The 144,179-nt window shown below is 36.3% G+C and overlaps 7 protein-coding genes across 19 annotated transcripts; 3 read left to right on the forward strand and 4 right to left on the reverse strand.

The window, feature by feature from the left end:
- Positions 1 to 669: 669 nt before the first annotated feature.
- LOC306874435 (exocyst complex component 1-like) lies at positions 670 to 2,048 on the reverse strand (the record flags this gene model as incomplete). Its single annotated transcript, XM_079424481.1, has 3 exons — positions 670 to 936; positions 1,529 to 1,692; positions 1,928 to 2,048. 3 exons carry the CDS (start codon positions 2,046 to 2,048, stop codon positions 670 to 672), a joined length of 552 nt encoding a protein of 183 aa, XP_079280607.1.
- A 10,856-nt stretch (positions 2,049 to 12,904) lies between these two features.
- LOC306874255 (clarin-2-like) lies at positions 12,905 to 14,567 on the reverse strand (the record flags this gene model as incomplete). Its single annotated transcript, XM_079424157.1, has 3 exons — positions 12,905 to 13,173; positions 13,328 to 13,507; positions 14,315 to 14,567. The coding sequence occupies 3 exons, from the start codon at positions 14,565 to 14,567 to the stop codon at positions 12,905 to 12,907; spliced, it is 702 nt and encodes a 233-aa protein (XP_079280283.1).
- Positions 14,568 to 26,469: 11,902 nt separating this feature from the next.
- LOC306874386 (mast/stem cell growth factor receptor kita-like) lies at positions 26,470 to 39,614 on the forward strand. The gene is made up of 21 exons (XM_079424393.1): positions 26,470 to 26,617; positions 28,435 to 28,698; positions 29,183 to 29,467; positions 30,259 to 30,398; positions 30,488 to 30,656; positions 30,920 to 31,106; positions 32,341 to 32,456; positions 32,551 to 32,665; positions 32,860 to 33,044; positions 34,550 to 34,656; positions 34,752 to 34,878; positions 35,454 to 35,558; positions 35,746 to 35,856; positions 36,054 to 36,192; positions 36,294 to 36,355; positions 36,451 to 36,551; positions 36,732 to 36,854; positions 37,285 to 37,396; positions 37,504 to 37,603; positions 37,801 to 37,906; positions 37,993 to 39,614. The coding sequence occupies exons 1-21, from the start codon at positions 26,515 to 26,517 to the stop codon at positions 38,149 to 38,151; spliced, it is 2,916 nt and encodes a 971-aa protein (XP_079280519.1). The 5' UTR covers positions 26,470 to 26,514; the 3' UTR covers positions 38,152 to 39,614.
- On the reverse strand, positions 39,608 to 55,758 carry LOC306874388 (circadian locomoter output cycles protein kaput-like). 6 transcript variants are annotated; one of them, XM_079424395.1, is made up of 22 exons: positions 55,503 to 55,744; positions 54,744 to 54,881; positions 54,026 to 54,130; positions 53,113 to 53,172; positions 52,408 to 52,556; positions 49,013 to 49,104; positions 48,723 to 48,812; positions 48,496 to 48,613; positions 47,768 to 47,881; positions 47,511 to 47,629; positions 47,270 to 47,352; positions 47,072 to 47,178; positions 46,835 to 46,982; positions 46,667 to 46,742; positions 46,317 to 46,461; positions 46,113 to 46,207; positions 45,891 to 45,989; positions 45,149 to 45,295; positions 44,841 to 45,059; positions 43,855 to 43,964; positions 43,493 to 43,742; positions 39,608 to 42,073 (listed from the first exon to the last, which is right to left on the reverse strand). In XM_079424395.1, exons 3-22 carry the CDS (start codon positions 54,040 to 54,042, stop codon positions 41,876 to 41,878), a joined length of 2,436 nt encoding a protein of 811 aa, XP_079280521.1. In that variant the 5' UTR covers positions 54,043 to 54,130; positions 54,744 to 54,881; positions 55,503 to 55,744; the 3' UTR covers positions 39,608 to 41,875. The 6 variants fall into 6 exon arrangements, with proteins under 6 accessions (XP_079280521.1, XP_079280522.1, XP_079280525.1 ...); XM_079424396.1 differs by lacking the exon at positions 54,744 to 54,881 and having other exon boundaries at positions 55,664 to 55,758; XM_079424399.1 differs by lacking the exon at positions 53,113 to 53,172 and having other exon boundaries at positions 45,149 to 45,283.
- A 1,137-nt stretch (positions 55,759 to 56,895) lies between these two features.
- LOC306874389 (cytosol aminopeptidase-like) lies at positions 56,896 to 64,132 on the forward strand. Of its 2 annotated transcripts, none has more exons than XM_079424401.1 (13): positions 56,896 to 57,099; positions 57,205 to 57,320; positions 57,396 to 57,450; positions 57,534 to 57,639; positions 58,470 to 58,629; positions 58,763 to 58,927; positions 59,021 to 59,179; positions 59,256 to 59,380; positions 59,454 to 59,542; positions 60,517 to 60,619; positions 60,710 to 60,789; positions 60,922 to 61,034; positions 63,299 to 64,132. In XM_079424401.1, exons 1-13 carry the CDS (start codon positions 57,013 to 57,015, stop codon positions 63,483 to 63,485), a joined length of 1,545 nt encoding a protein of 514 aa, XP_079280527.1. In that variant the 5' UTR covers positions 56,896 to 57,012; the 3' UTR covers positions 63,486 to 64,132. The 2 variants fall into 2 exon arrangements, with proteins under 2 accessions (XP_079280527.1, XP_079280528.1); XM_079424402.1 differs by having other exon boundaries at positions 57,205 to 57,284.
- A 4,037-nt stretch (positions 64,133 to 68,169) lies between these two features.
- On the forward strand, positions 68,170 to 95,766 carry LOC306873707 (RNA-binding protein 47-like). 7 transcript variants are annotated; one of them, XM_079423178.1, is made up of 8 exons: positions 68,170 to 68,228; positions 68,594 to 68,823; positions 76,487 to 76,642; positions 84,509 to 85,232; positions 86,191 to 86,659; positions 88,007 to 88,213; positions 89,279 to 89,469; positions 92,258 to 95,766. In XM_079423178.1, exons 4-8 carry the CDS (start codon positions 84,540 to 84,542, stop codon positions 92,510 to 92,512), a joined length of 1,815 nt encoding a protein of 604 aa, XP_079279304.1. In that variant the 5' UTR covers positions 68,170 to 68,228; positions 68,594 to 68,823; positions 76,487 to 76,642; positions 84,509 to 84,539; the 3' UTR covers positions 92,513 to 95,766. The 7 variants fall into 7 exon arrangements, with proteins under 7 accessions (XP_079279304.1, XP_079279305.1, XP_079279307.1 ...); XM_079423179.1 differs by lacking the exon at positions 76,487 to 76,642; XM_079423181.1 differs by lacking the exon at positions 68,170 to 68,228 and having other exon boundaries at positions 88,010 to 88,213.
- Positions 95,767 to 96,929: 1,163 nt separating this feature from the next.
- Positions 96,930 to 105,558, reverse strand: LOC306873467 (5,6-dihydroxyindole-2-carboxylic acid oxidase-like). The gene is made up of 8 exons (XM_079422784.1): positions 105,323 to 105,558; positions 103,639 to 103,994; positions 103,207 to 103,529; positions 101,858 to 102,062; positions 100,456 to 100,623; positions 100,118 to 100,297; positions 99,851 to 100,000; positions 96,930 to 97,903 (listed from the first exon to the last, which is right to left on the reverse strand). Exons 2-8 carry the CDS (start codon positions 103,991 to 103,993, stop codon positions 97,704 to 97,706), a joined length of 1,581 nt encoding a protein of 526 aa, XP_079278910.1. The 5' UTR covers position 103,994; positions 105,323 to 105,558; the 3' UTR covers positions 96,930 to 97,703.
- Positions 105,559 to 144,179: the final 38,621 nt, after the last annotated feature.

Below are 144,179 nucleotides of genomic sequence, written 5' to 3' on the forward strand. Positions count from 1 at the left end.
AGCTGTATATTTCGCCGTACATATGATATTAAACTGCCTATTTTAATACCTCACAAGATGCAAATCCTTTAGTACCAAGAATAATAGTATGCATGCAAACGATTAAAACTAAAAATGTCTTGTACACCGTTATTATTTTGACAATTTTGCAAGCTTAAATATTGTACTGATGTTGTGCAATACTATTGCAATTTCACAGTATTTTATTCAGTAACATGTAAAGCACACTGCAAAAGAAATGAGAAAACATTAGATTTACCACCAGATGACAAGATTATTAAAACAGTGCATGCTGTAATATTCACAAGTTTGTCTCACAGTTTCGCTTTTTGAAATGATTAAATACATTAGTATAGCTTACTTAATGAATTAGCTAAAACACATGCAGAACGTGTCACACCATTTAGACATCAGAAACACCCTTTTGTGTTGCATTTGCACAAGCACAAATTGGATTTCACCACACCGTGGAGTTATGTTACAGTTACTGTAGGTCTAAGTGCTCAAAGCATGGCTAAGTGCTCAAAACACAAAGCATGGTCTTTGTACACTCCCTAAGGGTATAATAGATTACACTGAAATTAACTTTTTATTGTCAACATCAAGAATTAGGGTTTTAGGACCAGTTCAAAATAAATTCCTCAAATAAGAAGATTAATCAAAAAGTCTCTATGCCAGAGGCACAGGACACAAGGAAAGACACACCAAGTTAAAAGCATAGAAGCAGATCTGCGCAAGGACAACACAGTCACCACGATCTGAATACATTGCAGTGGGCTGAATGTACATCCAGTCATAGTTCTTAAGTTTTAGTGCCGTGTGGTGATACTTCTTGCTCAGGGACAGCAGACAGCGGGCCAGTGTGTATTTCGCAGCACAGCTCACTGCCTTGATGGACCGCACTGAGTCGAAATGCATCAAGAAACAGGGATCATCCTAACACAGCAGAGATATGCAAACTAAACATCATCCAATAAAAAGTAAGAGATTCTTCTTCCTATTATATTTAGTGCTGTCAAACGATTAACCGCGATTAATCACATCCCAAACAAAAGTTTTTGTTTACATACTAGCCTATATGTATGTGTACCGTGTTTGTTTTATTATAATTTGGTCCATGTAATTTTGTCCATTGTTTTTTATAATTTGGTCCATGTAACCTATATATATATATAAATGCACACACATACAGTATATATTTTGAAAATATTTACATGTATATACATTTATATATATTATTATATTATATATTTAATATATAAACATAGCATATTTTTCTTAAATATATACATGTGTTTGTATTTATAAATACATAATAAATATACACTACACTTATTATGTAAACAAAAACTTTTATTTTGGATGCGATTAATCGCGATTAATCGTTTGACAGCATTAATATTACAACTCATCAGCACTGTTAATATGAAGTCTACCTCAGATTTAGCCTTAAAATATGTTTTTTAAGCAGTTATGTAAGTAGCATGTATAATCACAAATTGGAGGAGGAATGCTAAACTCAACTCACAGTATCTGCATCTCTACCGTCCAGAATCAGCAGGTCTTCGAGGGCCCAAGTCTCTGTTCTTTCATAACTGTCCTCCAGCCCATATTTCTGCAGCTTATTGGTCCGTGAATGCTTAACTCTCCGGCAATGGACAACTGAGATCTGAGCTTCTTTATCCTTAGATACTAAACACACATTGGTTTTGTATTTTTATTACACCCCTTCATCAAATCATATCAACCATAAAGCATATTCAGGTCAGATTTTTTTTTATTCTTCCTCCTTCACAAACAATATCTGACCCTGTCCCCAGATGAACTCACAGATTTTTTTTTAGAATTGTATTATCTCATCCATTTTCTAAAATAATTTGGTTCATGTAACCTAAAATAATTGTGCAAAAAAGTAGATTTTTCTTACTAGAAACGCAGAGAAAATGTCGCCCCTGCTGTTGCTCCTCTATTTCTATAAACTCCTCCAGTTTCTGTCCCTCCGATCTGAACAAGACTCTGTCCATCTCCTCCCTCAACAGAGACGACATCTCAGGCAGAAAAAGAGAGAGAAAATTAATTTAAGTGTGAGAGAGAGTAAGAGCAGAGTGAGGGATAAAAAGGCTTTCTTGAGGTGGATCTGGTTTGCAAGGTTTATCACCCTCCCCTCTCTCTCATTCTCTCTCTCTCTCCCTCTCTCTCCCACTCTCACACTCTCAGTTGACAGATTAAACTGTATCATCCTTTTTCCATTTTCAAAATTTCAATTCAGTTACACTTTTTTAAACTTTCCTGAAGGAGAGACATTTTCTTTCGGTCTTCAAAGGTTGTTTGAAATATCATTTTTGAAGCTTTTATATGGATGTGTCAGGAATCATAAAAGAATAGTTCACTTAAAATCATGTGATGCAAGATGTAGATGAGTTTGTTTCTTCAAAACAGAGAAATTTAGCATTACATCACTTGTTCACTAATGGAGCAATATCACAATGATCCACAAGAAGTCCATCAGTTCCATCATGTTTTTTGAAGTGAAAACCTTTGTTTGTAAAACACAAATCAATCTTTAAGATGTTTTCAAATCTTCAAACCATTAATAAACTAAAATAATGCTAAAATATCTATTGGTTTCTCTCTATAAATAAAGTCATCCCATGGAAAAGAGAAATATGCACAGATCAAGCAACATTAACAAGGGCAAACTTATATTCTTAACAAATATGTCAGGGGATTTTGGTGTTAGATGACAACAAGGAATTAACTTTTTTTAATGGATGAATGGTTTTCTTATTCATGATGAAGTCATATTTTGGCCAGAAGCAACAGTTCACCTTAATGAAGGTTTGTTTCTTACAAACACACACACAGCTTTTTGCCTCACCAGATGTTAACTGATGGACTGGAGTCCTGTGTATTATTTGAGGATTATTGTGATGTTTTTATGGATTCAAATTTCTCCAAATCTGTCCTGATGAAGAAACAAACTCATCTACATTTTGGATATTTACATTTTCAGCAAATTTTCATTTTTTGTAAACTATTCATTTAAATGTTATTTGTCTACTGTATGTGTTGCCACAAATCTTTTTACATAATTTTGTTCAATATTTTTCAGAATAACATCACTCAGGTTATATTAAAATAAAGTAATAGCCAAAAATATATTCTTGAATCCAATGTATTATGCAATGGATTCAAAACCAAAATGAATTAGAAAATTAGCAATGTTGTATCAATATTTGTCTTCACATTAGATTTCCTACTTATAAATATACACATTAAAATTTTAGCAGTTTTGCCCACTTAATAATGTGTTATGCATTTTTTTCCACAATGATACAGTACTCCAAAAATACAAGCTTGAAATCATGTGTGGGCACATATTCTTACCTCTTCTTTTTATCTCCGTTCTTTATTGAATTTTCTCTTCCCCTTTTTCTTAACCTACATGTGAATGCTTTTAATGTTTTATAACCTGATCACGCGAGCACACACACACACACACACACACACACACACTCTAACAAACTCACTCCTGGTTTAGATGAGCCGTGTCTGACTGATTGTACTAAAGTGGCCTTGAGGGAAAATGCATCATTAGTTATGAAAACACATTTCCCTCTTAAATCTCCATCATAAGAGGTGCAGTTAGAACCCATTATAATTATAATCTCTACAGGGATAGCCCACATATTGACTGTGGCCCCATCAACTTACAAAGATTCAATATCCAACGGATCTACAGATGCATAATTTATAGTCACAAAACACGTTCAGACAAACAAGTGTTCTGATTGCATCTGATAAAAACTTTTTGGTGGCCATAAAGGCCTTCTTCATATCCATCTGTGTTTTCAGAAGGCTAACAGATTAATCTTGGACAAAATTCGACTGTCTGAAAGCCTATACACTCAGGCACAATTTACCCAGTACAAATAAAGGAAATGCCCTACAGTATGCTTTTGATCTTCAGAGTAGCTTTTAGTTGATCTTTGAGGCTTTACTTGTGGCCAGTGTTACAGTCAGTTCAAAAGGATGGTAATGAGGTAGAAAATGAGGTTTTTATGCTCCCATGTGCATTTCCTTATGGAGTAGTAATGTCTTGATAGTTCACCCAAAAATGTCTCACCCTAATGTCATTCCAAACCTGTATGACTTCTGTGGAACACAAAAGAAGATATTTTGAAGAATGTTGGTAACCAAATAGTTTTGATTACCACTGACGTCTACTGTATAATTGTTTTAAAAAAAGTCACTTTAGATAAAAGCTCAGCTAAATGGCTGTGTACATCCTGTCTGTAGTGCTTTTATATTTTTTATATTTTTTCCATATTATAGTGTCTCAGAACACCAAACCACAGATAAACCCCTTTTCCAGTACTTCATCTTCACTATGTTTTGTGGAGCTGAAGACCACATCTATGTAAAATTCGGAGTCTGAATCTGTTTAAAAACAATGGGATGCTCTGAGGTACTCTAGGATATTCTTTATTGATTTTTGCAATGTCCAATAAACTGTGCCAGGAATGAGTCCAAGGATTTCCAAATGTACTCTAAATCATAGTCAATGGACTAAAACAAAGTGAGGTTCCTTCGCGAAACTAAAGCATTTTCAGACCAAAAGTATGCATATTATGGCCATAACTTCACAACAACATACAGTATTTTGTCTCAATAAAACATGTAAAACAAATTGCATACAAACCTTATTTTTTTTCTCTCTAATCCGATGCCCATTTTTGCCATGGAATAAAATAAATAAAAAAGGTAATTACAACTTTTTTTATACTTCACAATTCTGACTTTTCTCGCAGATCTGACTTATGAGTCAACATTTTGCAATTCTAAGAAAAAAGTCAGACTTGAAACCCACAATTCTGAGTAAAACAGTCACAGAGTTTATGTCTTGTAATTCTGCCATTTTTTCTTGAAATTGCAAGTTTGTATCAAACAATTCTGAATTTATATATCATAATTATGACTTTTCTGTAAATTGTGAGATTAAAAAATTGCAATTATCTTTTATTTTTTTATTTTGCGGAATATTTATTCAGAAACGGCTTCCACAATAATTTGTAACTCCGATGTACATTTAAACAGCAATGCAGTTATTATTTCACTTCAAAATAATTATTGTTTAGGAATTTCCACTCCAAGTTCACATTCTATATAAAAAAAAAAAAAAAAATCACCAATGATTTCCGAACTAGCCATTTTACCAGTAAATGTCATTAAACCATATTAACGTGTTAGGTCAAGTAAAGAAATAAACTTTAATATATTGTATATAATTTTTGTGAATGAAATAATTATTCTAATATTATTTAAAACAGCAAAAAGCTGAACAGCCCACAAAAAGCAACAGGTTGTATAAAGGATCAGGAAGATATTGTATTTATGAGGATTTATTTCCTTTCAAAATCTCTAGAACATTTTTGATCACTTGAGAAACACTGCTTGCACATTCAGGGATTTATAAAGCAAGCCACAGTTTTCATTTTATATTCATAATGTCTGTGTGTGGAATTCACTCGCACACAGATTTACTCTGTCTGTCTTTCTCAGGAAAGAATGTGATCAATAATTTCCAATGAGCAAAAGTCAATAACCGACACAAAGGGACTATGTTTAGTGTGATGCTAATGGTTGAGTGCTATGGGATAGATATCCTGTGTTCCACCCACACACATACACTGAGGTTTCCATCCACTTCTCCCCACAAAAATGCATCCAAACGTCATAACACATGCAATATTTACCAATTTGCCAATTTGTAATTTCTGTTAACACACACCCATAATACCTCTTCATACACACACACACACACACACACACACACACACACACCCATACACACGTATGTGTGTCACAAAATCTCTGTGACAAAATAGCAGATCCAAGTGCAGCTTTATTCTTTCAAAAACAAATATCCAAAAAACAAGACAAAGGGCAAAAACACAAGGTAATCCACAAAGCAAACACCAGCAAAAACAATGAAACAGAAAACAATACTGCAGCAACAAAGGCTCACAGAACAAGGGTATATATAGGGTAACTAATGAGACTAATGACACACAGCTTGAGACAATGAGACCTGATAGACCGAGCAAGGGGTGATGAATGAAGTCCACAAACATCTGGCAATAATCCAAGAGGAGTGCCCTCTGGTGGCTGTCATGGGCACTCCAGCAGAAGTCTGTGACATAACCCCCCCCCCCCCCCCCCCCCCCCCCCCAGGGACAGACCAGCAACCCCTGGTGGACAGCCAGGGTGGGACCGGAGGGATAGACCAGCAAGGCTCTGGCTGAACAGCAACCCCAGCGGACAGCCTGGGTGGAGTCGGGAGCTTGGCAGGCAGCAAGGGTGGAGCCGACCACCTCAGCGGAGCTGGCAAGGCAGATGACCCCATTGGTGGCTCAGGCAGGACTGTAATGAAGAGCACAGAGAGTTTAGTTTTAGCCTTGCTGGCCATAACAGGATAGGCAGACAGTTTAGCAACAGTCTCCTTAGTCGTGACGCGGCAGAATAAGAGTTCAGGAGTGGGCGCCACCGCCCAGAGAGGAACTGAAGAAGACGCCACCCGCCGCCTCGGAAGGTTCTGCAGCAGAAGCTGCCATCTCGGGAGGAACTGGAATGAGCTCAGGACTGAACTTGACTGGGCTCAGGAACGGATTCATGGACTAGAACGGGCTCTGGAGCAGACTCGTAGACAAGAGCGAACTCTGGAATGCACTCATAGCCTGCATAGTCTTGCAAGGCTTCCTTGGAAGAGCGAACTCGGAAGGACGCGAGAACACAGAACGCACCCTTATGAGAATTGTGATGCACAGCGTTCTTGCTTAACTGACCGCATAGTCTCAGCATAAGCAGTGGCCAATGAACAATAAATATAACATAACATTACAAACAAATGTCATAAATTATTAAAACATTTCATACTATACTTATAGATATTATTTTCATATAATTGCATATCGTTTTATTTTACAGCGTTATATGTTTAACTATGACTATCTTAAGATTCATTTTAATATGCTAATAAAAATACTGCAGACTTTCTCTGGGTCTTACCACTTTATTAAAATTAAGCAAAACAAAACGATAAATGCTTACTTTCAAGAGCCGTCAAGTATTTGCGAGAGCGAGTTTAAAGCTTACAGGCTTCCGTACACTGGCCGCCCGCAGCATCTTCTGGGAATTCTAACGCCTCGCTTCTCTCAAGTCTACATTCGATGCTTCCTCGATATCAAGAACACATCCGGGAACTTTCATGCGTCCTCTGTACTTGCGTTCTTGAGAATTGGAACTGAAGTTCAATGGTTGATGATGATGTAGAACGAGAAAACACAAGGACACAAGATCACTGAAGCACGCATATTGAGAAACAGCCATAGACTAGAGTGGACTCTGAGGGCTCCCAGACTGGAGCGGGCTCTTGAGTGGACCCCAAAGGAGTGGGTTCTGGAATGGACTTTGAGGACTCCCGGAACAGAGCGGGTTCACGAGTGGACTCTGAGGGCTCCTGGACTGGAGTGGGCTCTGGAGTGAACTCTGAGGGCTCCCGGACTGGAGCAGGCTCTGACGTGAACTCTGAGGCAGACTTCTGGGCCAACCAAGCAGGAAGCTTAGATGGGGCCAGCAGGGCAAGGAGCTTGGTTGGAGCCGGCAGAGCAAGGACGCTGGTTGGAGCTGGCAGGGCTAGATCATGGGTGAGACAACGAGAGCGGGCTGCTCAGTAACCTCTGGGACCACCAGAATTGGGACCAAATGAGTTAGGTCCTCCAGGACCATTGGACTTCGGACCACTGGAATCGGGTCCTTCAGGACCACCGGACTTGGGACCACTGGAGTGGGGTCCTTCAGGACCACCGGACTTGGGACCACTGGAGTGGGGTCCTCCAGGACCACCAGACTTGGGACCAGCGTACTTGAAACCACAGGAGCCGACTTAGAAACTACTGGTGTAGAACTAGCTGCCCTACTCCTTCCCGACCTCTGCTTAAACGTGGGAATTGATGAAGGGTCCTGGGCTAGACGAGGGAGGTGGGGATGGGAAAGCCCCTGCAGATGGACTCCGGTGGTGAATTATCTTCCCCTCCTTGCGGATCTGCAAATACCTGGAGATATTCCTGAAATTCAAAGATTTCACCAGTTCCATCTCTCAAGGTGGTAGATGTTCATCCAGACAAAAAGTAAAAATGTTTTTAAGGTCCACATTCTGGCAACCCAGCCACTCCACCTTTGTCCAGAACCTCTGGGTGAAGGGCCGTACCTCCACTCCCTGCTGGCGAAGTACAGCCAGACTTTGGAGATGGACTTGTCTCTCAGGGAGCTGAAACCTGTCCTTTATGCTGCTGGATCTGTAGTGTGGCTGCAGTATTCTGTCACGGAATCTCTGTGACAAAATAGCAGATCCAAGCGCAGCTTTATTCTTTCAAATACAAATATCCAAAAAACAAGACAAAGGGCAAAAACACAAAGTAATCCACAAAGCAAATACCAGTAAAAACAGTGAAACAGAAAACAATACTGCAGCAACAAAGGCTCACAGAACAAGGGTATATACAGTGTACATATAAATCCACAAGTATTTAGCAATAATCCAAAAGGAGTGTCCTCTGGTGGCTGTCATGGGCACTCCAGCTGTGACAATGCATACAGGTGCATCTCAAAAAATTTGAATATCGTGAAAAAGTTCATTTTTTGTAACTTATTTCAAAAAGTGAAACTTTCATATATTCTAGATTCATTACATGTAAAGTAAAACATTTCAAAATGTTTTAATTTTGATGATTACAGCTTACAGCTCAAGTCAAAAATCCAGTATCTCAAAATATTAGAATATTTCCTAAGATCAATAATAAAAAAGGATTTTCAAAACAGAAAAGTTCAAGTTCAAGCACTCAATACTTGGTCGTGGCTCCTTTAGCACAAATGACAGCGTCAGTGAGGAATGGCATGGAAGCGATCAGCCTGTGGCACTGCTGAGGCACTATTGAGCCTTCAGCTCGTCTGTATTGTTGGATTGACTGTTTCTCATCTTTCTCTTGAAAATATGGGGTTCAGGTCAGGTATGTTGGCTGGCCAATCAAGCACAGTAATATCATGGTCAACAAACCACTTGGAAGTGGTTTTGGCAGTGTGGGCAGGTGCTAAAGTCCTGCTGGAAAAGGAAATCAACATCTCCATAAAGCTTGTCAGCAGATGGAAGCATAAAGTGCTCCAAAATCTTCTGGTAGACGGCTGCAGTGACTTTGGACTTGATAAAACAAAATGGACCAACACCAGCAGATGTCATGGCACCCCAAATCATCACTGACTTTGGAAACTTCACACTGGACTTCAAGCAGCTTGGATTCTGTGCCTCTCCAGTCTTCCTCCAAACTCCAGACCTTGATTTCCAAATTAAATGCAAAATTTACTTTTATCCTTTCAGTAACGACCTTCTGTGACTTACCTTCTTTGTGGGGGGTGTCAATGACTGTCTTCTTGACCATTGCCAAGTCAGCAATTTTCCCCATTACTGTGTATTTAAAAGAAAAAGAGATACCTGGAATTTATACTGTAGGGATGGTCATTTAATGAAACTCAAATGTAAATATTGTAATATTTTGTTATACTTCATTTTTGACTTTCATGAGCTGAAAGCTCTAATAATCAAAATAAAAAAAAATAAAAAAAACTTTTGAAATGTTTGACTTTACAACAAATCTAGAATATATGAAAGGTTCACTTTTTGAAATGTTACAAAAAAAAAGAACTTTCTAACTTTTCAATTTTTTTAGATGCACCTGTATATGTGACCCTGGACCACAAAACCAGTCATAAGGGTCAGTTTTTCAAAATTTAGATTTATACATCATCTGAAACCTGAATAATAGTAAGCTTTCCATTGATGTATGGTTTGTTATGATAGGACAATATTTGGCTGAGATACAACTATTTGAAAATCTGGAATCTGAGGCAGCAAAAAAAAAAAAAATCAAAATCAAAATACTGAGAAAATCGCCTTTAAAGTTGTCCAAATGAAGTTCTTAGCAATGCATATTACTAATCAAAAATTAAGCTTTGATATATTTTCAGTTGGAAATTTGCTAAATATCTTCATGGAACATGATCTTTACTTAATGTCCTGATTTTTGGCATAAAAGAAAAATCAATCATTTTGACCCATACAATGTATTTTTGGCTATTGCTACAAATATACCCCAGCGACTTCAGACTGGTTTTGTGGTCCAGGGTCACATATAATATAATATAATATAATATAATATAATATAATATAATATAATATAATATAATATAATATAATATAATATAATATAATATATTATGTATTATATTATGATTAAGCGTAATTCTATTGTACATAGAATTGTGAAACATGACTTTTCCAAAAGTTTCTGGGTTTATTTATTTTTCCAAATCTTTCCAGGACTGGAAATTACTGTTTTAAAATTCCATGACTTTTCCAGGTTTATTATTACCATACGAACCCTGAATGTGACGATCGTGTGCGGGTCGGGTGCGGTTATCTAAATCAGACAAAAGTATAGGTGCGGGCGGTTGGCGGGTGGATATTATTTGAAGCTGCGGATTCGGGTGACGTTTTAGCTCATCCGCGCATCACTAAATACAGTATATGTACTGGGTTTTCCCATTATATACAATGCACCTATAAACTGTATCTAATTTGCATATCAATGTGTTTTTGGGGCAACATGTAATGCAAAAAGAATGGGAGTCATTACTGGCAAGATTTTCATAATAATATCTAATATTTCATAGGAATAGGTGTCCTCTACAGTAGACATGTATGAAATCGATGTCCTGTTTCGTGACTGAAAGGCATATTTTTATTTGAAACCCCATAACATGATCTATAACAAACAATTCGAAAATTTGTCAGATTTAAATGATCATTACAAAATGTTATCATATGTCCATAAGGGTGATAAATTTGATCACTAAATTAATGTCAGCCATTTTTAAAGACTATAAGGAGAGGGAGTGATCCATGGTGAAACTTCCAAACATTTGGTATCTCTAAAAAAAAACCCTGTATGTGCTCTTTACAGGACATCCAGGGATAGAACTGTGACATGTAAAATCTCATAGAAATCGCTAAAAAACAGAGGACAAAACTCCTTAGCTGGTAGTCAGTTTAGGGCACAATAAAATGAGTCAGGACCGCATTTGTTAAAACCGCTATACAATGGTGCTATCTGTTGGTCAAAATGTGTAGTTCACATGGGCAACAACTGCTGTAAAGAGGGCAGCTTGGTATCATAACCTTTTTCTTCCTACGATTATCAGGACATTCTGCAGCCTAATGTAAACCTCATTTGTTCACCAACTGAAGCTCAACAGAAGCTGAGTGATGTGACAGGACAACGACCCCAAGCACAGAATAAACAAACCAACAACAGAATGTAAAATGCAATGTTTTCAATGGGGAAATATAAATACTGTATATCATTATGGAATCTGGTAGTAGCCTAATATCCAGATAAACTTTTCATTAGGATCATAGACAAAAATCAGTTTATGAAATTTACGATAATTTACTTTATGATGTCTCTTGAGGTATCACAATAAATCTACAAGCAGAGAGAAATATGTAGGCGATTAATATAAATATAAATTGCAATTATATAATGAAGGAAGATAGTTTAATACCTCTCACAAAAAAGTACTGTGGCAGTATAGTGCAGTCACAGTGATGGGTCAGATATTAATACCATAGTACATATAGGATGATAAAAACCACATTATCATCAATACCATGCCACGTTTTGGTAATTCTTTTATGTGGCATGTATAATGTAAAGGGTGAAGAATATAGGTGGTTTGAGTCTATGTTTGGATATATAGTAATAAAAAACCCCCTTGTACTAATCTAAACTTTTATGTTCCCCCTAAAAATCCCAGAGCGTAAGCCAGGTACTCATCTAACCAGCGCTCATGAAGAGATGCATATTTGTAGCCTATCCCAGTTATATCACTTTGAAAAAAGGCGTCTCCAAACCTTGGGGTTTTTCATTTCACTATACCCTGCTTTCTTTAAATGCAAGACCATGACCTATGTATGGTGTACTTCTTGAGAATTAGATATAATTTGTGATTTGGTAAATTAATTATTCTGACATCTTTGTGAACCGGTTTGAGAGATCTGAATGGAGATTTGTTTATTATCCCAAAAAGTGCAGATTCAAAGGAACCTAATTGATAAAGATTCACTTGTGAACTGGATGTCACTATGACCCATCCGCCAGGATTATCAGTGTTTTTTTGTTGGTTTTTTGCACTTGTCAAATTACTCTTTAAGTAAACAAAAACCAATATTTATAGAATTTGGTTACTGTTTATTACAAACTTTGCTGTGATCACTGATCTATAATAGAGAACATTATATAGAGATCAGTGGCTGTGATAATGAATGTTTAGAACGTTTAGAGTGTTCATTGCCAAAAAGGGAACATTTTAAACATCAAGTAACTTATTCTTACATATCAGACAGTAATGATGCATTATTACATACTGTATATTTCTCAGCTCTGAAATATAGGTGAGATAAATATATAACTTGTAACATTTTTACATTTTAATATACATACACAGTGTCACATTTCAGTCTGGAAAACCAGCAGTTGTCCATAACCTGTACCAGTCAAAAACATTTTGCTGTCCTCCACAACAAAGAGCATATTCATGTGATTCTCCTTTTATGTATTTGCCACATAATACAGCTGTCTTATAACCACAGATTCAGTGTGACAACCACAGTCTGTAGTCATAAATCACCTCATAAATCAATTCAGGTATAGTAGATGTTGGGTCACATAAACACTCTGTTTGGCTCATATGCACAGCCCCCTCTCTGACCCTGCATTCAGCTCATCCTTCTTCAGTAGAGAAAGTCGTCTCCGGTGGCTGTGGGTTCTTCTGGTTTCTTAGTCTGTATTTTAGGCAGATGAATTTTACTGGAGGCTACTACAAGAATGTTAGCTCCGTGTGTTACAGCGCTGGCAACGCACAACCAGAAGGAGAAACCAAGACTCTCCTCAAGGATCACAAGTGTAAAAAGGCTCTCACGGTAGTTAGCCACATGTTCTGTGAGCCCATGGCACTGGATTGCTGCAAGGAAACACGCAAAGCCCATTGCACTGAACAGAGCTGAGAGAAGGGTTTAAAAGAGTGGACATATGATTAGAAATCAAAAGAAGTAATGAATCAAAGTTTGTTATTGTTAATATTGTTGATTTAGGGCTGATTGTCCAAAGGCGTGGACAGAACATTGTATTTTAGATTATGTGTTATGTTGATTTACCTGCAATCAAATTCCAGATGTAGAGGCCAAAAGGTCCTTTAATAGATTGGTAAGGAACTTTTCTGGCATTATATATACAGAAAGCTAAACTGACTACTGCAAAGCCAATAGCAATGAAAAGGAAGAAAATAATGATCACGTGAAGACCACTGTTGATTTTTTTGATGAGCTTTGGGAAAACTGCAGAATTTGTGAGAAAGAGACAGAGAGACAGAGATTAGGTCTCACAAAACTGGAATTATATATATATTTTTATAAACGCATAGATAGATTGTTAGTACAATATATGTAGAGAGATATGTAAACTGTACTATATGCACACTATATACATACACCACTGTTCCAAGGTTTGGGGTTGGTAAGATTTTATAATGTTTTTCTTATGTTCACTCAAGCTGTATTTTTTAAATCAAAAATACTGTCAAAACAGTAATATTGTGAAATATTATTGTAATACTGTTATAATATTGTGAAATACACAAATTAATTAATTTCTAATTCATTCATAATTCAGCAATTCATTCCTGTGATGGCAAAGCTGAATCAGTTAATACTACAGTTGAAATCACAAACTATAAGATACATGTCTTTACAGTACGTTTTTATCCGTTAAGTGTGTCCTTGTATGAAAAAGCTAATACCTAAATTAAGACCTTATTAATGTCTTTAAAAAATATTCCTGACCTCAGACTTTTGAACAGTAGTGTACAGGCCTGTAGCATATCAGAGAGCTTTGTTATGGCAAACCAAAAGAAAAACACAAAACAAACAAACAAACATAAATAAACACATAAATAAAAAAATAATGCATGTGCCTAATAAATAAATAAAAGGTTTAACAAATGTCTAAAAACAATAACATAAACAACAACACGGAGGCAGGCATAGGCTACTTCAAAGACCTGTTCCAACCATACAGTGCAACTGTGTTCTTGGTATAACGATGAATGTTTAATCAGAGTTGAATCTACACGTTAGTGCTCTTACTGTATATTTTGGAGTGGCGGATCCCGAGCCCGCATCTTCGTGTTTTCCCGCCCTGAAAAAGGCCGTAGTAAATGTGTCCCGTGAACTGCTCGAGCTCAGGACTAGACGCGTTCACCAGATCCACTCCTGTCTGACACAATGTGGTTCCGGTGACCCAGCGTTCCGTGGCCAGTGCCACAACCAGAAGTACTACAGAACCGATGCTGAGTATAGAAGCGAAGGAGAACACGATCTGTTTCCAGAGAGTTGGCATTTCACTACTCACCCCATTCCTCCTATAAAAAGCAAGGCGCAAGGTAACACGACCCCGCGCGGTGTCCGCCTCTCTCCGCTACCGCGAGCCAACTCTGCGGTAACGCACGATGAAGTTTAAAACTTCATCACAAATAGCATACCGGTTTGCAGTATATTTGCGGTAAGTGCACCAATATAATCTAAACACCCTAATACTAAACTGAAGGAACGTGAGATCGCGTTAGGGAAAAAGCAGGAAACCAGATATAAAGCGGTCAGCTGGATCTCCTTTACCAACTAACGAAACCTTATACAGTTTACTTGCCTTCGCTTGGTTTGGTTGCCAGAGGTGTCCGCGCGCGTGCACACACACACACACACACACGTTCAACTATAAAGCGCATTGTCAAGTCTTGTACTTACACACATAAATCAAGGATGTTCCTTGCTATTACAGTTAATCAAATATCGCCAGCTCCTTAACGTCAGAATCTTATAGGTCATAAAAATTAGTGGTTCCAAATGTTAAATGTCACTTCAGCCAGACTACTGGGCCATTGAGCATTAAAATGAAGAAAGAAAGGGGAGGGTTTGATGGGAACGATTTAAGTCACTGTAGCATTAAATGGGCAAATGACTGGGAAATGCAGAACTGGGGGACGCACAAAACAACCACGCCTTTATTTTGCCCGTAGCATCAACCTGAAACAGATTTCAGAACCACGGACAGCAGCCTACTTTGGTTCAGGACCACGGACAGCTCCACCCGTTCAAAAATTTTGATGCGTTGTTAACGGTGCTAATTTCAGCCACAAGATGGAGATATCGTACTGTTTCATTGTGAAAATCACACAAAACATAAATAAAACAAAAACAAACAAACAAATAAAAGTACTTATTAAAATTTAGCAGAAATGAACTATAGCTGTTTCTACGCAAGTTGATTATACAACAGTTAGTTCTGGTCCTCAAATTTATTGTGTCTTGGCACTGGGGTTGCACTTGTTAGTGCACTCAAGTTTGTGTCAGGAAGAGCATCCTGTGTAAAAGCTGTGCCAAAATGGTTGTGTGGATAATTCTGCTGTGGTGACACCTAACAGGAGCAGCTGAAGAAGGGAGAGAGAGAGATTTCTGTTCATCAAATTTTATTGGCCAAGTGGCGTTTAAAAATTGTTGATATTTATTTTAAAAGCACAGGGATGTTAAATTGTTCATCGCTTTGCTTCTCTGCATTAACGCCACATCAATATAACATCCAAATAATCACAAATATGTGAAATTACATCATGAATAAAGAAATAAAGCCTATAGATTTTAATGAAAACCTGTATTACCCCAAGGGTCTAATTTTATATCTTCCATTCAACATATACATTACTGTGCGAAAGTCAAAGTATTTAGCCACTAGTATTTTCACCAACAACAAAAAATTAAGTTATTTTTATCTTTTGTATATGTCAGTAGATATCAGTTTACATTTCCAAACATTCATTTTGCCATTAATTGTAATAATCCAGTGAGATGTTTGTTTGCACAAAGAGTCTGACAACAGCCGGTGCTCCACACAGAGATCTGATCTCATCATCATCCAGTCTGTCTGGAATGACATGAAGAAACCGAACAAACTGAGACAGACTAAATCCAGAAGAACTGTGGCAAAATGTTAATGTTCAGATGAAATCACAAAAAAGGTGTGGGGGTGGGGGTCATCCAACCATATTGTGATTAATATGCATATTCATCTTCCTACTAAATATTATTATGTGACTATTGGTTTCACTATTTTTAATCTTCATGCAATTTTGTCCGCTCATCCCCCTTTTATCTCTTATATGATTTAAAATACTCACATAAACATACAAAAAACTAAATAGGGTGCCACCTGCTTGATTTGTTTTAATGATTACTCTTTCAAATGCTAAGGGTTTTAAGATTAACTGATGTTATGATATTACAGGCAGTACAAGCAGTCTATTCAATATGTCTGATGCTGAAAGAAAGAACGGTTACACAGATCTCTTAGTCTCAAAACATATCTTCAATCCATATATTGATGAAAACATATTGTGAAGAACACAAACAAAATGTTAGCTTTAGTGTCAGGCACATATACAATATATGTTCTTTGTGGTCAAAGAGTCTTGTCATATTGATTGAAGAATGGAAGAAGAATATTGACCAGCTAAACTGCAGCGATGCTCATTGAGGCAACTGTGAATATCAAATGACTACTGTTGTGGTTTTGGACAGGCTTATAGACTTAATGCATTCTGGAATGTTTGAAATGTTTATAATGCAGTTATGATTGTACTTGAGTTATGACAGCTGTCTTTATTAATGTAAACATCGTTTCTATGTCATCTTGATCACCCTTTCTGCTCTACTAATATATAATTCTCCATCCATATTTCTTTTAAAGTATTTATCATCTTCTGCTCAGTCTAACATCATTAATTTCTGCTTTCTGTTTTACTAAATCCACTCTTTCTCTTAAGTTCTCAGCCTCACATTTTCTCTTTCTTCTCTCTCCTTCTGTTTTTGCTTTCTTCCAAACACCAAAATGTTTAATGAGATTTAAAGTGCTCTGTAACCCAGTTAATCAGATTCATCGTTTTGATAAGACACTCAGTTTAGCATCTTAACATTTCTTAATCTCTTTGTTTTTCTGGAAAACAGTCAGGATTGCATACATTTCTGACTGACTCTGTAGCTGTCTGCATTAGAATTCTCACAAATAAGTTAAACGTCTGTCTATAGCCTGAAATAGCCCTCTAAAAGATACCATCAGAGTTTGCTGTTTATTTATTAAATAAGCAAACTTATGTATCACAAAGCATTAAGATGTTCAACTGGTGAATATTATGTTCTGGAAGAAATGCTATGAATCTGTGTACATTACAGTATACATCAGGGATGGTGAGCGCTGGTCCTGGAAGTCCACTGTCCTGGAGAATTTAGCTAATTAAACACACCTTCCTCTCCATTTCACGTAATCCTGAAGATTTTGAATGACCTTTTGCTGCACTGTAGTGGACTAAACAAAAATCTAGCATACTCTGTGGACACACACACACAGTACTCTGTGGCCAAACAAAATTGCACTGTACTCTAATACTTAAATGCTGTACTCTCAGCAATTAGGGTACCAAGCACAACAGAGCCAAAATAAGGAGCTAAGCATAGCATCAGAGCAACTGCAACAATAAGTAATTAAAGACATTTTAAAATGATTTTTGTTAAGATTGCTGAAAAATCATAATTGCAGTCACTAGTAATATGATTTAATTGTTTATTACTTTTGACAATTGGTGGCTGTAAACAAATTGATGTGGTATGGTCATTGCGAGGTAACAATGACACAAAGTTTGGTGTCAATATATCAAAGCTTTGCAGAGAAATAGCTGATGCAGTTTAGCATCATACAACAAATTCATTCATTTGGAAAATGAAATTGAAGTTGTGTCGAAACAATATCAAAAACATTTTGCCAGCATGGTCTGAAGATGATCTGAGTTGAATTTGGTGAAAATCAGACCACTGGTTCATGAGGAGTTTCAAAAAAGTTGTTTTTCAAAGAAAATAAAAATGGCAGATGATTTGACTGATTTGAGCATAATTGGTATCAATGTTCTCAACATGATCCAAGGAATCTGTCATGACAATAGAAAAGACTGATCAAAACCTATAAATATATTTTGAAATAGCATCATGCCACAAAGTGGCGCTGCACTAAAATATGAGTGCCTTCAAGACTATACCTTCAGAGTACCTTCAGGACAGGATGCCAAAGTGTTATGATGGGTGAGATAAGGTGATGATCTAAATGCAGCAAAAGTTTATTAAAGAAAAACAGACAAAGATAATCCAACCAGGAACAGGTAACACAATCCAGACAAGAGCAGGAATTAAAACAGCAAATACAACAACTTACACCGACTGACTAAAACACAGGACATAGTGAGCACCAAACTAGTAAATGACACACAGATCATAATAGGATAATGGGAAATGTAGTCCATGATAGAATGTTAAAGGACTCGGGAGGAGTACCCCCTGGTGGACGAACAGGGCACTCCAGCTGATGGTCGTGACATAGCCCCCCCTTTAAAGGGGGCATAACGCACACAGTTTCACCCAATCTCATGTTAATTTTGAGTACCTATAGAGTAGTATTGCATCCTTAATATCTCCAAAAAGTGTTTAGTTTTATCATACTTATAAAAGAAAGATACAGCTTAACGATTCTCTCCAAAAAAAGCCGAGCTCCTGGAGGTGCGCCGTTAGCGGAGTTAAAGAGTGACGAGCACTTGAGTGTCGATCGCCAACAAAACAGAGACATTTGATGCAGTTTCACTTACGATCGGCAGTTCTGAATCATGACTCGGATCTTTTATAGTTGGGACTGCTCCATCTTTCAGTATCAAACGATGTGCAAATCCAGCGTCGAACTGGGCCTCGTTTATAAAACTTTCATCAACAAACGCACTTGAGAAACTCTGCTGCTGCCCTGGATAAACAAACTGCATCCACTGTTCACGTAACGCTGGGTTCTTCAGGAAGCTGAACAAGGTTATCTTTCCCTCACAACCAAAAACACAGTTCTTTAGAGACATTCTTCCCGAGCGAGTCCCATGCAGTGCAGCCGAATGAAGCGCGTTGATGGGCACACACTTGCTCTCGCTCTGGTCGATGCATGCACGGGCGCGTTCTTCCGGGAGAAATGCCCATATGAGGAGTTCCACCCTCGTTTACGTCATGAAGAGCCACGATCGAATAAAAACTCTCCGAAATTTGTACGAACCCGGAAGTAAGATTTTGGGCACAGAAATACTCTGTTATACGTCCAAATTGTTTTTTGAAACTTTGTCCATGCTTAGCATGAGAATCCAAATCTTTAACAGTGTAAATAATTCTGAATGCATGAAACAGCATTGTACCCCCTCCCCCCCTTTAAGGAGAATATTCCAGATGCTTCAAAAAGAGTTACAGAAATCCAAAAGGGAGGTGGAGCGGAGGAGGATCAGGAGGAACCATGGTGGGCCCGGCTCTCGTGTGAAAAATAAGGCCTGGAGGCAGAGGTAGACAATGGAGCCAGGGTGGAGCCGGCAGAGCAGGAAGCCAGGGCGGAGCAGATGGGACTGAAGTTCCCTATGATGAAGCAGAAGACCACCAGGGTGGAGCAGATGGAGCTGAGGACTACTTCAGCAGAGTTGATGGTGCAGGGGACCACCAAGCCGGATCAGGTGGGAAGCCTGGCGCCAACACAGGACTGAACTCTGGGGCTTGAACTAGCTCTGGAGCAGATTCATAGAAAAGAGCAGGCATTGGAGTGGACTCTTGGACTGGAGGAGTCTCTGGAGTGGACTCATGGACTGGATCGGGCTCTGGAGCAGATTCATGGACTGGATCGGGCTCTGTAGTGGACTCATGGATTGGAGTGGGATCTGGAGTGGATTCATGGACTGGAGTGGACTCATGAACTAGAGCAGGCTCTTGAGCAGACTTGTGGACTGGAGCAGGCTCTTGGAGCAGATTCATGGACTGGAGCGGGCTCTGGAGCGGATTCATGGACTGGAGCGGGCTCTGGAGCGGATTCATGGGCATGATGGCTGTGACGGCCATGTGGCTCAGGATTGGCAGGCATTTTGCAGAGAGTCTCAGGAGTGGAAGACAATGCAAACACTGGGCTTGTGATCCTCAGTATAGGGCATGCTGGAATCCATGGACAGTCAAACTCCTTGGCCATCAAAGCTTGCTGCCTACTGCCCCCTTCCAAAAATGTTTAGGGGTAGCGTCCTCCTCAACCTCTCCTACTGTAAAGGGAGATCCACAAAACTGCAGGACAAAGTCAATAAACTGTGCCAGGGTCCAGCTGGGGTCTTCTTCTCAGAGGCTAATATCTGGATCAAGTTAACTCCAGAAACAGGCACAAGGTAGCTATACAAAAGGAACTCCTCCACATAAGCTTCAATATTACGACCATTTTAAAAATGTAACAGTTTTGTGGTTTGGTTTTGCTGCTAGATCCATCTTCTGGTGAGTCATTCTGTTATGATGGTGGCAAGAGCAAGATGAGGCGAGGAGCTAAATGCAGCAAAATTTATTAAAGAAAAACAGACAAATATAATCCAACCAGGGACAGGGAACACAATCCAGACAGGGAGCAGGAATGAAAACAGCAAATACAATGACTTACACCAACTGACTAAAACACATGACTTATATAGTGAATACCAAACTAGTAAATGACACACAGGTGGAAGAAATTAGATCATAATAAGTCCAAGCAATGGATAATGGGAAATGTAGTCCATGACAGAATGGTAAAGAATCGGGAGGACACTTTATCTACGCTAAAGATATGGCCTCATGTCTATTTTGGCATTTGTTTGCACATTATTCGAGAACGGTTCAAGTTGAATTTGAATTTCATGTTTTTGTGTCCGCGTGATCTGAAGATGATCTGTTTCATGATTTTTCTGTTTCAAAAAAGTTAATTGTTAGAAAAATTTAAAATTATGGGAAAAATTTAGAAAAATCGTTTTGACCCAAGGAATCAGAGGAAAAAATAATTTTGAGCCCTTTCAGTTTGAAAATTATATAGCATGAATGTAAGTGCAAATTTGAGCTGTTGGTGGCACTAGATATTTTGAGTTAGAGACTCCAAATTGCTGTGGTTAATGTTGACATCTGTGCACTAAATTTCATATTGTTGCAGCAAGTTTTTCTATGGGCTGCCATTGGCTAAAGAGCAGAAGACGTAGAAGAAGAAGAACGCTAATGGATACAATAGATGACCTTTGGTGCTTGGCCCCTAAAAAAAGTTAAACAGCTCTAAAATGAAGTCATGAGAGTGAATAAATTCTGAAAGAATTGTTAAATTTGACTGACCTATCCCTTTATGTCAGGCTCATGTCAGTTTAGGGTATGCACTTATACAATATTAAAATGGACAAAGATAAAATGGTTCACAAAAGCAAAGTACTCTCAATGTGCAGGCATACAGCAACACTTAAAAACCACCACAAAACCCACCCCACCACACACCGATCATACAATTATGGATTGAAGACCCTAATGGTCACTTGGTCGAGCAGATGAGGTTGTCTGCACGGTCAGCAAAAATCCAGTGGACAAACTTCATTAGATTGGCATCTTAGTCCATTAGTCTACTCTCGATTTCAGTCTGCGTTGTTCTAAAAGGTCTTTTTAATACCGATTCTTATTCTAGAATGGTGCGCAGTTATCCTACACAATGGCAGTATTTTATCTATCTATCTATCTATCTATCTATCTATCTATCTATCTATCTATCTATCTACGCAACCAATTCATAGTAGTGAAGCATTTGAGCTCAGCAGTGAAAACAAGTAAACAATTTTAAAGGACTCTGTTTCTCTTTAAAATGGCAAAGTGACCATATGTCCATAAAAGAAGGAATGAGTCACTTCTGAAAAGAAAGACCAGTGAGTCAGCATCTCTATCTCTCTCAGAAACAGCCTGCAGATGATGAGTAAGGACCTATCGTTATCAAAAACCTGCTCTGATTCATGAATAATTGATCAAACACAAGGTAGCTACACTGACACAACATACATGCCCCTGCAAAACAAGCACTTGCCTCAAGGTGTCATATGGAAGTTTGTCACAATAAAATGAGAAAGCAAAACCATTTGAAGGTTGGAAAGGCCAAGATGTCCACCCCGTTGCCATAATTGTGTTAGAAGAAAACAATATCTAAAACAGTGTATTGGGTGCCTGTTTACTGTGGCTCATACACACATGCGCACACACACACTCCTAAGATGATTCTGATGCAGCAGACAGCACGTCATCATTGAAGAGCTGCAACATTTTTAACTCTATTGATTAACGTGTGCATGAGAGGCCAGGCAGAGCAATAAGTTTTAAATTCATGTCAGTATTCCTTGGCAACACAGAAATGACTGAGCTGCTGAACTGCTGCAAGAGACGTGACACCGTCCAAAATCCTCCACTTAAGATAATGAATATTGCAATTTGTCCTCTTAACAAGGGCAGTTCTAATGCAAACTCTCTTTGGATTTCTCGTAAGCACACGTCAGCTGGACTGGGTGATGTCCAGCACCTGTATACCAAGAACCTTTGGTCAAAACAACCTTGATATTGGCAGCTGGGAAACATAGGCAGAGTGAGAGAGAGTATGGCAAGCCACTTCAACATCATCATCATCATCTTTTTTTTTGCCTTTGAATTCTATGGGTCTATGCCTATTCACTTCTGAAAAGTATGCATTATCTTGACACCCATTCTATGATTACTAAGTATTCATTAGGTACTATTATTTATTATTTGAAGAGTTTATTTGCAAAAACTCTTCAAATAATACATTCATAAATCATGTTTTTTTATTGTGCATTCCAAAGTATTGTCAATCAAACTGCAGTTGGTTGTTTTGATTATGTAATAATAACTCAAAAAATACAGTTAACTTACTAAATTAAAGTTCACCGGAAGTATGTTTTTATAACTTTTATATTAAAAGTTTGTTTTAGCAAAAGAGAGTCAGTCCACGTCCATGTACATTTAGCAATAGACTGAAGTGCTCTTCTGTGACACCAGCACTGATAATGAGCACTCATCATGAGTCTAAAAGCAACACATTTCAGTGGCAGATCACCACTTATCTTAAACAAACCAACAAAATGAATACTCTGCTAGTTAACTAGAGATGTTTCATTTGTAATCATTTGTTTGATTTATATCTGTACTGTGAGATGTTTCAAAACATGAAGCATTAAAACTCGTAAAGCATTAAAAGTGGACAATACTGGCTTTTGTGACAAAACATGTTTAGGGTTCAGAACGTGCTATATGTGCAGAATAATGCACAGCAGTCCATTCATTTCTTTTTTAAAAGTGGTGTTTATCGATTTTTGCAAATGAACTCTTCATTTAGTAGTAATAATTCAGTTTTTTTTTTTTTTACATTATTAACTTTTCTAATTAATTTCTAGTTAACTAGACATGAGTATTGGGTACTTGTATGTAGTTGTTGTTTCACAGTAGAAAATGAAACTAAATAGACGAAACAACAACAAAAAGAGAACCCTGTGGTTTAAAAGAGTTCAAAAATATTTGTTATCGGTCATAACTTATTGGTGAAAAATAGAGCAGACACTGGAAATGAATGAAGCTTTCAAGAGCACATGTGTCAACCACCTGCGGTCATGCACAATATCAAATGTAGTATACTTGAAACGCAAAGCTTTTCAATGTACGCATATGCTAGTGCATACGCTACAAAAAAGTATACTTTGGGCTTAAGAATGATATTTGGATAATAAGGACTAGCAGGGGTGGAAATGGGGGGGGACGCGGGGGGACGGAGTCCGGGGAGTGAATTTCGAGGGGGGATGGCGTTTCATTTCCAACTGGTTAGATTTATTTGAAAATTAAAATGATTTCTATATTATATCCATTCAAAAGACTACAAAAGCGATCCCAGGTCTGCATAAACCATAGTGCAGTGCAGACTAAACAAAATGTAGCGGGATATTTGTGTCTATGGTTTGCTGGGCAATGCCGTCTTTGATTGGACATCAAGAGCAGACTGCAGCCAATGGAAATGCTTCTCTATTGCTGCGCATGCTGCTCCTCACAGCACAGATCGTGAAAGCAGACTGCAGTTTGTCATTCATTGTAACAAACAAAGTGTAGAAATAATAGATTCAGTTTGCAGTGTAGAGAGCTACATTCACTAAAATAGAAGTTTGTGAGATCGCGATGAACTTAATGATTATAAAGAGTTTGCAAATGTGAAATTTAATTAATACAACAGATTTATACATTATTGATTTTATTCAAAAGTTAATATAAAGCGACTTACATTTTAGGAACACTTGTCTGATCTGTTGAGAACTATTTTGTTGATGAAATAAAGTCACAGCTGAGCCGCTGCGCATCTCCAAGCAAACAGCGCTGTTTCAATTATGAATGAATCTTTGTTTTTGAACAAATCTAGTGAGTCGATGATTCTATGATCCATTCATAAAGAGAGTCACTTGCTTCATTCCTTAATGAATCAGCAGTTTGAACGAATCGATTAGATGAATGATTCAGTGACAGACAGTGACTTGCTGCCACCTACTGGGAGTTTCATTTTTAAAGTATAAATTTTAATCGTTTAATGTTTCTGTATTGAATCTCATAACATTGTTTTTATTAAATGTATTAATGCCACCTCTGAGTCTTGTTAAAAAGTCTGTAAATATTCCACATTTGTGCTCTTCTGTTCCGTGCAAAGATTAATTGTTGATGCTGATTTCAGGTCTTCCTGATTGTATCTTATTATTTTAAATGAATTTATTGTTTAATAATTTATTTATTTATTTTTTACAAAAAGTTAATAAATCTAATTTTGGCACAACATATGACATACATTTAATAAAGATAAAAATGGCATTACAAAGGTTAAAAAAATACTTTAAGGAGTCAAACATCATCTTATAATAGTAAGTTTAATTTCTGTCATTGATCAGAAGGTGTTCCTAATTTATTTTTATTTTTTTTTAAGTAGAAGCACTAGTGCTCCTGAAAAGAAACGTAAGTGTAGAGTCCTTAAGAATGTAATGTTACCTTTTAAAACTAATTGAAAAGGTTTTTGCAAAGTGTAAACTATTAAATATAATCTACAAATCATGCAATACTGTACCGCTAAATAAGACGTGTTTTGAGGGCTTAGCTAATCAGGCCAATGAGAGACAATCATTCTAATATTTTATGAAATCATTAGTTCATTTCACTAATCAATGTTTTTTTGTTTGTTTTTATTAAACATAAGAGGTCATTAATAATAATTATATTATAAGATGCACAAATTCAAACACAACGCATCTTTAATTTGGGCAGAATTGCAGGTGCCTGTCTTAAATGTACAAGAAGGTTTAGAGAAAATATGACATAAGTTCTTAATAAATGTTTTCATAGATTATAAATGTTTTTATGATAAAATACATCCGAAAGGTAATCTAAAATTATCATTGTTAACCCCCCCCCCCCCCCCGCCCCCCACCAAGTTAGAGTCCCCCCAGTAAATATCGGCCATTTCCACCACTGAGGACTAGTAAAACTGGTCCTGATAGATGTTCCTGCTTGTCCCCCTTGACAGCAGTGAATGATTAATAGGAAAACTGCTAAATTGAATAGTTTAAGTTTTGGTGAAACTGAAAAAGAAACAAATCCCTAATGGAATACTCAGAAGCCGATTCTCTCTATATGCAGAATAAGCAAGCTGCGTAGGGCCCCCGAAACACCAGGGGGCCCCCTTGCTCTCAAAGATATTTTAATTTTAGTTTAGTTTTTGAATTTGGCCAGCGGTTATGAAAACCTGAATGATAATTTCTTTTAATGCGGTGCGTTGTCACACTCTCTACGTAAAAATCAGCCAAATCATGTAACGTGAATGTCGTATGTCTCTTGCTTTTTCTAAAAAAACCGAGTTGAAAGTGTTACCGCGCCGCGGAAGAGATACTGTTTCTCGAGCGCTTTTCCTAAGCGCGTATCAAGATGGAGTGAAACACGGACAAATGCGTTTCATCGATCTTTTCATCCAAACATCATCCGGTGATGATGCTTCTCACGTCGGTTTCGGAGAAACAAAGGACAAATATTTCAATCGATCACTCATGCATGGCACCGAAATGAGGCACATACCAGTTACATAGGTACCGGTGCCATATTGGTACTGGGTTTCGGTACCCAACCCTACAACCACAGTTTTGCTAGGGCCCCCAGAAGTCTAGGATCCGCACTGCTTAGAAGTAATTAAAATAAATAAATAGCAATTAGTAACAACATAGATACTAGTAGATTGAAGGCATAAGTGTTAAAAGGGCTTGCCACAGAGCCCGAAGAGAGAGAGAGAGAGAGAGAGAGAGAGAGAGAGCGAGAGCGAGAGAGAGACTTGAAGACACAGTCAGTTGTGGATGAGTGGTACTAATGTACGGACACACGAACACTCACAAACTGACGGAATGGGTCACGCTTGGTTTTTATACACAGTTCTACTTTTATTCGCCTTACCTGGAGGTAAGACCATACAATATTTTCAACTGTTCAGATAAAAACATTTTTTTATTTAATTTTATTTTTCAAATAGGCCTTTGTTGCATTTTTTCCCAATTATGTTGGCTACGTAATCCATATGTGTAGTCTACTGTTAATTATGAGTGGATTATTAGGTTTATATCCCGAGAATTATTCAATTGTTTTGACGACAGATGCAGACGATGACCGTTAAGAGTTATATTTTTGTCCATCTGTACTCTCTAATGTGACTATTCCATAGTTATAGTTGATCGCTGTCAATTTAATAATCGATGTATTATGTCTATCTATACATTTACTGAGCTAGACAGCTATTGATTAATTTGAGTTATTAGGGGAGTTAGCTCACGCACCTCGCGAATCTCATGTGTTGTGCACAATCTCAATAATTAATTAGCGTGTAATTAGAGTCGTTTCAAATACATCCAGCGCAGAAGGAGCAGTCAGTTATCTAATAAAACTACTGTCAACATAATGACCACAATCTTCATAACAGTTCCAGGCCTTGTCACAACTGTTCTTACCTGACGGTCGGTTTGTTGTTACCTGCTCGAGATTATCTGATAGTAATAATTATTATTCTATCAACCTAATTTGAACAATTTTCATTCAAAATAATAAACGTGGGAAACAGGAACTATTTTCAAAACTAAAATACATAAATGTGAACGTGTTAGTTTATTATTATTATTTCAGTATATTTTCTAAGTAATGGTATTACAACTCAAGCCCCTACTTCAATAGCCTAATTCTTCTCGGGCTGAAGCATAACAACCCAATAACCCCTAACACTGCCAACATGAACAGAAATGGTCAGGACACTTTGTAAACACAGTCAAGGGAATATGTTTTACAGTATTACTCAAAACACCTCCCTGAGACAATTATACCTTTAATCCTTCTGCTGGTGTTGTCATAGTCGCGCCAGTACAAGACGTGCATCTGTTACGCGAATGATTGAACGTTCTAAACTAGCGGGAAAGCTCGGGACCGTTAGGCAAATGGGATCCAGACTTCGGCTATCCTGAACAATTCTTGGTCACTAATGCACCCCGTACAAACCCTTACTTCACTTGATTCACTTGCTTCGTAACGTTTGATTCATCTGGACAATAAATCATGGTGATGTAACTCTCATTAGTCATGGTGAGGTTAAAAGTTAGCGCTAATTGTTGAAAATATTCACGCATCATAAAAAGGGATCTGTGAAATCTGTGATGATCACATTCCACCTCTCTTAAAATTAAATTAATAGAATTAATTATTTTTTAGATATTTATTTAGGCTATTGTTTGCATAAAATCCTATGTTTTGAACGCTATTGTTTGCATAAAATCCTATGTTTTGAACGCTATGTGAATAATAGGTAAAATAGTGAATGGGAGTGTTTGAACAGTAAAAGTTAATGTACTTAATGTACATGAAAAATTATTTTAAATATATATATATATATTTATTTTTTATTATTATTATGATCCATACGTTTACTTCATGATAAATATTTTATTGAATAATTAATTAATTAATTTATGTTGTTGTTGTTTACATACTATATGGGATCTAGGAGTTTTTATTTTTAATTAAAATGTTCACAGCAGAGTATTGCTTTGATAACATCAGCCACAGGTCACAAGCTTTTAAAGAGCCATCACAGTCACGTCTACCATAAAGACCTTTTCACCTTCCACGTGTTGTTGACTCTCAACAAAGTGATGGATTAATTTATTGCTGGATGCTGCCATTGATTAGCCTTGATTCTGTATGCACAGTGAACTAATTTGTGTGTGTTTGTATTTCAGGGTGGTTTGAACCTGTTATCACTCCCAATGCCACTCATCTGGTGATACCAAAAGGTGGACAACTGCAACTCAGTTGTCATGATAATGCTGAGGCGAGCAAGGTGCGATGGATGCGGGAAAAAGGTCGGAAAATTGAGGGAGGGCTAGAGGAAGATGGAGCTAGCATCATCCTCCTCACCTCTACACAGGTACAGCATATGGGCCGTTACACCTGTGAAAACACACAAACGGCTGAGAAGAGCTCCATCTACATCTATGTGAAAGGTGGGTTTAATTGTGCATGTTTACGCAATACTTTTTTTTTTTATTATTCAAGGGGTTTGTTTGTCCTTTGGTCTCATTTCCCACACTTCAGTCCTGAAGGAGTATTAAAACCTGAATAGGTTTTTTGTTAAAGCACAAATACATGTCCTTAAGCTGTGTACTCAAACCACACCTTAGTGTAGATCTGGTTTATTTTCTTTTATTTGTATTATTGTTAACTGTCATTGAATAACATAGGTGTTTGACCAGTCGAATTGTGTGATAAATCTTTTGCACAGATTCATTTACTTTCTATTTCCTCATGCAAAAATCCTTCCAGCATTAAAAGCAAAAAAAAAAAAACATGTAACATCTCTTGTCTTGCACTCACATTTTTTTCCTTTCCTTCCTTATTCTCCTTTGATTTGCATGTCTTTTGTTCCCCTTTCTCATCTCTCTCTATATTTTTTTTCTGCCTTTTCTCCCCATTCACTTTTCCTGGCAGATTTGGAGAATCCTTTTGTGCGCTCCATGGTGGATGGCCTTTTGGTGAGGGAAGGAGAGGATGGCACTTTTCCTTGTTTAGTAACAGATCCAGCTGTCAATCATCTGTCCCTTCTGACCTGTGGTGGCTCTGGTCTACCAGCTGGCCTCACCTACAGTGCACACCCTCAGAGAGGGATCACCATCAAAAACGTCTCCAGAGCTTTTGAGGGCTGCTACATTTGTGCAGGAGAGATGGATGAAAAACCTGTGAAATCAAGCCCGTATAACTTGGGTGTGCGGCCAGGTCTGTAAGAACAGTTCTTAAGGTATAGGTATAGTCTACCCAAAAATGACATTTCTGTCAATATTTTGTGGAACAGCTCACCCTAAAGTTATTCACAATCTGTATGAGTTTTTTGTTTTATTACTCTGTTGAACACAAAAGAAGGTATTTTCAAGAATGTGGGTTACCAAACAGTAATAAATATGGAAGTAAATGGGCAATTGTTTGGTTACCCACATTTTTCAATAATACTGTATATTATTCATCAAAGATGCATTGAATTGATGAATACTAACAATAAAGACATTTCTAACATTACAAAGATGTCTATTTCAAATAAATGCTGTTCACTGTATTTGGTATTCATCAAAGTATCCTGAAAAAGTATCCCGGTTTTCACAAAAAAATACTAAGCAAAATCTGCATTGATAATAATAAGAACCATTATTAAAAAATAATAATTAAGCATCAAATCAGAATATTAGAATGATTTCTGAAGGATTGTGTGACACTAAAGACTAGAGTAATGGCTGCTGAAAATTCAGATTTAACATCACAGAAATAAATTACATTTTAAAATATATCGAAACCGTTAATATATCGACCGTTCTTTTAAATTTGAATAATATTTCACTTTTTAAAAAATCTAATAAATGCAACCATGGTGAGCATAAAAGACTTCTTTCAAAAACATAAGAAACTTTTGACAAGTAGTATATCATTATGATGTTATGGCTTATATACAGTACATTATAGAAATTAATAATTGTTTGCCTATGCTTTAATGTGCCTGTATGCTGTTTGCAATATAGTACCGGAGACAGTGCCATTGATCAGTCTATCCAGAATCGAAAATGTGATTCTGATTCAGGGTCAGGAGTTTGTGCTGGACTGTAGCACCATCAACATCAACCATGATATCAGCTTGAGCTGGAGTATCCCTTCTGAAACGGTTAGATCCACACACTTGTTGCATAATCTCAGATTACTTTCTGTAAACACAGTACCTAACCTGGACTGTTATTGTCACTCATGATTTAGATAGCAAAGAAAAGCCAAAAATCAAACATCCTGCCTGGCTCTCGAGAATATCAGCGCTCAGTAGGACTGCACATCAAATCTGTGAAGATGAATGACTCAGGAGTCTATCGCTGTACTGCGAGGAATGAGAAAGGTGTCTCCATGGCAACTGTCAATCTGGAGGTTTACGGTAATAAATGTGGAATGAAGTTGGATCAAACATTTTCAAACATTATTGACTTCAACCAAAGAGAGCAAGAAGAGCCAGATGGGCCATTTGTAGGAAAATGAATGGGATAAATTGCAACACTTAATATGGCGACTGTTGAAATGCAAGTCCCTCCTTTCATGCATGGATTTTTGCTTTAACCATACCGTGTTAAATTTCATTTTTAGCAAAATATTCTTCATAGGCTGAACAACAGTAAATCTGCATGTGTTTATGTGTGGCAGAGCAAGGTTTCATTAACCTTACGGAGGGAGAGGACAGGGTGATGGAGGTGAGAGAGGGAGAAAGCCTGACCCTCAGCGTGGAAATGACTTCATACCCCAGTCCCACCGAAGTCTACTGGATCTATAATGACCAACAGCTCAAAAACACATCTGAACATGTCATTACACTGCACAATCAGCAGTACAGGTAAACACACTTTCACATATACACAAACAGTCGATTCTGTGGTAACTCCACCATTGTTTTTATGCACAAAACTTTGCTATTATGTCAGTGCTGAGCCTCAGATGACACTCTTTCTTTAAAGCTAGTAAATTGGAATCCAAAAGCAGTATATGCACAGCTGAAATGACATGTATTTTGATGTTTCTTCACAGAAAACACTCCTATTTTTGTTTTCTTTTATATTTTAATAATTTGGCTAGACAGCAAAGATTTTGTCCATTCATATATCTGGTCATTATAATTATATTGTGGTTTATTATTATTGCTATTTTTAACCGTTTCAAGTAAAATGCAGAAATTGTCCTATTATTTGAAAGTGAAATGATTAATACATAAATGTATCAAAATGAAAACTGAAATTGTATGTTTTTGTTTTTTTCTTTTCTTTTTTTAATATTAATTGGGGTCTACTTTCAAATATGATTGGTCATAAATGTACATATTAATATATTAATATAGTTATATTGTGTTTTATTATTATTAATATTTTTAGCAGTTTCAAGTAGAAATTGTCCTGCTAACTGACAGTCCTCATTGTGAAATTATTGATATGTAGTCAACACTGAAATTTTATTTATATTTTTATTTATTTTAATTTAAAAAAAAATATATTATTTACATATCTAATTGGTCTGTTTTAAAATATGATCGGTCATAAATGTACATATTATCATCACAAGACTAAATATACATATTAGAAATAAAATTAATTATTGGGCAAACTCCAAACTCTTGAAGATCTTTGAAAATGTTGCAACAAAAAGTAAGATCTTTAGAACTTTTAAGCTTGTAAGTTAGGAAATTACATACAGTATATATATATATATATGATAGGACTATTAATATTTATGTTGTTTGAACTACTTGGAACTATTTCCATGTTTTTTAAAGGGTTTATTTTATGGTGATGTTGCTACAGTGTAATTACACAAACAAGTACTGAGTAATATTGATTGTACTTACTATAGGGTTACTGTGATTTACTTACTATAGGGTTCATGTTAGGGGTAGTTACTTGGAGTTATGCATAATTTACTGTTATTACTATAGTAAGCACATGTAATGTGTAATTACAAACATAAAACCACCATGTTAAAATGTCCATTTGTCAGCTATGCATGTCCATTATGTGTTTTCTAACATTTCTATGTGAAGCTTACACAGACATTGAGTATTGTTTGTCTGGATGTTGCAGGTACATCAGTGAACTAAGGCTGGTTCGAGTTCATGGATCAGAGGGCGGGATCTACACTTTCTCAGCCAATCACACATATGCATCTGTCAATCAGTCATTCATCGTCCATGTTATATGTGAGTTCAGAAGATTGACGGGACTTAACTTACCTTAAATAAACTTTTATTTTCATACAGTCTTTATATAAATTACAGTAAATCTCTCATTTAGGTAAGCCTGTGATAGTTTCCCAGGAGGGGCCGGTTGATGGACATGTGCGGTGTGTTGCTTCAGGATATCCTGTCCCAAAAATATCTTGGTATTACTGCGAGCCGCCACATACACGGTATGACTCATAGGCTAATATAAGCCACTCACACTCAACAACCATACAATAGCGCACATCTCTGACTTATGCTATGTAAGTACCAGAGCCATTTGGAATAGTGTTTCTTAGGTGATTAAATGTGGTAAAAAATGAACATAATAATTGTTTGTCATATTAGTTTGGCTCTAAATAGCATTTATAACCTCTGACAGGTGCTCCCACCTGTTGAATGCGACACAGGCAGATGAGGAGTTTACCGTGGTCAAAGTGTCAGGGGCAGAATTTGGACGAAGCGAGGTGGATAGTCGACTTAATGTCAGCAAAGGAAAATTCCACACACTTGAGTGTGTGGCAACAACGCAGGGAGAGCAGGCCTATACCCTCTTTTCCATCAGTGGTGAGAACACAAACACAATCATGTTTACCTTGCTAGCTAAATGAAAACATGAGACCCAAATTTTCTATTGTTTCTATAAAGCTAATGACACTGTATTTTTCATTCAAAATGGCAAAATTTTAGATAAAAAAAGTTGAGCAGTTTACATCACTGAATGTTACTGTCGGTTGTTTAACATTTCTATCCTAAAACAGTAATCAAATTTTAAATGTTTTGTTACTTCCATCTTACCTCACTCTCTTTTAGTGTTAAAACTGATGCTTCATGCTGGAATTCATGCTCTACTTTAGTGAACAGTAACTTGTCAGTGACACTTGTTCCCCTCAGTGTCTATGGTGGTTACAGTCCTGTTGTAGCATAGTAGTTTAATCTCAGGCCCAGAAAGAAGAACATTTCTACAGATTTTACCCAAACACTAATGCTGCTTTCAGCTCCTTTGGGAAGCTGCTGTTTACAAGTTCAGAAGTCATAATTACTATATGATGTGTTTCAAGTGATTTTAGTAGAACAAAATGGATGCAATTTCATGTTTACTTTCCCTTTTTCACTTAGTGATAAGACAGGAAGCTTTTTTCACACTAATGCAACTAAATGAAAAGCTAAGAATGTGCATTAGGTCTGTAATAGATGCTTTATCTTGGTGTTTTATTGCGACAGAGAGAATGATGGGAAATGTCGTTTTGTCACACTCTCGTTTGACCTCAAAGAAAGAAAGAAATCATTTTATTCATATATTTTAACTTTATTTATTTATCTCACAACTGTTTTCATCATTAATAGTAACACCAAAAATGTTTCTTGAGCACCAATCAGCATTTTACAGTGATTTCTGAAGGGTCATGTGACACTGAAGACTGGAGTGATCGCTGCTGTAATAATGCACATTATTACGGTTTTTACTCTATTTAGGCAGATAAATTCAGGCTTGAGCTAAGATACATATTTTAAAAACTGTACAGTAAAATAATTATACAGTCAATTGAGATTTGTACAGCCAAAATTAGATTTTGCCAGATTTAATTTAGCTTAACTTAATTTTATTAGCTCATAGTTAATTATTAGCTAATTTCCCCAGATATACAAAAATAACATTTTTGTTCTCTTGAGGTTGCCCATTCATGCCTTACAGTGTTATTGAGAGTAGTAGATAGACATAAACCTGTTCACACCCAAACACACACAGACACACACAGCTGGTAACAGATAAATCCCTGAATGTTCTCAGACACACACTGAGCTTGTTGACAGATACAAGGGATTATTATTTTGTGCAGCGTGTGCACATTAGGTTTTGATACTGGTGATAAGCTCTTAAAATCCTCTGAACAACAGATTTAAAACACTCACATACAACTCTAGCCTTATTAATATGGCACAATGAATTAAGAAGTAGTAATACAACTATTTTAAGCACAGATGCAGTATATATATATATATATATATATACAGTATATTTTGAGTGTGTGTATATTGATAGATGTGTGGGTATGTGTTTCTCACCCTAGAGAGAACAGTGCCCCATAAACTCTTCACACCTCTGTTGTCTGGTGTCATGTCTACGTCTGTTTTGCTCAGCTTCTTTCTGGTGGTTCTGCTCTACAAATACATGCAGGTACTGAGTCACAACACTCACACTAGACACTATGAAGTAACATAAAATTGTTAGTAATAAATTCTGTCTTTATTTCTTTCATTTGTATTTTCTAGAAACCCAAATATGAGATCCATTGGAAAGTGATCGAAAGTTTTGATGGCAACAATTATACCTACATAGACCCAACGCAGCTGCCTTATGACCCCAAATGGGAGTTTCCACGGGAGAGACTGCGTTTTGGTAAAGGCATACACAAAATTTAAACATCAATATGTAATCTGAGTAATTAATAATTAATAATTCCACAGCCTAGTTACTTCATTTAATACATATATAGTACATACACTACCGTTCAAACCTTTGGGATCAGTAAGATTTTTTTTTTTAAAGAAATTAATCTTTTGCATTTAATGCAAGGATGCATTAAATTGATCAAAATGGACAAAATCTAAAGATTTCTATTTCAAATAAATCCTTTTTTGAGCTTTCTATTCATTGAAGAATCCTGAAAAAAAAATATTCTATTTCATAATGTATTCAAATAGAAAACAGTTATTTTAAATTGTAATATTTCATGATATTACTGTTGTACTGTATTTGTGATCAAATAAATGCAATCTCGGTGAGCATAAGATACTTGAAAGTTTAAAAAAATCTATCTAACTTTGGAATGGTAATGTATGTACTATAATTAAAAATCCTATAATACTATATAACTACAATAATCATCTAGTAGATTGCTTATTTAAATGGTGTAAATTTCAAAATAATAATGGTAAATAAGAGCTAAAAGTTTGTTATTTGTCATGATGAAGGTAAAATCCTCGGCTCTGGAGCGTTTGGTAAAGTGGTGGCAGCTACAGCATATGGACTTTGCTCAGCTGACACAGTCACCACTGTTGCTGTAAAAATGCTAAAACGTAAGTATTTATATATGCCTGCATGTATGACGTAACATGTATAAAGCATGTTTGCAAAGACTCTAATCACCGGTTGTTAAAATACATAAAATTGGGTTCATTGTTGCTTTCCTTTAGTATATTTTTAATCGTGTTAACATGTTTAATCTAACAAGTGAACTTGTGTGTCTCTGAATTTTTCCCGAAGCGAGTGCTCACTCCACTGAGAAAGAGGCTCTAATGTCGGAGTTAAAGGTTCTGAGCTACATTGGCAATCATATAAACATTGTCAATTTGCTTGGTGCCTGTACAGTAGGAGGTATGTGATTAATAGTGGTGACAGATTAAAGATATTTATGAGTTTATTATAAGATATATTGCATGTGCATTTTTCTCATGTCACACATGGTTAACATGTCATTTTATTAAGAGTGAAATATTTTGACATAAATGTAATTTTTGGGAGATTTACTCCCAAAAGTTTTGGAAGACTATTAAAGTGACATTTTCCAACAGGCCCCACTCTGGTGATCACAGAATACTGTTGCTATGGCGACCTATTGAACTTCCTAAGAAGAAAGCGGGATGCATTTTTCAGTTCCAAAACAGGCGATGGATATTACAAAAATCTGCTCAGCCAAACACAGCCTTCAAGGTAAAATATGTGTGTGAGAAATATGGTGCAGATGTATAGATGTCCATTGTTGGGTTTTTGTAATGTTATACAACATCTATTATATGCATGTTCACACACAGAGAGGGCACTGATAATGGATACATGCCCATGAGGTCGTATCAGAAGAGATCGAATCAGACAGGTAGGTGCATCTCAAAAGAATACAAGCAAAATAAAACCACTTTTACCACCAACATCCGTTATTGTACACCTTTCATTCTGTATCATCCCTCTCAGAATGGTGCGATGATAAAGATGATCTCTCTTTGGATACTGAGGATTTACTCAGCTTCTCATATCAAGTGGCTAAAGGCATGGACTTTCTCACATCCAAAAATGTAAGTGTGTATTAGATTTATTCACCTCTCAAGTTTCAGAGCGAGTTGAACATGCAGACCTTGAAATGTTATCCTTTCTTGATTCTAATACTGAATTTTTGTCTCAGTAGTGAATATGTACTCCATAATATGTTTTTTGACTAACAAATTTCTGTTATCTGTATTGCTTTGTATTTTAAGTGTATTCACAGAGACCTGGCTGCCAGGAATGTATTACTGACTCACGGTCGGGTAGCAAAGATATGTGATTTCGGTTTGGCACGTGACATCACAAGAGATTCCAGCTACGTCCTGAGAGGAAATGTGAGGAAGTGCTGTATATATATCATTTACCACACTCACACCTCCATATTAATATTCAACATATCCAGCATATTTAGATTTTATACAGTAAATGAGCCATTAATTTGAAGGAATAGTTCTATCATCATTTACTCACCTTTATGTCATCTGTACTGACTTTTCTTTTCTTCTGTGGAACACAAAAGAAGATATTTTGAAGAATGTTTTATATGTTCATAAAATAAAAGTCAGTGGAGTCAATGGAGTCAAAATATTTTCTGTTCTCCAGAATTCTACACTGGTTTGAAAAACATGATATTGAGTGAATGATGAATAAATGTTCATTTTTGAGTGAACTATCCCTTTAGGTTTGTGGATGTGATATTGCTTGATACAGTATTACCCAAAAACATGTTATTGTTTAGTATCATGAATGCTGTTTTTCGTCTAGGCACGTTTACCAGTGAAATGGATGTCCCCAGAGAGCCTGTTTGCTTGCGTGTACACTTTTGAAAGTGATGTCTGGTCCTATGGCATCTTATTGTGGGAAATCTTCTCTCTGGGTCTGTATGAGCTGGTATCAGGCCTATTAAATATCACAGCTGCCCAGAATACAATGCCTGTAAGTGACTCATTATGAAGGTCTTATGAGGTGAAAATCCGCCTGCAGGTAACACGCCATATCCGGGTATTCCAGTTGGATCCACATTCTATAAAATGATACAAGATGGATACAGAATGAGTGAGCCTGAGTTTGCCCCAAGTGAAGTGTAAGAGAATATTACCTGCCTATAAACAGTTCAGTGTTTTATATTTATGGCATGCACACTATCATTCAAAAGTTTGGGGTTGGTAAGAAATTTATGAAGTACTAATTTATTTAAAAAAATTCCTTACCCCTAACTTTTGTAGGGTATATCTGTGTCTGATGCGCATGATGACAAGGCATTTGTGTATGTGTTTTCAGTTATGAGGTAATGAGATGGTGTTGGAGTGCTGACCCTCTGAAGAGACCTACCTTCAAGAAACTGGTGGAAAGGACTGAACTCCTGCTGTCGGAAAACACCAAACATGTACGTTTTGACTCCGCGTAGCTCAAACATTGTGTGCATTGAACCAGTTTCTTCGGTTACTGCAGGTTCACAATTGTGTCTTGCAGGATTACTTGAATCTCAGCACTAGTGGCAGCTGTGAGGCGTTTGTTCCTCCAGGCCTGCAGAGGGCACAAAGGCTGAGTTCTGTGGGCAGCTCGACAGCCTCAACTCAACCCCTGCTGCAGGCAACAAATGATGTTTTTCTGGAGCATCAGAGCATATAAATGACATCTCGTTCCTTGGTTTGCCTCGTTTTCTCAATAGGTTTGACCTAAAAGCCTTATGCTTCTTATAAGTTCTAACTGGAATTGTGGCATTTAAGGGCATTTCCTGCTCTCTGTTTGGCTCAATGCAACTCCATTAGCCTAGTCTTCCATTATATTTCAAATTACTCAAGACACAGCATGTCCAGCCATGTAACTGTTAATGTATTTTTCTAAATGCAGCTGGGCTCCATTTTAAGGTATTGATCTACATAGTATTTTGAGTGCATGAGCAGCTACCGTGACCAGGCAAGCATTTAGATATAGAACCTAATGTTACCTCATCAGATAAATTACCAGCTCTACTAATGACATCATTGTGTAGTGACCTGTGATGATGTCGTGTTGTGTATTCTTTTGTCTTTGTGCAACTGCAAGTACATCTTGACTGAGCAGTAAGGAAGATACTGAACCCAAGGTGATTCCTGTTTAAGGTGTCACTATCTGAAGAACTTCATACCGACGAATGTAGGTTCTCGTTCATGCACTTGTACTATTTTCAGCATGCGAGTGTTATATTGCATCAATCTATCTATGAGATCCCCATCTCAGCTTCAAGTTGTACTTACTGGTATAACTGTCATATTTATTAACAACCTAGGATGCGTTTACATTGTTTTTTGGCCATTTTTGTTTGAGTTTGGAATTGAAATTTTGATCCATTGAGAATGTATATATATAAATAAAAAGTAGTTTGTTGCTGTGTAAAACTGAGATATATTTGGATTGTAGATTGTTTCTTGTAATAACTGACTAGGTTCCATTCTTCAAAAGTGGCCAACTTGGCTACGTTACCAGGAGTAAGACACAAGTTTCCGTTCTTGAAGCATGCTTAAAAGATGAAAAACATAGACATCTGCTTGTTGTGAATTAACAAGCTAATTATTCCAGATAAGTTTATGCAAAGTTATTCCTAAATGAATCCAGCGGACTACCACGTTCGAAGGATGGAATGTTGGTCTCAAAAAGAATGAAATGTTTTTGAATGTTGAATGTTGACAAATAACTGCTATGAGATTTGACTCTGTAAATATCTGAAGTGTCAGCTATTTTTTCAACTTTTAGAGTGTTATGTCAGGAAAAAAAGGGCAATAGTAAATGTACCTGTTTTTATACAGAATAAATGAAAATAAATGAAAAGGATGTATTGTATAAATTGTGTATTTTCAAAATTACAAAAAATTATTTGTGCAATTCCTTAAAAGTTATGCATATACTTTGTTAAAATACAGTGTTTGACCATCTGAACTAGCTCATACAATGGCGTGAGTTATCTGTTTGCCTGGCGAATTATATACAAATGGAAGTGTTCAGAAATGTTTGCTAAAGAGTCGTTATTTTGTCAGTTCCATTTAGTACTGTAATTAGGAATATATGCCACCTTAAAAATAAAATAAAAAGCAAAAGCAGACAATTTAGTAGAGAATGTGAGTAATATTGTTTGCTTTATTTCAAGAATGAATATTGTGGAAGAAAAATGAACAGCTTTTGGTAAACTGACAAAGGACAGTTCCTACAAATTCCCAATGAAGATAATATGATCTGCAGACAGTTTAGGATAACATGGTTTTGTACTGAAGTGCACAGCAATTCAGAATGTACAAAATGAAGTTTTAGGGTTAAACACCTTAGTACTTATTTATCTTGTTTGATGATAGATTTAACTTCTTTGATGATTCATTATTTTATCATTATTCACTCACTGATATTCATCAGGTCAAACACTAATCAAATTTCAAATGGGACTAGAATCAAATAACCATCATATTCAAAAGTGCACAATCTTTTGGTTGCATACAAAAAATAAATAAAATAAAAAAAGGATACAGAAGGTTGAAATGTTCAGGGACATCCAAAGTCCATATCAGTTCTCTCTAACCTGTCAGGAGCTTTTTTGGGGGTGTAAATCTTAGGTTATTTTTGATTGTACACACTATGAGAAACATTGGTTTCAGTAACAGCTAACACAACTGAGGGTTTTTAGTGCACAATAAAATCTTATAAAACGCACAACACAACGAAAAACAATTTGACAGATAAGGGACGTTGGGCATCTACTTTAAGGGGCATCTCTACTTTTGGATTCCAAAAAGTCAACAATGTCAAAATCTATTCAGTTTCCATATACCTTTAACAGTGCTACCGGTCTATACACAGCAATTCTGTTAACACTGAAGTCTTTTACCATATGAAAATAAAATTCCTTTGAATACTTCGTATATAAAACCATCTCTGAGGTATATAGCCAACAAGCCCATGGGGAAACATCTAGAATGCTGAGTTACTGCAACGCAAGAACTGATTGGTCATCGCTGGGGTTAATACACACAGTAGCAACCAAAACAGCGATATTGGAAGTGTCACAAACTGTTACTGATATAATATCTAGCACTTTGAATTCTCTCTCTATCTCACACACACACACACACACACACACACTCTTAAAAGGAAGATCACTTTAACTTTAAAGACTCTACAGGTGCATGGTAACCCTGCCTCGGTTTGTATTACAACTTTGGGCCAAAATAGGAAGAGGACAATATAATCATTCTTTTCCTGAAAATGGGATCTAAAAGGTCCACAGTACTCTGGACCGTCCTCAGTATAGAAACTCTGTGCCCTGAATGTGGCTTCTTGCATAGCTCCCAAAATCATGAGGGAGAACAAAGCAAAAATGAATGAGGATTTGAAAGCTTATTCATGGCGTGTCATTCTCATCTGAGAAATACATGTACTGTTCATGCATACACAAAGTAACTTAGACCATTATGTCACAATTACTACAAGGATGGACTATTTTAGTGTGTATGAACACAATAAGTGCTACAAGTAAGGGGAAAAGGTGCACAAAAACTTTTTAGTGGACTACAATGACTCAGCTAAAAAGCAAAGCAACGTTGAACAAAAAACTGGAAGTAGACTTTTTTTTCTTAAAGCAGCTCAATTTTGGCACTTAAAACCATCAACTTTGATTCTTCTGCATCAAATGTGTGAGATAATTAGAACTAAATGTAAACTGGACATTTTTTGTATGTCAGAGACAATGGGGTATAATAATTTCCAAAACAAACAAACAAATAAACAAACAAACAAACAAAAGTAACTATACGTGAAGAGACCATTATCAGGGAAGGGTTAAAAGTAGAAAGCATCACTATATGCAAAATACAAAAACATTAAAATTAAAATAATACTTAGAAATGGAAATCATAAAACTGGAATTACAAATGAAAGTTTACATTTTTCATGCAGCATATAAAATATTCAGTATCTTGCTTTGTTCCTTTACTGTTGTGCATTTACATGGTATGGTACACGAAACTGTACAGACTCAGTTCTTTGGGCTGTTTACAGTGAAAGACTGAGAACAGGGTTTCTGTTTGGCAAAGACCATGCAAAGGCTAGCAATCCTACGCTTTCTGCTGTTGAAATAAATAATGAGTTTGGCAACCACCTGTTGGTTCGGTGAAACGCTCTGCATGGTTGCAACAGCATCCATCTGGTGGTGTTGTGTTTCATGCAGCTGCCATGTTGAGGGAGTTCCTTGTCTTAAAATCTTCTAAGGTGCTTCCAGGAAGAGCTGGTTTATTGTAGAGCTTTCAAATGAAATGCAGCACCAATAAACTCCTAGAGGAGACCAAGTTAGCTGGCTCCTCCATCTGATTGGCTGCTGTGTTCATCTGTGTTACTGAGACTGGGCACTAGTGCTGTCAGTCTGACGAGAAGGGGTTCCTCCTTTCTGTTGTTTTTGAGTCTGTGGTTTCAGTTGCTGCTGCTGCTGTTGTTGTAGTTGTTGTGATGGAGGAAATGTACCTTGCTGCTGAATAGGGAAAGCCTGCAGGATCAGTTGTGTGGACTGATTGCCATGAAGAAGGCGTGCGCTCTGACAAATGCATAGCAGAAAATTAGATACAAGTCAAATACTTTATTTAAAATTAAAGTTGACTGATATTTTCTTCTGAAAAATAAATAAATAAATTACATGGGTATCTAAATGGACATTAATGTATTAGATCAGTGGTTCTCAAATAGGGGGCGCCAGTAAGTCTTAAAGTTATTTGTTTGTTTCTTTAAAATTTAGAGCCAAGTTAAAAATAGAAGTAAATACATTAATAAAAACATGCATATACAACACACACACACGTTTGTTTCTGTGATGTGTTTGGACTTTCCATAGATTTCTATTACTTTTATACTGACCAAACAATAGTTTTTTTTATCCCCTAACCCAAGCCTAAACCAGCCCCTTACAGAAAACCTGTTTGCATTGTTATATTTTCAGATAAACAATTTCAGATAAACATCAATGTTTTCCCCTCATGGGGACCGTTGCCCGCCCCACAATGTCAAAAATGTCAGGTTTTCCTATCCTTGTTTTACTATAAACAAGTACACAGACACGCACACACACAATGTAGCATAAGTACACACACATGATTATAATTATTGGAATAAGTATTAATATCGGAAAAGTAGCCTATTATGCTCAGCAAGTATAAGAGTAATATTGTGAAATATTCAAATTTTAAATGACATTTTCTATTTTAATATTTTTTAAAACTTGATTTATTTTTGTGATGGAAAAACTGAATTTTCAGCAGCCATTACTCCAGTCTTCAGTGCCACATGATCCTTTAGAAATCATTCTAATATGCTGATTTGGTGCTCAGTTACCATCAATTAATACGGGTGCTCAATTATTAATAATGTTTTTTATATTATCAATGTTGAAAAGTATTTCCCCCAGTATTCTTCGATGAATAGAATGTTCAAAAGAACAGCATTTATTTGAAATAGAATGTAAGATTATAAATATCTTTACTGTCACTTGATCAGTATATTTTTTGTTAATGATTGTTATATAATGCGATTGTTAATATAACTCAATTTTAAATAATTGTTATATTAATCTCATATATATCATTATATAATCATTAACAATCATTATTACATAACGTTAAAATAAAAACAAACAAGTACAACATTTAATTATTTGTTTATATAATTTATATAACATTATATTTTGAGATTACTCATTTTTCTTACAACATAAGAACCAGAGGTTAGATAGGGTCTTTGAAAATTGACAAAGGGGGGCTTTAGAATAAAAAAAGATTGAGACTGGTTTAGATGGATTACCAGCTGGCAGTTTAACCCAGTAGAACTTCTTGGTCAACTTCATCAAGGTTTGTAAACTATACTAGTATGAAGACTATGTAGAATGTCACATGGTGATAAATACCAATCACTGAATCATAGTTGTGAGTAGACTCCAAATGAAACTAGGTGCATGCTTTGTTACCTGTAAAAATGGTTGCTGCGTCGCCCCCTGCTGTTGAATTGCTTGTACTGTGGTAGTTTGAGCTTGCTGTTCTGCAGGCACTGTTGACTGAGGCTGCAGTGCTATGGTCTGTGTCTGACCTTGCTGCTGTGCAAACGGGCTATAAGCTGTCACAACCTGACCCATAAACATTGTTGTGGGTACCATGACAGTGCCACACGGCATTGGAGCTGTCACAATCTTAGTGACCAACTGCTGCCCGGCAGGAAACCTGAGAGTGACAGAGTAGGACGAAGAAAAAAATAATTACATAATTAATTAAATAATACTGAAAATATTTGTAGAAGGTGTCCTGAGAAAAAGTTATGAGGAAACGCATGTACCTGTTGATTGCATTTCCCGGATTTATTTTTGGTGCCAGATTGCTGGGTTTCTGCACAACACTGGCATTGGCAGGCTGGCTGATCATCATGGTATTATACACAGGACCATGCTGAGAAAAATAATGAGAGCGAGAGAAAGAGACAAAAATGATGTCATCCATTTAGATGATGATGTCACCATATGAAGTAGAGAACAGAAGATTATGTCACAGTTAATGAGCTACTTTAAAAGCTACTTCCAGGCAATACACAGCTAAAGGTACTGGTAATTACAGTCAATTCTGCAGCGTTAACAAAATCAAACTCTTTCTTATATCTAATTGTAACAGAGTTGAGTTTTTTTGATCATACAAGTAATATGTAATTATAAAACATAAGTGACAGTAAATCTCTTTAAATTTCAAATGTTGTTCTTTTGAACTTTCTATTCATCAAAGAATCCTGAAAAAAAATACACCAGTTTCCACAAAAACATTAAGCAGCACAACCGTTTTAAAATGTAATGAGAAGTTTCTTGAGCACCAAGTCAGTACATAAGAATGATTTCTGAAGGATCATGTGACACTGAAGCTTGGAGTAATGATGCCGAAAACTCAGCTTTACCATCACAGAAATAGATTTAAATATTTATATGATATTTCATGATATTACGGTTTTTACTGTATTTTTATTTCGTTAACAAAAGCAGCCTTGGTGAGCATAAGAGACTTCTTTCATAAACATTTACTGCTTCAAAACCTTTGAATGGTAAATGTACATTATATATATATATATATATATATATATATATATATATATATATATATATATATATATATATATATATATATATATATATAAAAAAAATACATATTTTAAAAGGATTTGATTTTACTAGATCTAAAAGTTCAGATTTCATCATGCATTACATTATTTACTAAAGACTAATCAAGTGGTTGTCCGAGCAAATATTTACTGGTTGTCAGAGCAAAAATGGTTAAAGTCACCTGTGTAACAGAAGAACCCTGCTGCAGGGAACGAGGAGCCTGTTGCTGCGGAAGTGCTTGCTGCTGTGGAACAGTCCCACTCTGTGCTGTACTTGTCACATTTTGGCCCTGTATAGCTATGACCCCAGTCTGTGCTCCAACCCCTAAAATGTTAGTCTGTGCTTCTCCAACTTGCGGCAACTGTACACTCAGTCCACCACCCGTCTGCTGCAGTATCATCTGAAAGACACCATTTCAATCACATGCTTTTGTTTCTTAATAACAGCAAAGTTGTCAATACCAATATTCACACAGTTACATGTGTGTACCTGAGTGCCCTGTCCCTGCACCCTCTGGAGCTGCTCATGAATCTCTCTCAGTTCCTCCTGCTGTTTCTGAATGTTAGCTTCGATCATGCGCGTCCTCTGCTCCAATTGCTCCTTCAGGTGCTGCATTGCGTTCAACTGCGCAGAGAACTACATTAAGAAAGCACAGAAAAATAAACATCATGGTGTCATGGGGAAAAATCAAAAGTAAGTCATTGAAATGACGGCTTATTTGATCTATCTGACAAAGAAAACACCAAAAATATAAAAGAAATTAAATCATTTTCTTTTCTTTTAAAGAATAAAAGAAACTAAACAAATAAAAAAAACCCTAAAAAAAACACCAATGAAAACTGAATAAAAAAAAACTTTATTGCATTCAGTATGGCATGATATAAACTCACAATTGCAAGACAGTCGCAGTTCTGAGAACATATCAGTCTTTTTTCCCCTCAGAATTGGACTTTATTGAACTCGCAATTTCAAGGAAAAAAAGTCAGAATTGCGAGAAAAAAAGTCTTTATAAAAAAGTGACTATTTCTCAGAATTATGACTTTATAACTCACAATTGCAAGTTTATATCTCACAATTCTGAGAAAAAAAGAGTCAGAATTCCAAGATGTCAGTCAGAAATGTGAGATAAAAATTCGCAATTCCCTTTTTTTAATTTTTTTTTTATTCAGTGGCGGAAACAGGCTTCCATAGAAAACACCTAAAACTAAACAAAAAACAAAACAAAACTTACCAGGGCATTAGGTTGAACCTGCTGCTGTGGTTGAGGTTGTTGCTGTTGGTTGATTTGAACCGGAGATCCATTCTGATTGGCGTTCTGAGAACTCACGGACTATCAAAATAATGCCAATAAGACCACAGTCATTACTCAGCTGCTATGAGGCACAAGCATTTGTTAGGAATTCTTTGTAAGATAATTAAAACCAAGTATTGACGATGAATATGCAAGTCTCACCTGGGTGCTGATAGAGGAACGACGTTGGGGTGTCATATCAACAGTGGCGGGCCGGGGTGGTGTGCTCACGTCCATCTGTAGCTTAGAGGGAGTAGCTGAGGAAATCATACAGATACAAGCGTTTTAAACAGGCACAAAACCAGGAAAACACATCAGAAGAGCCCACGTTTGGCTCTCACACGTTTGTTTGTTTTTCATGCTTACAGGTGCTGTCAGAGACAGCGGTGTGCGAGGACTTGCGGGAGCTCCTTGAGGAGGTGGAAGGTGTGTGACTGTTACTGAAACGTTCCAGAACCTCCTTCAGTCTGGAGGTGGTTAACTGCGATTCGGAGCCAGAAATCTGAGACTGCTGGAAAGAGAGAGGAATCTGAATCTGTTAATCATTCAGTTAACCATCAGCACTGATAACCTCACATTTGATAAACAGACATTTTTCACCACTGCAGTGTATAAACTTAATCACAGTCTCTCTTAGATAAGCCATTTAACAGCATGTCCATTATACCACATTAGTGGACTATTTCTGAGAGGTTACTATCTCAGAAGCATCTCACCTTATCTCCAGGCAGCTCAGGGGGAGATTCCTCTATACCCATCTCTCTCCTCTGCTTTGCTCGCACCTCAGCATAACTACAGACAAAAATAATTCAAAGTAAAAACATAAGCAGAGTCACTATTGGTATCTTCCCGGTTTGTGTAGTCATCTGTATGCCTCCGCGTACCTCACAACTGTGTGCGTGCACACGATAAACTCTGGTCGTGAGTTCCACTGGTGATAGGTGATGTAGTAGTTAGTCTGGAGCCATATCCACTGCTGCCCTTTAGTTAAAAAGCGATAATAACACGATTTCCCTTTTCCAAACTGCATTACTGCAAGCAGACAGAGAATAAGTGACACATATAAAGAATATGGCGCCAAATGAAAGTTTCAAATATATGTTAGTTTGTTTTAAACTCACAATGCTCATGGCATTTGGCCAGTGAATGCAAGTCGTCTACGTGATAATAGTCATAGCCTGACGTTCCCAACACCTCAAAGGGCATATAGCCAATGATAGGTGGTGCTCTGTAACACAAGAACACACAGATATATCAATGAAGGAAAAACTGGACGTTACAAACATGGAGAAAGTGATATTGTGAGTAAGTGTGAAAACCTATGATCTAATAAGAGGAATTTCCATTCCAGACTGTGTCGAGATGTAAATTCTTCATTGGGCTCCTCCACCGTGCACATCTCCTGTACACAAATCAATAACAGCAAACAGGTCAATATGAGAATGTTTTTGCTAGTAATGCTTTGTTATGCTGCATGCCTATGGTTGCTTGCTTTCAGAGAGAGTTTTTGTAATGGAGGTCTATTTTTGCTCTGGATTTTCTGATTGATTATCAGCTTACTTTGATGAATTGGGGTTTGGCGAGCCTCACAGTCGCAATAAAACAGACTTTATCGTCGAAGGCCGGCTGCAACGAGTGCTGTAAAATTCCCTCAAGGCCATTTCGGGTTGCAAGAGGCACTGGGAGAGCATTCAAAGTGGAGATTTGTGTTAGAAGAAATTGGCCGTCCATACATTTTGCTTTGGGCAGTAACAAATGCAGTTAACATATGCTCGAGTATTAAGTCACTTTAAATCAAGAGGAAAATAAACACTCACTGTTGGCGATTGACTTAAAGTTGCCAATAAACTTGACATGTTCATACACATGTGGTTTCTTGGGATCCACAGAACCTCTGAGCATGTGACAACAAAACTCCATCTGGTTCTTGGCTGAGACAAATGAACAACAACGAAAAAACATTAAGTGCCTGACAATATAGATCAAAATCACTCTTATACAGTCAAAATATGCTGAGGCGGCAGACTTGGCAAAGAGCAATTTTTTACCATCTCAGTGGAAAGCAGGACAGGACTATTAAATGATAAAGCTTTCACACGTTTACCAATATTCATTATGTATCTATATCTATACATCACTGATTTGCTCAAAAATAACTTAATGGTAATTGATTTAAATTAAATTAACCATAATTTCAACCAAACAGCAATTGCTGCCTACTAGAACTAAAATGTTTCAAGTGTAAAGTAAAAACCTTAAATATAAATAAACAAAAGGAAGAATGTTATTTAATCATTTTTCAAATGTAATATACACTAATCAGTTAATTGTGAACTAAAATTGAAACCGTTAAAAACGGTTTTCTTGAATTGAAATAAAGCTGAAATTAAATATATGAAAAACTTAAATGAAAATTAGAAACACTACCTTTGTAACTAGCAGAAAAAAGTCATGAACAATTGGTATATTGCCTAGCTCTATGAAGCAGTGAAAAATGCCACAGCAAAACAGATATCTGATAGTGGGTTTGGGGTTGGATACTCACATTTGAGGTAATCAGAGTTGAGGTTGTCAATGTCTGGGTGTGAGGACAGCACATTATAGACTTCTTCGTGCTCCCCCACTGGTAGAAAGTTTAAAAGATTCTTATCCACCAGGTCTGACTGAAACAAACACGATTATATATGAACATGACAGACATAAAATCTAGCAATTCCAAGAAAAAAAGAAATCTTTAAATAGACTACAAACAATCTGCCAACTCTCACTTACAGGCAAATGTTCAAGTAAAGAAGTCACGCTTTCCGAGGTGTAAATGATGTTGCCGTCTGTCAGCATCACTATGAAGAACCCATCCAGAGCCTTAAAAAAAACAAAAACGCATTACTAAAACAGCCCCATTCCATAAACTAAAAATGTAGAAGTGATGGGTGAAAAATTAAAAACATTAAACATGAATGAGGATGCAGTCATTTTTTATTAGTGGAAACTTTTCACAACAGGAAGAAATAGAAAGAGAAAAACAAATACAAACACACTTATTGCCCAAAGCAGGGTCATACCTCTAGCATCAGCTGTGTAAACTCTTCATTGCTAAGAAACGGCGGTTTCCAATCTTGCTTGATCTCACTTGACTCAGACTGTGCAGCAATTTCTGCATGTGAACACAAACTATTCCTTAGAAACAGTTTTCCTAGGATCTGCATGTTTCAGTTGCTTAGAGACTACACTACCTTTAAAAGTTTTGTATCGGTAATCAAGTTACCTTTAAGGTGTTTCTTATGCTCACCAAGGCTGCACTTATTTGATGAAAAACAGTAATGTCATGAAATATTATTACAATTTAAAATAATTGCTTTTACATGAAATACTGCAGTAGTCTGCTGCTTTGTCATCACTTTACCCCATTATACTGCATATGTGACCCTGGACCACAAAAGCAGTCTTAAGTCGCTGGGTTATATTTGTAGCAATAGCCAAAAATACATTGAATGGGTCAAAATTATTGATTTTTCTTTTATGCCAAAAATCATTAAGACATTAAGTAAAGATCATGTTCTATGAAGATATTTTGTAAATGTCCTACTGTAAATATATCAAAACTTAATTTTTGATTAGTAATATGTATTGCTAAAAACGATCCTAACAAACCATGCATCAATGGAAAGCTCATTTATTCAGCTTTCAGAAGATATATAAATCTCGATTTCGAAAAATTGACACTTGTGACTGGTTTTGTGGTCCAGGGTCACATATTTAAAGGATTACAGTAGTTCACCTCCAGAATAAAAATAAATAAATAAATTCCTGATAATTTATTTACCCCCATATCATCCAAAATGTTCATGTCTGAACTTCAGTCAAAAAGAAATTAAGGTTTTTGAGGAAAACATTCAAGGATTTTTCTCCATACAGTGGACTTCAGTCTGAGGCAACGGGTTTCAATGCAACTTCAAAGGGCTCTACATGATGAGGAATAAGGGTCTTATCTAGTGAAACTATCCATTTTCAAAAAAAAAAAAAAGAAAAAAAAAATCTCTTTTTTTTTTTTTAAATGACCAATTGTTTCACTAGATAAGACCCTTATTCCTCTGCTGGGATCATGTAGAGCCTTTTGAAGCTGCACTGAAACTTCAATTTGGACCTTCAACCTGTTGGGTCCCATTGAAGTCCACTATATGGAGAAAAATCCTGGAATGTTTTCCTCAAAAACCTTAATTTGCTTTTGACTGAAGAAAGAAAGAAATTAACATCTTGGATGACATGGGGGTGAGTAAGTTATTAGGATTTTTTTTTTTTATTCTGGAAGTAAACTGCTCCTTTAATTCAAGAGTGAAGCCCAGTTATAACTATATTTATTAGGGGTGTAACGATACATATTTGTATTGAACCATTCGGTACGAAGCTTTCGGTTCGGTACGCATAACAAACCGAACGATTCATTTGACTAATCCTATAACATTTGGAAAATCAAAGAGCTTAAAGTATGTGAAATATAATGTTTTTAGTGCCACTGCGCTCAACAAGGCAGCCCAAACGACGTAACCGGCAGTGTGCTGCTGTCTGCCCCGTGATAACCTCTCCTTGCTGGGCTGTGTCGAAAGACGATGATCTTCTATCGACGATAGCCAGAGATATTATCAAAAACATATTATTGCCAATATTAAGTGGATATGGCATTTCCAATTAATGCAGTTTTTACATTCTTATTTTTATTAGACCTATTATTATTATTATTATTATTATTATTATTATGGAATTACTTTTATTATTAAATTAGAATTATAATTAATTTGCCCCGCAATATTAGGCTACCGCATAACTGACACGCTGCGAGGAGAACAAAGGATTATTTACTAAAACAGGTCTATTTTACAATGAATTATAGGCCTATAATTAAAATATTAACACTGCAGTCATCAATACAAATCTATCAAATAAAAAGCTTTATTTCAAGCACCGACTTTCAAAAACAACCTGTTTAACACAAAATATGTTTCTTCTCATTTTTGTTCTCACTATGTACAGGCCACAAGAGAAATAGCCTATAAAGGAATAGCCTAAATTAAAACAGTGAGCTATATACAGTTATCAGCATAAGTAGATTTGTCTCTGGTCGTCTCTGAGAGAATATGCGGCGTCAGATGCCGAAAGCTCCATCATTACGCCGTCATTCCATTTTTACTTTCACTTTCTGCATAGTGAATTGACTGAGATTAAGACGTTCACCGGCATAACTCTTGTGCAAAGTTTGCACGTTGCTTGTGTGATATCCATTGGCTCACCTTCATGGTTTAAAATAGAAATATTTCCAAAATTGCGACGCAAGCAATCCCCCCTTGATTCCCCCCCGAATCGAAAACGTATCGAACCATGACGACACCACTGTGTCGTAATTTTGTGAACCGTTACACTCCTAATATTTATATATTTAACTGGAAGATATTAACATTCAGTGGTGATATAACTGTGTATCTGGAGTTGGGGGTTAAGCATATTGCATTGTGGGATTCTGTGTAGTATGATGTGATTTATACTGCACCCTTTTGGAATTTTGTAGGTCATCCAGGTACACAATGCATATAGAAAATTAGCATACAGCTCACAACACACATACTGCAGAAACTGCATGAGTAGCATGATAGTAGAGCTGCATTATAAATCAAGATTACAGTTTTTGCTGTGATAAATTAATTGTGAAAAGTGAAATGATTGATTCAGTCAGTGAGGAAGAAGGTCTGCATAAAGCAAAGTCCTAATCTCAGCTGAACACCTCTGGTGTAATTTTAAATGCAGACTTTGAGCCAAAACCTCATCACCAAACACCAATGTCTTGTATATGGGTACAGTCATTTTAGACACTTTCAAAACTGTTGCAACAGAGATAGAAATACAGTTTTTAAATACGTGAATTATGCTTCCATCTTTGGTGCCACAGTTTTGGAAGTGCCTTCTTCTGTTCTAAAGAAGGGGGTGTCCCAATACTTTTGTCCATATAGTGTATCTATATAGTGTGTACAAATCATTGGTGTTTGGTGATGAGTTTTCAGCTCAAGGTCTGCATTTAAAGTCACACCAGAGCTGCTCAGCTGAGATTAGGACTTTGCTTTAAGCAGATCAGTCAAGTTCTTCCTCACTGACTGAATCAATCATTTCTTTTTGAATCTTGCCTTATACACAGAGGCACTGTCATGTTAGAATAGAAAAGGGCCCTGTCCAAACTGTTGCAATAAAATTAGAAGCACACAATTGCCTAGAATATCATTATATGCTTAAACATTAAGATATGTACTCGTGTATATATATATATATATATATTATATATATATATTTTTTTTTTGCAGCAGCAGCAGCAGCTGAGCATTAGAACCTATCACACACATCTGCTGTGTGCATGGGTGCTATGGCAAAATAATAATACAGATCTGTAATTATTCCAGTAATTATTTTGCCTCACCTTTGTGCTTGCGCAGATAGTCTATGCTATTCTGCAATATTGTAGACTTGTCCCACTTGCGCGTATTTCCGGGCAACATGGTGCCAAGTTCTTTAATCAGGACATTGAACTGGTCTCGCCTTTTCTTCTCCGACTTATTTCTCGAAACCCTGCGATTGCAGATAATAAAGTTGAGAAAACAAAGCATTAGAGAAGGCTGAAAAATGCTTATTCATGATAAACACATCACTTCAGAGTTGCTGGAAGAAAACTACTACTGTAAACATTAACCTTTAGACCAATAACAGAAGCATGCAAGCATAACCTGGAAAAATAGTGCTTTTAAACAAGTTATCGTGTTTTATGATGAATTTATGATATTGACATTTTCTGTTATTCTTTTTATGGCTCATGAGGAAAGTGAACAACATAAGCCATATTAATAAGCCTAGTTCAGATGTTGAAGAACTGTAAACTTAGAAAAATTTTAGTAGCTTTAGTAGCAATGCAATACTGCCGATGCAAGAATACATATCCGTATACACATACAAATACTCATGTCCACAAGTAAAACAAGCATTCTTGTTGTATTCTATAAGTTGGGACCATTTCATTATCTCGAATATGTGATCTCTATGTTTACACCCATTTCGATTCCAATAATATTTCATAAGTTAATATTTCATTGTTCATTTCAGAACAACTAAAATCAGCAATTTAACTCACCGTTTCGCCTTATATTTCTCATCTTCCTCCATCAGCCCATCAAAAACACTACCATCATCCCTAAAATAGGACACGCATTTATTCTACGTGTGATGGAAAACCATTTTTTATTTTCTGTAATACAGTTACATCTCTATGTCATAGAATTGTTTTTTTTTTTTTTTTTTTATTACTACAGAGAGAAAGAAACCGAGAACTTATATGCTTCTAAAAATAGACTAAGGCCGAGGACAAACTCCTACTGTACTTTCTTTAATATGTAAATGCAGAACGTGGGACACTGAAAATGCATGGGTGAATATAAAATTGTAATTACATTTTAATAAACAGGTTGTTGATATATGCATGCATGAATTCGCACATTAATTTTATCTAACTACATTTTCTGTTGTGCTACTAAAGCATCTAAATTATTTTTGAAGTACCATTTAAATGTTTGGGGAAAGAATTGATACCTTAATTCAACAAGGATGCATTAAATTGACAAAAAAAAAAAGATCTATAACATTACAGAAATAAAAGATTCCTATTGCAATTTAAACACTGCTCTTTTGAACTTTCTATTCATCAAAGAATCATGAAAAAAGTATCAGTTTCCACAAAACTATTATTCTAGCAAAAACATCATTTTTAAATACTGATAAGAAATGTTTCTTGTACACCCATTAAGCATATTAGAATCATATCTGAAGGATCATGTGACACTGAAGACTGGAAAAATGGCTGTTGACAATTCAGCTATCACAGGAATAAATTACATTTTAAAATATATTACAATAGAAAACTAAATTCAGCCTTGCTAAGAATGCTTTGAGTCTTTTTACAAAACAAAACATTTAAAAAATCTCGCCGAACCTGATCTTTTGAACAATAGCGTGTATGTTGTGTTGTGTGAAGTTGGTTTGAGCTCTACCTGTCTCTGGAGCTCATGATAAAGCCGTCTCATGGATCAGTCTGGGGTTAAAAAACCTGATGCATTGGGAAGACATTGGTGAAGAGGACCTGCCAATGTGAAAGCCTGTGGACACAAAAAAATTAGATGAATTAAATGGTGAATTAACGGTGTACTTTAATATTGTTTCTGTGACTCTGTTCTTGTCAGAGGTGAAAGGTTAATTGATGGACACAGAGCTCGGGGCCACATGACCGCTTACTCAACATAAATTGTAAAAGATATAGGATTTATTCAAATTTTTACATTTTCACTTGCAGGTTCAAAAAGCCACACTCACTCTGCATCAAGCCAAATCATTACCGAATTTAAAAGCCTCTATTGAAGTGCATTTCAAAGTATGCAAGTTAGAAAGGCATCTCAAGCCTCAAACAGTATGCTCATCATTACACTTCAACCCAATAATAACATGGAAATTGCAACCACAACAGCTGTAATAACAAACATACATTTACATCAGTCAAATCCTCCAAACAAGGACATCCAAACATCCTAACTGAACCGAAAGAGTATGTCAAAGAAAATTTAAATGTCACGTCAGTGCATAAACAGTTACATCTAAACTTAAAGAGATAGTAAGTTACGACTTTTTAAAACTTGTTCACAAACTCTTCACTCTCTTTTCGTGCACAGCAGCGGAACTACCGCCTTTATCAACAGAAATATATTTGGTACATACCGAAAAACACATCCACACAGGAGCCTGTCAGATATAAGCTTCGGCCCCGAAATCACAAAATGCAGCGCTGCGATGAATAATCGGCGCAATAACTAGAAATGCCATGCAGAGTTTAATGCGCGCACTTCCTCGAGCGAGCTGCGAGGCGTTTCTCAATGTCAAGGAAGGATCCTCGGAAGCCAGAATTTCGAGGATGCTACGTCATCGACATCCGTCGAAGGACTGTTCCAATGTCGAGGATCCTCGGAATTTCAACCAAGGACTGAGTCCTTCGTTCAAAAAATATCCCATACACAGGAAAGGATGCATAAGTGTAGCCTTCGCGCTCTTCGCGCGCTAAAATCACCCACAATCCTATGCGCGCAGCTTTGCTATCTTGCTCAAAAATTCAAAATGTTGGACGTTAGCGGAGTCGGAGCGCCAACGGGGCAATATGCGTTCAAATGTAACTTAAGTATATTTACAAATTACAAATTACTTAAAAAACATTTTTGTATTAAAAAGTATTACTACCGTATTGATATTATAAATTCTAGAAATTACGTTATTGATAGCTAACTGAACCGGACTAACTTAGTTAAGTTGTCCAGAGTAAAAGCGGACCGTTTCACTGACGTAATGACGCAATAACATGCACTTGCTAGCCTGTTCCATTTACGTGTTCTCCGAATGCTTAAGAGGAGCCTCGCCTAGCCTCTGAAGGAAGTGACTTGGAAGGACCAGTCCTGCCAAGGACGTATCCTTGACATTGAGAAACACCTGCGGTCTCGCGAATGTGGGTCAGCGGGCCTAGTGACACGCGAGGCGTAGCGGAAGCTCCTCCTGATCGCCGCAAAATCTGCACACCTTTAAAAAGCGCGTTTACTCGGTGGTTGTAACAATACAGACATTATCAGCTTAGTCTTCTCGTCTTCTTTTACCTTCGATCGGCGGCCGCTCGGTTTCGAACAGGATGAAAACATTCAGGCCAAGCCTACTTCACACGAGCAGACATGCGCAGTAGCCTCAATAGTATGTTGGGCCACTTTAATTCACATAGAATGCACTTTTTGTGAAGCATAGAGTCATTGGAACATTTGTTTTATTTATGCAAATTCTCAAAACAATCATGGGGTGATCTCTATGCTTGGTTAAGCTTGAAGTATGTAATACCTGACTTTGATTTTAAAACTGTGAAATATTTGTCCTTTTGTCGGAATTGTGATTTTTTGGTTAATAATATTTTGATTTTGGCCAATTACTTAATTTATGAATGTAGATTCTTTAATAACCCTCCCACTTTATTACTTTTCCAGCAAGATTTAATGATCTTCATCAAATCCTCGAAGATCATGCTTTCTGAAAAAGCCTTTAAAGTTTAAACTATGTGGCCTTTTGAAGGTGTTTTTTGATGATTAAGCCCCTTATTATTTATTTTTCTGTATTTATTTGTTTTTTTCTTTCTTGGTTTTCCTGTTATGTTTATTTTGTTTATCTGTATTTTTTGTTATGCTGCTATTTGAACTTTTTTGAATGGTATTAAGACTTTTCTGACTGTTGTTAATTGGTGTTTTTGTATGTTTAAGCAAAAAAAAAAAAAAAAAAACTTAATTCACATACAAAATAGTGTAGAAAGGATAAGCGCACTTCTTGAAAAAGTTATATACTGGTAAGCTATGCCTATTCTTCGTGCACTATTTGCATAATATTTATAAAAAACATGATTTTATTTCAGGGCTACCTTTTGGCAGCAATCATTACACACTTTAATTGCCTAGTGTTTTAATTGCTAAATTAATATTTAATAGCAAATTTAAAATTGCCAAACTTTGAAACCCAACAAACCAGTACTCAGTTTGTTTGCAGATATTGACAAATGATGTTAGGTTTTTGTATATTTTTTATTTAAAATGTAAACACATTCCATATTTTTTTAAACATTTTATTTAAATGTCCTGTTTGATCATTTAAGATTAAAATATGTTAAAGGTAGAACTAAACATGCTTAGTTTACTGTATTAAATGGTTCATGATATGAACTAACACAACATACAGATAGTTATAATTGTTTCGATTTCATGTTGTTTGGTTGAATTTAATTAAACATAAGATTATCTCGTTCTTAATGATTTATTTTTGATGACTTTTATTTTAGAATAAAATGTCGTCTTTTGGTGACGTCAGTAGCTGCGCCTGAATGAGATTTTCAACCTTCTATTGTCACGTGTGAGGTTTTGTCAAATTAATCTACTGAATCACCGATACATCTGTTTTTATACATTTAGAGACAATGTTGATACCATTCAGAAGGGTGCTGCTTACTGCAATCCGAAAACACAACTGTAGACTTTTTTCGGACTCTTTCAGTTCAAGAAAAGTAAGTTTCATAATTCGGCTAATCAGCTGAATTTCTCTGTACATAGAGGTCATTGACAAGCCATTCGTGTTGTTTTTATTGTTATGTCTGAATGGGTTTATTTAGGGTTTAGTTCTTGGCGTGTATGAGAAACAGTCAGACAATGACGGGATACATTTCACGGAGGCTGCAGCGACATTTGACAGGTCGATCTCAGGAAAACTGTCAGAAATGCTGTCGATGTGAGTCACTAATTTTGACACTTGCATGCGTTTTTTGCACCATCCGTTCTTTCATTCCTCCTCTCTGCTCTGTAGATCTGGACCTCCCCTGAAGAAAGGCAAGAGCAGGATCTTCTATGGTTTACATCAGGTGAGCTTGGCTCTGTCCTTAAGATGCTTGATGACAAGATTAATATATCAGTAAATTCTTACAAAAGTCCTTTTCTTGTGAAGGATTTCCCTAGTGTAGTTGTGGTTGGTCTTGGTAAGAGCGGCACAGGTGTGTGTGGAAAAGAAAACTGGAACAAGTGTAAGGAAAACGTCCGTGGAGCAGTGTCAGGTAAATTACATTGTTATGTTCAGTAATAAACTACCAGTCAAACGTTTTGGGACACTAATGTTTTTTTTTTTTTAAAGAATTCTCTTAAATTGTTTTTATCCAAAATACAGCAAAAGCAGTAATATTGTGAAATATTTGTACTATTTCAAATAACTGCTTTCTTTTTGAATATATTTTAAAATGTAATTTATTTCTGTAATGACTGCTAGATTTTCAGCATCATTACTCCAGACTTCTGTGTCACATGATCCTTCAAACATCATTCTAATATGCTGATTTGCTGTTCAAGAAACATTTTTTATTGTTATTATTATCAATATAAAAAAATTTGTTTCCCATTATTCTTTGTTGAATAGAAAGATCCAAAGATCAGCATTTAACTAAAATAAAAAGCTTTTTTAACATTGTACACTGTACCATTCAAAAGCAGTATATTTAATTCATTATTTTATTATTATTATATATTTATTAGTAAATTATGAAATTATAGAAATTAATACTTTTATTTAGCAAGGATGCATTAATTAAATCAAAAGAGATAAAGATATTTATAATGTTACAAAAGATTTATATTTCAGATAAATGCTCTTCTGAACTTTCTATTCATCAAAGAAACCTAAAAAATATTCTGCTCAGCTGTTTTCAACATAATAATAATAAATGTTTTTTTGAGCAGCAAATCAGAATATTAGAATGATATTGTAATGTAATTGTTGCATAATGTAATGTAATTGTTGGTGTTTTTCACAATACATGTATTGAAATTCAGAACACAGTTTTTAAATACACTATTTTAAATCGCCCTAAAATGTTTTCCTGTGTTTGTACAGTGGGCTGCAGGCAGCTTCAAGATCTGGAGGTAGCTCATGTGGAGGTGGACCCTTGTGGAGATGGGCAGTCAGCAGCAGAGGGCGCTGTGCTTGGGCTTTTTGAGTATGATGAGCTCAAAACCAAGAAGATGGTCCGTGTCTCTACCCAACCATATGGGAGGTATATAAAACACAGATGTTTAAATATTAGGAAATGTATTGCTTGATTTGTAATAAAGCCACACGCATGGCGCCCCTTACACTCATCCTAAGAATTCTGGTTTGTTAATGTCTGCATTCCTGTTTCTTTGCAGTGTGGATTCAGCAGCATGGCAGAAAGGTGTTCTGTATGGGGACGGGCAGAACCTGGCCAGACAACTAATGGAAGCTCCAGCCAATCACATCACTCCCACAGTGTTCGCAAACACCATAGAGCAGAAACTCTCACCCTTTGCTCACAAAGTGGCGGTCTACAAGAGGTAGTGTCAAAGTTCATTAAAGTCTGTCATCCTTTTCATTAATGATAAAGCAACACAGTACATTTCTGTGTTTGTTTCTCTCTCATTTTTAAGGCCTCAGTCTTGGATTGAGAGGGAGCAAATGGGGGCTTTTCTAAGTGTATCTAAAGGCTCAGAGGAGCCCCCTATCTTTCTTGAGCTGCATTACAAAGGCAGTTTAGACTCTGCACAACCTCCTCTTGTGCTGGTGGGAAAAGGAATCACCTTTGACAGGTAACTACATCAGAACCTAAAAACATCAGTAGTTGTGAATTTGAAGCAAATAATTAGTTTGTCCGTCTCATTCCAGTGGTGGAATCTCTCTGAAGCCTTCTTCAGGCATGGATGCCATGAGAGCAGATATGGGTGGAGCAGCCACTGTGTGTTCTGCTATCGTGACGGCAGTTGCTTTAAAACTCCCCATTAATATCATCGGTCTGTCCACTGCCCTAGACACTGTCCACTGCAACCGTTAGCACACAAACTAACCTCATGTTTCTTATTTCAGGTTTGGCACCACTCTGTGAAAACATGCCTAGTGGAAAAGCAATCAAACCGGGTGATGTTGTCCGTGCCAAAAATGGCAAAACCATTCAGGTATTCTCCTCTTGCACATATCGTACCGGTATGCACAGAGACCATGCATTACTGTTTGACATCTGCCTCAAATGTTATCACTATATATATAAAACAAAGTTATCCTGAGTTTTTCCAGGGGTCTTTAAAAGGTTGTCCGCCAAATATTGTCTTATCTCTATCAAACTGAAACTAAAATATGTTTTAAACAAAAATGCAATATTAAGTTAATGCTGAAGTTAAGATTTAAATATTTAAAAAAAATTACAGTCCTATTTTTGTCTAATCATATTAACCATGCTACCTCTTAATTTTAATAAAATATACAGCAAACTGTAATATAGTGAAATATCATTACAGTTTAAAATAACTGTTTTTATAAAATGTAACTTATTACTGCTATGGCAAAGGTGAATTTTGTAAAATTAGAATTGATCCTTCAGAAATCATTCTAATGTACTGATTTGGTGCTCAATATTTTTTTATTTATTATTATCAACAGTGTTAACAACAGTTGATCTGATTAATGCTTTTGAGGAAATTGTGAAACATTTTTGCTTAAAGTTTTAAAGAGTAGTATTTATTTAATATAACATTTTTGTAAAGATTTAAAGGTGTTTACTGTCACATACATATCATTCTAGTGTCCTTGCTGAATAAAAGTATTTAGATTAAAAAAACAACAAAAAACTAACAAATCTTAACGTCAATAAATTGTACATTTATTATGGGATAATATATAAAGATCTATATGAAATAGCATATTGGCATAGTAAGCCATTTTTTTATTTTATTTTTTTATAAACTTTATAAAATGAATTGCCATTAGAGAGCAGTTCTGCAAAATTAATAAATAATTAAGTAATAATACATTTTCGCCTAAATTTTCTCTTGAAATTGGATGGTGTTTCTGCTCAAATGCCCAAAGACTCTGACTAATAGATATTCTCAGTAAGAAATAAAAATGAGATGGAAATTTTTTTTTTCTTTGGTAGATTGACAACACTGATGCTGAGGGCAGGCTGATTTTGGCTGATGCTCTGTGTTATGCTCACAGTTTCAAGCCCAGAGCAATAATCAATGCGGCTACGCTTACAGGTACCAGCACACAAGCTGCATTGAAGCTTTCAATTTAACATAGTCTCATATTGGATTAATGGTTTCTCTCTGTCTTTGTTCCTCTGGCAGGTGCCATGGATGTGGCCCTAGGTTCTGCTGCTGCAGGCGTGTTTACTAACTCTGATTGGCTGTGGGAGCGGCTGCATAAGGTAATGAGTATCATCACTCTCATCTGAATGTCAAAATGACTTGAATACCATTCTTCTGGCATAGTTTCACCAAAGCCATACAATATGATAGAACAATGTCTTCATATGTTTTTTTTTTTTGTATACTCCTAGGCAAGCATTGTTACTGGTGACAGGGTGTGGAGGATGCCACTGTTTCAGCATTACACCAAACAAATAACAGAGAGTGCACTGGCAGATCTGAACAACATTGGAAAATCTAGCCGGTACATATGAACACTCACACATGATATTTCACACATGTTTCATTCATTTAATATTTTTTGCACCCTCTAGTTCAACTGGAAATAGCAGGTCATGGTTTTGACTGGGGAGTTATGTGAACTAAAGGCTATTGGGATAAAAAAAAAAAAAAAAAATATATATATATATATATATATATATATATATATATATATATACAGATCTAAAAAAAATAGAATATCAAGAAAAACTGTTTTTTTTTTTTTTTTTATAACTTATTTCAAAAATTGAAACTTTCATATATATTTTACATTCATAACATGTAAAGTAAGACATTTCAAAAGTTTCTTTGTTTTAATTTTGATGATTAGAGCTTACAGCTCATGAAAGTCAAAATCCAGTACCTCAATATATTAGAATATTTATATTTGAGTTTCATTAAACGACCATCTCTACAGTATAAATTCTGGGTATTTCTTGTTCTTTGAAACCACAATAATGGGGAAGACTGCTGACTTGGCAATGATCCAGAAGACGAACATTGATGCCCTCCACAAAGAGGGTAAGTCACAGAGGGTCATTACTGAAAGGTGTGGCTGTTTACAGAGTGCTGTATCAAAGCATATTTAATGCAAAGTTGACTGGAAGGAAGAAATTGGGTAGGAAAAGGTGCACAAGCAAAAATATACTATCAAGCAAAGCTGATTCAAACTCTTGAGAGAGCTTCACAAGGAGTGGATTGAAGCTGGAGTCAGTGCATCAAGAGTCACCACGCTCAGACGTCTTCAGGAAAAGGGCTACCAAGCCACTTCTGAAACAGAAACAATGTCAGAAGCATCTTACCTGGGCTGTGGAGAAAAAGAACTGGACTGTTGCTCAGTGGCCCAAAGTCAAATAAATTTAAGTTTTGCATTTCATTTGGAAATCAAGGTCTGGAGTCTGGAGGAAGACTGGAGAGGCACAGAACCCAAGCTGCTTGAAGTCCAGTGTGAAGTTTCCACAGTCAGTGATGATTTGGGCTGCAATGACGTCTGCTGGTGTTTTATCAAGTCCAGAGTCAATGCAGCCGTCTACCAGGAGATTTTAGAACACTTTATGCTTTCATCTGCTGACAAGCTTTATGGAGATGCTGATTTCCTTTTCCAGCAGGACTTTAGCACCTGCCCACACTGCCAAAACCACTTCCAAGTGCTTTGCTGACCATGATATTACTGTGCTTGATTGGCCAGCCAACATACCTGACCTGAACCCCGTATAGAATCTATGGGATATTTTCAAGAGAAAGATGAGAAACAGTCAATCCAACGATACAGACGAGCTGAAGGCTCAATAGTGCCACAGCAGAGCCACAGGCTGATCGCTTCCATGCCATTCCTCACTGATGCTGGAGTTTGTGCTAAAGGATCCCTGACAAAGTATTGAGTGCATAAATGAACATACTTTAAACAACTTGAACTTTTCTGCTTTGCAAATCCTTTTTTTGATTGATCTTAGGAAATATTCTAATATTTTGAGATACTGATTTTTGACTTTCATGAGCTGTAAGCTCTAATCATCAAAATTAAAACAAAAAACTTTTGAAATGTCTTACTTTACATGTAATGAATGTAAAATATATATGAAAGTTTCACTTTTTGAAATAAGTTACAAAAAATGCAGTTTTTCACGATATTCAATTTTTTTTAGATGTGTGTGTGAGTGTGTGTTACATATACATGCATACATACATACATGCATATATTTATATCAAATGCTGTATATTCTGTGACCAAATGCAATTTTGGCTGCACTGAATATATTCAATATGTTCCACCCCAACTTCCTGTTTCAATAGAAACAAAAATGTCTATACCGGAAAGAGAAATGTGTTCGCAAACCAGTTTATAAGGGTCTTCATTCCAAGGATGCACTAAATTGATTAAAAAAAGAGAGATTTAAAGTTATGTTTCAGATTTTCTATTCATTGAACATTCCTGAAAATGGAAATGTCTCACAAAATATTAAAGCATCACAACCGTTTTCAGATGTGATCATAATACAAAAATGTTGCTTGAGCACCATTTTACCATATTAGAATGATTTCTGAAGGATCGTGTGAAACTGAAAACTGTGGCAGCCGTATTCTACATTAGTAGAATAGTTATTTTTCAACACCTTATTTTTGATCAAATAAATGCTGCCTTGGTGAGCATAAGATACTTCTTTCAAAACCATTTAAAATTCTTACCAACTCCAAACGAGCTTGTTTTTGTTTGCCATAACACTGAACTGGTCTGTGACCTCACAGTTCAGGTGGCGCCTGCACTGCCGCAGCTTTCCTGAGAGAGTTTGTGACAGCTGATCATTGGGCTCATCTGGACATTGCCGGCGTCATGACCAATAAGGAGGAAGTTCCATACCTGAGAAAAGGAATGTCTGGAAGACCTACACGTACGTTGGTGGAGTTTGTTGCTGGTTTGGCCTCTGAACCCTAATGTGACCATTGTGAACTTTGACTTGGCTGCCTTAGAAGTACATTATATCCATGATGATCAGTGTTCAGAACGATTATAAATATGATTGCTGCTGAAATTAGAAGACACTTAGCAACAAGTGATTAACACAGTGAAAGGATTAAAAAGGTAATCACTGAAGAAACTTTTAGTTCCAAGAACAGAAAACAATATATAATGGAAACTGCTGACAAGCATTGCTAGAACCTGCCACACTGTTGCTAAAATCTAGTTACTTTTTAACAAGCAACAACTGAAGCTAGAGAATGAAAGACCAGTTTGCTGGACTGCCTTTTAAAGCGGTGTTGTATTTAAAAAAAAAAGTGGCATAAAGTTTAAGGAACTTTTCAAATTCTTCATATTTGTGTAATAAGATTGTGGTACCAGTATTATACCATGCATAAATGCACAAAATACAAGGTCAATAAAGTCATGTGGCAATGAAGTGTGATAAATGTCATAATGAAAGATATTTTTTTTCAACTTAAGTTGTATTATCTAAACAAATGAAAACTATTTTCATCAGTTTGATCTTTCATTAAACACTGGATTTATGCTTAAAAATTAATGTGGCATCTTGTTTTGTCTTGTTAAAATTGAAATAAACTTAAAAGTATATTTATTTCATGATTTTCTCACAGCCATGTTGTTTCAGACTTGTATGACTTTTGTGGAACATAAAAAAAGATATTAGTTTATAAAAGATAACAGTTTTGGTTAACATTGACCTCTGCTATTTTAAAAAACATAAAAAAACTAAATTCTATTGTATTCCCTGCCATGTTTAAAGATTTACTGTATGTGTCCTATGCAGAGATAATGTTTGAGAAGAAAAACATCTGTACAAAGACTATTCATGTTATTTAGCTCATTAACTTTTCAACTCAATAACTGGAACTTTTTTTGGAAAAGTATGAAAAGTGATTAGCTTTGTACACCACTAGATGGCTTTGTGTAAGTGAATGGAGCAAGAAGAGAAAGCTTGTGTTATCTCCGAATGTTCAGTGTTGTGTCAGCTGGGCCTGAGCACTCATTTACACACAAAACAGGACAATTTACTGGAATGAAACCCTCTCACACCATTCCTGTTTGTGTGTTTCTAACTTTAGGAACATTCTGACTGTCCTCCGGGGACACAGTTGCTAAAAGATGTCTCCAAAAGTTTGCAAAATCTCACAAAAACTATTTATCATATCCTCAAAGATAAAAGTAAATGCATCGAAATAAATGTAAAATGGTTTTCTTTTCGAATGTTTAACAGGAGTGTGTTTTGAAGACGTTAGATCGGACGTTGTGCTGTAAGCTGATGTGGAATTTGTGCAATAAACTTAATCTGAAAAGCGGGTCGAGATGGAGAGGAGAACGATTGTTCTAACAGTGCAGAGGTTTAAGCACGCGCGCCCTGCATTCATCCCACAATCCCCCTACACACACACAACCCAAATATCCCCTTTACACACATACACCATCCTTACCTACGTATTCTAATGAACAGCACTGCATTAGTTGCTTTACTTTCTTCATGATAGAATTTTAATGAAGTAGCTTTACTTTTTAGACCTGTTTTACCACAAGTTTACTCATAAGATTACTTTTTAGACAGTATTGCCAATTACATTAGAGTATATTCAGCAAAACTGTCTAAAACAATTAAGTATTGCCAATTATAGCTATTTTACTAGGTAGGCTATTGCCTATTATGCTACATCTATTACAAATTCACCTGTAAATTTACTTTTTAGATGTATTGCCGATTACGTTACGAGTTTACTTGTAAGTTTACTTTTCAGATGCAGTACTACAGATGATGCTCCATCTATTTTACTACAAGTTTACTTGTAAGTTCACTTTTTAGTAAGCCCGTCTCGGGATTTGAGAGTATAGAGTTATATGTATGAGATTTGTGCAAGGCTGAGACAAAGAAGGATCAGCTTTGATTACAGTTCAGAAGTGCGGCCAGAGTACAAGGTCACCCACATACAGTCAAAATATACTCTTTGCTATTTTGTTCATCTTTTGTTAAAGTGGGAATGTTTGTGGTAAATGAAGAGCTGATTTCCACATCACCAATCTCTGGAATCATTAAACCGTTTTAATAATGTGCATTTGGGAACTGCACAATGATGAGGACTGAAGGGTAATTAACATGCATTCATTTAACAGACACTTTATCCAATATTTCTAATATCTATATATCTCAGTTGTTGTTTTGTTTTTTTTCTAAAGGAGGAAGAACTTGAGACTATTTTTTATTTAGACTATAATTATTTTTTTCAATATGGAAAAAAACACCCAAGTAATTTCACATAACACGTCATAAATTTGCTTAATTGTGCCAAGATAACAATTCCTGCAATCAAAAGAAAGATTTCAGTATAATCTTTCAGTGTAATAAGTAAATAAATACAAAATTAGCATTTCACAATTTAGTGTCAATATTTTTTAAACGATATTGGCCTTTTTCAGTTGTGATGAACAAATGTTTCACGAACACCAAATCAGCATATTGGAGTAATGACTGCTCAGGATTCAGCTTTGCCATCACAGGAATTAAATTGCAATATTTGTTGTGATGACATTTTACTGTTTGCACAGTATTTTTGTTGACATAAATGCAGCCTTGATGAGCAAGAGACTTTCAAAACCATTAAAAACACTTACCGTCCCAAAACATTTGAACAGTAGAGTAACTTAAATGAAAATTCCATTGACTCAAAGCAATAAATATTTCCTCTGGGTGTGTGTATGTATTTTGGGGGTGGTGAATGTATGTTTTGGGTCTGCAAATGACCTATTGTGTGTATGTTTTGGGCTGAATGTTGTGTGTGTGAGAGTGAGTGTGAGTGAGTGAGTGAGTGAGAGAGAGAGATTCTATTCCCCTTCTTCAGGCAGGAGTGTGATTGGCTTTAAACAGATTAACATTCTAATGGTCAGATTCTTAAATCCACCCAGTAACAGAACAAAAACTGCTCAATAAAGCATACTGGCCCTACCACATGTTCTCTCTCCCTTTTCTTTTAATATTTCATTCTTTTTCTCTCCACCTGTCTTTCTCTTCAGAAATTGTTCTATGAATTTCTTGGATCAGTAAAGTATATCTAACTTGTCAGTTTGGCTCAGTTGCATCACGCCTCGACTCCCCCTATCAGATAACCGTTTGATCGCATTTAAAGTAAAGTAAAGTAAAGTCGTGACGTATTGTCAAGTATGGTGACCCATACTCGAAATTGGTGCTCTGCGTTTAACCCATCCAAGTGCACACACACAGCAGTGAGTAGTGAACAAATGCATATACACACACACACACACACACACACACACACACACCCGGAGCAGTGGGCAGCCATGCTGCGGCGCCCGGGGAGCAATTGGGGGTTCGGTGCCTTGCTCAAGGGCACCTCAGTCGTGGTATTGAGGGTGGAGAGAGCGCTGTACATTCACTCCCCCCACCTACAATTCCTGCCGGCCGGGGACTCGAACCCGCAACCTTTCGATTACGAGTCCGACTCTCTAACCATTAGGCCACGACTTCCCCACATTTATTCATATTCACAAATTTACATTCATGCAAATAAAAGTTCAATACTAGATTCAGATGTCATTTGTTTACTAGGATGTATGGAAACTCGTTTTTGCCTTAAAGTGATGATAAAATAAAATAATAAAATGAAATAAAATTAAGTTCCTGGTCTATTTCGTGTTAATTTTGCTGTCACTGTAGTGCCCAGTGACTCTGCAACCAGAGATGAGGAATGTAATTTTGTCCACTCCTACTGCTATTGCCTATGTGAAATTCACCTGCGTGCCTTTGTCATATCCAACATTGAGGAAGTGTTTCCGATCTCTCTCTCTCTGTCTCTCTCTCTTCTCTCTTGTCTGTCTATTGAGAGAGAAGAAGGTGTGTTGATTGTATGAAAGGCGTTTCTGTGTGTGAGAATAAATAGAACTCTTCTCAGAGACTTGTATTTCACACATGGGGGTTGGCTCATTTAATTTTTTGTTTCCAGCCAAGTCAAGAAATCAATGGTTTAGTGAACCATTCTAATCAGTGACTAGTTATTAGATGAACTATTTGTTTTCCTGGGAAAACAATGGCACATATTAGTGAATGATATTAAAGTGGTAGTCATGTCATTACAATCCTGTACAGTGAAAAAAAGAAATTGTTAGTAAATTTGACAAATAATTAAGGCATAAAAATGGCAAGTAACACATTGAATTGAACAGTGAACATGACATTTTGTAGAGAGACTGAAATGTATTGTTTATTTTGCAGACATGACAGTTTCATTATACACCACTTTTCATTAACTCATTTAATTCGAAATACACACACACACAAGCTAGAGGTCAGAGAACTGGGTGAAATGGTTATTTTGGAGATGGAAATTTTTTTCTTTTTTTTTCCAATTTCATTCAAACATTTCCAGAGGTCTATGAGAAACACAGTGCGTGTTCATCTTTGTGTCACTTTGAGACCTTTTTTGTGTAAATCAGAGAAACCAAATGGGATGGTGAGCTCTGATATGTGTAAGGTGTGTATTTGTGTGTGTGTGTGTGTGTGTGGAATGCTGCTCTGGCTTGTCTCCAGGTTGAGGGAGGATAGCGTTTCCAATCCGAGAGGCTGGAAGCATTCTGGTTTGGTGAGTTTCTGAGGCACGCACACACACGCACAGAGACAGAGAGAAAGGAACAGGTTGCTCGGACCAGCCCAGTGAGAAAGATGTGAGATGAAACATTTCCCGGTACTATCGTCTATAGAAACAGACTGACACATACACACACACACACGCAATTTCTTTTTTTTTTATCAGTTTCTGAAGATTTCATATTCCTTATATATATATATATTTTTTTTTTTGTTTGTTTGTTTTGTGAAAAGTTTGTCTTTGACCTTTGGCATTACAGACTGGTTCAGTATTCCTACAGATTTTTTTCTTCCTCACAGCAGAGGAATGTGAAGATTATGTCAGTGAGAGGCAGGTACAGAGACTAGCGCTAATTACTCTCTCTCTTTCTCTTTCTCTTTCTCTCTTTCTTTCTCCGCCCGGTCTCCCTCGTTTTCCCTCCCTCCTCCTCCTCCTTGCCAGTGAAGGAGACAAGCAGGGGAACGAACAGCAAGGACGGGGAAGTGAAACAGTTTGGAGACAGAAAAAAAAGAGAAACTTAAAGTTTTTTCATCACTCCGGACTGTCAAGACCTGTGAGAACAGACACGATAACAGGTGAAATACAGAGAAACAGGAATGAATGTGGCTGATCTGCTGTGCCTTTGATTGATGCAACACGTAGACTCTCTTTGACAGCTACTAAAAGCGCAGGTAAGTTCCTACATAGCATGTCTTTTTGTGATCCTCTCCTTCACTGTCTCATGTTTTGTCAGTTTTCCTTCCTTGTTCTCTGTGTGTCATCTTCTCACAGATGGTCCAGCGATCACGTTCTCCCCTCTGACCTTATTTATTTTCATAGAGTTAAACTGACATCTCTCTCTCTCCCTCCCTCCCTTTTTCTTTCTTTTTTCCATCTTACAGTTGTAAGGTTAGAATGTCCTTGTGTTGCGAAAACTGTGTTGAAAGTTGCTCTGCGGGTCTTTTGTGTGTGTATGTGTGTTGTGTAACTGCACTCAGGGGGTGTGCTATAATTTAGTGTGTGTGAGAGAATCAGGTTTCTGACAATGAGATGGCTCAATCTAAGAGAAAAAACAACGAATAAAAAAGATTTGAAGGCCCATTCTAGCCAATGTAAGAGTTTGCATACTTAGTGTAATGAGTGTAGACGTGTACTTTTTTCAGAGGGGAATGGCACAACATGAACAGACAAGACACACACTTCACTTTACAGATTAATCACCGTTTCATAAGCAAATAATTGTTTCTAGAGCCGTAGAATCTTGTTTTTCTAACAACAATGTATGGAAATTAAGTCTTAAAACGTGTAATAGGGAAGTGCTTTACTTTACTGTGATTCGTTGTCTCCAAAAAGCAGTTACATCTGATGAGAACCTCACTTAAGGAATATCCAAAAGTTAAAAATGACTCATATGCAGTATGTCATAAACAAATTTATCTTTTAAGGTCAGGGCTGGTTTGTTGCTATTATAATTAACTTTATGTAAGAAGAATAGCTAGATAACTAGGTAAACGTGTGTGTGGGTGGGTGTGTTTACTTAGCTGTACTTGAGGTATAATTTTGTCAACAGAAGTGAGCTAAATTGTACAAAACCTCCCTTTGGGGGAGAACTATGGGCTTTTTCAATTGGAAAAAATGATTCATAAACCATTTTTTCCCCTTTTAAAATTACTAAACATTTTCTATAGTTGTAGTAGTCAGTAGAAGTAGTAATTATAATATGTTGATACAAAAATCATAAAAGTCTAAGTCCCCTATAGCTAAATGTATGTGTGTTTGTGAGTGCCTACGAATGTGTTATGAATTGGGTCACGTAGGGCATAAAGAGGCGACACACTGTGTCTTTGCATTATGGGGGATGTAGATTAAAAGAAATTAAATGAAGAACTATGGAAGAATTAGCACTGAGGTGAAGTACAATGAAAAGACAACCTGTCTTTGTCTGTGCGTGTCTCAGTGGTCATGTGACTGTCTGTTGTTACTGTAAATACCGCATCTGTTAAATGTGTAGGCATGTTTATTTGGTAACAGACCTTTAGGGGTCCAGTAGTGCATACACTTGTGTGTGTATGTGTGTGTGTTGGAAATCTGATTGGCTGTGGTTCTGACTTAAACCAGTTCTCTCTGCCTCCAGTCAGCAGCTTATCTGATTCTCAGAAAGCAGCAAATTCAGGTCCATGTGTGTTTTTGGAATTTATATGCATTTCACTTTTATTAAATATTGAAATGATTTTAATTTTAATTTTATTTGGCCATTAAATTTCCTAAAGACATAATCATTTTTGTCTTGTGAATTGTGAGTGTAAACGTTGAGACAGAGATGCCTTGCTTGTGTTTCTGGTTTAAACTTCAGAAGCAGAAATGCTGTTAGAATTGCTGAGTTCAGTTAGTTTCTGTGAATCAGTTCAAACTTTCTGTTTTAATGAATTGAATAAACACATTTTGAACATTTGGTGGATCTGAGCATTACGACAGGAGCAAAAATCAATTTAAAGTTGCTATGTTTGTTTTCTGCTAATCATTTCAAACAGTCTGTTTAAAAAAATCGATTCACAACTCTGACTTAATGTTATGTCATCATTTTTAAAAGTCTCTATACAGCATTTTCATGAAATATTTTAATGTAACATTCAACATTCACGTAAATAACGTTTGCCATAATCATGCAAATATTGTAATATAATGTAATATTCAAAAGTTCATAAATATAGCTTTTTGTTGCTGTTTATTGTTATATTGGTGCATAAAAATAAAAATTCCATTTAATGACAGAAAAGTAACGATTTTATTATAAAAATGCAAAATTTAATGAATGATGGCCTTTTTATAGTTATAGAAATATCATTCCTTAATGTCAGGGTAAAAGCATTTTTTTTTTCTTTGCTATATCGTCAAGTTCTATTCTCTAAATGTCTTTATTTCTTAAAAAAATCTTGATCCCACAAACTCTAAATTGAATAGAATTGTAAGGATTAGCGACATTTCTCAATTCTACATCTGTTATTGACTCAGTAGTTTTGTTTCCTCTTTGTGGGAAACACACATTTCTTATTCATCCACCTTCAGCACTTCAGTCAGCCTTCCTTGACTTCTTGTAGACATACTATTAGATATAAAAGAAACAGAGAGAGAGCAAGACATGTCACCTCTCTTTCTGTGTTCTTAAAGTCATATGACTGATCATGTGACCTCCTCAGCATGACTTTAACCCTGACAGACATCTGGACAAGTGTATTTGTGTGTGTGTGTGTGTGTGTGTGTGAGTGAGTGAGTGAAACAGGATCTCCTCTCTCTCCCTTCTGCTTTTCTTCCCATCTCTCTCCCTAACACACACCAAATGCCTGCACTTCACAATGAATGCATTCTTACACTGTCTCTATAGACAGACTAGAAGAGCCGTGTGTGTGTGTGTGTGTGTGTGTGTGTGTTCAGCATGGTTCTCCTCCAGGTACTTTGATTAATAGTGACTTCTGAGGGGTGGAGCTCTTTTAGACCAAAGGCTTAATTTGGGATATCCCACCGTGTGCTACACACACACACACACACACACACACACACACACACACTAGTTTCCTTAGTGACACAAGTTCTACATGTCTGAATCAAGTCGCTCAATTTCTCTCTGTCTTGCTAATGCTTTTATTCCGCTTCATTACACTCTTCTCTCTCTCCCCTTTCTTCTTTTCTTTGTTGTAGTTAGTAATAATAGGCCTCATTCATTGAACCCAACAAACAGGACAAAATCTGCACTGGTGTGTGAATATTGTTATATAGTATGTATATCTGCTATGTGTGTGTGTGGAATAAAGGGGTAAGAGAACGCAATGATCCCCTGCAGTTTGTCTTCTTTTAAATGTAACTATTTAAAACATCTCATCCTTCTTGCACTGATACTGAAGACTCACACACTTGTTTCCAAGTACACCCTGTCCTTCCAGTAAGACCTTCAACGCTGATTTTTCAACCAGAAAAACAAAGTAGTACAAAAATCAACCACATGTTAAAAAAAATACATTGCATCATTGTTTTACATGAAGTGTTAGCCTCTCAAAAATGTGTTTTAGTTTTCTGTGACCTTTTAATCAATGTGCAATGTTGCTTGGCCAGAAGTCGATCTGAGGCAACATTTGTAACAGAGACTGTAGTTAAAGAAATAGAAAATTCTGTCATTATTTACACACCTTCATATATTTCCAATCAAGCCCATAAGACTTTAATTCAACTTTGAAACTCAAATAAGGATATTTCAATGAAACCTGAGAGATTTCAGCACCTTCATTGAAAGTCATTTACACATAAACTTTGATGCTAATGTTCATAAATGTATTGTAAATGTAATCCATATGAATCATGTTTTAATCCAAGTCATCTGAAGACACATGATTACATTATATGATTAACAGGTTTTTATTCACATATTAACATTGATCAACACATAGAGTAGATCAATGGAAGCTCAAACGTGCTTGCTTGATGTGAAGGTTTGTTGTGTGTCAAGTGACTATAGTTAAACTTCTATTTTTCATGTTTGATGTGTTCATGTATTGATCAATGTTTATATGTAAATAAATGCCTATATTATATCTGTTCATCATATAAAGCGATCATGTCTCTTTTGAAGACTTGGATTAAGCCACTTGATTCATATGGATTACTTACAGGATATCTATGAATTTTTTCAAATTTTGGTAGAATGGACTTTAAATGGAGGGACAGACATTATCTTGTTTTGTGTTTCAAACATGAAAGTCTTATATGTTGCGAGTGCAGAGTGATCCTCAAGTCAAACAATCTGAGTATCTTCTACCTGAACAGAATGTGAAATGTCTCAGACATCGCAACAAATGGATTCAGCATGATATTCCTAGGGCTTCTATTTGTTTTTGTTTTTTAACAAAATACAAACTGCAACTATATAGTTATTTCAGATGGTGGAAATATATCATCTTCTCCAATTAATGCCATAATCGGTGTTTGGAAAAGTTACTTTTAAACTAATGTGTTACAATATTGTGTTACTCCATGAAAAAGTAACTAATTGTGTTACTTAAAATAATAATACTAAATAATAACGCAATAACTAAAAAGGTTAATTAATAAAGTAATGCATTATATTACCTTTGTTACATTTTGTCACCTGGGCTGGGTTTGCTTATTTGTTTTTAATAAAAAAAAAAAAAAAAAAAGTTTAATCTTTTTGGCAACTGTAAGGGCACTTTCATACCAAAAGTAAAATTAAAAAGCCTAAAGGTCATTGCACACTGAGTCCGAAATTTTTGCATGCGTTTTTTCGTATTCCCCATCTTTTCCTATCAAAATGCATACTACGGATGCGAAAACGCAGAAAATCGAACCTGATCCGAATTTGTTTTTAACGTGCGAAAATTTCGGACTAGTCTGCAGTGACCTTAAGGCTAAAGGAAGTGCCTCATCCTCTGCACCTCACTCCCAGTTTCTCCTAACACAGGGACAGGAGAGGTGTCAGTGAAGAAATGAGAAAACTCGATTGTTGATTATTTGAAAAAGTACATCAGATATTGTGTTGTAAATTTGAAAGTAATGCGTTACTTTACTACTTAATTAAAAAAAGTAATCTGATTATATAACTTTGTTACTTGTAATGCATTACACCTCATCACAGGATGTAATACTTCAGAACTGGAGCTTTGAAATATTTTGTGTTCTATAATGTTTACATCCTCTGTTGGTCCAATATCTTTGTACTATGCTAAGATATTAGACCAATAAGACTTCACTGCACTTGAAATCTCATTGTTTTAAAATCACCTCATGTTTTATACTTCGATATGGCTCTTCCGTGTCTGGAGTTATTTAAAGCTCTTAAGCAGTTGAGCCACCAACACAGTCACCATCATATGACCTTGACTAAGAGATCTACTGTAGGTCAGATGGATTACTAGCATAGAAAGTCAGAGCGCATGTCTGTTTGCGTGTTCATGTGTGTCTTTATTCTATTCATGTATTCGTATAGTGTTGAAGTTTGAGTTAAACCTGATTTTCCAGTTACCTTTACCAGCAATGTGACGCAATATGTGCAAAACTAAAACACACTTTCATAGTCTATCTTTCCCCCCCCTCCCCATATACACACACATACACACACACACACACACGTCTTCTACCAACTGTCCCTTAAGTATATATTTAATAAGTTTCATTCTTATTTTTTTAAATACTTTTTCCCTCTTTTTATGTAACAAGCACACTCCATCTTGAGGAAGAACAGAAGAAGAACTTGAACTCAATAAAGAACTAGGTTTTAGATGTGTATAGTGAGCATTGATAAAGTTATAAATGCAGACTTTGCACCCTCTCAAAGTATGTTGACTCTCTACACAGCCTCACCCTGCTTTATGGCCTATACATAATGCACCATGTGCCCAGGTTTTATAATGTTCCTAATGATTTAAAAGATAATATCTGATTGTGCTATTTTACATCTCAAGGGTTGCATTTTACGCGAGTGGGGATAAACTTCGGAAATGTTTCCTTGTGAATTAATGTGTGTACACTAGCATTGTGAGCACAGGACTGTTGTTGAGGGATCCATCCAACTGGTTTGCCACCCCTTTGTGTGTGTGTGTGTGTGTGTGTGTGTGTGTGTGTGTGTGTGTGTGTGTGTGTGTGTGTGTGAGTGTGTGTTTATTTTGTGTGGCTACTAAGGATTCTTCTGATCAGCCAACCGCCTCAAACAAAAATTGTTTTGCCTCTTAAGCACACCATCGTTTCCTGTTTATGCACGCCCCCCATCACTCTTCTCTCATTGCCCTCCCTCATTCCACCCCCATGTTTAGTAGTTACAGCTAAATGTGTAACAAGTGACCATCGTCATATGGCATCTTACTGACTCTGCAGAAAAATATAATCAGGTAGTTGATAAATAACATGTCCATGAACTTTGTTTTCAAACCAATATGTGGGCTATAAAGGAAAGTGTTGCTTTTTAGCATGATTTAAAAGGGTTAGTGAGGGGTTTTTTTCTGTCCCAAAAATACAGTAATACCGTCAGGGTCACAGTGTTCTTCAGAAATCTGATTTAGTGCTCAAGAAACATACTTTATTATTATTAAAGTTGAAATCAGCTGAAAAGTTGAAAAGTTGTGCTGCTTGATAATTCAATGGAAACAAGGATTCCTTTTTTTTCAGGGTTCTTTGATGAATACAGAATGCAGCATTAATTTGAAACAGAAATGACATTATAAATGTCTTTTTAGATCAATTTAATGTATCCGTGTAATTTCTTTCAAAAATAAATAAATAAACAAAACTTACAGTCCCCAAACTTTTGAATGGCAGTGTACAATCACACATTTTATTTATGTTTTTACACCAGCCATTATGGCAGTCAAAAAAGTGGTCAGCACAACAAAAGAATGTATTCTGACGAAAAATAAAAAGTGTTTTTATGTATATAAATAATACACAAAATAATTTAAATAAAATGTATCATGTTTAGCAGTTTTGTTGGAGGGGTCTTAAAAGGGTTAAATATATTTTTCCTGTTACATATATTTTCCTCTGTCTGCTACCTTTCACATAACAACTCAGGATAGTTACTAAAGAATGACTTTGCAGTCGCAGTGCCACCATCCAATCAGTGTTTCCAGACTGTAACTGTCATGTGATCTCAAAATGGCTACTTTTATTAAGCTACTAATATTACTAGATTTATCTAATACATCTAAACATTTTAAACATCTAATACAATTTAAACATTTTCAAAGTAATATTTATTTCTGTATTTGTAGTTTTTTCTTCTTTTTTTAAATGACCAGTTTTGGTTGTCTCAGTTTCTGTATACTGTTTCACTCCAGCACACACTCCCTTCTGCGAATCAATGATTTCAACCTTATCAAAGTAACTAAAGCAACATAAAACACACTGTAACGTGCAAGTACCTGTTTCTTAGGAACAGGAATGAGAAGATTTCACAGTCCTTTCCAGATTTGAATGTGCATGAGGGCCGCTGAGCTTGCAACTGTTTGTCTTGAAATGTTTTTAAATGCAGGAATTCAGGAAATTGATTTCAGGTTAGACTGAATAGTTTACAGTCAGTTGCCACCTATAATGAACTTTTGCTCAGTCATTGGACAACCTCATTTACAGCTCACCGCACACAGTCACGCTCCCGCACAGACGTCTCGTTTGCTCCCAGAAAAACAGGAGAGAAGGCTTCTTGGGTGTGACAAGGAAAAGGAAGGAAGAAAGAAAGAAATATAGGAGAGAGGTGTAGGAGGGGGCACCTTTGCTTTGCCCCACCCCTCACATGCACTAAGTAAACACTCTTTTACCAACTGCACCTCCAATCACACACTCCGCTTCTCTACCCCACAGACTGTGTGTGTATGAGATCGAGAGATTGACCGAGAGAGAAGAGGGTATCTGCTGACGCCTGACAGACAGAAGGCCTGAGAGAGTGTGTGTGTGACTGTGTGAGTGAAACACACACCAGCTACACTGCCACTCGGACACACTCATTCACCTGAAAAGGCAGGTAACGTGTTTCTTCGTTGTGTGACTGTGACTGCTTGGATTCTGAAGTATGTGTGTTTTTTCTGCTTATTTAGTTCTGGCTGAGGCCTTATTTAAATGATTGGTGTTTACTTGTGTGTTCTTTTTGAGTGGCAAAGTTGTAATGACCTTTTATGACCTTCAGGGGAACTCTAAAAAATGAAAACAATACATTTGTTTACTGTATGGTAAGGATGTTGAAATTTAAATGTACTGTTGGAATATAAATAGCATCTTAGATCATTTGACCAGCAGTATTGTGTGTTTATGTAAGTGAGCGTAAAATAGAGTAAAATGTAACTGTGCGTCACAGTTCGCTGCGTTGGTTGTTGGTCTTTGGACTCGACTTCTTCAGCCTTATGTTTGCTGTTAGGGTGGGCCCAGACCTGTGCGTGTTACTGTTATCAGAAAGGTTCCTGTATTTCTCCAGTCAGTGGCAGATATCTTGATTCTCCGTGTGCAGATTTATCACGAAAAATCATCAGGAGAAAGTGATGAGACATCAGTGATGTGCTTACTTGAGGCATTTTTGAGCAGATCATCAGCTGTGTGTGTTTGTATCAGCGGATTGTGTTTGATCAGGCCTCGTCACATTGTGTTGCAGTAAGTAGATTAACTTCAGGAGTGAAGACTCCAAGATAAGAAACCTCAAGATGTCATCAGATGTGTGTGCATTTGTGATTTGTCCACTCGATATGTATGCAAAAATGCTTAATATGTGATGTTGTGTTTGATTGTGTGTAAACCTTAATCATTTTTTTTTTTTACTTCCTTTTTCCTGTTTTGTTATTGATTGTTAGCAGTGTTAACTAAAACTATTGAAATTGAAATAACTGAAATAAAATAAAATATAAATATAAGGTAAAAAAAAAAAACTTAAAAAAATAAAACCTAGAAATGTAACTAATTAAAATAAAATATGTTTAGCAGTGTTACCTAAAAGTGATACAAAAAATAAAGCGGAAATTAAATAAAACATAAATATTAGGTTAAAAAAACTTTTAAAAGTAAAAATGAGAAATGTTGCCTTTGTAACTAATTGGAATATAAAAAGTTTAAGTACTAACATTTCTAAAACTAAAATAAAATCAATTAAAGCTTTTAGCAAAATTACTAAACAAAAATTATGAATAAAAACTAATTCAAAATATTAATGAATACTATAAGAGTATATAATAATACTAAAATAAAACTGATTGTTTGGGTTATTTAACGCCTGTTTTTGTCTCTAAGTCATGAGAACAAAATCATTGTGTGTGTTTCATATGAATGACTGGATAAATGTTTTACTGTAGCATGTTTTCATAGAGAATTGAAACTGAAGATTACAGGAATTGAGAATGGTGTTGTGGGCATGATGGTCACCATGTCCACACGTCTCTCACTCTGTCTGACATTGTTTGACGCTAGTGTTCTGTTTTAAGAAACCGTAATGTGTTCTTTATGTAATAGCGTAAAGTCATCTCCTGTGATCCAGATGTTCATCTGCAATGCACATAGCATATTTATAGGACCATACACAGACCTTTCAATATTGAGTTTTCTTGTAACTCTGATAGTTCTTTTTCTCACCACTGAATACAAGAACTTTTTTACATCACAGTCATGAAAACTTAAGATCTAATTTTTGTTCTTGACACTTTTCAACAGATTCACTCATATATATTTTCAAATTTCTGTCACTTTCAGTATTCATATCGATTGTTGTTGACAAATAGATGCATAAGCTGTTCGGATCACATTATTAAATACACAAAGTTCCAGTGAACAGTCAGTGAGAATAAGATTTATCTCCTAAAGTAAGTCTATGCTCACATATTTGTTTTGGCCAACATTTGGCCTCTTTGGCTTATAACTGCTTGGCTGATTAACAGAAGTTGTAGTTCCCGCTTGTGTCACTCTCAAAATCAACCAACAGCTTTTTCACTGGATAATCTGTTTAAAATGAAAGTTGAATTTCGTGAACTTTAAGTAAATATTGTGTAAATTATCCATTTAATTTTTGCAGTTGTTTTCTTTCGCTATCATTAAATCATATTATCTATAAATATCGCCATTCTGCAGTGCTGAACTCTACTGACCATTGGCAACTGAATAATTAAATTAAAAAGAATTGTGGAGCCTCGTTTAGAGAGACTCAATGTTAATGATCTGAGCAGTGATTATGAAGTGTCACAAAGGTCAATGTTTGTCAGAGATGAGGTTTAATAATTATAGGACACCATTATAGAGTTTTTGCTTAGTCACTGAGAAGAACACAAGGTTCTGCACTTTTCGGTTCATCATGTGAGTGTTTTTTTAAAATGACAGATTTTAAGAGTCTCTTCAGCAATAAACATTAACTCACAAGATTATCTGTTGGTCATGGCAACAAACTTTGACTCTTAACGCACTGGTCACCTTATATGGATGCTGAGTGTAAATGGAGTTAATCTAAACCTTGCTGACAGACCAAGACTCAGACACAGTAAAAAACACACACAAACACTCTCTCACCCATGTCTTTTAGCCACCTTTTACCCCTGAGAGTCTTTAATGACACTCAGGCCAGCAGAGCTTTTGTGCATATGTGAGGGCTTTTCTTTGCTCTCTTGGTTGCTCTATAGGGTGTATATTGTTTGAAGAGTCCTTGATATGACTAAAGAGATCTACAGATAGAGTATCTACACATAAACAAAAAGACAGACATAAATGGGTCAATGACATGATGTGCTCATCTGACTCATCTATTCATTTATTTAAAAAATACATAAAAATGCAAGGCATGCATGCAATAACTTAAATATGAATCTTCTATGATAACCACGTTTTTAATCCATAAGATAAAACTTATTTTGATATTTTTGCAGGCATGAAGTCAAATTTTATTTTTTAAATTTTTTTTAAATCGTATAGTTACAAAAACTGCTACACCGATTATTAATATTTGAAACATGCCGGAAACAAAAAACAGGAAATTATATATAATATATTACTTAACACCTTAACTAAAAAAAGAATTTGATATATTGGGGGGCATAAAGTCAAAAATGACTTTTGCATACTTTTTTATTATTTCATATAGGGGAAAATCATTTACAAAAACTGCTACACTGCTTATTAATATTTGAAAAACTTTTGTCTGTTAAATCAAGTTTAGTTCAATTTCCCAAAAATGCATAATATTTATGAATTTGTAAAGAAAATGTTTAACTTGAACTTGTTTTTTAAACATTTTAAGATGTGTACACTCACATGTATTTAAGGTGTAAGAAAAATGTTACTTTACACTTAATGGTTGCACAAGTTTTTAATATGGTAATCAAATTGAATCTTCTCTTTAAAAAAAAAAAAGGAAAGTTTTTCAAAACTTGGCAAATGTGTTTCGAACTAGATTTTTTTAAATGACCTTTTTCTTTATCATGGACACCCTTATTTTTCATTCACTCGAATGCCTCGTCATTATCTGTTGTGAGAGAGTGTATATTTGCACTTTTAAGAATGTATCTCACAACCTCGTCGTTAATTCACACCATAGCCGCATAACAGCAATGCTACAATTTTTCAAACTGGAGTACAAATACATGTATTTGTATTTGGTTATTACATGTAAGCAAAAAAAAAGACAGAATGTCAGCGCTGATCCATTTTCCAAGCCACAGTGGCCCAGCTCTGTACAGCAGGTGTGTGTTCGCTGTCAGTACAGTATTCTGGGAGGCTAGCGTGTGTATTGTTCTACCCTTCTATATTTCACTCTTTTCTTTCGCTGAGATCGAAGGAGTTTCACCCAAGAGATACTAATTGATCTGTCTGCACACAAAAGCCTTGTGTGTGTTCCTACGTACCTGTTTGTGTGAGTTTATATGTGCTGATTGTCAAATATTGTCCTGTGTGTTAAAGAAGTCAAAGATCAGATACTTCTGTCAATCAGTATCTTAGATAATATAAAACCATTGTGATCGAACGCACACACACAACCTCACACTTTCCAAGAATGATCCTCCTTCGTTAACACACTTCATTCCATAAACTCATTTATTTCTGTAACTTGTTAATTAGTAACAAGCGATTTATTTAATAACTTGAGTCCAAATTAACACACACTCTTGGAAGACAGTATGGAATATATGAAATCAACTATATTTTATAGCATTGGCTCATTCTCAAATTAGTTAACGCATTAACTAACATGAACAACAAGGTAGTTAATACAAATATAACTGTTCATTGTTAATTCATGTTAGCTCAGGTCAATTAAATAATATTAACAGATACATATTTTGATTTTAATCATGTATTAGTGCACTGAAAATTCTAACGTGCAGTTTTGATTATCTTATTTAATTATTACTTATGATGCTTTTCAAAATGGCGCTACGCTGACACAGAGAGACAGAGAGGAGACGAACTGTTGAATAAATATTGTTATTTTTATTTTCTTTGCGTACAAAAAGTATTCTTGTCGCTTCATAATGTTCAGATTGAACCACTGATGGCAGATGGACTATTTTGATGTTTTTATACTTTTATGGGCCTTGACAGTGCAATTTATTATGCAGTCAATGGGACAGTCACAAGCCTCCCGGTTTTCATCTAAAATATCTTAAATTGTGTTCCGAGGACAAAATTACTCTCAAGATGGGTTTAATCTTCCATTTTTAGCTATGGAGACTTAAAAACTGCAATCGGTTTCCACATTTTCTTCATGTAAAGTTAACATATTTTGTAGTAACTCGTATAAGGCACTTAACACAAGTTTGAATTTCTCAAATGTTGAAATTAACATTAACTAAGATTGTAATATGTTTTATAAATGTAGTTAACTAACGTAAACAAATGCAATATTTATTGTTAAGTGTTAATGTTGTGTTTTGCATTATTTTGTTTGAAAAAGGTTAGAATATTTTAAGAATTAAGATTTTCAGAAGAGTTTATGTGAGAATTTGTCTATTTTGTTGAAATGAGTTGCACTCTTTGTGTGTGTGTGTGTGTGTGTATGTGTGTGTGTGTGTGTTTGTGTGCGTGTGTGTGTGTGTGTGTGTGTGTGTGTGTGTGTTTGTGTGCGTGTAGCTAGTGATTTGTGTTGGTTAATCATCCACCTGCTGCTGCCTCAGGTTTCCTTGCACCAAGTACACAAGCACACATAGACTTATAAAGGTCAACCATTGCCAGGCAGGTACAATGAGATATGGAACCTGATGTTGGCTGGAAAATTAATAATCTTTTTTCACCCTCTCGGTCGTGCATTTTCTCTGTCTTGCCACTGATTTTCACTTCCTGCTGTTTTCTGTATATCTGTACGGAACAAGGAAACTTCCAAAACATCTCACTTCCAGAAACACATATGAGGGCCTAAAAAATGCTTCTCAAGTCTTTGTTATCCCCAGTGATTTACCTTAATATTAACTGTCAATCAATAGGCTATTAATTACATTTATTACAATATTTTTTTATTAATTACAAGAATTAATGACTTCCTATTGTGATTAATTAATAATTTATTCATCTCAATTAATTAACACACAGGGAGGTTGTAATAATGGCTAATAATGTTAAGGTAGGCTATACAGTAAATGACCTAAAACAAACCTACCCTAAAAAGCGTGACAACATAACCCCATATCAAATGAAAAGCCTATAACTGCAGTCCACATCACTCCTTTTGCTGTCGAGCTGTTGCATGAGCTGTTGCTCCGCGTTTTTAAGCGTGTCAAGGTAAGTGCATTCGAGGGGAAAAAACTGAACCCCTTCCTTCTGTAAAACTCCAGATGCTGAGCGTAGAAATCATTCATTCTGTGCTGGATGCTCTCGATTGGAGTGTTTGCTGAGGCAGGCAGGTTTGTACTCCGCTTCGCTGCTTTTCCATTTTTAGTATTAATATGCGCTAGACTAACTTGACGTCTTTAGACATTTGAGTTTGCGTCTTGGGCTTACTTTTTGAACGCGATGTCAACTTAAAATAAGTTAAACAGATCTTGCGGGGGGGGGGGGGGGGGGGGGGGGGGTTGCAGCTCGCCTCACGTTTTGTATTGCCCCCCTACGTATCTCTGTACTTCATTATTTGCGTTTTTTTTATCACGCTTTTTTGTCATAATTAATTGCATGAAAATGACACCTTTGCTCCTCTTGCTGAGTCAAATTTTTTTATTTTCTAATGCTTTCTTACTCTTTTTACTTGTTCAGTTTCTGGCAGAGATCCATCTCTCGACCTCTCCTTCCTCCAGAATTCTGCTGAATCGTCTCTCATTGTCATTCGTACACTTCCACTGAACCCAACTTCCACCAAGAGACCATTCCCAATTTAATATGACAACCAGTATTTCATTTTAGAGGAAGTTTTTTTTTAGTAAATGTCCATTATTCAAATTCTTGACTTTTTTTTTGTAGCTACTATTATTAAAATTTTATAAAATGAACCTTTTAAATCCAGGCTCAATTAGCCGTTTTTTGCCAAACTTTTGCATAAATGAATATAGAAATGCTACATCCACAGATGATTTAAATATCTCTTATTGGTTGGTCTGCCTGGTCCTCATGGCTTTTGATTAGTCAGTCTGCTTTTCTTCCTGTCTCAGCTTGGCCTTGAGCCACACATGTACTGATTTTCAGTATATGTGTGTGTAAGCCTGTGAATGAGGAAGTGTTTGTGGATGTGTGTGAGAGAGCTTTGGTTTAGTACTGCTGAGTTGCCTGTTATTCCAACCTCACTGTCACAGTCACATGCTCCTTCAGCGAGGCTCTTAGACCTCATCATGAAAACACCAGGTACCAGCTTAAGCACGGTGGGTGTTGTAGTTGTTCATTTGTTTGAACTTTATTCCTTAATAATTAATAACTTTTACACCTTGTTACTTTTGTCCTTTTAGTTGTGTTTGCTTGCATTTTTGTGTCTGTGTGTGAGTTATGTGAACATTGTGTGCTCCAGGATAAGCTGTGTGTGGGTCAGCATGCTCTGCATGTGCAACCATGGTTTCATTGCTAAGCAACCTAACTACCTTACCGGCTAAGCAGGCATCAAGGTCCAGCTAACTGCTAAATTACTGACTTGAGCCAACTAACAGCAAAACAGTGAATCTATGTATACTGTATAATGTTTTATTAGTAAAGCATTACTAACAAACACACTAATTCCCTACAAAACCATGGTTTCTTTGTCAAATTTCTTTGTCAAAGATTTTGCTTCCATGCATCTGTGTTCTCATTATGGAAATTCCTAGACTGTAGGATTTAAGCATTTTGGAGATTTTTTCCATGCTTGAGAATGTAGACGCGGCTTAGTGGTGTTTATTAGGCAGCTTCTAGGTGTAGAAGAGGATTTACGTTTTGTCAGTGTGTGTGTCTTAGAGAAAATAGGACTTATAATTTATTTATAATTTTATCTATCTATCTATCTTTAAACATTATATATTTGTATCAGTAATGTTACTGGATGATATTGAATATTAAATTAGACTATTAAATTGTATTAAATTGTTGCTTGTTGTCAAAACACTTAAAACAACTTAATAACACTGTTAATTGTAATCTTTAGCAAATCTCAAAATTAATGTCAGCTTTTCATACTGTACATTATAATGTAAATTCAGTAGTTGCTTTCAAAATAATTGATTTTAGTTTTTAGTAATTTATTTTTAATTCATTTAGACAATTTTAATACTGGCCACTTAACCATAAGATGAATAATAATTATTGGCCAAAAGTTTAATATTGGTGCATTCCTAGTTGATATCAGGAACTGGGATGGAAGTGACTGAAATTGTATTCTTTATAGATTTATTAGCTAATAATGTGGTGATGCTTATAGTTTATTTTCAATACAAATAATATATACATACTGACCAGAAGAAATTGTTTGTCTCTTTTTAGACTCCAATCCTGATTGGATGCTTATCTCAGAATGACAGCAGAAGACTCCGCCTCTGCCGTTGCTATGAGTAACCCTAGCCCTTCCTCCTCTTCTAAGGCCTCCTCTGGGCATCCGCAGCATCACAGTGCCATCCCAGAGGGAGTGGCTGGGGCCCCCAATGAAGCTGCCCTTGTGGCCCTGATGGAGCGATCAGGCTATGATATGGTGCAAGAAAATGGACAACGCAAATATGGGCCACCACCTGGCTGGCAAGGCCCCTCCCCTCCACGTGGCTGCGAGATCTTTGTGGGTAAAATCCCACGTGATGTTTACGAGGACGAGCTGGTGCCAGTATTTGAGACTGTTGGACGGATCTACGAGATGCGCCTAATGATGGATTTTGATGGGAAGAACCGCGGTTACGCATTCGTCATGTACACACAGAAGCGTGAGGCTAAGCGAGCAGTTCGTGACCTCAATAACTTCGAAATTCGTCCAGGAAGGCTGCTAGGTGTGTGCTCTAGTGTAGATAACTGCCGCCTCTTCATTGGTGGAATCCCAAAAACCAAGAAACGTGAAGAGATCCTGGAGGAGGTTTCCAAGGTGACAGAGGGGGTGCTGGATGTGATTGTGTACGCGAGTGCTGCGGATAAGATGAAGAATCGTGGCTTTGCCTTTGTAGAGTATGAGACTCACCGTGCTGCTGCTATGGCCAGAAGAAAGCTCATGCCAGGACGAATTCAGGTTAACACCATTTTCCACTGAAACTTTTCACTTCATTATATACTTACAAAAGGAGAATTTTTTGAAGACTCTTCAAACAGAAGTGATAGACCACACCTACAAAGCTCAAAAATACTATAAAAAGGACAAAATACACTATAAAATCATTATAAAAGTATTCTATAAGACTGTACTGTACTATAATGTACTGTATTCCACATCTTCTGAAGTCAGACGATAAATTTGCATGAGGAATAGACCAAAATTTATTTATTTTTTTCACTAGTATTTCTCTTATCCATTGGACCGAACCAGTGAGTCAGTGAGTTGAGACTTGGGAAGTGGATCAGTTAGATTCAAGAACAAAGAATTCTTTCAAGATTATTGTTTTCAAAGAACGCTTGTTTTTAAGCAAGGCTGACAGATTAAATAGCAAATGGGAATGATCCGATTTCTAGTTCAATGACTCACTGCTTCACTGATTGACTCACTAATTTAATGAGTCAGTGAGTTGAGACTAGAGAACTGGATTGGTCAGATCCATGAACATATCATTCTTTCAAGAAGATTCTTTTCAAAAATGGTTTGCTTGAAACTTAAGTTTATTAATTTAATAACAAATAGGACTGATCCGGTTCAATCCTTCATTGATTGACTGTTTCAATGATCCCATCACAGCAGTTAACAACTTGCTTAATGGGAAGATTTTGATTAGATCACTCTTATGGTGCTTTTATCATTTTTATTTGTGCTTTTTGAAGCTTTACAGATATAGTATTGTTCCATTGAAAAACAGTTGTGTGAAGATTTTTATAGAAAAATATAACAGCATAGGGGTTTGAAATGACATGAGGGTAAATAAATATTGAGAATTTTCATTTTTAGCTGAACTATGAACTATTTACTTTATGATAATTAACGAATACACCTGCCTTACTTTAAACCGGTTGTGTGTATATCTCTTTCTCTATGTATACAGCTCTGGGGTCACCAGATAGCAGTTGACTGGGCAGAACCTGAGATTGACGTTGACGAGGACGTGATGGAAACAGTTAAGATTCTGTATGTGCGCAACCTGATGATAGAGACCAGTGAAGATACTCTGCGCCAAACCTTCAGCCAGTTCAACCCTGGCTGTGTGGAACGTGTCAAAAAAATCAGAGACTACGCCTTTGTTCACTTCGCTGGTCGAGAAGATGCGGTGGTTGCAATGGACAACCTGAACGGCACAGAGATCGAAGGTTCCCGCATCGAAGTGACCCTGGCCAAGCCTGTGGATAAGGAGCAGTACACCCGCTATCAGAAAGCATCGAAGGGAACGGTGGCTGCGACAACTACTGACAACATCCAACAAAGTTACGTGTATCAGTGTGACCCGTATACACTCGCTTATTACGCCTATCCCTACAGCACACTCATTGGACCCAACCGAGACTACTTCATCAAAGGTTGGACACCTCATTTTTTTCTTTTTAACTATTGATTTTTCTTGATGACCTTGAGTATTATGCAGTTAAACATATTCACACAAGTAATCAGACTTGATCTGTACAAACAAATGTAGGGGATGAATTACAATAAATGTTAAAATTATGTCTTCTTTAACCCAGAGCTTTCATATGGCTACCACCTTTAAAACAGTGGTTCTCAACTGGTGAAAAAAAAACAATGCTAAAAATCCTGAAGATCAAAACCCATGAGCTACACGAGGTAAAATATGACCCATTCAGGGGGTGTAAGGGGTGCTGTAATTGCACTTCATTACCAGTTACACTGAAGCCAAGCCAAATTTACTTTTTAACACGAATGCACAACTAAAAGGGGAAAAATTTTCTTTCATCAAGTATATTTTGTCTCAATAGAGTACTTTAAAATATAATGAAGATAAAAATGGTTTGGTTGGACACAAATGTTAAAATATGCTTCAATTCAAATTCAAGAGACATTTAGAAACCAAAATCACCTTTCCTATTCAGCCTTATCATGCTAATAATTTTGCATATTAGTTCATGGTAATTTTAAAGATTTTTAATTTTGAGGAAATAAACAGTTTTGGTACTGTGTATGCTACTTGGTATCTAATATAAAATCCAGAAACAAAACCATTTGAGAACAGCTGTTTTAAAAGATACATCCCAAAACAAGAAGCTCTGCCCTGTTTGTTGCTAATCACATTTCTAGTATGGCCACTAGATGGCATGCACTTTGAGATTGTTTTGGGCTGAAGAGCTGACGTCCCCAAAATGTATGTTACTGAAATTAATGATGGGAATCTGGTATTATTACATTTCCTAACCCATAATCATCAATTACAAATGCTTGTGGTTTTGGGTTGGGTTTGTAACAACTGAGATCATTTTTCTCTTTCAAATTGAACAAAGAATTGTGATTGCGTATTCAATCTGAGACATATTTGGTCATCTACTATCGGATTAAAATAGAACTTTATCTTTACTTTTAATTTCAATTTTGCTCAAACGCCACCACTCCCATCTCAAAGAATGGAGGGAAATTACAAATATCTCAAGAGGCGTTCACACTGACAGCAATTTGAATTAGAATGCCGAAGAGTGATAGTACCACACCCCTATCTCGATCACAAAGTCATCAGTGCTAGCAAACCTTTTTAGCAAATACATTTAACTAGAATAGAAAGCTGACAGAGAAAGCTAATGACTTTATTTCAATCGTCTACTTAACGCCATGCAATGGGGTTACCAGTACTAATATACAAATGTATGTGCCTCCTTGTGGTTCTGTACCTGAACAGCACCTCCTTTCATTTGTATCTCAAGCAGGTACTGTAAGAGGCCGTGGCCGTGCTGGGGCCGTTAATAGGGCCCCAGGGCCCCGCGGCTCATACCTTGGTGGCTATTCAGCTGGCCGAGGCATTTACAGCCGCTACCATGAAGGAAAGGCCAAATTTCTGGACAAACCTTACGAGATCATGTCCAATCTAGAGCTGGCAGCTGTGAACCCAGTGGGCATCAAGCCTGGCACAAGTCAGTGTGAAATTAAACCACATACATAAAGAATTTAACTCAGTTGTGCTCTACTCCATTCAGTGGAGGCAGAATCTAGAAACTTAAAGAAGTTTCTAGATCATTTACTAATATTATTTATTACTGAAATTGAACCACCAGTTAGATTTACATTCAATTCTTACATCTAAAAATGGCAATCAAGTAAACTGGAGTTATAAAAAAAAAAGTAAAGATAATTTATTAAACTGTACTGCCCCTACTGGCCTGGAGTGGAACATTAACGTCTTCTCTTAATGACAGCTGTCATAGCTGTCACTGCTTTCCCTAGTAAGCAGTCTTTTAATTTTGATTTTATCACTTATATGCTTTCTTTCAATAATACATACAATGTTCAAACAATTCTCAAAAAGCTCTCAAAATTGTCTATACCTCTAGATTAAATATTACAATGTTCAGTCATCTGAATAGACTGTTATTAAATACATTAACAGAAGACAGGAACTTAAACCACTTATAAAATGCTTTGAGAGTGTTTGACTTTGTTTGGGCATTGAGTTCAAAGTTCTTAATTACTTTATTTTCTTACTAATCAGCTGCTCTGTGTCGAAACTGACTGATCTTGCAGAATTCTGATCTGAGATCTGCGAAATCCTGACTGAAGTATTTTGACGTCACTTAAACCTACTGATCCTAAGTCTGAATTAACATGGGGAACGAAAATAGTTTTTGTACATGGAAATAATGTGTGTGTGTGTGTATGTGTGAGTGAGTGAGTGAAAGACAGTGTGTACGTGGCTGTGAGTGGGTGTTTTTTGTCGCTAATCTTAAGCTGAGTCATACACTTGTTGTAAATGAGGACAGGTTGTGTAAGTCTCTTAGTCTTTCCCTTCTTCGTGCATTTAACCTTTATCATTTTTGCACTTTCTGACTTATCTTCACTTACCTGAATTTCTATATTGCCTGATTTCAGATTTTAAATGTTATGTTACCTAACATATGGTACACACCTTACATAGTGATACACAAAATTGTGTAATGTACACTATATAGTCTGCATATTTTTAATTGTACGTATTTGTTTAGTGGCACTTCCAGGTCTCGGTGGCCAGTACCCTGCTGTGTTTTCTGCTGCCCCTGCAACTAAGTTAATGGAGGAAGGGAAGATGCACCCAGTGGAGCACCTAATAAATCCTTTGGCCCTCCAGCATGACCCTACAGCTGCCTCAGCCTCTGCAGCAGTCATGCCTGCGGTCTCCACACCACCACCTTTCCAGGTACTCACCTGCACCTGAGCAGATGGGACAATTTACAGTTATTATAACACTCAGATAATTCTAACACCACTGAAAGCAAAAATGCTGTGCTGTATGGCACTTTTTTGTTAAAAACTTTTTAGAAAATGTTCTTCCTGAAACAGCAGTAACAAACAAAAAACAACTGTGGAAATTCAGAACCCACCCCAACCCACAGTAAAATAATTTTCACATGGATTCCAGAAAAGATGACAACATCAAACGCTGAATGACACAAACTTATAGTTTCTACACTAGATCCATGCACACGAGAAGTTGAGAGTTCCACTGATTACCCTTAGGAGAAGATGACAGATTCATATTCAGAAAAAAAAACCTTGAGAGTGTGATTCCTTTGGTCCAAATCTATCTAGGATATGCAACATTACATAATTAGTATCTGCATCCAATACAATTTCAAAATCCGAAAATTTCAAGAGATAGGTTGACAAAACAGAGAAAAAAGTAGGGTCAGGAGTACAAGGGGCATAAACTGAAAGAAATAGAATATTGCTATTCTCCACTATTGTTTTTATATGTGTTATTCTACCATCTGTATCACAACCTTTGTCTAAAATAGTAATATTTAAAGTCTTCCGCACCAATATTAGGACACCCTTGGTTTTAGTATCCGAAGATGAGTGAGATACCACTTCATAAAACTTATTATTACACCTGTGTATATCCTCCTCTTTCAAATGGGATTCTTAAACTAACACTATATCAGTCTTTCTTCTTCGCAAAAAATCCAGAAAACCTGTATGTTTGTGAGGGCCATTTAGGCCTATTACAACTCAGAATATTAAGGTCAGTCATAGGTATCGAACATAATTACTGCATAATAAGACAAAATACAAGTTTGAAAATAAAACCAGTTGAGTCTACCATTAAACCACCCCCCACCCTTCCCATCACTATTGAAAAAATATATAAGTACATTCCCATGAACTATGGCAGATCAAACCAAGAACAAACCTTGATCTGCCAGCACCCCTTAATGCGGTCCGTGGCGTCATCAAAACCCTGCACATTACTGAAGCACCAACATTGGCCCCATAGTCACATATAATATGGCTATTTAAAAATAAAATAATTAGAGAGAAGGAATACAACTAGAAACATAAATAAAATAGCATCATAATCAGTAAAAAATACTGTGTGCACAATGAAAGCTTCTAGTAACTATGAATTAAGAAGTAAACATTAAAGTGAACAGTGAAAGAGACAGTCACCCAACCATTTAGAGCATCTCTTCTCCGATTAGACAGCAAATGTCCAGCTGAAGCTCACTGAGAGTTGGTGGATGAATGGGATCTGAGAAAAACTCTTGCTTCTTCTGGGGAGTGTAGCATTTTAGGTTCACCTTGATTGAGAATGACCTTCAAGCGTTGCAGGATAAAGGAGAAAATTCTGGATGCCGGCGTCTCTCATTTCCTTCCTAATTTGCGCAAATGCACTTCTTCTTTTTGCGGTGACCAGAGAAAAATCTGGAAAGAAAGACAGCGTTGCTCCGTCGGAAGTTTCCCCCGGGGCGTGAAGTCTGGCGGCCTGCAGAATGAGCTCCCTGTCCGTGTACAGCTGCAATTTAAAGATGAAAACCCGTGGTTTCGCGTGATCTGAGGAGAGCCTTGTGTACACGCGATGCGCTCGCTCCACTTCAATCTCTTTGCCCGCCAGAGACGGGAGCCACGTCGGTAGCCACCTTTTCAAAAAGCCCATAGGGTCGTCCTTTTCGGAACCTTCAGGCAATCCGACCAGACGCAGATTACTGCGCCTATTGCAATCCTGTAAGTCCACAACCTGTTGCTCGAGCGCGGCAACGTGTCTATCGTGATCTGCGACGACTTTCTTTTGTTCTCTCATCTCCCCTGTAAGAAGATCCAGTTTAGAGCATAGCGACTGAACAACTGACATGAGAAGCGAACTCGTTCCGCATCGCCGTCAACTCGGTTCTTAGAATGTCCTCAAAGCGTGTATCAGTGTTCGCCAAAACAAAGTCAAAATACTTCTCTCATAATATTGAATATCTCCTTCACAACTGTATGGAAATTTGTATGAATCTTGTTCATACGGTCATAAGAAGTAAAAAAAAAAAAATGTTTTTAAGAAATTTATTGGACTGCTAAAGGGATAATTCGCCACTGGTAATATGGGATTTTAATATATCTATGCAGTAAAGACATGATCGTATTTATTTATTTATTTATTTTAAATCGGTGCTTCATGACTAGAGAAAACAGAAAAAAAGCAATGTGCTGAAAAAGGTAGGAAAATTTCTACACTCGTAATGCATGGTCTCGATCAAACTATGTGGGGATACAAAAAATTCCTCAGTATGATCTGTAGTTTTCACAAAAGCCAAGTTTGTGTCATATGGTGAACTTTTGCTGACAAATAACCTCGATCTTGGTGCAGGTGACAAAAATGCTGTAGTACGCATTGTTCATTTACTGTATACTATCGACATTGTAAAAATACAAAGCTGGTTGAAAATCTGCAAACTTACCCTTTAATATGCAAATGTATTTCCTGTGGAGGGAAATTGGACCAGGTTTTATTTAATCTTTGAGCAGAGAATGACAACCCCTCCGTTCACATACAGTATTCTGTTTGGGACCATTGAGATTTCACTCTAGGCAGCACCATGACAGCATGGAAGTAAAATCCAAGTGACCCACTATCATGGTCGTGGTCAAAAACACTTTATTTATCGTTGCTTTAAGGTGTCTAGTTAGGATACGGTGTAACAATCTATTTCTTTATCTCACAGGGTCGTCCTATAACTCCCGTCTATGCTATGGCTCATAATGTGCAGAGGATTCCGGCTGCAGCTGCCAGTCTGTATGGAGCCAGTTATATGCCTTTCGCCACCCACGCCAACACCGCCACGATGGCAGCGCTGCAGAAGAACGCTGCTATGGCAGCCGCCGCAACCTATGGAGGGTACGCTGGGTATATGCCTCAGGCATTCCCTGCCACTGCCACCTTCCAGATGCCCATTCATGATATATACCAGACCTACTGAGACACCCACAGCATCAATCACAGTGACTTACAATTACACACACCGCGTCGCCACAGGCCATCAGACATTGACGCCACATTTATGAGGTCTGCTGGTTAATTGAACCATGCAGAGTGAAACTGACATACAACAAAACTAACACATTCTGACTCGTGTGAAGCTCCCTGGAAGCCTTTAGATTAGATGCTGGCAGCAAGGATGTAGATTTCTGCTAAATTTATTCACAACTTCATCAGCCCCTCTGGCCCACATTTATTAATCCAGACGTATGACCTAGACAAAGACCACTTTTATATGCTACTGATTAACTTACCAAGACAGGAAGACTTTTGTGTTCTAAGTTATGGACTCAAACCCTGCAATGTGACCAGAACCTCACCTATTTCCCTTTAGATCAATAGGAAGCAGTCTGTCAGTTCGACAACACTTGCTGATTTCCAAAGCCATCACACGACTGAATGAATGACAACTCACACCTGTTCTCGCATGCTCATTTGCATATTTTATCATTCTGCAGAGGTCTTGTATATTAGCTGATCACCAGTAGGCTTACAGCTGTGGACTGACTCCGAGTGATATGTTCATATGAAGTAATTCAAAATAAGACTCGCAGAAGAAGCACACCTACTAACATATCACCGTCTTCCCCACACACTCCAGCTGAGAATCGTGAGCCAGAGCGTTCCTGTTGCTGCACACTCCTAATACCGCTTCTCTGCATTCACGACCACAAGAATACTGAAGGAACGTTGCTGTATTTGTGGACTTTAAATAGAACGTATTTAATGCCTCTGTATGCTTTAGAGCATTTACTTTTGTTTTATGAAGAAAAACTGTCAAATGAACAAACCACTGCTGAGCAGGAACTTCAACAACCACAGAAGTAGAAGATTGAAAGTGTTTCATGAAAATGCTGTATTTTGAGTTTATAACGTATACTTGCTAAATGTGTTGAAGACGTCGGAATCTTCCGTCCACTGGGTTTCCTGCACGCAAGTCTATATGCAAATACCTGCATTTGTTTTTCCTCCTTAACTGTTTATTTGCTTTTCATTTTTATATTTAGATTATTTTACGATTGTACTGTTTAGTTGGTTTGAAGATGTTGTTTTTATTGTCTAGAGGATATTTTTCTGGAACTGGAAGATAGACAAACACTGTTTTCATTCACATTCTCAGAGGCAATGTGTTCAAGAAAAAGAAAACTGGAAAAAGAGAAGTTTTTCATTCAGTCGGATATATGCTGGATAACATTTGTTCCCTATTAAAGGGATAGTCCACCCAAAAATTAAATTCCATATCTTTCCAAACCTGTATAACTTACTTTCTTTGGTGGAACATGAAAGATGATATTTTGAGATATATCTTTTTTTTTTTTTTTTTTTTTTTACTCTCTCCATGTAATGGAAGTCAATGGTAACCAAAACTTTTAGGTTACCAAAATCTAAAGTCATACATATTTGGAATGACACAAATAAATAATTTTCAATGATTTTCAGAATTTTCATTTTTGTGTAAACTATCCCTTTAATATGTTTTAAATGCACAAACTGGACTGACAAAAAAGTAGCTGGGTTGAAGATACAGCATTATTTATGATGACTTAGTTCTGCTTACTTGTACTGGTTGTGTTAGTTGATGACCAACCCTTATTTTTCAGACCACTACTGTGATTCCCTGCATCCAGTCCTGTGAAGTCTTGTATGCATCATTAGGAGAGCACAAGCTCCCTCATATCCGCTTTTGTGCCATTAATACAAATTACACCTGAAGTACTGTCCCATTTACCACTGAACCAACTATGTTCATGTTGTTTATTAATGGTCTTGAGTTGCAGAATAAAATCAGGTTAATGGCGTGATACTCTCATCCCCCCTCCTAATTCCTCCTATAGATGTGCAGCAGATGGTCCATCGAGTTCTGTAGTTTTTGTTTTCTTTTGTAGTTCTAACCCTGCATTTTTGTAGATCACACTCCATGTTGTGTAGCTACTGTAGTGTGATATGTGTTAGCAATGATGACTGTTCTGAGGTGCACTTAAACATTTTAGGGTGTTAGAAGTTCTTGTGTATGTATATGCTTTACAATATGTGTGTGAGCAGGCACTTTTGTCTTTTTATGGGTAATGTGATACTCCTAGAAATGGAATGAACTGGACCAAACTGAAACCAGGGAGCTCAGAGAACTTGTTAATATCCTCATTAGCTTTTCAATGACTGCTGTATATCATATTAATGTCCTTCTGAAGACTGCTGTATGCCACCACTATGCCTTCTGTAGGATTGCGTATGTCACATGTGCCTTTATTCAGACTGCTGTCTGTCAAGTGACCTCTTAAACACCGTTTGTAATACCACAGTGCCTCTTCTGTACTATTTTCTTTCAGAAAGTCAATTTTTTTTCTTCTTTTTTTGTGTGTTATACTGTTGTTTCTATGGGGCTCTGAGTGTTAGAGTGCTGCTTTATGTTGTATTATGCTTTCATGTGTTTCATGTTCTAACACAGTTGATGTTTTATTAAGTATAGCCTGTTTTTTTTTTTTAGAAGACACTGAGTGAAAGTTTGGGGAAAACTTCACGATGTACCAAACAAAGAATGACAATCCATGCAGTTCACATCACGTAAGCTAGAGACACATTTTTACACACTGCTACCATCATCGAGAAAAGTGAACCATCCCCAGTAGTTTTTCTCTGTCTGTTATCTAATCTTTTATTATGAGAGAAGCAGTCAGGATATATTTAATATATACAGTACAATATTTTTGTGTATGAAGTAAGAGGAAATGCTATAATATATTGTAAGAAGATATTTCCATCTCATTATATGTGTTTTAGAGAAGTTTAACAACAAAAACGTCTTTTTTTGCCAAAGTGTTCAACGAATGCGAATGTGTGTGTGTCTGGATATATAAATGTGGCTCTAAGTTGCCAGTGTGGAGTAAATAATGGCCCAAATTAATCATGCATTCATTGGCAAAATATTCTTTCTTTTGCAATCATTTCATAAACACTACATGTGTAGCGTTTTTTCCCCTCCGTTTTTAGAGTTGTTTCTTGTTACTAAAAGACAAATGAACAAGACAAGTTGATCTCGGCAGAGGACATTTAGATAATGTAGAATGTTATTGCCAAAATATTCTTATCTTCTTTTTTTTTTTAGATCTACTTAGGACTGTTTTCTGTTTCGCATTGTTTGTTTAAAGCTTTTTTGGCATTGTTGTATTTATAGAGGTAGTTTAATAAAGCATTTTCAAAAAGAAAAGTAAGATCTGTGCTTGTCCTTTCCTCTTTCTTCTTTGCTCACCTTTTACACAAAATAGTTTTACTAAAAATGGAGAGCCATACTCGGAATTCATGCTCTGCATTTAACCCATCCAACGTGCACACACACAGCAGTGAACACACACACACCGTGAACATACACCCGGAGCAGTGGGCAGCCATTTATGCTGCGGCGCCCGGGGAGCAGTTGGGGGTTCGGTGCCTTGCTCAAGGGCACCTCAGTCGTGGTATTGAGGGTGGAGAGAGCGCTGGACATTCACTCCCCCCACCGACAATCCCTGCCGGCCCGAGACTCGAACCCGCAACCTTTGGATTACGAGTCCGACTCTCTAACCATTTATTAAAACACTTTAAATGTGCTATATTTTAATTTTAATCTTTTAAATCATGTTCTTTCACTTTTGTTTTTAGAATTTTCTGTGCTGATAATTATCAGATAATCATTAGTTTAAATTTCACAAGTGATAAGGGTTGACGATATAAAATGTATCAAATTGTTTTAACTCTACTCCAGCACACTTTTCTGTAATCACTACATCTTAAGTAGACGATTCAGGTGTCTATTATAAGGTTTGGAACTGAACTTTGTGAGATTGAATATATGATGGAATAGGACTCAGCACCCCTCAACTAAATAAAATTTTTAGATTTAAATATGTAGTTCCTTTTGGAACACTAGGGGGCAGCAGTACAGAGGGGCCTGATGAAGGTTTAAAGTGATGGGATGGGATCTGAAAACTCAATGTACCCATTAAGTACAGTGAAGTTATTCATTTTTTGTCTCAGGATTTGACTAAGTAACAGTGGCATGCATGACATGATATGCTTGCTGACTTGGTCATTGTTGCCACTGATGAAAACAGACTTTATTTTATGTGTTATTTCTTTTAAATAGGGTGACGTATGGTGAAGTGGGGCGAATATGTTTCATGATTGATTGCCCTTAAAATATCAGAAGAAAATAAAATGTTAATATATGCCACAAGGGCAGTTGTCATTCCAAATGTTTTCATTTGCATCACAATTATGCATCAGTTGATAAAATCACGCTTTAACATCCAGTTCATCTCTGGCAAATGAAAATGCTCTTACAGACTATATACAGAATGCAAACACACGCACACACACAAAACCTAGTTCTTAATTATTATTTTAATTATTGAATGATAATTACAGAAAAGTATGTTCTGTAAAAAAAAAAAGCTCAATTATTTGTGACTAAAACTTTTTATTCTGGACAATTGTTCTGATGGCTTATGATTATTAATCACTATTTATTTAAACACTATTATGGCATTACGTGAACCATGTCACATGTCTGTGTATTGATAATATCAGGAACATTATTTTCAATTTATGGTAACAAGGATGAGTTTTTTTTTTCCCTGGAAAACAACTTAGTATTTTATACATAATAATTTAATACAGTATATATACAATTTACTTATAATTTTATTTTGTAATATTCATGCATGTAGACTCTGTAAGTACTCTTAGTAATATCTCGTTTGCAGTTGCACTGCTAAATAAAATTGAAAGTACACAAAAAAATCAAACCTTACTGAATTTTGAAAAAAAAATTATATCAGAGTAATATAAAATATGTCACACTGTACAATAAACTTAAGTCATGTGTTCATAGGGCATTCATAAGCAGTGCATCAACTTAAAATGACACATTAAATGTGTTTTACATATGACTGTATTCTCAGTGTCTCGCTGGACATGAAAAATCTGATAATAAATAGTCATAAATTTAGCCCATGTGTCAACAAAACTTTTACAATGTTTTTGAATGCTAATAATTCATAATTCAGACTCTTTCAGTAGGCCTACAGTGTGGATGCACAGTGCAACAAAATTAAAACATTTAACATTTATTTATTTATTTTTTTGGAGTTTCTCAATCACACCACAGACTGAGAAGCATGCCGCTCTTCCTCTGAGTAACGCCTGAACTGTTCCCCTAGCAGTGGCTCCAGGCCCTCAGCTGAGCGGTAAGAACGTGCCCGAACAGCACACCCGATGATTCCGCCCACCACAACCGCAACAAGCACCACTGCAACAATGGCTATGGTGATGATCTCTGAAATAGTGTATGACCGAGCTGGCAAGGGATAAAGAGAGAGATTTCGTGTTTATATGAATCAAACCACAAATCTATAAAAGTCAACAGTATTTTTTATTTGTAGCCTACACAATGATTGTGGTGGCCCCATTGCTCTCCTGTGTGCACTTCACACTCCAGTCCAATAGGTGGCAGAAATGCATCTTCAACGGTTTGCTAACTTTCTTTAAACTGTTGTCATGACATATCGGGTAGGCTACTCCCTAAAAATGAGATCCCATTGGCTCAAAAATCTTTTAATGGGTACTTCTTTCAGCATGAGTCCTACAAAATCTAACCCAATCTCATGAGAAAGCATAAGTAGGCCTATTTTACAAGGTTGTGATTTATTATGAAACCACATGATGTAATTCATAAGAAAATGTATGATTTTTTAAATATTAAAAAACAACAACAGGGTGCACCCCTAAACAGAATTGCTAGTGGGGAGTAAGCAGACTGTACTAAAACTAATGAGATTATACAAATTCATATAAATTAGCCACCAATTCGGCAAAACAAAAATTAGTTATGAATCTACATGTATTCTGTTATAATGACCATCAATGTCTTTGTTAGCTTATGTACTAGCATAGCATACAGCTACCCAATTTGCCTAATAGCTTGGCTTATCCACCACTCATTTGCACTTGCCCTACATGTATTCACATTTCACAACAGTCTATACTGTAATTATGAGTTAAATGTCCAGAGAATTCATTTATAAAAAGACCAATGTAATGAAGAGTGGGAAGATCAGACACTGGCAGAAGAAGCAAGTTAACATTTCTTCCACTTACTGAACTGCACACAGCAGATCAATGGCTTCTGCAGCAATTTTACTGTTAAAAATGATTTAAACTGAACAGAGCACTTGAAAAATGATCAGCGAGTCACATGGACTTTTTTGCTTGCACTTTTGGGTACTTCATTAAGTGCTGAAGTGAGTCATAATGTTCTTCCATTAGACTCAATTCACACAGCTTGCTATTAATTAAATGATCTACTTTTGTGTTGTGCAGCAGAAAAAAGATGAGTAAATGACGACAATCTTCATTTTTGGGAGAACTATTCCTTCAATTAAGCAACTTCAAATTAGTTCAGATAAGTTAAACTAATAAAGCATTCCAGAAAGAACACTTCAGAATAGGCTAATAGTCGATCATTAATAGGTAACAATGCAGGAAGTAATGCAGGACTAAAGAGTAGTGCTACATTAACACTTTAGCTACTACTATAAACTAATATGGAACAAGAATAACTAAATCAGTAAATAATAGTAAATTTAGGTCTGAGTTCTTTATTAGGTAATCTGTAATTACAGAGTGAGACTGGCCTCATTACGAACTAATAATTAATATGCAAAATTATAAAGAATTACAAATTAATTAATCAAAACATCAATGTGTCAGACATAAAAAATTGTATTTTTTTTACTCTGAATATGGTCATAAAATGCATTATTAATTACTCACCTAGCCACTCTGCATGAACTACTAATGATCTGAACCATTATTTTAAAGTGAAGAACCTTTTATTCTCTTTAAATATAGATCATTAGAAGTTCTTGAAGAGTTGCTAGGTAACACTTGAAATTACTAATGCATTTGATGAATGCGATGAGAGTAAAAAGACAATTGCTCATAATCTCGGACAGATGGTAATGTTGTGATTAGTAATTAATTGGTAATTCTTTATAATTTGTCAGTTATTAGTATGTAATGAGGACAATATCATTCAGTCATTAATGATGACCTCAGTCCTAAATTAGTTAATCTTGTTTCCAAATTAGTTTATAGTAGTAGCTGATGTGTTACTGTAGAACTACTCTTTAGTCCTGTATTACTTCCTATAGTTACCTATTAATGACTGCCTATTTTTCTGAAGTGTATTTTTTTATTGATTGATTGGTTTATGTATGTATGTATTTTTTGGTGTGTTACTCACTTGGCCACTGAACCTCATAGGTGTAGCCCAGGTTTTCTGGGGCGGTGACAAACATTTCAGCATTTCTAACTGGTGGCCAAAAGGGAACCATATTGTACTCTCTGTTGTGCCCAAGTGGAGCATTTTCCTCAGGATAGACCACAGTGCCTGCTGCATAAGTACAGAGAACACTAGTTAGAATACAAATAAAAGATGAAATTCGTTTTGGTTATGTATGTCTGTACATTATGCGTGTGTGTTTGAGTGTGTGTGTGTGTGTGTGTTTACCAGCAGTGTGTCTCTGAAGCCATTCATCAAAGATGGCATCAGTGAATGTGTGAAGCAGGACAAAGATGGGGTCGTTTGGTGACAGGTGAGTCTGTCCACCTGTGCCATTGAGAAACAAATGAGCCAGGTTGTGCAGACTCCTCACCACTGGGTCATAGTTTCCCTGGGGAGCACTGTAACCTAGTGACACACAAGAACACCAATTAAAAGTCTCCTCTCTTTTAGGGGTTTATGCAGGTGGTTGTTTGGTGTGTGAGTCGCTTTGTCTGTGGCTAAAAACATTTTTCAAAACACTTTTTAAAAAAATTGCATTATCTGCAGTTGTGAGTGTATCATACCCTCAATAGTGTTCCTGAAGCTCTGAGAAGAAGTCGAGTAATATGGTGGCGTGTCAAAAGTGTTCAGCTCTAGACAGTCAATGATGTCCTGTGGTTCTGGTAATCTTTGAACCATGGGTCGAGCCACATTACCAGCAGGGTTTCTTCTGATTGGACTTGTCTCTGTACCTGAATACACACCAGTCAGAGAAGGTAAATAACTTTTGATACATTTTGATCATTAAAGACCATAAGGACTGTGTCTGGGTAAATATCACATAACTTTTTTATGTTAAAATTTGTTTAGGTTGTTAAATTGTGTCATGTGGTGCGACTCCCCAAAACTCGATAATGTTTACAGTTTATTAATTCATAATATATGTTAAAATTATTTTCATTTTGAAAAAATATATATTTTAAAAGGATGAATATAGTTAACTAAAACTGCAAAAAATTAAAAATAAGAATTGTTACCTAAAATAAAATAAATGTTAACTAAATAATATAATAAAATAAAATCTATTTATCTAAGCTAGTTGCCAAGGCAACATTTTTCATTTCAATTTAGTTTAACTTGATATACTAAAATAATTAAACATAAAAATGAAATAAAAAATGTATATAGTACAATTATATAGTACTGAATAAAATTTTATAGACAAATATTTAAAAAGCTACTAAAAATGACAAAATTTTAACACTTAAACTGAATTTAAAATTAAACACGAAACTAAAAATTAAACACAGAAACAATTAAAACTGGTTCAAAATATTAATAAAAACAATAATATCTCAATAATAAAAATACAGTAATACTAGTCTACACTCATGTATTCATGGAGTAAGGAAAATATTTGTTATAATGTTTTACTTTATGGTTGCAACACATTACATTTTTAGAGTTATTCAGTTTAAAGTTTTCTTGAAAATGTTGTAAAAGTTTTTCATAACCATATGAAATCAAAATGAATACCTAGATTTTTTTTGTCTTTCACACTTTGTCATTTGTTTTTGACCCATGAACCAAATCTCACCAGACTGTGAGAAAGAAGCATCATAAGATTGAATATTATACTATTCACTTTGTCTGCAATCGTGAGTCACTTGCAAATACAATCACATGATCCTAATCGTTTTGCCCATTTAAGGTTTGATCTTTCTTCTGAGCTCTCGAAATGCCTCAAAGGATTAGTTCAAACAGCATGTGAGCAGTCTTAGGTCTTGGAATGCATATGTGTGTGTGTGTCTTACTGTTGCAGATGGTCTCCAATGTCTCACACTCCCCCACACTCTCACAGATCTCCCACCACGGAGAGGACACAAAATTAGACGTGTGTTTTTTGCAGTATTCTGTGTGTATGTGTTTGTGTGATGTATAGAGAAGCAGTGTGTGTTATTGGTATGTTGTGTGAGTGTGTCGTACTGTTGCAGATGGTCCCCAGTGTCTCATACTCCTCCACACTCTCACAGATGACTCTCCACTGAGAGAACACAGAGTTGGAACTGATGCCATTGGTGTCAAAGCTGCTTCTGGCTCCCAGCAGGTCATCAGTGCAGATATCACACTCGCTGCCTCCTATTGCAAAGTTCCAGTATGGCAGGGCAAACGACGGGTCCCCCAGCATGTCCTGTGCACACACACACATGCGTATCCCAACATGTTCCATTAGCTGATTCTTCTATCAATGGGGAATAGTTGGTATTTCTGCTCACTGCACAAGATAATAAGACTTGCCAAATTGATTTTTCCAGAATAAAGCATATATCTAACAAAACTTTAGAGGATTATGCTTAAAACAATGAAAAAGGAAAAATAAGGTAAAAATATTTCATTTAATTTCATTAAGATACATTCTCTGAAAAAAAAGTCTTAGCTTAGTTCCCAAGTAAATTGGTTCTTAGTGTATTTCGTTTTTATTTATTTATTATTAAAAATAAAACAAATAAATTAAATGATTAAACCAAATCTCTGCGATATAAAAAAATCATCAATTGAAAAAGTCAAAATGATGAGATACTCAATGTCAAAATAATAAAAGTGATAATTTGACAAAATATTTGATCTAATTTTGACTTTTTGTCATAAAGAAGTTACAATTATGCCAAACTTTCAACTTTTTATGTCATAATTATAACTTTTTATGACATATGATGTACCAAAGCATGACTTTTTTTTCTTATGTGGCAGAAATGAGCTTCCATTCTAAAAGAAATATCTCCCCAAAATTGAAATTTCTGTCATTTTTTACATGCATGATTTATATATAAACATGAGAGAAATTTAATTTTTGGGGAAATCTTTCTTTTAATATGGAAGCCCATATAGGACAGCCCATATATATATAATAAATAATATATGTATGTATGTATGTATATATATATTCTTTAAAAAGAATGTCAAAGCGTCATAATAGTAACTCTATTGACCCTTCGATGGGAGTTTGATTGACAGGCAATCTGACCAATTATAGCACCGAATCTGCCATTTTGTCTGACAAACAAACTACTGTATGATTTCAGAAAACGTGTCTTACAAAGTATGAGTCATATGACAACTTTTATTATACTTTTTGCATTTTTTGAAGCTTGAAATCTCCAGTCCCCGTGCATTACATTTGCCTAGAAAAAAGCAACAATGCATTCTTTAAACTATTTCCCTCTGTTTTTGATAGAAGAAGAAAGTCATACGGTTTTGGAATCACATGACATTGTTTAACAGGTATTGTAATTCTGTTTCCCGCTGTATAATTATCATTATCTGTTTTGGGTCACCTGCATGTCTCTCTCCAGTTGCAACAGGTGGTACCGGTGCCAAGTGACAAATCCTGGTCCTTCGTGCGAGAAATCCACACCTCCGAAGCTCTGCTGGCCTGGGCCCATGTAAGTCTTACTGACCGAATAGTAGTGGGTCCAGACAAAGTAATTATAAATGGTGATGTTCTCACACTGTACATTTGCTCCGTCAGGACCAAAAATCTCCTGATAGCGACGGGTACAGATGACCAGGTCAGGATGGAGGGTTCTTTTAGCCTGGTCCAGAGCGTTCACAAAGGCTCTTTTCTCATCTGTAGACATCTGCATGATGTTATGTCGCACTGAGAGCACACACAAACCCAGTGGAGAAAGAAATCGAATCACACAAACATCACATATTGTATGTATTTCCAGTACATATCTGTATTGTGTGTGTATTTCTGTCCTCACCCACGGTGGCTCTTTGATCACAGTTTGGCCCTGTCAGGCCATGTCGGCATCGCCCACAGTTGAATCCACTGAAGTTTCCGTTACACTGGCAGGTACTGTTAAAGAACCTCAGTGGCCATCGTTCTCTATCATCCCGCCCATCGTGTGGATACTGAGGCCCATGTGGGCGACGGTCAGCAGCAATTGACACACATTGACCTCTCCCAGTACTGGATCCACACTCATCATTGGGCAGTCCAGTAGGTGATGGGCAGCAGGTGCCACTCCTCAGACCTTCTGGTGTCACACACTGACGTGGGAACTGAGCGTGCGTCAGCACAACGCACATAAGCGCAAAACACACACTCTTCCACATCCTGGAAAGACATAGGCCCACATGCATTAAAATATGCTTAAAAGGATAGATCACCCAAAAAAAAAAAAACTGTCATCATTTACTCAACCGCATGTCATTATAAACCTGTATAACTTTATTTTATCTTTATCTATGTTGGTAGGTTAAAAGATCTTTCCAAAAGTGCATAGATCGTGCTAATGTATTGCGTTAGGCTGATGACTTGTCATAGCACTTGCATATCATTGCTCTTTTGTTGAATTTGATTGCTTCCATTGTCCTCATTTGCAAGTCGCTTTGGATAAAACCAAAAAAAAAAAAGTCTGCTAAATGGCTAAATGTAACTGTAACATGGCCAATATCTATCAATTATAAAAATCAGCTTTGTAGTTATTCATTGCAGTTTATACTTGTAATATTAGCAAACTATTCAATTAGAACACATAAAAAAAACTTTTTTGTTTCCAAAAAAAAAGTATTTTTGTCTCATTTCTAAGAAAATATATATTTTTCTATACATCAGATAACAAAATAAATGCAGAATCTGTATATTAAAACATATGAAGAGTCCTTTTCAGAAAATGTATCTTGAATTAATGATTTACTCATTTGAATTCATTATTTTTCTCATCTTGTTGGAACACTTTTTTATGTTTTATGCATAAACTTATTATTATATTTTATAATTTATATTATTATTATTATTCATTTATTTACACACACACACACACATATATATATATATATATTATTATTATTTTTGCAGTTTAACAGGAAAAATTAAGCATGAATTGAGAAAATTCTTTCACCATTAAGTGCTATGGTTTGCCTCAGGAAAATAAGAAAGAACCATTCTTGCTGCATAAGATCTGACAAATTTTTTGAAATGTATTACCCTGTGAAAGAGAAACAATGGAAAGCAACAGATTTTCTCTCTCTCTTTAATATTGTATTTTTTATTTTTAGTTGTTTGTAGTATAGGCTTGCTGCTGTATAGCAGCCTTATAGAAGCAACTAAGGATATACTGTTCCAACTTCACAACCTCAAACTGTCTAACTTGCTGACTAGTTATGTCCTCAGAGCAAACCCACACACATGGATTGAGTTAATGGTTCTTACAAAATCAAATAAATTATTTTCTTTATCAATTTATGATTGACTTTATCAACTTATGATGGCAAAAAGATCCTGTATCTATGCTCATCATACATTTTGAACTGATTTATCAAACAACAATTCATCCATGTCATGCCCTAGTGGGCCACAATGTCAGTCTTAAACCAAATGCACTGATATAAAGAGTAAAAAAGATACAAGTAAAGAATAAAGAATAAAATTAAAGTATGTACCTTATATCATCTGTTCTCTCTTTTCTGCCCCACTCTTTCTCTCACACACTCTGTCTTTCTCCTGTACTGTAGTGCCCCCCTGTGCTGCCCCCTGGCCAACTCTTTTATACTTACACCCCTCCTGACTGCACTCATCTCTCTGATCCCTCCATCCCGTGATCAACAGCCAGTGGAGAGAGGGAGAGGAGAGAGGGTAAAAACACAGCCTACAACTTTCTTTTCTCTTCAATGAATGTGGCTCTTCATTTGCGTCTGACCTTTTCTTTGCGTCTGACAGATCAGCAGCAGTCTTTGTTTTCATAACAGGAGAGATAGTGGACAGAAACAAACCATTTATTAAAGAAAAGACACGTGTCTCAAGTCTGTTATGAAAGGGTTGTGCAGGAAACATAGAAAGACATGAATTGTTTTCAATTCTGAACTCTTTAAATTTCAATTAGTATATCCCCAAAATAACAAGTTTTTTTAAAAACATTTTTCTCTAAAATTGGATATACATTTACAAGTAAATGGAAATTGTAACTATTGTTCTGTGTCATCAATACAAAACAGTAGAAAATCAAAATCCCAAAATTACTAAGGCCTAATTTGAATACGTATGTATTTGAATTGCATATAAAAATTTCCATCCATTAGGATTACACAGTTTTATAAACAAAATAATAAATGAATGTGATCCCTATTTGCCAGTTATACATTAATGAATCAAGAAACAAAAGGTTATTGTAATAGTACAAATAAACTGAATGTGTTTTAATACAGTGTAACCAGTTTTACATATTTATCATCAATAAATCAAATTTGTTTCTGTCTCAACCATTTTAACTTTATCAATTGTTCTACAGCTAGCATATTTTAACCATGTCCATACTTTTAACTGAATAAAGTGTTTTCACAGTTAACAGATTTATACGGATCCTATGATTTAAATAAAATGTATTTGCAAATATTTAAAAATACACTTTCTAAATAATAATAAAATAAATCTTACATGTTTAATTTATGACTGACAAATATGCATCACATTAAATTAGATTTTTATTGTTGTTGTTGTTAAAACTGTAATCCAAATGGATGGAATTTTATATTTTACAATACATTTGTTCAAAAGTATTTAGTCTTGTTTTTCAGAAAAATATCCATACAAGATACACAAGATAAATATACATGAGAAGCAAAACTGTGTAATATAATAAAACTTGTTTTTCTCAAAATATATATTGAGTCAAGTTTATTTCTCTTACCACATGGGCAAATTGTTTGTTTGTTTATTCATTTTAAGCATAAACCATGTTAAATGTTAGATGTTTTAAACATGAAAAAACTAAATTCTAAATATATTCTCTGAAAACAAGCCTTAATATTTTATGCGGTTTTGCTTTTCAAGTACCTTTATCTTTTTCCCATGAATCTGTAGATATTTTTAACCAGAATCCAGCCTACAAAATGATATGTACTCTGCCTTTTCCACAAATAACAGGTCATTTTACTGTATGAAGGGCAACACAGTTTGACATTTGCTGTCGAGGATAACCAGACCATTCAATACACATATAGACACACAGACCCTTGTTCACACAGTCAGACACTCACTCATTTACACACACACACTTGCACATCTACAGTCATACTCCTTAAGGTCAGCAATGCTAAACAGAGGTTATGGGGTCATAGGACGAATTCTTCTCTGTGGAATCCAGTGGGATAGTTGTCATAGCAACGTCCTCTTGCTGGACCTCTGAGTACTCTGGAAGGTCGTCTACAGCAGTTCTGTAAGCACAAACAATCAGTCACAATGCATATGTGTGTGTGTGTGTTTATATTCCTTATAATCAGGGTGAGTATATGAATGGTCATATACTCACTGTTCATCGATTGGAATGGTGGTATCTGTGTTGTTTGCGTCACATTCTATGCCTCCGTTTCCTCCAGCACACAGGTTCTTTGAGGCTACACTGCTGCCATCAAACATATATGAATATTAACTTTAGATCTTCCAGTATCAGAATCTATCATAAGCCATAGGCAGGTGGTATTAGGGCGAGGACTGTTCACATTCAATCATTATAATTTTTAGAAATCTCTAAATTCAACCCATTCTCCCACACACTCACCCACAGTGCAAACGTTATATCATCATAAAATATTCATGAGTCACAATAAGGCTTATAATGTGTCCCCCACTTTTCAGATATCATTGTTTCGATGCTGTAGGGAGCATTTTGTGGGAAAAAACTTTGGCTATGACTATGAGTGCAATGTACTGTAAGTCATCAATATTGTTTCCCAGAAGACAACTGGTTAATTTTAACTGCATTTATCTGTATGTTATAAAAGTAATAGAAATTTACATAACATTTCAGGAGCACAAATATACACTACTGTTCAAAAGTTTGGGCTCAATAATAATGATATTATTATTATTATTAATAATAATAATAATCATAATCATAATCATAATTATTATTATTGTTGTTGTTGTTAATGTTATTATTATTATATAATTTATTTTATTAGTTTTTTATTTTTAAAGAACGTTTATTCAGCAAGGACACATTAAATGAATAAAATTACAGTAAGGACATTTATAATGTTAGAAAAGATTTCTGTTTCAATGAATGCTGTTCTTCTGAACTTTCTATTTATCAATGATAAAATTTATATTGAAATAGAAAAAGGTTATTACTGTTTTCACAATTTCCTTTTCATCAAAAAATGTAGCCTTGGTGAGCATAAGAGAGTCTTTAAAAACCAATATAAATCTCACCAACCCCAAATGTTTTAATGGGATAGGTGGCTTCAAAGCAGACATGGACTAAAATTCATTAAACCAATGTTGATAGTTCACTTGTGGGTTTGAGTCTTAGGGATCTTGGTTCTGTAGGTCACCTTTAATAAAATCATCTCTGTGTGTGTGTGTGTGTGTGTGTGTGTGTGTAAAGTGTACTTCTTAACAGTCTGTATAGATGTATGTCTATATTGTATGTATATTATATATCTCATCAGTTATTGTAGCGATGTTCCAAATAACCACTTCTCCTTTTAAAACTCCTTATAGTCTTACAAATCACACACAAACCTATTTGGCTTTCTCCTGCACTTCAGAATGTAGACAATGGTGACAGCAGTTTTTAGAATGAGGAAGAAAGCTGCTGCTATGGCTCCTATCTTCCATGCTTCCTGCCCTGTGGCTTTGGTCTCTGAAGCGTGAAAGAGAAAGTACTGTCAAATATAGAAAGTTAAATAAATCAAAAAAGAGAAATGTGCAGGTGTGCCTCTCTATAGAGACTACCATCTGGCACCTTCCACGAATAGAGTACAAGATGCTTAAACTAAAAAATATACATATTTTTTTAAACAAATAGTCAGTGACAAAATACTGTAAGAAAATACTGATTGGCAACAACTAAATAATATGCTGTTTTATTTTTTTGCAATTTTGCAACCGTGTTATCAAAATATCTAAAGACATTATTTTTTGTAAAATCTTAATTTAGGTGATTTTGCTGTTGTTTTAAACAATAAACAATAACTTCAAGACCAAAAAGCTAGACAGACAGACAGACAGACAGACAGACAGACAGACAGACAGAGAGATAGATAGATAGATAGATAGATAGATAGATAGATAGATAGATAGATAGATAGATAGATAGATAGATAGATAGATAGATAGATAGATAGATAGATAGATAGATAGATAGATAGATAGATAGATAGATAGATAGATAGATAGATAGATAGATAGATAGATAGATAAGCAATAGATAGCAATAGATTCTATTTACACTATATTAAAATAGCAGAATTTTCTGAAAGTTTTTGCAAGTTTGTTTAATCAGCAGTTTACTTTGGAGTGTTTAAATTATATTTATGTAGTTAACATATGTGTAGATTCAACATGTTCCTTTACTGGCGCATCAGTATCTCCGAGCCTCAGTTTGAGAACTGGTGTTGGTGGGAGCTCCTCAACAGTGTTCATCAACACTGGTACACCCTGATTGTTCTTGCTCGGGTCTCTGGAGGGGATAATCTCATTTACATCACTGGCCTCATGTGTTTTACCTGTAAAATCTGAAGAAGTTTCCACATATTCATTGTATTACATCTAGACAGCAGGCAACTGAAGGTCTGACAGGGAATTTGTGTCATTAAAGGCCTCACCGCCTGTTGCTTTAGACTTCGTAATAACAGGCTCCTGCAACTTAATTGGTCCCTGAGTATCCACGGTGACCTCTGTTGTGAAATAGGGGAGACATTTAACAGAGTGGTGAAAATTGCAGAAGAAAGATGAGATGAGAGCTGGAGGATACGTATGGAATTTAAAATGACGCTCTCACAGTATATACTTACAAGCGTGAGACACAACAACTAGGTATAAAAGAGTTCAATATAGGTACCAAGAAGCTTTTGCAAAGAGATGTTTGTTTGTCAGTGGATAAAATGTTGTATGTTGTATATGAGGCCATGTTCTATGATGCTGGTAATTTCCCCTCACACCTAAATGGCCAAAGATATTGGTAAACAACTAAAGACTGGTTTTAATGAAGACTTGTGTGAAGAAAACATATTCAAATCACTAAATCAATAATAACAGATTCACATTTGATACACAAATTTATCCCATGCATAGAAATGAAGAAAGTCTGCTTTATCTGAACACAACCAACTGTGACAGAGGCCATTTGACTCAGTGGAGCATGTAGTGCTTTTAGGAGGATTGGAGGGTAAAGTCCATGTTGTGTGGGAATTAAGGTTTAGGGGTATCTTAGTTTCAGCAGGATGAATGTGTTTCTGTATGTAGGTCACAGGAACAGCAGGAACAGGAACATATAGGACAGTGGTTCATTAGAAATTAGGCTCTGGAGCTTTGGACAGACACCAAAGCAGACCACACTCTCACTCGTTTAGGCAACGTTTAGTCTTAAAATGCAACATGATCTCATTAGTACTCAATATAGTACTGGATATTTGTTCATTGAGTGTTGTTCTAACACACAAACATTTCTGTATATCTGTATAGATTATAAAATGTTATTAACATATTGTCGGAATAATATGTACACGAGGCATACAAAAGTTTATGAATGCTTTTGTGTTCATAGAATATTGAATTTTCAGTATTAACTGATGTGTAGTGTGTGTGTGTGTGTACACACACACACACACACACACACACACACTTTGTGCTTATATTTGTACTTTAGAATTTTATTATTTTTAATTAAAAATAATAATAATAATAATAAAACATATAGATACATATATGTAGATAAGACAATGTAATTGAATTGTCACTTTACATTAATCTGTCTGCTACTGTACATTTTAAATTGTTGCGGTTTGGGCAGGGGTGGAGTTATAACAAATATATTTATACGGAAATTGTGCATATGTAAATAATCAATGCATATATGCATATTTCTGCATATATTAAAACATACAAAAAATGTATAATGTATATGTACATGCCATGTACAAATACATATAGATACTATTGCATTTACAATATAAAGATTTAAAAAAGCTGATTCGTAAATATTTTTATGCTTTCAATTCTGTTAATATGGCCGTATTGTATTTTCAGCACATATCTAAACATTGTACTATGTATGTGTAAATGTTATGTACAAATACAAATGAATACTGACATCAGGCTATAAAAATGACACTGATGGGAGATTTCGTTTTTCATTGCTTTCAATTTGTTTTGGCTTTTACTCATGTAGAGGGAGATATTATTTGTGTTTGCAAGTGTTTGTGTGGGCTTAATTATTCGCCATACTCCCAAAAGATACTTATCCTTTGATTAAAGAAAAAAACTGCTATTTTGCCACACTTTTCTATTCTATTCTATTCTATTCTATTCTATTTAGGAAGATTCTACAACACTATTCAATCCAGAATTGAAATAAAGTGATACCATCTAAATCCCCATTGTGCGCAGCCTGAGTGAGCAGTGTATTTCAGTATATTTCAGCGTGAGTGTGTAATTAATGGTGGATAGATGACTCAGAGTGCACCCAGGAGCCAGACATCTCCAGAGATACATGTTATGAGTCTTTTCACTGTTATAAACTGAAGGGATGCCCTTAGGCAGCTTTGTTCCTTTGCTATATTATTGTAAGTGCAAAGATTAGACAGTGAAAGTCTAATTGCATTAGGTTTGGAGGGAGAAACACCATCACAATTGGGAAACCATAGCTAACTAAATAATTTGCTGCTGTGATGTACAACTGGTCTAGAAAATGTTATTCCTCTAATAGAAAGCAAAAATAGTAATTTAGTATTTAGAGGTTGAAATTTATTACTTTTATCGGTTTAAAGTTGTCTTGGGTGGTAAATGCACATTAATTATAAGTTCATTACCTGGTTCCTGTTGAGTTTTCTCTAGTACAGTTTTGTTGGTTGGATGAACCTCCTCCTCTCTTAAAACCTTCTGGAGCTGTGCCTCAGATCCAGCCTCTACCGCCTCTCGCCTTCAACTTCAATCACACCTTCTTCAATCACACCTTCTTCAGTCTTCGCTACTTCCTGTTCTTCCTGTTCCTATTCTACTTCATCCATATCAACCACACCACCATCTGGACCCATCTGTGCTGTTACTGCCTGCCATTCCTCTTGACTATGCTCTGATTCTTTATCCCATTCTGTATCTTGCCTTTCCATAGAATCTTCTTCTTGTTGTCCTTGTAGTTTAACTTGTCCCCTACTTATCGTCACCTCTACTTTCTCTATTTCTCCCTTTTAAGTTTTCTTTTCCATCTCAGACAACTGAGCCTCCTTCTCAACGAATCCCTGTTCTGGCTCGTCTACATATTCATCTTCAACCACTTGCATTTCTGCAGCTCCTCTTTCTCATAGTTTTTCTTTTTGTGAAACAGGATACATCTGGACAGGTGATTCATCTGCATGGCTTTCCTCGGTCATTGGTTCACTCACTTCAGCAATCTCAGGGTCTTTCATAACGGATTCTTCTGCGTCCTGAACTGAATCTACTGCCTCAAGGACCAACTATCCTGGTTTTATAACTGATATCTCATCTGGCCCTGAGGTATCAGTCCTTGAATATCCTCTGCAAGCTCAATATCTTGAGTCAGACCTTCTTGAGCTGGCTCCTCAAATGTCTGTTCATTTGATTCTAACATATGAGCATCTGGTTCTCCTGCGGTGAGCAACACTGCCTCCTCTTTAGCTGCTTCTTCTGTTGTATAATCAACTGCGGTCTCTACCACTGGTGACTGCTCTTCTGGAGTCTTCTGTGGTGAGAGTTCACCTACGACCTGCTCCAAGGCCTCGCGTACAGTGCCGGTTGTCGGCTCAGGGGAGGGGAGAGCATCATCTGTGCAAAGCAGCGAAGAGTATTTTAGACTTTAGAGCAAATTTGACCAGGTCAACATTGTCAAGCTGCTAAAGTGCAGCAGGGTCACATCACATCCTTCTATCTGTGAGTTTGAATAGCGCCAGGTTTAGGTAAAATTGGCTACATTTCAGTTTATGAGTTGGAATTTGAATCGAATGCAATTGAATTGGAATTTCTATCTATCTATCTATCTATCTATCTATCTATCTATCTATCTATCTATCTATCTATCTATCTATCTATCTATCTATCTATCTATCTATCCATCCATCCATCCATCCATCCATCCATCCATCCATCCATCCATCCATCCATCCATCCATCCATCCATCCATAATACAAATGATGCGTTAGGACTTGCGTTTACTGACCTAATAAACTCTTTTGGAGTCAAGCAAAACGTCACTGGGCCCACTCATCATTTTAATCATACGCTAGATTTAATTATATCGCATGGAATTGATCTTACCGATATAGATATCGTACCTCAAAGTGATGATGTTACTGATCATTTCCTTGTGTCGTGCATGCTGCGTATTGCTGATATTAATTATATGGCTCCGCGTTATCGTCCGGGCAGAACTATTGTTCCAGCCACCAAAGACAGATTCACAAATAACCTGATTTATCTTAACTGCTCTGTGTACCCATAAATACACATGAACTAGACGAAATGACTAGCAACATGGGCACTATCTTCTATAATACATTAGAAGCTGTTGCCCCCCTCAAATTGAAAAAGGTTAGAGAATATGTACTGCGCCATGGTACAACAGTTATACCCATTCTCTCAAGAAAGAAACTCGTAATCTTGAGCGCAAATGGAGAAAAACTAACTTAAAACAGTATGTCCAGCTATAGACAGGCTCTAAAAGCTGCCAGGGCAGAGCATATCCGCAAACTCATAGATAATAACCAAAACAATCCAAGGTTTGTATTTAGCACAGTGGCTAGATTAACAAATAAACAAATGCCACCCGATCTAAATATTCCCTCACAGTTTAATAGTAATGATTTTATGAATTTCTTTACTGATAAAATAGATAACATCAGAAATACAATATCAAATGTAAATTCTACTGCGTCTAGTATTTCAGCTTCATTCATCGCACCCAAATAAAAACTTATCAGTGCATCTAAACCAACAACGTGTTTATTAGATCCTGTACCCACTAAATTACTGAAAGAGTTGTTACCTGTAGCAGAAGAACCGCTTCTCAATATTATTAACTCATCGTTATCTTTAGGTCACGTTCCAAAACCATTCAAGCTGGCGGTTATTAAGCCTCTTATTAAGAAGCCACAACTAGATTCTAATGAACTGGCAAATTACAGACCCATTTCAAATCTTCCGTTTATGTCTAAAATTTTAGAAAAAGTTGTCTGCTCAATTGTGTTCCTACTTGCAAAAAAATTATCTCTATGAAGAATTTCAGTCCGGTTTCAGGCCTCACCATAGTACAGAAACTGCACTTGTTAAAATTACAAATGACTTGCTTCTTGCTTCAGACCAAGGCTGCATCTCATTGCTAGTATTACTTGATCTTTGTGCTGAGTTCGACACTATAGACCATGACACACTCATAGATCGATTACAAAACTATACTGGTATTCAAGGGCAGGCTTTAAGATGGTTTAGATCCTACCTGTCCGATCGCTACCACTTTGTTCATTTAAATGGGGAGTCATCTCAATTATCACCAGTAAAATATAGAGTACCACAAGGATCTGTCCTAGGTCCTCTGCTATTTTCAATATACATGTTGCCCCTTGGTAATATTATTAGAAAATACGGGATTAGTTTTCATTGTTATGCTGATGATACTCAACTACATATCTCAACAAGACCAGATGAAACTTCTCAACTATCTAAGCTAATAGATTGTGTTGGATTGGATTGGAAAGATTGGATGACCAATAATTTCCTCCAATTAAATTCAGATAAGACAGAGATATTACTTATTGGACCAAAAAACAGTACACAGAATCTCTTGGATTACAATTTGCAACTAGACCGATGTACAGTTACGTCCTCTAAAGTCAAAAATCTGGGTGTTATATTAGACAGCAACTTGTCCTTTGAAAATCATATTTCCCACGTTACAAAAACAGCATTCTTCCATCTTAGAAACATTGCCAAGCTTCGAAACATGCTACCTGTTTCTGATGCAGAAAAGCTAGTTTATGCATTCATGACCTCTAGACTGGACTATTATAATGCATTGCTAGGTGGTTGTCCTGCATCTTCAATAAACAAGCTACAGATAGTCCAAAATGCAGCGGCTAGAGTTCTTACCAGGTCAAGAAAATATGATCATATTACCCCAATTTTACAGTCTCTGCACTGGCTACCTATTAAGTTCCGTATCATTTACAAAATATTATTACTTGCCTATAAGGCCCTAAATGGTTTAGCTCCTGCGTACCTAACTTGTCTTCTACCACGCTACACAATCCAACCCGCTCCCTAAGGTCGCAAAACTCTGGACTTTTGGTAGTACCTAGGATAGCAAAGTCCACTAAAGGAGGTAGAGCTTTTCACTACCAAACTCTGGAATAGCCTTCCTGATAACGTTCGGGGTTCAGCCACACTCTATCTGTTTAAATCTAGATTAAAGACACATCTTTAATCTAGCCAAGCATTCACATAATGCATTTTATAATCTTGTACTGCAGTTATATCTGATCAAATGTACATTATTATTATTCTTTAGCTTGGGTTGAACAAATAATTTTTGCTTAGATGGAACAGCAGCTACGCTAATTATGTCTCTATTTGTTTCTCTGTTTCTGATTAACATCCCGTGGTAACTAGGAATTACAGAAACTTCAGTCTGGATCCAACCCTTAACCGAACACCTGAGAAAAGATAATGCCAACCCCTCAGAGGACCTCAGAGGATGCCAATGCTCAGACAACATACAGAATTTTGCCATAAAATATATTAAGGTTCTGCAATATATAAATATATTGTGGAAACTTAATTTCCTGTAGAGCAGCTTTGAAACGATTTGTATCGTAAAAAGCGCTATACAAATAAACTTGAACTTGAACTATCCATCCATCCATCCATCCATCTATATACTGTATCCATCCATCCATCCATCTATCTATCTGAATTTTAAAAATTGTGTCTCGAATTTGCAAAGTGCTGAGCTACTGGACTTTTTGGATCGCAATGTCTAATAGCGCACCGATATTAAGAGATACGATTTTTCTGAGGTCTGCTAGTCTTACCAACATAACATAAGCCGCAAGGACAACACAACAAATAAATAACATTAGCCGTCTTACACGAAATCGTGCCCGAAAAAAAGCAAGTGTACTAAAGGAACTTGAAACTTACATAGATTTTTGATTGATTTTGACTTGAACAAGCTTACTAGAGCATTTACAGTAAAATGTCTTGCATACATCCCCAGAGACAACTCATTATCATCAGAAGATTGAGTTATTACATTTGTTATGACAAATTTACACTACCTTGACAAAATTTTATATGTTAAATATAACAGTATATATATATATTACAGTTTTTCTCAGTCGCGTTGGTGCATTTCTCAGATCAGAAATTACATTTTCAAAACTACTTGTTCAACCTCCACATCATCTATAGTCACTTGTGCACATCATAAAAGCAGTTTCTCATTCTTCTGAACAAATTGCGATTGCTTTGATACATGTAACTGATTATGTACATTTGTCTGCAGTTTCCTACATTTCCAGTTGCTAATATCATGTTTCTCAAAATGTATTATATAGTTCTCTGTGCAATAGTCTTTCCCCTCAAAACATCTATTCATTAGTTCATCGTATAAGTCACTAGATGCAAAATGGTTGATCTAGTTGTCATAAACTGTCAAGCATAGTTTCTACACATCTCCATTAGACTTTTTGTAAATTTGCCATGAATTGTGCAAGTGAATCTTGATTCTCACTAATGAAGAGAATATAGATCAACCAATTATAAACCAATTCTCGGAAATTGCTCAAAGGTGCATTTCATGACCCTTCAATTGGAAAGCATGTATAGACAGAGGACAACACAAAAGTTACAAATTCTGACAATGGATGAACATCCAGAAAACGATCAGGGACAACAGCCGAGAGGAAGAAGAGGAAGAAAACAGAGGAAGAGGAAGAAGAGGCCAAGGACAGAGGTGCATATCAGATGAAATAATATGCCAATTTGGCCAAATTACTGACACGATAACTAGGTTTTGAAGCATGAATGAAATATTTTGGGTGAGTAACTACATTTTGCAGACATGCAATAAAGTTCTGAAGTTCCAGCAAACAGTTGTGAAATTTGCACTCACAGTTTAGAGAATGTTAAGACTGTTTCGAAAAATGTGCCAAAGCAATTGAGAAAAACTGTAATACTTTCTGATGGTCTTTGCTACCTCAGCTAATATTCAGTTTACAGTAAATTCAGGGATTTGATTAAAAGCCATTCTCAGTTAACTTCTGAATGATACACAACCCTGATGAACAGTGCCAGTAGGATCACTGGAGTCCACAGTTAAAATCTGATTAAACAAATATCATACTGTTAAGATCCAATTATATTTGTGATGACAGTCAGACTTGCAGTAGCTTAACACTTTCTCTAAGGTAACAGTTATTTTCACTTTTAATATTGCAGTTTCTTAAAATAGTGATAGTACGTCGTGACTCTACATGCATTTTGAGCTCTGTACCTGAAAATACTCATAAGAATCGTCAGAAGCTGAGACTTATTGAACTTGTGCAATGTATGTTTGGAAACAGAAATGGTAGACTTAAAAAAAATTATTAGTTCAATAAATAAACAAGAAACTACTGTAAACTATATGCTTACTTTCTGTATAACATATTTTGTAAAAGGCATCTTCAATTGAGGCCTTTGTTTTCACAGCAATTTTCAAAAGAAAGTGCAATAGATTTGTGTGAATTCCCGTGAAATGTGAGATCTCACAGTTGATTTGCATGAAAGTCTTGCGGTGCTGGGAAACAGCGATTGAATCACTTTTATAGGCCTGAAATGAAGAATCCCTAATGGGATCTCAGTCTGAAGTCTATAGAGATATTAGTTTGTTTGTACTACAGCCAAACTCAAGCTGAGGCTGCCAGTGCTGTGGTTACCATTCTGCCTTGACAAACCGATTTGAAGTTGTTATTGGTTTCAGATCTGGTTGACATGTTGAAAACTGGTTTTTAAGCCAATCATCAGCAAACTGGCTCTTGAATGACCAGGGAAATTGATTATGCAGATAGCACTTTAGAAATTGATTTAAACCTTAGATGCAGTCCATAAATCAGTGAAACTTACTGAAATTGCCGACTCAACATCGACTAAACTGCTTTTTTCCTGAGGGAAATATAGTATCCTATATACTATAATATAGCATGTAGACTTTGTAATCTGATTCCTTAACATCTGCTTTCAAGCTCAGTTTTATAGTTTCATTGAAGAAAATGTTACTTTACCTTGTGCCTGGCAAATATGAAACAGCAACATCACTAACAATCCATTATGAGAACACAGTCCCATGGTGGAAAAGCACAGATGTCCAAAACCGCCTTCTTTTTGTAGGGTCTATTTGTTGGTGTGTTTTTGTTTAGAGTGTTTTGAGTTGGATGAGGGAATTAGCTGGCTCCAGGTGTGTTGAACTCAAAAGCAGAGGTCTCTGGACTGGGATCCTTGATCTCCCTTTGAGCTGGCGTCGAGAACAACGAGGATTTGCCTTCGTCTAGAAAAGTCGCAAGGCTTTGCAGAATGTTGTGTGGAATCGCACCAAGCCACGATGACATATCTCACTCGTGTAGTAATTAAGGCCTACCTGTGAGTTCATCAGGGCAGTACATTAGGGCAATTCAAGAGTGAGAGAACATCATCATGGAGATCTCATCAATGAGGATACCAGTGTGAGTTGATGGCAAATATTTACATGAATTACATTAATTTTCTAAACACTTTTATCCCAAGCAAACAACAGTGAATTCAAGACTTCATATGTTTTATTACATGCTCCCTGGGAATCAAACCCAAATTCTTTGTATTACACTACAGGGAAGTTATTCCTACTATCAGATGTTGACATTTATATTGACAGACATGTCTTGATTTAGACTACTGTGTCTTGTGCAGCAGTTTTGTTTTGGAACTTCAACATTTTTTACTTCGATTGAGGTAAACATTGTGTTGAGTGACCAATAACTTAATAAAATAACTCAAAACTGCCAACTGTAGTGTGCAAGTACTCAGTTTATTGTGCTTTGGTAAACCTATATTACATTGTATGCTAATGTGTTACTCATTATTATGCATAAAGGTGGTCCAATTCCACACATTGTTGTTTTGGAATATTCCTTGATATTCCATGTATCCATGTAAGATTATAAATTCAAGAAAATCACATTTGTGTCCATAAATGTGGTCAAAATATATTTATTTTCAAACTTTTTCTTTTTTCTACCTTTTTTTTGTCTTGCCATTATATTTCTGGTATCATACTTACAACATAAAAATAAAATAAAATAAGACAAAACAACTTACGATATTTAATTCCTTGATTTTTTCATGTATTACTCAAGAGTCGTGACTATGCCAGTTTTATATTTTGTGTTAAATAAGAGTATATTATGATAGATTTTTGTCATTTATCAGAAAAGCGATTTTTGGTGAAAACATTTTGCATTAGATGCGTTGACCCTATACCGTAGCTTTGAATCATAGCTAAAAATAAAATGTATCATTTTATATATATTGAAAATTAGATTTATTTGTTTGTTTGTTTATTCATTCATTCTTAAACAATTTAATCGTGCTGAAAATCAAGATAAAAACATGCCTTTTTTTTAAAGAAAACTGAATGCACTACAGGCCTTTTTTCATAGCTGATTACAGGCACATTTACAAAAAAGTTTCTAATTTTGGCTCTGTTATGTTATTAAAATGACAGATATTTAATTAAAATAGTTTTGTTGATTAGGTCCAGCCAGCAGCACCTAAAACTTCTGTTCACTAATGAACAGCAGCTTGAACACCTCATGCGTTTGGTCTGCTGGGCTTTACTCCTTCAATTCAAAGAATTTCTGGAATGCTCTTGCCTGAAGTTCACTGTTCTGAATGGGACCCAAAAGCAGGCATGATTTCAGTCATTAGTTTATAATTCACATCATGACTAGTTCACATGACCATCATAGTTTCTGGCACATTGCCCCAGCCCTGAGAACCTTAACTTTTTTTTGTAAGAAGTTTTGTTCATGCACTTTTGACACATAGTGTTTCGGATAAAAGTCACTTTGTGTTCGATAACGTTTGCTCAGTCGCTCATATGACAAAACTGCTCTTATAAAAGAGCTTTATGAAGCCTTAATGTATTCCTAAAGGGAAATAGAATAAGGTGAGAAAGGACAGACCCCAATCAATGGCTCTTGGTGAGATCGATGATGTTATCAAGGGCACAAGGGAATTTTTAATGGGCGTTAAAATAGTGTTTTGTTGCTTCCAAAATAACAAAAACTATTTGTTACCCACCGCTGCGGACAGATACTTCTTTTTCAAGAGTTTCCTCCTGCTTTATTATTCTCTTAGGCTTTGTTGGTGCTGTGGTTCGTGACTGTACAGAGATTAGACCAGTGTAGTCTGACAGTGAGCTATGCTAATGCAGTCACATGCCGCTCACATTGTATGCGCTAAGTCCCGGCAGGAGAGAGGCACTGTTAGCTTGTGACTGCACTGGGATTACTGAGCCATACAACGCAAGGCCCAAACACACTCATACAACAGGAGGGAGCTGAATGTACACACACACACACACTTGCTTGAGGCCCAGAAATTCACAAGGATAAATAATTCCTTTATTTCAGTTTCAAAGGGAACATTATTGTGATGCTCACTTTTTGAAGATGTTGTCATATATGTTGTCACGCATAGACAGCGTGATTTGAGATAAGAGATCACCATTAAAAAACACCATAGGGAATGTTTTGGGGCAGTGCATGACACAATTTTTTTTTTTTTAATCTCATCTATTGATTTATTGATAAGTTTTGTAAAAAAATTAAATTCATTCAGTCAGTGACTTATACAGTTTCTAGGATTAAATATTTATTTATTTTAGGTAGAGCATTAAGACATAATGAAGAAATGCCTCATTAAAGGAATTAAATTATTGAAAAGCAAACTTTATTAATCTAACCTAATCTAATCTAGTTGTCTAATAAACCTGGAACTGTGTATTACAAATATGGTTGGTTCTTTGATGAATTGCTTTTGTTCCTCTTAAGTAAGTTATTATAAATGAATAATTAATTTAAAATTAATTTTAGGTTATTTTTCTTATACAGTATGTAACTGAACCTTTTATTTCCACAACATTACTCTTAATGATGACAACATAAGGGATTTTTGGAGGACATCTCCGTCTAACTTTTGAAGTTTCCTTTGGATCAAAGTGCAGACTCTCCTTTAGCCCTCACAGCTTAATGTCAGTATGCAAGACACACTATGTGCAAAAGTGAGAGTTATACAGAGAGAGTAGGCTTGCACACATTTCTAACACCGTAATTGCAGACAGGGATCAAAATAGTTTATTCCTCACATTCATCTTCTTACAGCGGAATCTCTGTGAAAGCTGCAAACAATAAGGTTTGCATATGTTCTAGTACGATTATGTAGTTGCAGGAATTTTCAAAGAGACCAGCAAAAATGGTATCAAAAACACATCATTAAAGACATCATGACTGGTTTAAACACCCCAATCGTTAGTGAATCTCTCTTACTTAGTGAATAAGTCTCTCATTTGAATCATTATGACAGCTTCAGCTAAAAAATGATTCACTATAGCATATGCCAGCCATGAAGAAAGCAACTAATTATTTAGAAAATCTGACAGAGATGATGTCATGGTACCTAAAAATGGTGGCTGTGCTTGTGTCCCTGCGAGTGAGCGTGTACGTGTGGAACAGAGAGAGAGGAAGAGAGGGAGAGGAGCATGTTTGATGTGGATTTCGAGGTATCTAGGACATCTTTTTAGGTCAAAAACTTCAGAAATTCTGTTTTCAGAAAGCTTCCATTTTTCATATGTAAATCAGCTCCATGGAAGCAACAGAAACAACAGCACCAATGATATATATGCGTTATTAATATTCAGAGAGAAACTTCTAATTTATGCAGCCTTCATTAGGAAACTTATCAAAGAAGAGAGCCAGTAACCGTAGCATTACCAGTCAACAGACACGCTGATTTTGCTGTGTGTTTGTGAGCATGTTTGCACAAGTCTAGGAGAGAGATTGTTCCGAATAACAGGGATATTTTGTTGAAAGCTTTGTCTCATTTCCTGTTCACTTCGATGGTCTAATCCAATTAGGAGAATAGAGGCCTACTACTGAAACAGCAGGCCTACCTATTTAAAGGAACACTCCACTTTAAAAAAAAAAATAGGCTGATTTTACAACTCCCCTAGAGTTAAACAGTTGAGTTTTACCCCTTTTGAATCCATTCAGGCGATCTCCGGGTTTGGCGGTAGCACTTTTAGCTTAGTTTAGCATAGATCATTGAATCGGATTAGACCATTAGCATCTCGCTCAAAAATGACCAACGAGTTTCGATAAGTTTCCTATTTAAAGCTTGACTCTTCTGTAGTTACATCGTGTACTAAGACCGACAGAAAATGAAAAGTTGTGATTTTATGCAATGATATTATGCAGCGCCTGAAAGTAGTCCCCAGCTAGGTAACTAGTTATGATACAGCTGGGGACTACTTTCAGGCGCTGCGTCATATCATTGTGCCTGCTACACCCATGGTACGACAGCAAAGTTCCTTGATTATTACGCCGGAATGAGAGTATAGTTCCTAGACATATGTGCCAAGAAAATCGCAACTTTTCATTTTCCGTCGGTCTTAGTACACGATGTAACTACAGAAGAGTCAAGCTTTAAATAGGAAACTTATTGAAACTCTTTGGTCATTTTTGAGCGAGATGCTAATGGTCTAATCTGATTCAATGATCTATGCTAAACTAAGCTAAAAGTGCTACCGCCAGACCCGGAGATCAGCTGAATGGATTCAAAAACGGTAAAACTCAGCTGTTTAATCTAGGGGAGTTGTAAAATTAGCCTATTTTCAAAAAAAGTGGAGTGTTCCTTTAAGGGTATGTTTGATGTTACTTTCTCATATCTTAGACCAGGTTTTTGGTGGTTAGCGTGGCCCTGTAAAGCCCCTGCTGGATAGATTCAGTAACTACACACTCAAAAATAACTTTTCCTTCTGACCAAAGGAAGATGGGGAAACCTGTTTGAAAACAGTCATTTTTTTAAAACAGTAACAGAAATTAGACGGTTCAACTGATGTGGCTCTTCAACCCCTGCTGGTAGATGCTGTAACATAATTCTGTTGCCATTCAGAATATTTTCTATTGACAACCATTCTTAAGAAATATGTTCAAAATATATATTGCAAGCAACACACAGATTGAATTGCAAGTTTTTCATTATATCTTAGAAAACATTTTGAAAACATTTTATTCATTTTTATACTTCTTTTGAAGGCCTACTTTTGTACTTGGTCAAGGCATTATTTCTAATTTCTGTTTATGTTTTTAATCTACTTTAAGTTTTACATATAGGCCTACTTTAAGTATAATTTAGTTAGCCTTCATAGCAACCTAACAGTTTAGTCTAGCTTGGCATAGATCTATTTTGACTCCATATAGATCTAATTGATTAAGAAAAGCTCTATATAAAGGTTTTTTTCAAGACTGACCCACCTGCAGCAAATTCCAAATAATTTTACTCGGTCAGTTTACTTAATATAATCGATGTGAGACAACTTGCTCAGTTTCATGGCTCCGTGTCCAGGTTGCTTCATTACCAAGGATCATATTCAGGGTTGCCAGGTTTTCACAACAAAACCCGCACAATTGCTACTGAAAACTAACCCAAAACTAGCCCAATCGCGTTTCGAGGGGGTCCCCAGGTAAAAATCCGCTTCAACCCGCGGGCATGAAAAACAACCTGCAGAGAGTCAAAGTAGACAAATTCCGCGGGAAGACAACGGACTTGGCAACACAGATCATATTAGTTATCTGAGCTGTAATCAATGGAGCCGACACATAGGGCTCCTCCCTTCTTCGAGAGATCATTAGACTATCCTCTACTTAAATAGAGCGCTTACATAAGCATTGTATATTATGTAAGATGGATGCCTTTATTAATATTTCATAAATGTGTGGTGGTGGTCTGTGTTTGAATTATCTGCGTCCCTTCCTTGAACAATCTCGGTGGTCCACGAGCACACCAAGACTACCGAGGGAGGGCGAGGGAGTCTAGGCGATCATTATTTAACACAGACAAATTGTAGAGACAGACATACTAAGTCACAGAGGTAGATATCTTTCATCCTTCCTATACGCACTCCCGCTTTAAACAAAGAAGACTCCGAGGGGATTAAAAAAAGAGACACGAACGGTGAGATAAAACTGGGTGGGTGCTGAAACGACAGTGAAATACAGCTGTCTTGTCAGCAGAGGGCGCATGCGGTTTACAGTTTTTCTCCATTGGTTTGGCTCATTTCTTGAAACAGAAATTACATTCTCAAAACTCTAAGATCATTTGGCAAAACACTCTTACAGTTTAGCACAACACTATAGCTCACCTGCAAAAGCTCATATCTCTTCCAAAACTGTTCACTCAGGCTTCAATCTAAATCCCTTTCTCATTTAAACAGTCAGTGTCTCCAAAATGGCAAAGATCCTTCTCAATAGCTTTGGCTCCTTTCTCGACACAGATCGGACATTCTCGTCGTTCTTGGTGCTTTTGTCAAAATAAACCTGGATGGTTGATCACAACAACATGGTTCACCTGCAAAAGCGCATATCTCTCCTAAAACAGTTCACTCATGTGTCAAAACTACATTTCCTTCTAATCTGAATAGTCAGTGCCCCCAAAATGCATCGTCCCTTTGGCATTGTGTGAGTACTGCCATACAAAATGTTTAGATGTTTTGTCACTATGGCAGAGGACCAACAATATACAGCAGAAAAGAGTAGCCTCCAAGGTTTGACATCACAGATTGCACTCACACTACCAAGGAAATTATAACCATTTTTTAGTCACACGCAAAGAAAGTTTCATATGTAAAAAGAAAATGTACATTACAGTAATAAATTGTATAAACACAAAATCAAAAAACAAGGACTTATTCAGTGGTCGCTGTACTCATTCTCCCGCTCTTGTCCACTGTCTTCACCCTCCTGATTATTTACACGCTGTTGTCCGTCTGGCCACAGATTCTCGTCCACATCACAGCGGATACTTTCTCTTGCGATGCAACGAGGGAAGAAACGGCGAGCATGCCGCAACCATCCCCTGCATTGATCTCCTGTAATGTCGTCACACGCTGCGTCCATAGCATGGAGCAGGGACGGCTGATCCGGAGCATGATGCTCATACACTCTCCACCTCCAAGCAGAGAAAAACTCCTCTATCGGATTGAGGAAAGGAGAGTAAGGTGGTAGGAACTCCATGACCATCCTTGGATGTGTTGCAAACCAGCCCCTAATGAGTGGGCTATGGTGGAAATTGACATTGTCCCACACAATTACATAAATGGGTAGGTGAGGCCCTATGAGACCTCTCTCATTTTCAGGGATAAAATCGGTATAAAGGCGATCCAAGAAGATGAGGAGCTTGTGTGTGTTGTATGGGCCAAGACTGGGGATGTGAGTGGCCACACCATTTTCAGAAATGGCAGCACACATAGTTATATTGCCCCCTCGCTGACCTGGGACATCCACTGTGGCCCGGTGGCCAATAATATTACGGCCACGTCTTCGGCCCTTGGCCAGGTTGAAGCCAGCTTCATCCACGAACACCAGGATGTGAGGGGTCTCATGTCCTTCCAATGCCATTATTCTCTAAAATATAGTAAAGAACATAAAATCAGTCATACAGAAGAGTCATATACTACAGTTAGACAAATACATGTTCTCCCCCACAGGTTCAATATACTACAGGCCACTACTCCAGTGGTTCTAAACTAGTGATAGGCCTATGAGGAAGTACTGCAGGGGTATTTGATAGAAAGGGGAGTGGGAAATACTGATGACTTACTGAGATGTTACAGTACAACCTACAGTATTAGATAGATTTGATTGGGAGACAACAAAATAAGGATTATAATGATAATTGTATAATACAGTAAACTGCAGTTTTCTGTTGAAATTGTTGAAGTCAGATGAAGCAAATACTGATTCTGAAATCAGGTAAAGGAGGTATTGAAACCAAATAAGTGAACTACTGCTTACTGTGATTACAGGTAAGGTTATAATGAGAGACAACCAGTAACTGACTTACATTTACATACTGGTACCGCAGCTCCTTCACTCTGTCAGAGTTCCTCTCAAATGGTACCTTGTAGATTTGTTTCATTGTCATCTGATGCTTCTTCAAAACCCGGTCTATTGTGGAGATGCTTATTGTGTTTATATTCTGGAATATATGATTGTCCTGAAGGATGGCAGCACGGATCTGTCTCAATGTGATGGCATTATTTGCCATCACCATGTTACTAATCTCTCTTTCCTGTTGTTCATTGAGCAGGTTTCCTCTGCCACCCACGCGAGGTTGTCGTCCAATCCTACACAAAAAACAGAATACAGCAAGTTACCAGTGTAATTGTATTATTGTTTTACTCACAGTAACTTCACCACAATCCTAATGCAACATTGCACAGTGACTGGAATACTACTCTAAACTGTATAAATTATGTAATTCCATTGTTTACAGTAATTTGTCCAATATATTTCTTGTCATATTTAGTATCAAAACATTCCACTAGTCCTCTTTACCTGCTAGTATAGACCTACTACTGTAGGCAGATGCACACAATCTCTACAGTAAGTTATAAATTTTTTGCCTCACGCACAGTGCCCTGTCCTATACAACATATAATTCCATCATAGATTACATAGAGTACATACCTGTTTTCCCTGCGAAAGGTTTGGATGATGGAGGACACTGTAGAGCGAGGCACATTAGGCTGCACTCGACGACCTGCCTCTGCCATTATGAGGCCATGGTTTATGACATGGTCTATAATTGTGGCCCGAATTTCATTCGGGACAGCACAGCGTCTTCCCGCTCCTCGGCCTCTTCCCCCTATTCCTCCACCACGCATTCTCAGTCCTCCTCTTCTTCTTCTTCTTCTTCCTCCTCTTCCTTGAGGAAGAACTTCCCCGAGGAAGAACTTCCCCTTGTCCGTTTGCTTGGCCTTGTCTATCCATGTTCAGAGATCGGACTGGCGCTGGTCAAGCTCTATATATCTGTGTTTGGCAGCACACGATCAGGGAAAACACCTGTGTGTGACACTCCCCCTTCGTTAGTCTAGTTTCACCTGACTGTAAATGACTGTCATCAATTTATCAAATATTCAAAGAAATTCATATATGGTATTCATGGTATTATGTTCTTGACCAATTTTGACAATTGAACAGACAGTTGTGCATGCGAGTACTTATACAATGAAATCATGCTGACATGTTTTGGAGAGAATGATCATTAGACTGAGAATCAACTAATCAGTTTAGATCTACAAGATCTATTCATTTGGAAAATGTGCTAAATGTGGGCTAACTGTATAACTGTAGGCTACTTGTACTTAATCATTTGCAAAGATGCACTGAGACAATTGAGACATGTACTAAGGCATTTGTCATTTGATAAAATGAATGAGAAATGCCATTCTGTTGTGAACATTTGCCAAGAGGTTTGGAGGTTTGTCCATGTTATTTTGAGAATGTAATTTCTGTTTCAAGAAATGAGCCAAACCAATGGAGAAACACTGTAATAGAAACCCCTCATTTCATCCATGTGAAACCTTAAACCTTACATCAGCATGTCCCCACTCACACCTCCCCCTTCGCGCTCCATAATTTACACACTTTCTCACACCAACACCTCTGTTTCTTTATTTGTAATATTATTGTTTTAAACTGTCACTATCGCATGCATAATTTGCTGCGAAAGCGAGAAACAGAAGGAGATAGAAAGAGAAGGGAAAAGATTCCTTACAGCATCTTCTCTGAGGCAGAATTGGGTCAGGCTGCCTCCAGGGTGTAAGAGCATCTACCTACCAGTCAAAAAACCTGTGTGTGTGTGTGTGTGTGTGTGTGTTTCTACACCAGAGCTGCACTTGTGTGTATAACGGTATTGCATTTTCCAGTGATGTCTTAAGGTCTGATCTGTCTCAGATTTACTTTAATGACTCATAACTTTAACGCCAGCTATCCCAGCTTCCTGAGTCTTAATGGATTTGAGTGTGTACGTGAGTATGAGAGATGGATGAATGTTAAAGTAAACGACTGACTGAAGGTTATAGTGTTAGAAAGAATGAGCGTAACAGCAGGTTCTCCGCTCTTTGTGTGTGTAGGTCACATATTGCCTATATTGTTGGTGGTCCAACTGCCCCCACAAGGATTGTTAAACCAAAAATCAGCTGCAGTACATTGTCTGGGCCAGCTAACTGTACCCATGAGAAAAACGGCTTAATCAATATACCAAATAGTTTTTTAATGAAAACAGTCTGACACTTAATTTGAGTATATGTTGAAAGTGCATGGCTGGTTAAAAGTTTGGAATAATTCAGATTTTTTAAAAGTTTTTGAAAAAGTCTCTTATGCACACCATGCATTATTTGCAATAATATACAGAATAAAACAGTACAGATAGTAATATTGTGCAATATTATTACACTCTGGTTTCTATTTGAATATATTTTAAAAAGTAATTTATTCCTTATTAGATAATATTTTATAAATTTTCACCAGCCTTTACTCTAGTCTTCAGTATCACATGAGCCTTTAGAAATCATGATTTGGTGCTTCAGAAACATTTCTTATTATTATCAATGTTGAAAACTGTTGTTGCTGCTTATGTTGTGTGGAAACCTTGATCCACTAATCAGTGTTTTCAACGTTATTAATAAGAAGAATCTAATTTGAGCACCAATAATAATTGATAATAACTGAGCACCAAATCAGCATAATAGAATGATTTCTGAAGGATCGTGACATTGAAGACTAGAGCAATGTCTGCTGAAAATTCAGCTTTGCCATCACAAAAATAAATGAATATTTGAATATTCAAAATGAATGTCATATTTTTTAAATAAAAACTTTTAAATTGTAATAATACTGTATTTTTGATCAAATATATAACATGTAATATTAACAAACACACACAAAAAATGTGTATCTGCGTAGGCCTGTACTGTGGTTTGGTCAAGTCATATATTGTACAAAACACAAGAGCAGGTGTTTACATGCTGCCATTTGGATGTGGCCACATAATTTCATCAACATGACACCTGAATCTGGTTCCTTGGCCAAACAGCCTGGGAAGTTGTGCCTAGAATGACAGTCCTCTGGCGTGATGTCATTACAGTCCATGTGGATTGCTTCAAGAAAATATGATATGGGTTTCAATCATTCATTTTCCATTGCCAGAATGAAAAAAAGCCTCAGTCGGATCTGGAAATGGGGATATGGTGGACGTAATGTCATCTGAGAGAACAGAAGGGTGAACCATTGCACTACAGTAAGTGGTGGAGACTGGCTTTGTCCTATATAATATCACAGGTCATGTGCTTTGGGCTCCTGTGCCATTTCTCTTGGGGTGGGAATAGATACAAGACATTGTGAAATTCCAAAAGCAGAGTCATGTTTTATGGTCCAGCTGTGAGATGCATGATCCCTTGCTGAGCAAAAAAGACGACAAATACAGTATCTTTCAGTTTGATATAAATGTTTCACTTAACCACATTAACATTCAAGGTCGTGAAGATTATATTTGTAATATTTGTTTTTCAGCGAGGATGCATTAAATTGATGAAAGTGTCAGTGAAGATATTCTTAATGTCACAAAAGATTTCTATTTGAAATAAATGCTTCTTTTGAACTCTCTTCATCAAAAAAATATGCTGATAGACAAATGAAAGAAAACAAATTAATAGTTTTATTCATTTAATCGATCAAAAGTGACAGCAAAGAGAGTGACAGCAAAAAAATGTAATGTATCACAATTTCCACAAAAATGTTAAGCAGCATTCAACAATGATAATAATAAGCACCAAATTAGCATATTAGAAAAAGTTCTTAATGATCATATGGCACTGAAGATTCAGCTTCGTCGTCACAGGAATAAATTACATTTTAAAATAGAAAACACTTGCTTTTAATTGTAATAATATTTCACAATATTACTGTTTTTGATGTAAATTTGATCAAATAAATGCTGTCTTAGTGAGAATAAGAGATTTCTGTCAAAAGTGTAAAAAGTCTTACAAATTCCTAACAAATTCTGATAGGTTTCAAGGCCCAATTAAAAAATATATATATTTTTTATAAATAAATATTGTAACTGGTATAATATTTATTTTTATTGAATATTGAAAATAGTAAGAGTAAATGTAAGCGGTAAAATTTATTGTTTTTATGGAGTTTTGTGGGTGCAAACAATCTGACATGACAAATTTGGTGCATCCTCTTGAAAATGCTCCAACGCCCATCCCTGTATCTGTCTCCTTTTCCATGATATTCCCATGTGATCTAATGAACAGATGATCAAAGCTGTTTCTGGGACTCTGCTATAGGTCTAATGGTCCCTCTACTGTTCTACCCCGTGAAGGAGGAGAATATGAGACAAAGAAGACAGAGGAACATGAAACTGAGACTGCAATGAAGAAGTAATGTGGAGCTAGCAACATTCGGATATGACAGGAACAAAATACAGTGAAAGTACCCATGCACTGAGCGGGGTGTGTGTGTGTGTGTGTGTGTGTGTGTGTGTGTTCAGACCCTAATTAATCTCCGCACTGCCTCTCTGGAGGGCAAACACATTAAACACCCAAGATGGGTTGAATTTTTTTAATGATCAATATTGGATTCCATAATTCATATTTCATTGTTTTTAATGGCGTACTTATGTAACCAGTGCTGCTTTATAGCATTAATTGATACATATTTTATTGTTATTTAGAGAATTATGAGCAATAGATGCTTAATACATTCTAAGACATCTTTTACGGAGATGCACGATGGAATCGTGTTTAATGTGTCCAAGATGTTATGCGATCAGGCTTGATTATTTCTTCATTTGCAGTGCTGTGTGTATGTGTGTGTGTGATAAACAGTGGCTCCTGTGTGTGTTATCTGGCAGTGATTCTTATGAGAAGTGAGACAGTCTTTCACTGAAAGATCCACCACCTGCAGTCTCAGCTGTATGGTGATGAGACACACACACAACCACACATACTCACACATAAGCGCTCTATCACACATGCTCACAATCAACACACATTCTCTTTCTTCATGCACATTGTCTCCGTATCTCACACTCAGACAAAGCGAGACAAGAAGTGAGAAGAAAGGTGTTTCTTTCTTAATTAGGCTTGCATGCACAATCTTATATTTTCTCTCTCTTGACTGCTCTTTACTCTTGAGTGTTTTTAATACATTCCTTGACATAGTGGCCAACACACACGTAAACACTCCCAGGGGGTTGATTCATAGAGAGTTATGGCTGTGCTTCTTTGACCTCTCACCTATTAGAGCAAGGTGCTGAGTTGCAAGTGTGTGTTTGTGTGTTTCCTGACCACTCAACCTCTGAGAGGCAGGTCAAATGAATTAAAGGGATAGTACAACCAAAAATGAAAATGAATACAAATTAATTTACTCACCCTCATGTCATGTCATGACTTTCCATCTTAGGTGAACTATGCCTTTAAATACAAATACATTTCCAGCAATAAATATTATTACTATTGTCGTCATTCACAAATATCAGCATATTCTCTTACCCTTTAATTTATTGAATATTTTAGCTAATTGTATAATGCTTTTTATTTAGTTATTTTAAATTATAATAATATTTCACAATATTGCAATTTTTACTATATTTTTTTAAATCATATAAATGCAGCCTTGGTGTCCATAAGAGACTTCTTTCAAACAAATTAAAAATAGTAATTATTCCAAATTTTTGACAAGTAGTGTAATTCCAATATATGGTAAAATTAAAAGCATAAAAATGTTACCAATCCCAAATTTTTGGACAGTAATGTTTTTCTTTTGTTCTTTCTGGTCCCAAAGTGTACACACACACACACACACACACACACACACACGTGTTGTCATTTAGAAATGTGGTGACATTTAGATGAGTATATATATATATATATATATATATTCATTTGTATTTTTAGGCATATTATCCCTTTAAACAAAAATACATTTCCAGCTATACATATTTTTAGTCATGTCTATACATATTTTTAGTCATGTCATCATTCACAAATTCTGCATATTCTCCTGGCCTTTTATTTATTAAATATTTCAGCAAATTTGATAATGTTTTCAGCTTCCAATAAAAATGTCCAGTACTTCCAGCTCCCTTTATGTAATATATCATATTTGAAATATTATTATATTTCCATTCTACAGATTTCTCCCCAAAAAACTACAGAAAGTGTGAAAAAAAACTGAATAGATTCTGTCTGGGCCTGCTCATTATTCACCTTCTCTTATCATCTGTTTCTTATATATTTATTTAGGCAGCCAGAATGTGTGAACAAGAGATGGAGACAGGATGAAGGCTGGTATTAGGTCATTTAGTGTGGTTTGCATGTTGTGTAATTGAGTGTTTGATGTGTTTGTGTGTGTGTGTGTGTGTGTGTGTGTGTGTTTTCTATACACAGCCCCCATAAACACAGGAAGCTCTGGGTGGGCTATACGACCTAGTTTTTATTTTCACACAAACACATATTCTGAATATCATAAATCGGCACAATAATGCTCATGGAATATACATGAATATGTATGCTGTTAACGCATTGTATTGTGTTGTTAATGAGATCACACTCCATCTGATGAAGCCATGGGATGTCCTAGAATAGATGCACAGTGTGTGTGTTGTCTTTTGATGAGTTAATGAATGATGATGAGATTTCTATTGCTCTGGGCTGAGCTCCCCTTTGGGCTTATATTATCATGAAGTTGTGTTAAATCGGTCCTCTTTGTTTTTGTAACATTTAACACACAAAACAAGTGGATTTCCTGTTAAAATGCAGTTTATATGCTATTGAAATTTTCAATGCAAAAAAATAAAATAAAATCTATCCTAAATCTTCACCCCCTTTACGCGCGCGCGCGCGCGCATGTGTCTGTATGAGCAGCATCCTGCATATCTTTGTTCGTGTCTTCATCAGATTTGTGTTGAGATCAACTTGCGCTCTGACTCCTCTGGCTTTGCGCGACCCCCTAGCCCACCTGCGTCTGGAGATAATTTTTTAAAGCAGGGTACGAGCGCGTCGCGTGAAGCGCACCACTTCAAAAGCTTCTAAAGCTCTTCACTTATATCGGGTTATGCGCGTGGACACGTCGGGATTTTGAGAACCGTGCAGACTGCACTCGTCTTTTGTCGGAGTTACCAGATCTTGGACTCTCACTCGGGCGGATAGAGAGACGGATCTCCACCGGGATCTCCTCGCACCGCGACTGTACCTGGAGAATCCGGTAAGAGCTCCCGCAGCTTCACGATAAAGCGAGGTCGTCCAGTGCTTTGGTCAAGTGTGTGTGTGTGTGTGTGTGTGAGGGCTGTGATATTCAGTCAAAGACAAACTATTGTTAGGCAGTCAGTTCAGAAATGTCCAAGATTTCATATAGTGCTTTCACAGAACACGTCGTTATTCAGCCGTAAATGTGCAGACGCTGTTAAATTGAATTATTTATTAGAGTTGTAAGCTCTGTCGAGCATTTTAGGACAGGGCGAACTCATTAAAAGTCTTCAAGTTTTGTTGGTTTTCTTACAAACTTGCAGTGACTGCGGGCTATTACAAACCACACTGTAAAAAACAGGAATAATGTCCTACAGTAAAACTGTAAGAGACCTTATACAGTAAAATCTTATATTATATTTTAAAAGGCAATGCATGTGATTTTACATTGTAAAATGTTTTAGAAGTAGCCTAAAACAAATGAATTTTATAAATGAATATAATGTATGAATAAAATATGGTATATTGTATTTAACAAGACAATAACTTTGGTTACGAATCCCTAAATGGATTCCTATTGTTAAAATAATGTTATTTCTTTAAAATATATATATATGAATCTCTTAATTAGGTCTATACTTGACAGGGAAATCCCAGGTTTCACATAATATCAAATTTAAGTTAGATTCTTATTATTTTATTTAGTTACAGTATGCATATTGGTGTGTTGTATGTTACATTGTAAGTTTAGGTAATGTTCATAGTGCTATTTTAGTGTCATGTTTATTACCCTGATGGTGTTTCTGTGACAACAGTCACTAGAGAGAGCATTTAAACTTTGGGTTGTCATGCACAGCTAATTTCAAGCACATTTTACAGTAACAAATACATTTTAATAGCTGCAATTTATTACTACATATTATACCGTTTAATGACGAATGCAGTCACCAAAAGGCATCTTGTGAAACATCGCCACTGTATTTTTACAGTGAAGTTCTGGCTGTTGTAAAAATGTAGCAAAAATGGAATTGAATGACATTAAATAACACTTAGGCTTTATGCTTTATGTTAGTTTGGAACTCTTCATGCCTGTGAATGTATATGATTGCTCTTGAGAACCGGAGGTCACTTTATTCTAGTGATTCTCTGAGAGACAAGAGGCTTGCATAAGCAGTTTTTTATTTCTGTTCAGCCCTGTCATATTTTGACATTTTCTCACAAGACTTGTGTAAAGTGCTGACTTCTTCCCGCTGCTCTAATGTGTACGGAAAAGACAGCCCAGTTTGAATATCCAAGTTCTCCCTTCCATAACTCAGACACAGATGGCCACATTATTTAAAAGTTAAAGTAAAATAAAATGCAAAACATCAGCGTTGTGTTCGAACAGAAGCTCTATAGGAGCTTTTTCTCCCATTTTAGCGCCTGTAGATTTAGGCGAAGTGAAAATGAGAGAGAGAGAGAGCTAGAGATGAGCCGTTTCTCCCTCGTGCTGTGAGGATGACTTAGTGTCTCTCACCTTCATACTGACACCTCATCTATTATCATTAGGCACACAGTCAAACAACTCTCTCAAGATGTGGGTGTGAAAGTGTGTGTACGAATGTGAGAGAGAAGATGAGTGAGAAAAGAAGTGCGAAACAGGGAGAAAACTCTTAAAACGGTCTCTTTCTGAGTTCAAGATTGACAGGCCTGGGTCACAGACGTGACCTGCTCCATTTCACTCAAACATACGCACGTCTTTTTTAAAACGTTTGGTGGTTAGCGCATAGACTTGACGTGACCTTTGACCTGTCAGGCAGTTGATTCCTAAATGATTTTACCTACTCGTAGCAGTTTTGCAGTGTGATAGTGAGACATTAGATTAGTGTTTCCCAACCTGTTTTGCCTTAAATGCCCTTTCATTGACCCCAAACTGGAAATGTTTCCTATTTAGTTCTTATTATTATCATTAATAATATTTTTAAATTATTATTATTGTTTAAATTGATAATTCATTCCTGCAATTGCAAAGTTGATTTTCAGTAGCTGTTACTCAAGTCTTCAGTGTCTCTTGATCAACAACAGCATTAATTTGACAGTTATATTATACATATTTGACATTGATCATTTATAACAACATAAATGTCTTAACTGGTGTTTTGATCAATTTAATGCATTCTAACTCAATAAAAATATAAATTTCTTTAAAAAAAAGGCACAAATTGCCCAGAATGACACACATTAATTTTTCCTTTAAAATAACTGAAAATATTATTTGCAAATATTGTTTAGCATTATTTAATAATTTTTTAGCTCCTAATATATTTTATTTTAAAGCCATAGTTTCTGTTTTAGAGCTTCAACAATGCAAAATCAAAATCTTTCCAAGTATTCTCTTGGGTATGCGTGGCCCTGTTTGGGAATCACTGCGTTACATCAACTATGACAGAGCATCTGATATTGCCACAGTTCATGGAGACTGCATTTTTGATCTTTTGTATGGAAAACAGTTGCATGATAATGAAGTGTTGGTGTAATGCTGTCATTTTGGATAACTGTATTAATCTCACTCTCTTTCTCTCTCTGTTTTCCAGATTGACTCAAACAGAAAACAGAGGTAAGTGAGATCTACATATTGGTACAGCTTGGAAAAACTAACAAGCAAGGTGACAAGAGTGAGAATGAACGGTGATAACTGAAATGTGGCACATGGCAGAGATCAGTCTTTAAACTTACTGAACCAGAAACCCTTAAAATATATGAACAGTAACAAACAGAATCTGTGCAGATCTCCACATAATTGGAATGCACTTACGCTGCCTCTTGTGTTTTAGTTTATGAAATATTTTGTGTAATTTGATAATGCTTTTGGCTATCAGTAGTAAGCGTAGTACTATCAGCTCGATTTCACATACTATGTTTAAATTCCGTAATATCAGCACAAGAGATGCAAAAAAGTCAGCAGTTTCCTTCTGGGCCTGGCATGAAAACGGTGGTGTTCAGTTCATCTGTTTCATCTACTGTACAGTAGGCCTATACTTGTCTTCTCTAAATATGAAGAATGCACATCCAGTGAAGCTAAAAACATCAAAAGGTCACTTTTGCATCTTTTTTTTTCTTTCATAGCCAGTAGTCAAGGCTTGTCTTATCTCATATTCAACGCTCTAACACTGTTTAGATGTTTTAATGTGCCTTTCTGTACAATGTCATGCTGGAAGGTGCTGATGTCCACTGAGATCAATAAAACCTCCATTCAGTGAGGGGGTGAAATGTCTTCTCTCTTTCTCACTAAACCCTTTCGGTTTCTCTCTCAAACACACACACACACACACACACAACAAAGGGCTGACTGTTTTAGGCTTTTCAGTCTATTTATTGTCTCACTCAGGAACACATATGAGCAGGCACACTTACACTATTTGGCCCTATGGAACATGTATTGCGTAAACATATTGCATAATAAATAGGCAATGATGATTTTTTTTGTTCCCAACACATTTCTCAGGTAATTTTACAACCAGTTCGTGATCAATATTTTGGTCGGTGAATGCTAGTAAACAGCACAACCTAGTGGCTATATGCTCTTACTGCATTCACACCATTCTGCTCTTAAAACCCAAAATACTCCACATCTGTCACAGCAATCTCACACTTGAGCGTGATCTCTCGCATTTATATTCCTCATTTAAAAATAGATCTAATCCAGATGTTTGCAAATGGTAAAGTATACAGTAGGGCCGAAAACTCTGAGATGGCAGTGATTTTTTTTTTGGCATGAAATGACATATTTTTGCATTATTTGTAAACAAATAAAATTGCAAATGTAAACAAATGTGTACCAAAGGCCAGATGTTTTTCTTCCGTTGAAGCACATAAGATGCTCAGTGGAACATTCTCAAATGCTGGATAACATGGATCATCATGTTTTGCAGAAACTTTTGGAGACAATGTCAGCTTGAGTGCAAATATCAAATACTAAGCAATTCCATTTTCAAATATAACTTTTCACTCAAAGTTTTATGCTGATAATATAATTTATAATTACATTCTAAAGACATTTTGTATTAATTAAGAAAATTCTGACGTTTGTGCCTCACCATGCACATACACTCCATTAAAAAGTTTGGGGTCAGTAAGATTTTGAAAAAAAAAACTCTTAAGTTCGCCAAGGCTGCATTTATTTGATCAAAAATACAATGAAAACAGTAAAGAATTTTGAAATATTATTACAGTTCAAAAAAGTGTTTTCTGTTTTAATATATTTTAAAATGTAATTTATTTCTGTGACGTTAAAGCAACCCTTACTCCAGTTTTCTGTGTCACATGGTCCTTCAGAAAATCATTCTAATATGATGATTTGTTGATCAAGAGACATTTATTATTACTATCTATGTTGAAAACAGTTGTGCTGCTTAATAATTTGTTAAGAAGAACAGCATTTATTTGAAATATAATTTTTGGGGTAACATTCTAAAATTTATTTACTGTTAATTTTATTTTTTTTATCAATTCATTGGGTCCTTGTAGAATAAAAGATTTAATTTCTTCAAAACAAATAAACAAACAAAAAGCTCAGTGACCCAAACTTTCGAATGGTAGTGTATATATACTGTATACATTGAAGAATATATGACCATTTTCTGTCATGCAGAGTCTATAATAGACAAAATTTCAATTTTTCTCAAGTGACAAGCTCACAGCAAGACCCTCATATTCAGACAGATGTATGTTGATCGCAGAGTTTTAGTGGGAGAATACCTGAGTCAGCTGTTTCCAAAGTAGACTGAAAAAATCATAAAACAGTCAAATCCCAACTGATGCTTTCAGTGAGTGTGTGGATGTTTGAGAGAGAAGGATTTAAAAGGGCTGTGTGTGTGTTTAATGAGTTTTTCATCTTTCAGGAGAGTCCTGTGGAGTCTGTCCTTCTTTCACCCAGCGAGAGACTGCTGAGTTTAGACTCAGTTTAAACTCTTATTAGCACACGTAAGTTGTTTGCATTCACACACACACCGGTTCTGTCCAAAACCCAATGAGCCTAGCTAACTACATTTAAGTCAGCATGCCAAGTCATAAGTGACTGATTTGGAACACTTTACATTATAAACAGTAGGCAGCAACAGCAGCTTGTGAAGCACAAAAGCTATAATTGTTTTAGATATTTATAAAGTTAGCATGTTTCTAAGCTAACAACAAATAAAAAAGCTCTAATTTTTAAAACCAAAGTGTCTAATTTATTAAAAAATAATGATTGTTTCCAAAAACCTACCAGTGGTCAGTCAAATAGATAACGTTGCCTCAAATCAAGCTACAAATGCATTTTCATCTGAAATTTAGGCAAAATTGGGTGGGAGCGTGGGAAAGTCATTCACCTTATTAGAAGTCAGTATACTATCAGAATATCAGATATAGTCAGTATATACGTTTTTTTTTTAAAGAAACCCATGTTATATATGACATATTGCCCTATATCGAGACATAGGCATTGGTATATAGATATAGATATTGTCATATATCTTACTTATAAGGCTATATACGTATAATTCACATAAGCACATTATCTCGGTAGATATAGCTGTAAGTTCATAACATACTGTATATAAAATGCTCATAGTAAAATTTGTACATGTACATACGTTAATCATTTCTGATTGATGTTTATATGTTTTTGTAATAACTGTTTTAAATGCATGTCTTTGTTTTATATATACTTTTATATATACGTTGATGTAAGATCAACGTGTATTGATGGGTTTAAGGATAGATATAGCCATATGGAAAGTTAATATATGTACATACACTCACCGGCCACTTTATTAGGTACACCTGTTCAATTGCTTGGTAACACAAATTGCTAATCAGCCAATCACATGGCAGCAATTCAATGCATTTAGGCATCTATAGATGTGGTGACGACGACTTGCTGAAGTTCAAACCGAGCATCAGAATGGGCAAGAAAGGGGATTTAAATGACTTTGAACGTGGAATTTTTGTTGGTACCAGATGGGCTGGTCTGAGTATTTCAAAAACTGCTGATCTACTGGGATTTTCACGCACAACCATCTCTAGGGTTTACAGAGAATAGTCTGAAAAAGAGAAAATATCCAGTGAGCGGCAGTTGTGTGGACGAAAATGCCTTGTTGATGTCAGAGGTCAGAGGAGAATGGGCAGACTGGTTAGAGATGATAGAAAAGCAACAGTAACTCAAATAACCACTCGTTACAACCAAGGTATGCAGAATACCATCTCTGAACGCACAACACATCGAACCGTGAAGCAGATGGGCTACAGCAGCAGAAGACCACACCGGGTGCTGCTCCTGTCAGCTAAGAACAGGAAACGGAGGCTACAATTCGCACAGGCTCACCAAAATTGTACAATAGAAGATTGGAAAAATGTTGCCTGGTCTGATGAGTCTCGATTTCTGCTGCGACATTCAGATGGTGGGGTCAGAATTTGGCGTAAAGAACATGAAAGCATGGATCCTTTTTGCCTTGTGTCAACGGTTCAGGCTGGTGGTGGTGGTGTAATGGTGTGGGGGATATTTTCTTGGCACACTTTGGGCCCCTTAGTACCAATCGATCACCGTTTAAACGCCACAGCCAACCTGAGTATTGTTGCTGACCATGTCCATCCCTTTATGTCTACAGTGTACCCATCTTCTGATGGCTACTTCCAGCAGGATAATGCACCATGTCACAAAGCTCAAATCATCTCAGACTGGTTTCTTGAACATGACAATGAGTTCACTTTACTCAAATGGCGTCCACAGTCACCAGATCTCAATCCAATAGAGCACCTTTGGGATGTGGTGGAACGGGACATTCGCATCATGGATGTGCAGCCGACAAATCTGCAGCAACTGCGTGATGCTATCATGCCAATATGGACCAAAATCTCTGAGGAATGTTTCCAACACCTTGTTGAATCTATGCCATTAAAGTTCTGAAGGCAAAATGGGGGTCCAACCCGGTACTAGCAAGGTGTACCTAATAAAGTGGCCAGTGAGTGTATATTACATTTGCTTATGGGAATGAATTCTTTTATTTTGCAAAGATGCATTAAATTGATCAAAAATGACAGCAAATACATTTATAATTTAACAAAAGATTTCTATTTCAAATAAATGCTGTTCATTTGAACTTTCATCAAAGAATCCAAAAGATATATCATGGTTTGCACAAAGATATTAAGGCGAGAAACCCCAGGTGAATAGGGTAAACAATTTAACCAATACTTACACAGTTGATTGATTACATTAGGAATTACAAACATTTTTTGTATTACATGTTTTCTGAAATGTTATGTTTAAATATGCAAATGAGGTGGTATCTAATTAAATATGCTCTAATTTGCATAAATGTCTAGAACAGGTTCAAAATTCTTGTTTCATTTTGTTGACATATTAGACTCAAATCTTTTTACAAAGGGGATTTTGGATTTCTCTTTTTATCACTCCATAAATAAAATAATAATAATGACAACAGCCAGAAAAAAAAATTTTCACAATTTTTTTAGGAATAAATTGTTGTATAAAACCAAGCAAATTATATATGAACAAACCCCTCTTTAAAAACCTTCCAAATATAGATAGTAATAAAACTGTAAAGTTTGGTATATGTAAGTGTTACAGAAGTGGAGATTTTTGGCTCAGTGCAGTAGAAAAATCTCATTTTGAGATAGTGGCCTATGATAAAGTGCTATGAAAGAAACACTTACAAAAATTGGATTTTTGAATGTTTTCTTTCCACTAGTCTAAAACAATACTTTATGAAAAACCCATAAAGCCCAAAATCTCAAAATTGACGTGCATGAAAAAACTGTGTTTTTGCCTGCAGTGTTTTACCTTAAGTAGCACAACTCTTTTCAACATTCAAAGAAATAAGACACATTTCTTGAGTGTCAAATCAACATATTATTACAAAGGATCATGTTACACTGAAGAATGGCAGGTGAAAATTCAGCTTTGCCATCATAGGAATAAATTGCATTTTAAAATATATAAAAATTTAAGTTGTAATCATACATTTTATAATATCACTGTATTTTCAAGAAATAAACGTAACTTGTAGTCAACATTTCTCTTACTTCATCGAGCAACTTGGATGTAGTTTTCACTTAGCTCTTTGCAATGTATTTTGGAGTCTTACACTACATGCCCTACAATTTGGCCTAATTTAGGAATATCAAAAGTAACACAGTCATGCTGCTTACTTTGTGGAACAGCCATCGCAAGTATGAAGACGTCTTAAAATGCGGCCTCAGTAGGCAGCTCAATAGGATTTGGACCAGAGCCACTCTTAGACGCTTTAGGCCGCTTCCCTTTTTACATGTGCAATACAAATGCCTCTCTGTATTCCCCAAATCCCTGTTTCCCTCTTCCTGTGTTCTCACCCAGTTGGTCCTGAAGTAGCTTCTGTCTGACCAGTTGCTGTCAAGCCTCACAGCAAATAAAGTGTACATGAATACTGTATATGACCATAAAACCTCAGCGGATTTAGCGCGTTAGAGTGCGTGTGTGTTTTATAGTGCATACACTGCTGCATTATTGAGAGCTACTCACAGATGCATCCAACTCTTTCTGACACTAAAGATGTAATTCACTAAAAATACAAACTTACCTCATCGCTCACTCTCTGTCTCTCCCTCTTCCTCTGTTGGTTTTCTCTCTCACTCTTTCTGTCTCTCTCTCTTCCTCTCTATTGGTTTTTTCTTCCTTTCAATCTCTTCCTTTTACTCCCTGTCTTTCTATATATTTTCTTTCACTCCTTGATTCACTCCTCATGTCTGTCTTTCCTGTGTGTGTGTGTGTGTGTGTTTGTGTCTGCTTTAATGTGCTAAACTGGAGCTGCATTAGATGCATTAGATCGTTTTTCCCCTCTCCTCTCAGTCGCTCAATAACTATCCCTTTCTTTTTCTCACTCTCCTTTCTATCTATCTCTTTATTAGAGGTGATACTTATGAATCTGGTAGTGCATTAAAATGATAGATGAAGATAGTATATTCCACATAGCTCATCTATAAATAGAAGGTGCAAATAAACCAATGTAGAAAGGAGACACAGCAGGGGCCATCCTCCTCTGTTTGGCACAACTTTTTCCTGTTGATTTTAAGGCATTATCTCATGCTGTGAGACTGCTGCTGCCCTCCTCTGGAGGCTGATATTTTAACATTTTAAAACCTAAAGCTATAAAAATACTGTATGTTCTTCTTTTTGTGTCATATCAGCTTCCGTAACTCTGACCAGCAGCATGTGGGACATAAAAAGGTAAGAACACTTTATGCTTTTAATAAGTGCACTTTATAACCTAAAACTCAATCCAGCACCAGTTAATCCATTCCTGGTTCACAGTTTGTTGTTCTGTATTATAAAAAAAATATATAATATATTATGTATCCAACCATGCCTGCCTCAGTGCACCCCAATATTCTGGAGGAGCCAGACAAAACTATGACAAAATGCAGATAAGTTGCAGAGATTTAACTTTTACATTATATTATATATTATATTATATTATTCCATTCCATGAGTGCTGTTGTACTTAATATCTTTCTTTGTAAAACAGCATGATAGTGAGTGTTATTTTGCTTTTACACAACAGTTCAATAAACAGGAAATTAATAATTAATATAATATTAGCTGGTACATTTTTTTCTCTGCTCATGAAAATAGTGCCAATAGAAGCCAAAGTGTGGGAGTGGAGGGCCAGCAATTTCCCCTCTCCGCTCATAGAGTTCTGTAATCACTCTGCTTCAGCTTCACCTCAGATTTTTCTGCTCTACGCTCACTTGTGTGAGAGGGATTTAGAGTGATCTTTGAGCCAAAGAAAACACAAATAGCTTTCCCAGACATTTAAAAGTAACTGGTTATATTGTCTCTCTTGTTTACTACACACACACACACACACACACACGTTTGTTTCTGTGAATTGTGGGGACTTTCCATAGACGTCTATTACTTTTATACTGACCAAACGATATTTTCTATCCCCTAACCCAGGGGTGTTAAACTTAGTTCCTGGAGGGCCGCAGCTCTGCAGAGTTTTGTTCCAACCCTGCTCCAACACACAAACCATCTAGTTTTCGAATAAGCCGGAATGACTTAATTAGCTGGATCAGGTGTGTTTAATTAGGGTTGCATCTAAACTCTGCAGGGCTCCGGCCCTCCAGGAACTGAGTTTGACACCCCTGCTCTAACCCAACCCTAACCCTTACAGAAAACCTGTTTACTTTGTTATACTTTCAGATAAACATCATTTACTATTGTTAATAATTTTTTTTCCCCTCGTGGGGACCGCAGGCCGGTCCACACAATGTCAAAAATGTCAGGTTTTACTATCCTTTTTCTCAGGCTCCTATGAGTAGGTTCAGTAATTTCGCATTAATGTCAATGAATAGGTTCTTTTCTTTGCCATTAAACTGAAATAACTGAACATAAACATAGGAGCCTGAGAAGAAAATTTTAGATTGGCACCTAGAGGCTTTTGCATCTGAACTCTTCATATATATATATATATTTATATATGCTCTTTGATGGACAGAAAATATGAGAAACCACATAACATTACATGCAAACACTCAATAATAGAGAAAGAGTGAGCATGTGTGTGGGTTTTTCAGAGTGAATATAATTAAAATATCCGATTTTGGTCACTTCAGTTGAACATAAGAATAGGTTAGGCTCACACATAGATGAATTATGACTAACAGCCCTAGTGTGCATGTATTTATGTGTTTCCTTTGCAAGTCTGTTCAATTATTTGTTTTGTATTTGAAATAAATGTAGATGGGTTCATGTACAGTACAGTAGGAAGTCAGCTGGAGTTCATCAGTATGTGAGAAAGTCTCTTACAATTAATTTGGCTGACAAAAAAAAGACACTGGCTATGCGATCACAGTAATGCCCTGTGTGTGAGTGTGTGTGTGTGTGCACAAGTTTGTGTGTGTTAGAGAGAGAGATAGGAAGGATGAATATATGAGG

Source organism: Barbus barbus, assembly GCF_936440315.1.
Source record: "Barbus barbus genome assembly, chromosome: 8".
NCBI lineage: Eukaryota > Metazoa > Chordata > Actinopteri > Cypriniformes > Cyprinidae > Barbus > Barbus barbus.

Excerpts from the sequence above, each read along its gene's own strand:
- LOC306874386 (XM_079424393.1), top strand. The coding sequence starts at position 26,515 with ATGAGTGGTACTAATGTACGGACACACGAACACTCACAAACTGACGGA. Across the intron at positions 35,559-35,745 it reads TGCTGTAAAAATGCTAAAAC|CGAGTGCTCACTCCACTGAG; the intron begins GTAAGTATTTAT and ends TTTTTCCCGAAG. Across the intron at positions 36,193-36,293 it reads AGCCAAACACAGCCTTCAAG|AGAGGGCACTGATAATGGAT; the intron begins GTAAAATATGTG and ends GTTCACACACAG.
- LOC306874388 (XM_079424396.1), bottom strand. Across the intron at positions 47,630-47,767 it reads CTTTAAGTCAATCGCCAACA|TGCCTCTTGCAACCCGAAAT; the intron begins GTGAGTGTTTAT and ends ATGCTCTCCCAG. Across the intron at positions 46,743-46,834 it reads TGCACGCACACAGTTGTGAG|TTATGCTGAGGTGCGAGCAA; the intron begins GTACGCGGAGGC and ends TTTTGTCTGTAG.
- LOC306874389 (XM_079424401.1), top strand. The coding sequence starts at position 57,013 with ATGTTGATACCATTCAGAAGGGTGCTGCTTACTGCAATCCGAAAACAC. Across the intron at positions 58,928-59,020 it reads AAAGTGGCGGTCTACAAGAG|GCCTCAGTCTTGGATTGAGA; the intron begins GTAGTGTCAAAG and ends CTCATTTTTAAG. Across the intron at positions 59,180-59,255 it reads AAAGGAATCACCTTTGACAG|TGGTGGAATCTCTCTGAAGC; the intron begins GTAACTACATCA and ends GTCTCATTCCAG.
- LOC306873707 (XM_079423178.1), top strand. The coding sequence starts at position 84,540 with ATGACAGCAGAAGACTCCGCCTCTGCCGTTGCTATGAGTAACCCTAGC. Across the intron at positions 86,660-88,006 it reads CCGAGACTACTTCATCAAAG|CAGGTACTGTAAGAGGCCGT; the intron begins GTTGGACACCTC and ends TTGTATCTCAAG. Across the intron at positions 89,470-92,257 it reads CCACACCACCACCTTTCCAG|GGTCGTCCTATAACTCCCGT; the intron begins GTACTCACCTGC and ends TTTATCTCACAG.
- LOC306873467 (XM_079422784.1), bottom strand. The coding sequence starts at position 103,993 with ATGTGGAAGAGTGTGTGTTTTGCGCTTATGTGCGTTGTGCTGACGCAC. Across the intron at positions 103,530-103,638 it reads TGATCAAAGAGCCACCGTGG|TGCGACATAACATCATGCAG; the intron begins GTGAGGACAGAA and ends GTGTGCTCTCAG. Across the intron at positions 102,063-103,206 it reads AACTGGAGAGAGACATGCAG|GACATGCTGGGGGACCCGTC; the intron begins GTGACCCAAAAC and ends GTGTGTGCACAG.